The sequence below is a fragment of the Grampus griseus genome (genome assembly GCF_964374135.1).
Source record: "Grampus griseus genome assembly, chromosome: 13".
Classification (NCBI taxonomy): domain Eukaryota; kingdom Metazoa; phylum Chordata; class Mammalia; order Artiodactyla; family Delphinidae; genus Grampus; species Grampus griseus.
This window is the reverse complement of record NC_139007.1, coordinates 15,502,385-15,627,206: the sequence shown is the minus strand read 5'-3', so window position 1 is coordinate 15,627,206 and position 124,822 is coordinate 15,502,385. Positions and strand designations below refer to the sequence as shown.

The 124,822-nt window shown below is 36.4% G+C and overlaps 1 pseudogene across 1 annotated transcript; it reads right to left on the bottom strand.

The window, feature by feature from the left end:
* Positions 1-7,776: 7,776 nt before the first annotated feature.
* LOC309831839 (DNA endonuclease RBBP8-like) lies at positions 7,777-106,697 on the bottom strand (annotated as a pseudogene). The gene is made up of 4 exons: positions 106,529-106,697; positions 103,927-104,074; positions 9,440-10,732; positions 7,777-9,183 (listed from the first exon to the last, which is right to left on the bottom strand). The product of its transcript is annotated as a DNA endonuclease RBBP8-like (transcript).
* Positions 106,698-124,822: the final 18,125 nt, after the last annotated feature.

The window sequence follows — 124,822 nt, the reverse complement described above, 5'->3', positions numbered from 1 at the left end:
ATTAAGTCCTAATCTCAATGACTTGCTCAAAGACCCATAGCAAATAGGTGGGGATGTCTGAATTGCACCCATCCAGTCTGGCATTAAATGTCTGTTACATGTTATCAGGAGCTCAGTCTCAATCCAGAAGCCACATTATGTTTGCCAACTGGAAAGCTATCCATGGGCTTAAGATATCAAGTGCAAAAGAAGCCAAATTGACACTTTTTGATAGAAAACTTTGTGTACTAACTTATTTTTTCACAGATGGGTAAGCCAAACTTCCTATGCAAGGAGGTGGCCTACAGCTGTATTTTAGAAAAAAAAAAAAAAAGACATTTCTCTATACAACGAGGCAAACTGTCCCAGAGGCCATGCAATAGAAAGCTCACAGACCAAGGTAAGATTCTTAAATTACACACACTCACACACACACACACACCCGTCAAGAGCATAGATGTTGTAAAATGTAGAAAAATACTGGGTCAATATTTGCAGATTCACAGGTTTGTTGTTATGATGCCACAACATTTTCTGTTTGTGTCTCCAGAATAAACTCATCCGTATGCCCTTATACACTCTCCATCTACTTTATGAAGGCAACGTAATCTTAATACCAAAACTGTATCTGGGGAATGTACAAAAATTAAACTACAAACCAACCTCACTATGAAAAAAGGCAGTTTTTAAAATAAAATACTGCCAAATAGCAATGTCATGAAATAATATTTTAAATAATGTTATTCTAGTAGTTCAAGGGGAGTTCATTATTAGAAATCTATCAGCATAATTTATGAAGTCAAAAAAAAGAAAAATATCCATAAACCACAACAAAAGATGTTGCAAAGGCCTTCAATAAAGTCACTGAGAACTGTAACATTCTAGAGCATATGCAGAAGAAAACCACTTAAGTATGATAAAAATTTAGTGTGGCCCAAATCATATATGTGTTTAATTTATTCCCAAAGTTGATTTCATGTTCAGAAAAATAATATAAAAGAAGTCTGAAATACTTTCATGTTCAAGTGTCAAGAAAAATATCACAGGAAATTAAGATATAAGTGCTTCACAAGATCCAGATTTGAAAATGAAATATGAAATCTGGAAATATTACTGTAAATGTCTCTTTTTGGTGTGCATGGAGAAAATATTATTCTGGGAAACCATGAAAGCCACCTGACTTAAATTACAGAATATTTTATATCTGAAGTAGCAGTTCTGTGAACTTTTCCTTTGTATCTCAATTTTTGCTCAAGATAAATCTCAGCATAAGATTACTTCTGATACCTAAATATAAGATATGACACCATAAAACTCCTAGAAGAGAACACAGGCAAAACACTCTCTGACATAAATTGTAGCAATATTTTTTAGATCAGTCTCCCAAGGCAAAAGAAATAAAAGCAAAGATAAACAAATGGGACTTAATCAAACTTAAAAGCTTTTGCACAGCAAAGGAAACCGTCAACAAAACAAAAAGACAACCTACGGAATGGGAGAGGATATTTGCAAACGATGCAACCAACAAGGGATTATTATCCAAAATATACAAACAGCTCATACAACTCAATATCAAAAAAACAAACACCCCAATCAAAAATGGGCAGAAGACCTAAATAGACATTTCTCCAAAGAAGACATACAGATGGCCAACAGGAACATGAAAAGATGCTTAACATCGCTGATTATTAGAGAAGTGCAAATCAAAACCACAATGAGGTATCACTTCACTCTGGTCAGAATGGCTATAATCAAAATGTCTACAAATAATAAATGCTGGAGAGGGTGTGGAGAAAAGGAAACCCTCCTACACTGTTGGTGGGAATGTAAATTGGTGCAGCCACTATGGAAAACAGTATGGAAGTTCCTTAAAAAAATAAAAATAGAGCTACCATATAATCCAGCAATCCAGGATATATATCCAGAAAAAAATGAAGACTCTAATTCAAAAAGATACATGCACCCTAGTATCATAGCAACATTACTTACAATAGCCAAGACATGGAAACAACCCAAGTGCCCATCAACAGACGCTCGGCTTAAGAAGATGTGATATATATATATATATATATATATATATATATATATATATATATATATATATACACACACACACATACATACATATACACACACACACAATGGAGTATTACTCCCATAAAAAAGAATGAAGGGTTTCCATTTGCAGCAACATGGATGGACCTAGGGAATATTAATGCTCAATGAAATAAGTTAGACAGAAAAGACAAAAATCATATGATATCAATTATACGTGGCTAAAAAATAATACAAATGTATCTATATACAAAACAGAAACAGACTCACAGACATAGAAAACAAACTTATGGTTACCAAAGGGGAAAGGGAAGGCAGGGAGGGACAAATTAGGAGTATGGGGTTAAGAGATACACACTACTATACATAAAATAGATAAGCAACAAGGATTTACTGTATGGCATAGGGAATTATACACAATATCTTGTAATAACTTACAATGGAATATAATCTGCAAAAGAAAATCACTACGCTGTACACCTAAAACTAACACAATACTGTCAATCAACTATATTTCAATTAAAAAAATATTACTTTTGATTTTAATCAGGAATTCCAGCTACCCAGCAGCTGCTGCATCCATATGTGCTACTTCTGTGTTTATGCTAAAGTCACCTGCATCAGAACTCAGCACCTTTCAAGTTGCGCTAAGAATCCAGTCTCACACTATCAGTTCTAAGCAGTGTACAATTTACTGAAGATTTCACATGGGAGACGGGGGATGACCTTAATATTGTATATTCCTCAGCAAAGTATGTGATCAACCCCTGTCATTTCTCAGAAGTGTTCTTTTGGTGGTGTGGCACCAGGATAAAAGTCCTTTGATTTGCATTTCCCTGATGATTAGGAATGCTGAGCACCTTCTTAATGTGCCTGTTGGCCATCTGCACATCCTCTTTGGATATCTTGATACTGGTAGATTTGTGCTTTCTTCCTTTTTCTTCATCAAATTAATTAATTTTTTGTACACTTGATATTCTGAATGATACTTTTTAAAGAATTAGTATTTTATTATCTTCTTATAAAGAGAAGCAAACATGTTACCTTGAACTTGTAGAGGATATGTTCTAGCAAACATATTACCTTGAACTTGTAGAGGATAGATCTTTTGCTTTTCTCTTAGTTTTAGGATGAATCCCTTAGTCCTGACACCTTTTGTTCCTACAATGTAATCACGATGGGACTTCAATAGAAAGTCACGGTTTAAGGCCCTCTAACAATGCAGGACTCAACCCCAAACTCCAGTCTTTATTCTGCCTTTTCAGCCTTTTTTTAAAAAAATTTTATTTTATACTGGAGCATAGTTGATTAACAATGTTGTGTAAGTTTCAGGTGTACAGCAAAGTGATTCAGTTATACATATACATGTATCTATTCTTTTTCAGATTCTTTTTCCATTTAGGTTATTACAGAGTATTGCTTTTCACTGGGTTCCTTGAAGTTCCCTCCATTCCCACAAATACACTTACAGTTCAGCCAAGGCTTTCATGGAAATTAAGATGCAGACGTCGAGGTCTCCTATTCTGTGGCTGTTTCCTGTTTTGCATATTCCACCTCTATTTCTGGTTTTACTGGAAGCTCTAAAATCCATTCTCAGACAGCTTAAGCCAGAAAACCGTGGCTCTCTTTTTGAGTTCTAGCCAAACTGCGCTACATGGGCAATGGACTCTGCTCAGGAGTAAAGCTCTACAAATGTGAGTTCACTCAGTACAGTTCTTTTCTTTCAGAAGTATAAATCTCTCAACTCTCTGCCTACTATTGATAGTATTTTATCCTGACAGTAATATAAAATATTCAAATAAATAAATATAGCATAACTATATTAAATTCAAATAAAATAAATACATTTTATCCATCAGCCTCATTCATTTGAAAAATGAACCCTAGTTACAAAACATATAACTTGTAACTAATTATAGAAAAAAAGGGAAATTATAGTGCAAGATACTGAAAGGTTTTTATCCCCTTTATCAGGGATTTTTGGGTGGAGATTTTTAAAAATATATCTTTTGCTTTTATAAAAAATTATTATATAAATGTGACAACAGAATTCTAACGAATTCAAAAGATATAACAAAGTATTAGGAAGAATCAAACAGTTGTATAAATGAGTTTTGAACTTGTTTCCCTTTGAGTCAGACTGTTTTATATATATATATATATATATATATATATAAAATTTTTTTTTTTTTTTTTCGGTACGCGGGCCTCTCACTGCTGTGGTCTCTCCCGTTGTGGAGCACAGGCTCCGGACGCGCAGGCTCAGTGACCATGGCTCACGGGCCCAGCCGCTCCGCGGCATGTGGGATCCTCCCGGACCGGGGCACGAACCCGTGTCCCCTGCATCGGCAGGTGGACTCTCAACCACTGCGCCACCAGGGAAGCCCAGACTGTTAAATATTTAACCATGACCAACAAAATTATTTTTGTTGAAAATTTTTCAAACTCCTGAGGAAGCTTCAGCCAAAAATGCAGAACCTATTTGCCACATAATATTATCTTTGGTCTCAGACTTATTTCTCCTATTTTATAAATGCAGTTATTCCTTATGTCCTTCCACATAAGGCTGTGATCTCATGTCTTTGATGATATTTATGTTGTGCCTTTTCATTGTGTTACCAAGTCCAAGCTCATACTGCTCGCCCCACGACGGGCAAATAAATTGAGAGATGAGTTGTTGGGACAAGGAATATTGACTTTATTCAGAAAGTCAGCAGATGGAGAACATGGTGGCCTCGTGTCCCAAAGAACCATCTTGCCTGAGTCAGAAGTCAGGCTTCTTTTATACTAAAACGAGAGGAAATAAAGTCAAGCATTTCCTGGTGCTAGTCAGCCTCTGCAGGGGATGTGTTCATTTCTTCCTCCCTGCAGTCATTCACAGGTGGGTCTGGTCAACATGTTTCCTGTGCTCTAAGCAAAGGTATTTTAGCTTAACACTTATTACCTGGGAGGCAGGGTTCCCAGAGATGGACCATTATGTATAATTTAAGCTTATAGGCAACATCCCTTTAGTGATTAACTTGTAATAGAATACAAAGTTTCTTCCCTATTACAACTGCAAGCAACAGAAGAATCATCATCAGAAACATGCACTGAAGGTAAACTCAACAAAATCATGCTCAGTTTTTCTACATGGTTGAATTTCTATAAGACTATTACCCAAATCTTTAATTCTAGTCTAAGTTAGACCAGAACCACAGAGCACCCTTCTAGCCCTACAGTCACACACTCTGTCCTCTCTCCTCTCTTTACATACTTGCACTAGAAATATTATTTCCCACTGGCCCTGCTCATATTCTTCAACTAGGAGCTGTGAAGAAAACCCATTACTGATTTAAACACACTTAACAGCAGAAATATTTATATGAACAAATGAGTATTAGTACCGAGTCACTTATGAGACATAAAATGTGGAGAGAAGTGACATAGAACCTGGGAATAATGAGTGACCACTTGGACCATAGCTAGGTCTTAAAGAACAAATACTGGTAGGAAGAAGAGCCTGGAATAAAGAAAATAATTAGATGGGGATATTCAGTTGAGCAAAGCAGAGAGGTGTAAAAGGAATGTTATGTTTAGGGAAAATAAAATGAGTAGATCATCCTGGCTGATTCTACAATCAGAGGGTCCATTGAGAGAAAGGGAGATACTTCATGATAGAAAATATGCAATGGGGCTGGATTTATATTTTACAAACTTTTTATCCCCCCAAAAATCAGTTAATAAAGGCAAAGAGAAAATTCCTTTATCATATTGATTATTTTAACAGTTTCTATTTCTGAAAACTGCAATATTTAGCAGTGATCCTGTTGGAAAATAAATTCAAATTGTATCTTCTGTGAGCAAACATCTTTTGATGACTAAGCTGAACTCTGACTTTGTGTGGGCTTCTTGTTGATTGCCATTTTTAACTGAGAGTCAGTTCAGAAACATGAGTTTTATTTTCACAGCACAGATTACACAGGATGCTTCACAAAATCAATCCAGTTGAACAGACTCTCTTAAAATGAATCATAGGAGTCAGCAAATGATGGGTAGACAGGCCTTTCCCAACAGTCAATATTTTTTCTGTATTTTGACAGAATGTGTGGTGAATGGATGAAAGGATGGATGTCTCAGAGGAAATTTAAAGATAGCTCTTAAGACATAAGATGAATCCATTTATGGGGCCACAGAGTCAACAAAGTTGTAATTTGTTGTAACCTGAACTAAGACATACAATATCAAGGATGTATAGAAACGTTTAAATAATTTCAAAAAATAATTTTCTCTTATGTCAATTTACTGTAACTTGAATATTCTCATTAGACTATTCAGTGTTAACATAATAGGTTTAGTAGATTTAATGTTCATACCAAAAGAGAAGATAAAGTGTTCATATTAAAAAAATTCAAGGGCTTCCCTGGTGGCGCAGTGGTTGAGAGTCCGCCTGCCGATGCAGGGGACACGGGTTCGTGCCCCGGTCCGGGAAGATCCCACATGCCGCGGAGCGGCTGGGCCCGTGAGCCATGGCCACTGAGCCTGTGCGTCCGGAGCCTGTGCTCCGCAACGGGAGAGGCCACAACAGTGAGAGGCCCGCGTACCACAAAAAAAAAAATAAAAATAAATAAAAATTTAAAAATTCAGTAATTCAACGCCTTTAAACAAATACTTATTAAGCACCTGTGTCGTATAAACCACTGTTTTTTGTTGTTATTGTTCTATAGACAAACAAAGATGGAAAACATACTGTTTGTGTTCTCAAGAAATTTACAATCTAATGATGGGGTCGAATGCCCAGAATGCTGGAAGAGAGGCAGAAAGTGGTAAGTGCCCTAAGAGGGCAAACAAAACATTATGGAATCACAAACAGTAGTAAAAGTAGCAGTAGGGGAGGAATTGTGAAGAAAGAGCGGAGAAGAAGAATTTTTTTGCTCTGGGCCAGGCTCTGTGCTAAACATTATATGCACATTACTCCATTTAACCTTAATAATTTTATGCCTTAAATACTACTGCTACATCAATTTTTTTTTTTTAATGAAGAACCTGAGGCCTAGTGAGATTAAGTAACAAACTCCTACAACTGGAAAGCTCACATACTCAGATTTTTCTGACTTTAAATGTCCTCTTAAACCTGCACTATACTGCCTCCTAGGGGAAAGTCGCACAGAGATGGTATAATTATAACTCCCTTACATGAGGTGAAGATGAGGATAAGGGTATTCTGGAAAGTCACAAATATGAAAGAGAAGAGAACAAGGTTTGTCCAGGAAATGCTAACAGTATAACAAACTCATAGTGTCAGGTGTATAATATTGGGTAAGATGTATAATGTATACACTTTACATACAGTGTTAAGTAAAGACTAGACTGGCAGAGCCTTGGTTCCCAGGAAAGTAGCTTGGATTTGACCAAGGGTATTGAGACTCCTTTCATATGGAAATAACAGTATTTGAATTACCTTTCTTTTTCTTTTTTTATATTTTCAAAATTGATATTACCAAATAAAGTAATAAACAACTCTTAACTTGGAGTACAAAATGAAAGCACCTTATTTTTTAAAGGTGCAAAAGCAAGAAAATATGACATAAACTTATCCATTTTTAGTCATCTGTGTGATGGGTAAATGCCATTTAAAAATATTTTCAATAGAAAAATGAGTTATAAATCAGTTTTCAGAAGATCAAAAAAATCAATGTTTAATACCAACTTTAACTATAAATAAAAAGAATATTGTCATTTCTTCTGTTTTTGCTTCAACATTTATGTCTTCTGCTCTTTGCCTTTTGGAAAAAGTATTGCATTGCAAGGCTGCTGTCTTTTTGGATGAGGAGAAGGATCAAGATCTTCTTTAATGTAACCTCTTTCCATACAAGTCTGAGTGGAAGGAAAACCAGCTTCCCAGAAATTCTCTGGTGTGTTGGGTGGAATGTAGCGAAATCGGTGTCTTGAGCAGGAAGCCAACTTCTTTTCTCTTCTGCTGGAAAATCTGCATAATAAATCTCACATTCCTTACATGTGTGTCCAAGCAATTTTTTTCTTTCTTCTTTTTTCCAAACCACCTCAATATGAGGAAAAGTTTGTAAGCTAGTCTCTCTTTCATCATCTTTAAAATATGGCTTCACAAACGCTTTCTGTTTGACTTTATCTTGTTTATCACCAGGAGAGTTCGGTTTTTTTGTAGCAGTTGACAACTCCTTCTCTTCATCTGCTACTTAGGGGAAGCTATCCACCAAACAGGATTCATATTCTTCATGTGTAGTCCGATCAAACATATCTTCCAAGCTATCTTTCATTTTTCTTTCTCCATTTGGACTTTTTCCTCCCTTTTGCTCTTGGTTCTTCATTTTTAAAAGCATAGTTTCACTAACCAACGTACAGTCCATGTCCACTGTCTTTCCTCCTGCTAATCTTGACTGACTGCCACCCTTTGTGTCTACTACAGTAATATCCATTTTATACTGAGAAAGATTTGCTCCTGGATCTATACTCCACTGGATGTTTTCAAAGGATACATCTTAGTTGTTCTGTAGAGACTTTGTTTTAACAATTCTACTGGATTTAACTGAAGAACTGATGCAAGTTCACATGCTCCATGGACTGACCTGGTTTTTATTTTTATAGGCTCACATAAACCAGCACCGTTCATGTCATCAAAAAGATTGTCTGTCTCCAAGCTTTCACGTGGACGTAGAGGAATTTTAAAGATAGAATTTTCTTCCTTTATTTGTAACAGTGCTTTATTATCCGGAGATTTACTCAAGGACGGGAGGAGGGACTCCTGTAAACTGCTGGTCTCTTCTGGGGAATCTTTGGTTAATCCACAGCTCCCACTCAAGGCCTTACGGCTTAAGGAAGAGCCCTTTGCGACAGGCTTCAAAACCTCATAAAGGGTCACTTGCCTAAATCCAGTTTTAGAGTTGTCACTTCCTTGGCTTTTCTCTTGTCGCTGAATAGGTGAAAATCGATCAGACAGATCCAGAGGTTTATCCATCACATAGTCTCCATTCATGTAAGAATGACTATCCAGTGGAAAAGGAAAAGCATTTTCTTTATCAAAGGAGGCTTGGGGGCAGCTTACTTCATCTTCACTTTCTTCCTTGATTTTCTTCCTTTTGGTTCGGCCTCCCAGTGATTTCAGGGGTACCACATGTTTACCTTTATCAGTAACTATCTTTTTTTTTTTTTTTTTTTTTTTTTTTTTTGCGGTACTAGGGCCTCTCACCGTTGTGGTCTCTCCCGTTGCGGAGCACAGGCTCCGGACGCGCAGGCTCAGCGGCCATGGCTCACGGGCCCAGCCGCTCCGCGGCATGTGGGATCTTCCCGGACCGGGGCACGAACCCTCGTCCCCTGCATCGGCAGGCGGACTCTCAACCACTGCGCCACCAGGGAAGCCCAGTAACAGTATCTTTAATGTGACCAATACTATCCTGTTCACTTAGGGGTTCACTTGTATTTTTATTTATAAGCATCTGCTTATTAGAAGATGACTCGTTAGTGATCTTGTTCACTTCAGCCCCAAGATTATGATGTGTGAAAAGGGCACCATCTTCAGATTTTCATCTAGGTTTCTCTGATCTAGAATTAGAAGTGTCGCTGAAAGACATTGTTTTCAAATGGTTTTTCTTACCAGTCTCTAAAAGAGAAGGGGACAAACTTGTATTCAAACCTAAACTATTTTTCACATTAGAGGTAGCTCCAAATACAGGAGATGATACCCAAGTAGTCGATTCTTCTTGAGGAGGAGTCTTGGAATTAGAATCTGAAAATCTTAAACCATCTTCACAATTTCTTCTAGATTCCTCAAAAGGTTTTCTGTGATCTCCTTCCACACAGTAGTAGAGCTCATCACCAAGTGGGCTCCTAGGTCCTCGATATTCAGATTCATCTTGAACACTAAGTCCAAGTGTTTCAGCAACAACTGTAGGTAAATTATCAGGAGGATAACTGCTTTTTCCATGTGTGTTAGCCACTGGAGCTTGTCTCTGATCACAAGTGTCAGCCACTAGAATTTCACGTTCATTATGTTTATGTTGCGGATGAAGTGAAGACTTTGGTACTTTTCTCCATTCACGTGCACACCCAGAGTGCTTCAGTTTCGTATGTGTTGGTTCTACGTGTCGGACGTGGAGGTTCTCCTTCCTTCACAGCCGGTTAGTGCCAGAAAATGAAAAGGTTGTTGCTGGTGCATCTGGAATAACATCTTCCTCGGATTCAAGATCGGTTGCTTGTTGTGGTTGATCATTCTCAGTTTTCTGCTGCAGCTGTTCAGAAAGCTTTTTATTTTCTTCCTGCATTCTTTTCATTCATAAGCTCTGTGATAAGCTTAAGATTCTGCTTCTGAATATTTTCAAACTCTTGCTGTTTCTTCCGCATATGTTCTTCAGTTACTGCACAGTGATCATGTAAACCTGCTCTTAATCGGTCTTCTAAAATTTTAATGGTTTCATGAAGGACTTTCCGTGGCTCTCTCAGCTGTTGATTTTTGGTGAAGAATTCTTCTAGTCTTAGTGCATCTCGAATCCATTCCTTTTTCAGTTTGGTTACTTTTACTTGTAGACCTTGTACTTCTTTATCATGATACTCCTTTATTGTTGTCCAAAGATCCTTAAAGTCATTAGATACATCTGCAGAACTAGGGCTTCCACAACTGCTTCCTGAGACGTTCGTCTTGCTTAATATGCTCACACTTCTACTGCCTAATGTTTTCTGACCTTTGCTGTTACATTATACAGGTCTGAAGTTGTCTTTGGCCAGTTCAAATATGGCTTGCAAGATGGCCTGGAGATTCTCGAAAGCCCCATCAGGAAAGCGAGCACGCTATGGGGCAGGGAGGAGACGGCCGTTTGCTTTTCTCCTCATTCCCTCACCAATCTGCCAAACCGCCTGCAGCCGAGCCGCCCCCTCAGGGCAGCCTGCGGTTACCAGAGCTGGGGGAGGGCCCGAGGGCCCTGAATTACCTTTCTGATGATTTTAAGTAAATTAGTATCTCCCGTTTTTCTAGATCTCATATCCACATTTCCTTATGGTAATTACAGCATGTCAGAATGTCTTAAAACAACCAGTCTTTTCAAATTTCCCAACAATGGACTTGATAAACAGAAAAAAATGAACCTAACACAGAAATCACCATACTATTCAATTGAGTCCTCAGCCAGTGATTCATATAATCTGTCAAACATAGCTCATTCTATGTGAAAAAATCTTTCCTATAAGAAAATTTTTCTAAAAAATCCTTCCACAGTAGCACAGTTCATCTTTTGTTTGTGCAAATGTATAAATGATCTGCTTTCCTAAGCCTATAAAATGTGTTCTTCTTTCCAGATGTGGGTGGTTGAACACATCAATCGTTAAGTAATTTGTTAGTTTCTCTGTAGAAGTTCTATCAGCACCTGGTACTCTAACAGATGCTAGTATAGCAATAATGTAATGAGGTTGGTGATGGTCCAAGTTTGGTGTTTGCTTTTCTTTGAGGAATCATAATGGAGAAAAGGAATGTCACAGTTTTCTGGCTGATTAAGCACCAAACAGTCCTGCCCTTTGCCTGGGTTGTAGCATTTTCCAGCATCTTAACATGGCTTGATGACACGTACTTGATAGGATTGTCTCTTTCCTATCAGTCTGCCTTTGAGAATCACTGAATCTGAATTATATGTGTGACTTCTGAACTCATCTCGGTCCAACTCCATCACGTTAGAGATGAGCAATCTGATGTCCGGAAAGATGAAATGACTGACAGTAATCTTTCAGCTGATCAGTGCTCACGTAGGATGTGAACCTGGGCTCTCAGTCGCGCTGTTACACTTCTCTTTCCGTCCTTTTGCCCTTCTTGAAGCTTAGGTCATGGTCTCATGATCAAGTATAATACTTGATAACTAATGAAGGTTTGTTGTTGAATGTATGAATTAGGTACACCAAAAATAACTTATTTTGCCCTCAAATTTTTTTGAAAAATTTCAACTTTAAGTTAATTTGTAAGACATGTAAAATAAATATACATAACACCTTTTACCTAGGATCATCAATTCTTAATAATTTGTCACATTTTCTTTCTTTACTTTTTCCTTCCTTCCCCCTTCTTTCCTTTCTTCCCTCCTTCCTTCCTTCCTTCCTTCTTTCCTCCCTCTCTCTTTCTGGACATATATATATACATACATATATATACACACCATATATATGAGACATACATATATACACACAATGTGCATACATACACTTATGTGTATATACATATATATTCACAAGTGCATATATATATTTTCTCTGACATTGAGAAAAAGTTTCAGACATCATGAAAATTCACATCAAGTTCTTTATTGTGTATTTCCTCCACCCATTATCCAAAATTACCATAATGCAATTATCACACTCATGAAAATTAAATTGATACACTACTATTGTCTAATTTATAGTCAGTATTCAAATATCCACTTTTATTCTAGTAATGTATCTTATAGCTATTTCTTTTTCCATCCAATTCCTGATCCAACCAAGGATCAAAATTGCTTTAGTTATCATTCTCTTTAGTACTTTTACACCTAGTAGAGTTCTGCATTTTTTTAAAAGTCCATGACATGGACATTTTTGAAGACTCTAGACCTATTTTTTTTTAACATCTTTATTGGAGTATAATTGCTTTACAATGATGTGTTAGTTTCTGCTTTATAACAAAGTGAACCAGTTATACATATACATCTGTTCCCATATCACTTCCCTTTTGCGTCTCCCTCCCTCCCATCCTCCCTATCCCACACCTCTAGGTGGTCACAAACCACCTAGCTGATCTCCCAGTGCTATGCGGCTGCTTCCCACTAGTTATCTATTTTACGTTTGGTGGTGTATATATGTCCATGCCACTCTCTTACTTCATCCCAGTTTACCCTTCCCCCTCCCCGTATCCTCAAGCCCATGCTCTAGTAGGTCTGTGTCTTTATTCCCGTCTTACCCCTAGGTTCTTCATGACCTTTTTTTAAATGTTTTTTTCTTAGATTCCATATATATGTGTTAGCATGCTGTATTTGTTTTTCTATTTCTGACTTCACTGTATGACAGACTCTAGGTCGATCCACTTCACTACAAATAACTCAATTTTGTTTCTTTTTATGGCTGAGTAATATTCCATTGTATATATGTGCCACATCTTCTTTATCCATTCATCCGTTGACGGACACTTACTTAGGTTGCTTCCATGTCCTGGCTATTGTAAATAATGCTGAAATTAACATTTTGGTACATGACTCTTTTTGAATGATGGGTTTCACAGGGTATATGCCCAGTAGTGGGATTGCTCGGTTGTATGGTCATTCTATTTGTAGTTTTTTAAGGAACCTCCATACTGTTCTCCACAGTGGTTGTATGAATTTACATTCCCACCAACAGTGCAAGAGGGTTTCCTTTACTCCACACCCTCTCCAGCATTTATTGTTTCTAGATATTTTGATGATGGCCATTCTGACCGGTGTGAAATGATATCTCATTGTAGTTTTGATTTGCATTTCTCTAATGATTAGTGATGTTGAGCATTCTTTCATGTGTTTGTTGGCAGTCTGTATATCTTCTTTGGAGAAATGTGTATTTAGGTCTTCTGTCCATTTTTGGATTGGGTTGTTTGCTTTTTTTGTTATTGAGCTGCATGTGCTGCTTGTAAATTTTGGAGATTAATTCTTTGTCAGTTGATTCATTTGCAAATATTTTCTCCCATTCCGAAGGCTGTCTTTGTGTCTTGTTTATGGTTTCCTTTCCTGTGCAAATCTTTTAAGTTTCATTAGGTCCCATTTGTTTATTTTTGTTTTTATTTCCATTTCTCTAGGAGTTGGGTCAAAAAGGATGTTGCTGTGATTTATGTTATAGAGTGTTCTGCCTATGTTTTCCTCTAAGAGTTTGATAGTGTCTGGCCTTACATTTAGGTCTTTAATCCATTTTGAGTTTATTTTTGTGCATGGTGTTAGGGAGAGTTCTAATTTCATACTTTTACATGTACCTGTCCAGTTTTCCCAGCAGCACTTATTGAACAGGCTGTCTTTTCTCCACTGTATATTCTTGCTTCCTTTATCAAAGATAAGGTGACCATATGTGCGTGGGTTTATCTTTGGGCTTTCTATCCTGGTCCCTTGATCTATATTTCTGTTTTTGTGCCATTACCATACTGTCTTGATTACTGTAGCTTTGTAGTATAATCTGAAGTCAGGGGGCCTGATTCCTGCAGCTCCATTTTTCGTTCTCAAGATTGCTTTGGGTCTTTTGTGTTTCCATACAAATTGTGAAATTTTTTGTTCTAGTTCTGTGAAAAATGCCAGTGGTAGTTTGATAGGGATTGCATCGAATCTGTAGATTGCTTTGGGTAGTAGAGTCATTTTCACAATGTTGATTCTTCCAATCCAAGAACATGGTATATCTCTCCATCTATTTGTATCATCTTTAATTCCTTTTATCAGTATCTTATAATTTTCTGCATACAGGTCTTTTGTCTCCTTAGGTTGGTTTATTCCTAGATATTTTATTCTTTTTGTTACAATGGTAAATGGGAGTGTTTTCTTGATTTCACTTTTAGATTTTTCATCATTAGTGTATAAGAATGCCAGAGATTTCTGTGCATTGATTTTGTATCCTGCTACTTTACCAAATTCATTGATTAGCTCTAGTAGTTTTCTGGTAGCAGAAAACTTTTATGGCTGTTAGTATTTGCCTTCTGTATTGAGGTGCTCCTATGTTGGGTGCATAAATATTTACAATTGTTATATCTTCTTCTTGGATCGATCCCTTGATCATTATGTAGTGTCCTTCTTTGTCTCTTGTAATAGTCTTTAAAGTATATTTTGTCTGATATGAGAACTGCTACTCCAGCTTTCTTCTGATTTCCATTTGCATGGAATATCTTTTTCCATCCCCTCACTTTCAGTCTGTATGTGTCCCTAGGTCTAAAGTGGGTCTCTTGTAGACAGCATATGTATGGGTCTTGTTTTTGTATCCATTCAGCCAGTCTGTGTATTTTGGTGGGAGCATTTAATCCATTTACATTCAAGGTAATTATCGATATGTATGTTCCTATTCCCATTTTCTGAATTGTTTTGGGTTTGTTATTGTAGGTTTTTTCCTTCTCTTGTGTTTTTTCCCTAGAGAAGTTCCTTTAGCATTTGTTATAAAGCTGGTTTGGTGGTGCTGAACTGTCTCAGCTTTTGCTTGTCTGTAAAGGTTTTAAATTCTCCATCAAATCTGAATGAGATCCTTGCTGGGTAGAGTAATCTTGGTTGTAGGTTTTTCTCCTTCATCAATTTAATATGTCCTGCCAGTCCCTTCTGGCTTGCAGAGTTTCTGCTGAAAGTTCAGGTGTTAACCTTTTGGGGATTCCCTTGTGTGTTATTTGTTGTTTTTCCCTTGCTGCTTTTAATATGTTTTCTTTGTACTTAATTTTTGATAGTTTGATTAATATGTGTCTTGGTGTGTTTCTCCTTGGATTTATTCTGTATGGGACTCTCTGTGCTTCCTGGACTTGGTTAACTATTTCCTTTCCCATATTAGGGAAGTTTTCAACTATAATCTTTTCAAATATTTTCTCAGTCCCTTTCTTTTTCTCTTATTCTTCTGGGACCCCTATGATTTGAATATTGGTGCATTTAATGTTGTCCCAGATGTCTCTGAGACTGTCCTCAGTTCTTTTCATTCTTTTTTCTTAATTCTGCTCTGCAGGAGCTATTTCCACTCTTTTATGTTCCAGGTTACTTATCTGTTCTTCTGCCTCAGTTATTCTGCAATTGATCCCTTCTAGAGTATTTTTAATTTCAGTTATTGTGTTGTTCATCATTGATTGTTTCCTCTTTAGTTCTTCTAGGTCCTTGTTAAATGTTTCTTGCATTTTGTCTATTCTATTTCCAACATTTTGGATCATCTTTACTATCATTATTCTGAATTCTTTTTCATGTAGACTGCTTATTTCCTCTTCATTTGTTAGGTCTGGTGGGTTTCTACCTTGCTCCTTCATCTGCTGTGTGTTTTTCTGCCTTTTCATTTTGCTTATCTTACTGTGTTTGGGGTCTCCTTTTCACAGGCTGCAGGTTCGTAGTTCCCGTTGTTTTTGGTGTCTGCCCCCAGTGGCTAAGGTTGGTTCAGTGGGTTGTGTAGGCTTCCTGGTGGAGGGGACTAGTGCCTGTGTTCTGGTGGATGAGGCTGGATCTTGTCTTTCTGGTGGGCAGGTCCACGTCTGGTGGTGTGTTTTGGGGTGTCTGTGGCCTTATTATGATATTAGGCAGCCTCTCTGCTAATTGATGAGGCTCTGTTCCTGTCTTGCTAGTTGTTTGGCATAGGGTGCCCAGCACTGTAGCTTGCTGGTCGTTGAGTAAAGCTGGTTGTTGTTGGTGGTGTTGAGATGGAGATCTCTGGGAGATTTTCACCGTTTGATATTATGTGGAGCTGGGAGGTCTCTTGTGGACCAGTGTCCTGAAGTTGGCTCTCCCACCTCAGAGGCACAGCACTGACTCCTGGCTGGAGCACCAAGAGCCTGTCCTCCACACGGCTCAGAATAAAAGAGAGAAAAAAATAGAAGGAAAGAAAGAAAGAGGATAAAATAAAATAAAATAAAGTTGTTAATATAAAAATTATCAAGGAAAAAATTTTAAAAAGTAAAAAAAAAAAAAAAAAAAGGACAGACTGAACCCTAGGACAAATGGTGAAAGCAAAGCTATAGACAAATCTCACACAGAAGCATATAGATACACACTCACAGAAAGAGAAAAGGGGAAAAAATAATATATCTTTGCTCCCAAAGTCCACTCCTCAATTTGGGATGACTCGTTGTGTATTCAGGTATTCCACAGATGCAGGTACATCAAGTTGATTGTGGAGCTTTAATCCGCTGCTCCTGAGGCTGCTGGGAGGGATTTCCCTTTGTCTTCTTTGTTCGCACAGCTCCCGGGGCTCAGCTTTGGATTTGGCCCCGCCTCTGCGTGTAGGTTGCCGGAGGGCACCTGTTCTTTGCTCAGACAGGACGGGGTTAAAGGAGCCGCTGATTGGGGGCTGTGGCTCACTCAGGCCCGGGGGGAGGGAGCGGCACGGCGTGAGGGGCGGGCCTGTGGCGGCAGAGGCCGGCGTGACGTTGCAGCAGCCTGAGGCGCACTGTGCGTTCTTCCGGGGAAGTTGTGCCTGGATCCCGGGACCCTGGCAGTGGCGGGCTGCACAGGCTCGCGGGAGGGGCGGTGTGGAGAGTGACCTGTGCTCGCACACAGGCTTCTTGCCCGCGCTTTTAGGCGCGGCTCGCGCCAGTCTCTGGAGCTCATTTAGGCGGTACTCTGAATCCCCTCTCCTCGCGCACCAGGAAACAAAAGAGGTAAGAAAAAGTCTTGTCTCTTCAGCAGCTCCAGACTTTTTCCTGGACTTCCTCCCGGGTAGCTGTGGCGCACTGGCCCCCTTCAGGCTGTGTTCACGCCGGCAACCCCAGTCCTCTCCCTGCGCTCCGACCGAAGCCCGAGCCTCAGCTCCCAGCCCCGCCCGCCCCGGCGGGTGAGCAGACAAGCCTCTCGGGCTGGTGAGTGCTGGTCGGCACGGATCCTCTGTGCGGGAGTCTCTCCGCTTTGCCCTCCGCACCCCTGTTGCTGTGCTCTCCTCTGCGGCTCCGAAGCTTTCCCCCTCCGCCACCCGCAGTCTCCGCCCGCGAAGGGGCTTCCTAGTGTGTGGAAAACTTTCCTCCTTCACAGCTCCCTCCCACTGGTGCGGGTCCCGTCCCTATTCTTTTGTCTGTGTTTTTTCTTTTTTCTTTTTCCCTACCCTGGGATGTGGGGAGTTTCTTGCCTTTTGGAAGGTCTGAGGTCTTCTGCCAGTGATCAGTGAGTGTTCTACAGGAGCAGTTCCACGTGTAGATGTATTTCTGGTGTATCTGTGGGGAGGAAGGTGATCTCCGCGTCTTACTCTTCCGCCATCTTCTCAAATCTCTCTAGACCATTTTTTTTGTTGTCTGGATTTGTCTGATTTGTCCTTATGATTAGAATCAGGTTAAACCTTTTTGGCAAGAAGCTGCCAAAGTGATATTACATCTTTCTTAGCACATTAATTCAAGTAACACACGATGTCAGCATAACCCATCATTGTTGATGTTAAATTAATCACCTAGTTAAGGTGATGTCTAGTTGATAAGAGCCTTTTAAGCAGTTAAATATTATCTAGATTCTAACTTTGTCATATAGTACCTACCAGATTGTCTATACATTTCAATTTTTATGTTCTGTAAATTTTCAAAATTAAAAATATTGGTTATATAGTAAAAAACTTTATTTTTAGCCTCAAGACTAATTTTTTATATTTTCATCTCCTTTATACCTATTTTTAATATGTTCTGAAGTTTGGAATTCATTATTTGTATGCTTCTGCTTTTTTTTTTTTTTTTTTTTTGCGGTATGCGTGCCTCTCACTGTTGTGGCCTCTCCCGTTGCGGAGCACAGGCTCTGGACGCGCAGGCTCCGCGGCCATGGCTCATGGGCCCAGCCGCTCCGCAGCATGTGGGATTTCCCGGACCGGGGCACGAACCCGCCTCCCCTGCATCGGCAGGTGGACTCTCAACCACTGCGCCACCAGGGAAGCCGTGCTTCTGCTTTTTGATGACAGATTTTTCAGCATTTTAAATATGGTTTTATTTGCTGTTATAGAAGAAAGCATGTCATTTACACAGTTATTTATTTGAGTAGCATCATCATTTCTTCTAACCCAATAAATCAAACATCACTAAATGACTAAGATCTTGACCATGGCTGTAGTCATGACATATTAAGCTTTTCAACCTACTAATAACCTCATAAATTTAATATGCAGAATATGCACAATGAAGTAACTTGTGTTCTGTTAATATTGCATTAAACATCTAGCAATTATTTAATAACATTATGTTCAACTGTGTGATTCCAATTAACAATTAGCATAGGCATTAAAAACACCAATAATTACTGACTTTTTTATAGAGTACAAAAACACTTTGACATCTTCTGAAGTATTTGCCGTATGAAATTATCTCTCATCAGTGTTATATTTTGACCTGTACTTAGTCTAACTAAATTATTTTCACTTGAATCTGATAACGTGAAGTTTTCATAAAAGATAACAATTTGATGTTGCTTGTAACCTCATTCAAATACCATGTTGCCTTGGATAAACGTGTTTGCCAGTGTTTAATTAGGAGTACGCAGCATCATTTTGACAAAAGAAAGCCATTCCAAGAAAGAAAGCATCCCTAAGGCCTTGGTGTTTCTTTTGCATCACACTAATTCTCTTGCCAAGTTGGCTATCTGTCATTCAGGCTGCTTGCCATTGTAGATTCCATGTGTCAGCCTGAATCCGTCTCTTCAACACTGACAAGTTTTTCTTGATCTCAGAGATTGATCAAGGTTTTCACACAGGAAAAGAAATTAATATTTTTTCAGAGTTATTTTTTATTTTTTAGTAAAACCCGGAACTCTAGAAGAATTTATTTGTCAGCAAATTATAATCAACTCTGTCTCTGTGCTTTGACAAAAAAGTGCTATACCTGGAATGCTTTTTCCTGAGGTTTCCAAGTAAAAATTGCTGCCAGATACCTTTTTTTTTTCTTTTTTTTTTTGCTAGCTTCCATCATACTACTTGCTAATATACCTCATTGAAGAAAGGGCATTAAGTGAGGCCATATGGGAAGCCATTCACTGCTCCATGTTTCTTGTAATGCGCGCAGGTATCCCTGCAGGTACAATGTTGTCCCTAATAGTCACATTTAAGCACGACCACCAGGGATGCTCTTCCTATGGAGGAATCACCGTGAAAACTTCTTAACAACCTTGTCAATTTCTAATAAACTATTTCTAAAAGGTAATGTTCTCATGTGGTGTAACCCCATAACAGAATGGAAACAGGCTTAGAGAAATTGAATTTCATGATTTGGAAGGGTTATTTAGTGTAATGTTTCTTAAACCTGAAAGATAATCAGAATCATCTGGGGAGCTCTTCTGAAATAGAGATTATCCAACTGCAGACCTACTGAATCAGAATCTCCAGGAACCTGTGTTTAATTTGTAAAATTTGTTCAGCCTTCTAAGTAAGTTAGGAATGACATAAGGCCTAGCTCAACATGCGCAACCTTTTTTTCACATTATCCCTCACAAGGGAAGTTACCGTATTAATATGGCACACTTGGATAAAGGGCTGGGACGCCTCCAGAGGAGCTCCAGGGTCCAACCAGTTGTACCCAGGCTGGAAGAAGCAGTATATAGGCACATCTATAACACATCTTTGGGTCATCGATATATTCTAACAACCCAGATTAGCTAACAGGAAAACCTAGGAGTAGAAAATAATCTAGAGTGGGCTCACTCCCAGAACAGTGTGATCTTTCAACTCTTCCACTGTTTCTCTGTTTTAAGACAGAATGATATTCAAAGGATTCAAAGAGAAATTTGTAGCTTATGAAGAAAGTTAAGAAAGTGTACTCCTTAGAATTCTTCCTTTTAACAGTGACAGAAACACAGCTCACATTTGAAAAATTAAAAAAAAAAATATATATATATATATATCTCCAATCTCCTGTATATCTGGGTTCTGCTTTCCACTTAGAGTTTCATTTTCAAACAGTCTCTCTCTACATTATCTCAAGAGGGCCACTAGCAGCTCTCAGTGGGACTAGAGCAGGGATGTGGGAGAGAAATATGATGCTCATAGTAAAGAGATGCTAGGTACACCACTATATGTTTATGCTGAATAGAGAATATGTTATTGCTCAGAGCCATGTGGCTGATAAGGAAAGAAGGAAAGAGCAAAGCTGTCCTAAATGTTCTAGATACAAAATGGGTTGGGATCCTACAGCAGTGGTTGCCTAGGGAAGGTTTCTTGCTCAGAAGATTTAGACTCTCCTAACTCAGCAAAAACCTTAGGCTATCTGAAAGATTAGGTTAAATCTATAAGAATATTACTTCAAATTAATCTGTGCTTTAAATTTTTATTTATTTCATATAATAGTTATCATTGGTTTTTTAATAAATAAAACATTTTTATTATACAAAATATATAACACAATAGAAAGCATGCTGTATTTTTCTCTGAAAAATCTGATTTTGTAGAACACAAGGGTGTAATGAAGGCATTAATATTATCCTTGTGGTTCCTCACCCCAATTAAAGGTAATTTACAAAAAAAGGTAATACTGAGCTTTATGAGGACTACTTTGGCATAGATAAATGTAAAATTGCATTAAACATTACTTAACCTGACAGAGTCTTTAGTAGATAAATTATCAAGCTGCTTTTAACTGAATCATCACCACAGGTCACTGTGCCTGGAAATCCCCACCAGGAGGATGACTCCTAACTTCACCAGGCCCTCTTCAAGAGCTCAGCCTGTACAAATGGGTGAGAGGAAACTAGGAGACTGTTAATGAATCAAAATTGTTTTAGTTTGTCGATTTTTGCTATGAAAATCTGACTATGGGACAGTGTAGAACATAATTTGTATAAATTTATCTAATAAAATAGAATACCTGAGATGACTCACAATGAATAAACAAGTCATTTACAATTATTGAGTATTTTTGTATTTTATAATATTGATATTTATGGTGACTTCCTCTAGTTTATCACTTTAGAGGTAAAGTATTTTTGTAAAGCATATGCCAGTTGAAAGTGTTCTTATTGAAACAGTACCATCAAATACCAGAGAACTCTCTTTTAACGTTTCACTACTAATCTTTCCTTTGGGTTTTGCCTGTGGCAGTATGTACAGATTTGCTAGGCAGATCCGGAATAAAATCCCAGCTGATTGACTTTGTTTCCTAAAGTCAGCTTCCTAAACATCAGTTTCATTTTCTATAAAATGTGATCTACAATTTTAATAACTATAATACTACCTATATCACAAGACTCAGAGAATAACATTAGATATTACCTATTACTTGTTCAGTACCATGTGTAATATGTGTTACTTTTAGATATTGATATTATATTAAGCCCTATAAATATTCTTGAAGCCATATCTAAAAAAATCATAAACACATTTCCAAAGATAGAAAACACATCCTTATTTTTAATTTCACCATTTTATTAATACTTCAGACACATCACCTTAGTGATTACACACATTTTTATACCCATGCATTAGTTTATATTATTCTTCCCAGAATCCCATGAGACAAACCTCTCAGGAGACTGGGATAGATTAAGATTGAGTGATTTTTCACACAGTCATTTGGTTATTATAAGACCTATGCTTCTATGACTCTATGGCTCTGTCACCCAAGGTTCTTGAGAGTCCTGCATTTTCTCTGAAATAAAGCAACACAGCTGTTAAAGAAGTATCATCAATCCTGTTCAGGAATCCAATAATATCACATTATATAATAACATAAATCTTCTTTTTTTCAAAGATTTTGTTTTTCTTAAGATGTATTACATACAAGGTCTTAACATGTCTTAAGACATGTTAGATTTCCCTGGTATACTCATTATAATTTAGTCCAGTGTAGCATGAAAATATTTTTGACCCTGTGTTGTCTCTAGCATTATCTGTAAATGTTAGAACTACATTAACATTTAACTTTAATTTTAAACTCATTTTGGGAGATACAGTAAGTTAAATATAACGTGTAATTAAATTCAAAACTACATATTGACTACTTTGTAAAACACACGATAGATATTGTGAAAGAAATAGTATTGATTAAATCACATCTAGAAGAAAAAAATAGTGATAAAGAATAGTAGTACAGAAGGAGATTGATTTTAAATAGCAGAACCTGAGAAGGTTTACAGAGGAAGTAGTATGAGTTAGTTATTGAATGACAAGAGGGAAATTCATTTATTCACTTCTTTATTCATCAAATATTGATTAACATCTATTATATTTATTTTCTCATTCATTCATTCAACAAATATTTATTGAGTATGTACTATGCCATTCACTGTCATTGTCACTAGGGATAAGGAAATGAGCAAAGAGATAAGCGTTTTCCTTCAGGTATTATGTATTCCATGGGACAGGAATAGAAAATAAGTACAGAAATGAATAAATATAAAATAATATAGATATGTAAAACATAAAGCCAAATGCTTTGGAGAGCAATGAAGCAGGATGAAGTGGTCACAGACAATGAATTTTGCTCTCAATCTTAACTGAATTGAAAGTTACCTGGAAAGCTTGTATTTTTATTGTTTTCCAGGTTTATTGAGATAAAAATTGACATATAACAGTGCATAAGTTTAAGGTATACAACGTAGTGATTTGATAGATGTATGTATTGTGAAATGATTACAACAAAAATTTAGTTAATATCAATAACATAATCACAATTTTTTCTTGTGATGAGAACTTTTGAGACCCACTCTCATAGAGAGTTTAAAATATATAATACATTATTGATAATTATAGTAACTAAGCCATATGTTATACTCCCCAAACTTATTTATCTTATAACTGGAAGTTTGTACTTTTTGACCACATTCACACATTTTCCTTACCTACTACCTCTGGCCCTGGCTACCACCAATCTGTTTTCTGTTTCTATGAGTTTGGGCATTTTAGATTTCACATATAAGGGAGATCATACAATATTTGTCTTTTTCTATCGTATTGTTATGCCAGTACCATACTGTTTTGATTATATGTTTGTAATATAGTTCGTTTTGATATAGCTTTATAATGTACTTTGAAATTAGGAGTGATGTTTCCAGATTTGTTCTTCCTCCTCAGGATTGCTGTGGCTAGTCAGAGTCTTTTAAGGTTTCAAAAAGACTTAAGGATTGTTTTTTCTATTTTCTGTAAAAAAAAAAAAAAATGCCATTGGAATTTTGATAGCAATTGCACTGAATCCGTAGAGACATTTTAACAATATCAATTCCTCTGTTCCATGTTCCTTGAACACAGGGTATCTTTTAATTTATTTGCATCTTCTTCAATTTCTTTCATCAATGTCTTATAGTTTTCAGTGTACAGATCTTTCACCTCCTTACTTACATTTATTCCTAGGCTTTTATTATTTTTAATACTATTATATATGGAATTCTTTTCTTTATTTCTTTTTCACCTAGTTCATTTTCATAGATCATTGTTAGCATAAAGAATTGCAACTGTTTTCTTGTATGTTGATTTTTTATCCTATAACTAAACTGAATTTGTTGATTAGATCTAACTTTTTTTGGTGGAATCTTTAGGATTTTCTCTATATAAAATCATGTCATCTGAAAACAGAGAAAATTTTACTTCTTTATTTACAATTTGGATGTCTTTTTTTTTTTTTTCTTGCCTGATTCCTCAAGCTAGGGCTTCCAATATTATGTTGAATACGAGTGGTGAGAGTGGCACCCTTGTCTTATTCCTGGTCTTAGAGGAAAAGCTTTTAATTTTTCACCATTGAGTATGATATTAGCTGTGCTCTTATCATATATGGACTTTATTATGTTGAGGTATGTTTCTTCTATATCCAGTTTGTTGAGAGGTTTTATCGTGAGTGGATGTTGAATTTTGTCAAATGCTTTTTCTGCATTTATTGAGATGATCATATGGTTTTTATGTTTCATTGTCTTAATGTAATGTATCACATTTATTTTGAACCATGTTTGCATTGCAGTGATGAATCCCACTTGATCATGATGCATGAAATTTTTAATGTGCTGTTAAATTTGCTTTGTTAGTAATTTGTTGAGAATTTTTGGATCTATATTAATCATAGGTATTAGCATCTAGTTTTCTGGCATCTAGTTTTCTTTCCTGTAATGCCCTTATCTGGCTTTGGCATCAGGAGTATTCTCATTAGGAGTATTCTCTCCTCTTCAATTTTTGGAAATATTTGAGAAAGACTGCCGTGAATTCTTATTTAAATGTTTGATTAAATTCATCAGTGAAACCATATGGTCCTGTGCTTTTTTGTTTGGAGGTTTTTAATTACAAATTCAATCTCCTTATTTGCTTGATTCTGTTTAGATTATCTATTTCTTCATGATTCAGTTTTGGTAAATTGTATATCTCTACAAATCTATCCATTTCTTCTAGGTTCTCCAATCTGTTGGTGTATGGTAATTCACAGTAGTTTCTCATGATCCTTTGTATTTCTGTGGTATCAGTTGTAATATCTCTTCTTTCACTTACAATTTTGTGGATTTTGGTCTTTCTTTTTTCCTTAGTTAGTTTAAAGCTTTGTCGATTTTGTTTATATTTTCAAAGAACCAAATCTTAGTTTTGTTAATATTATCTATGGTTTTCTGTGTTTTATGTTATTTATTTATGTTCTAACTATTATTATTTTCTTCCTTCTGCTAACCTTGGGCCTAATTTGTTCTTCTTTTTGTAGTTCCATTAGGTGTAAAGTTGGGCTGTTTATTTGCCATCTCTCTTTTTTCTTGAGGTATTTTTATTGCTATAATCTTCCCTCTTAGAACTGGTTTTGCTACATTCCATTAATTTTTTAACATCTTTATTGGAGTATAATTGCTCTACAATGGTGCATTAGCTTCTGCTGTATAAAAAAGTTAATCAGCCATACGCATACACATATCCCCATACCCCTCCCACCTGCATCTCCCTCCCACCCTCCCTATCCCACCCCTCTAGGTGGTCACAAAGCACCGCACTGATCTCCCTGTGCTATGCAGCTGCTTCCCACCAGCCATCCATTCTACATTTGGTAGTGTATATATGTCCATGACACGCTCACCTCATCCCAGCCCACCCTTCCCCCTCCCCATGTCCTGAAAACCACTCTCCACGTCTGCATCTTTATTCGTGTCCTGCCCCTGGTTCTTCATAACCATTTTTTTTTTCTTTTTAGATACCATATATATGTGTTAGCATACGGTATTTGTTTTCATTTTCTGACATACTTCACTCTGTATGACAGACTCTAGATTCATCCACCTCACTACAAATAACTCAATTCCGTTTCTTTTTATGGCTGAGTAATATTCCATTGTATATATATGTGCCGTATCTTCTTTATCCATTCATCTGTCGATGGACAGTTAGGCTGCTTCCATGTCCTGGCTATTGTAAATGATGCTGCAGTAAATATTGTGGTACATGACTCTTTTTGAATTATGATTTTCTCAGGGTATATGCCCAGTAGTGGGATTGCTGGGTGTATGGTAGTTCTATTTTTAGTTTTTAAAGAAAACTCCATAATGCTCTCCATAGTGGCTGTATCAATTTACATTCCCACCAATAGTGCGAGAGGGTTCTCTTTTCTCCACACCCTCTCCAGCATTTATTGTTTGTAGACTTTTTGATGATGGCAGTTCTGACCGGTGTGAGGTGATACCTCATTGTAGTTTTGATTTGCATTTTTCCAATGACTAGTGATGTTGAGAATCCTTTCATGTGTTTGTTGGCAATCTGTATATCTTCTTTGCAGAAATGTCTATTTAGATCTTCAGTCCATTTCTGGACTGGGTTGTTGATTTTTTTGTTATTGAGCTGCATGGGCTGCTTGTATATTTTGGAGATTAATCCTTTGTCAGTTGCTTTGTTTGCAAATATGTTCTCCCATTCTGAGGGTTGTCTTTTGCTCTTGTTTGCGGTATACTTTGCTGTGCAAAGCTTTTAACTTGAATTAGGTCCTATTTGTTGATTTTTTGTTTTTATTTTCATTACTCTAGGAGGTGGGTCAAAAAAGATCTTGCTGTGATATATGTCATAGAGTGTTCTGCCTATTTTTTCCTCTAAGAGTTTTATAGTGTCTGGCCTTACATTTAGGTCTTTTATCCATTTTGAATTTACTTTTTTGTGTGGTGTTAGGGAGTGTTCTAATTTCATTCTTTTACATGTAGCTGTCCAGTTTTCCCAGCACCACTTATTGAAGAGGCTGTCTTTTCTCTATTGTATATTCTTGCCTCCTTTATCAAAAATAAGGTGACCATATGTGCGTGGGTTTATCTTTGGGATTTCTATCCTGTTCCATTGATCTATATTTCTGTTTTTGTGCCAGTACCATACTATCTTGATTACTGTAGCTTTGTAGTATAGTCTGAAGTCAGGAAGCCTGATTCTTCCAGCTTCGTTTTTCTTTCTCAAGATTGATTTTGCTATTCAGGGTCTTTTGTGTTTCCATACAAATTGTGAAATATTTTGTTATAATTCTGAGAAAAATGCTATTGGTATCTTGATAGGGATTGCATTGAATCTGTAGATTGCTTTGGGTAGTACAGTCATTTTCACAATGTTGACCCTTCCAATCCAAGAACATGGTATATCTCTCCATCTGTCTGTATCATGTTTAATTTCTTTCATCAGTATCTTATAGCTTTCTGCATACAGGCCTTTTGTCTCCTTATGTAGGTTTATTCCTAGGTATTTTATTCTTTTTGTTGCAGTGGTAAATGGGAGTGTTTCCTTAATTTCTCTTTCAGATTTTCCATCATTAGTGTATAAGAATGCAAGAAATTTATGTGCATTAATTTTCTATCCTGCTACTTTACCAAATTCATTGATTAGCTCTAGTAGTTTCCTGGTAGCATCTTTAGGATTCTCTATGTATAGTGTCATGTTCTCTGCACACAGTGACAGTTTTACTTCTTCTTTTCCAAATTGGATTCCATTTATTTCTTTTTCTTCTCTGATTGGGGTGGCTAAAACTTCCGAAACTATGTTGAATAATAGTGGTGAGAATGGGCAACCTTATCTTGTTCCTGATCTTAGTGGAAATGATTTTAGTTTTTCACCATTGAGAACGATGTTGGCTGTGAGTTTGTCATATATGGCCTTTATTATGTTGAGGTCAGTTCCCTCTATGCCTACTTTCTCGAGGATTTTTACCATAAATGGGTGTTCAATTTTGTTGAAAGCTTTTTCTGCATCTATTGAGATGATCATATGGTTTATCTGCTTCAATATGTTAATATGGTTTATCACATTGATTAATTTGTGTTTATTGAAGAACTCTTGCATTCCTGGGAGAAACCCCACTTGATCTGGTGTATGATCCATTTAATGTGCTGTTGGATTCTGTTTGCTAGTATTTTGTTGAGGATTTTGCATCTATGTTTATCAGTGATATTGGCCTGTAGTTTTCATTTTGGGAACATCTTTGTCTGGTTTTCGTATCAGGGTGATGGTGGCCTCGTAGAATGAGTTTGGGAGTGTTCCTCCCTCAGCTATATTTTGGAAGTGTTTGAGAAGGATAAGTGTTAGCTTTCCTCTAACTGTTTGATGGAATTTGCCTGTGAAGCCCTCTGGTTGGGCTTTTGTTTGTTGGAAGATTTTTAATCACAGTTTCAATTTCAGTGCTTGTGATTGGTCTGTTGATATTTTCTATTTCTTCCTGGTTCAGTCTTGGCAGGTTGTGCATTTCTAAGAATTTTTTCATTTCTTCCAGGTTGTCCATTTTATTGGCATAGAGTTGCTTTGAGTAATCTGTCATGATCCTTTGTATTTCTGCAGTGTCAGTTGTTACTTCTCCTTTTTCATTTCTAATTCTGTTGATTTGAGTCGTCTCCCTTTTTCTCTTGATGAGTCTGGCTAATGGTTTATCAATTTTGTTTATCTTCTCAAACAACCAGCTTTTATTTTTATTGATCTTTGCTATCATTTCCTTCATTGCTTTTTCATTTATTTCTTATCTGATCTTTATGATTTCTTTCCTTCTGCTAACTTTGAGGTTTTTTTTTTTGTTCTTCTTTCTCTGATTGCTTTAGGTATAAGGTCAGGTTGTTTATTTGAGATTTTTCTTGTTTCTTGAGGTAGAATTTTATTGCTATAAACTTCCCACTTAGAACTGCTTTTGCTGTGTCCCATAGGTTTTGGGTCATCCTCTTTTCATTGTCATTTGTTTCTAGCTATTTTTTGATTTCCTCTTTGGTTTCTTCAGTGATCTCTTGGTTATTTAATAGTGTATTGTTTAGCTTCCATGTGTTTGTATTTTTACAGTTTTTTTCCTGTAATTGATATCTGGTCTTATTGTGTTGTGGTTGGAAAAGATACTTGATATAATTTCAATTTTCTTAAGTTTACCAAGGCCTGATTTGTGACCCAAGATATGATCTATCTTGGAGAATGTTCCATGAGCACTTGAGAAGAACGTGTATTCCATTGTTTTTGGATGGAATGTCCTATAAATATCAATTAAGTCCATCTTGTTTAATGTGTCATTTAAAGCTGTGTTTCCTTATTTATTTTCATTCTGCATGATCTGTCCATTGGTGAAAGTGGGGTGTTAATGTTCCCTACTGTCATTGTGTTACTGTCAATTCCCCTTTTATGGCTGTTAGCATTTGCCTTATGTATTGAGGTGCTCCTATGTTGGGTGCATAAATATTTACAATTGTTATGTTTCCTTCTTGAAATGATCCCTTTATCATTATGTGGTGTCCTTATTTGTCTCTTGTAATAGTCTTTATTTTAAAGTCTATTTTGTCTGATATGAGAATTGCTACTCCAGCTTTCTTTTGATTTCCATTTGCATGGAATATCTTTTTCCATCCCCTCACTTTCAGTCTGTATGTGTCCTTAGGTCTGAAGAGGGTCTCTTGTAGATAGCATATATATGGGTCTTGTTTTTGTATCAATTCACCCAGTCTATATCTTTTGGTGGGAACACTTAATCCATTTACATTTAAGCTTACTATCTATATGTATGTTCCTATTGCCATTTTCTTTATTGTTTTGTGTTTGTTATTGTAGGTCTTTTCCTTCTCTTGTGTTTCCTGCCTAGAGAACTTCCTTTTGCATTTGTTGTAAAGCTGGTTTGGTGGTGCTAAATTCTCTTAGCCTTTGCTTGTCTGTAAAGGTTTTAATATCTCCATCAAATCTGAATGAGATCCTTACTGGGTAGAGTAATCTTGGTTGTAGGTTTTTCCCTTTCATCACTTTAAATATGTTCTGCCACACCCTTCTGGCATGCAGAGTTTCTGCTGAGAAATCAGCTGTTAACCTTATGGGGATTCCCTTGTATGTTATTTGTTGCTTTTCCCTTGCCACTTTTAATATTTTTTCTTTGTATTTAATTTTTGATAGTTTGATTAATATGTATCTTGGCATGTTTTTCCTTAGATTTACCCTGTATGGGACTCTCTGTGCTTCTTGGACTTGATTGACTATTTCCTTTCCCATATTAGGCAAGTTTTCAACTATAATCTTTTCAAATATTTTCTCAGACCCTTTCTTTTTCTCTTCTTCTTCTGGGACCCCTATAATTCGAATGTTGGTGCATTTAACGTCCCAGAGGTCTCTGAGACTGTCCTCAATTGTTTTCATTCTTTTTTCTTTATTCTGCTCTGTGGTAGTTATTTCCACTATTTTATCTTCCAGGTCACTTATCTGTTCTTCCGCCTCAGTTATTCTGCTACTGATTCCTTCTAGAGAGTTTTCATTTCATTTATTGTGTTGTTCACCATTGTTTGTTTGCTCTGTATTTCTTCTAGGTCCTTGTTACATGTTTCTTGTGTTTTCTCCATTCTATTTCCAAGATTTTGGATCATCTTTACTATCATTACTCTGTATTCTTTTTCAGGTAGAGTACCTATTTCCTCCTCATTGGTTTGCTGCATTTTTACCTTGCTCCTTCATCTGCTGCGTATTTCTCTGTCTTCTCATTTTGCTTAACTTACTGTATTTGGGGTCTCCTTTTCGCAGGCCACATGTTTGGCATTCCCGTTGTTTTTGATGTCTGACCCCAGTGGGGAAGGTTGGTTCAGTGGGTTGTGTAAGCTTCCTGGTGGAAGGGACTTGTGCCTGTGTTCTGGTGGATGAGGCTTTCTGGTTGGCAGGACTATGTCTGGTGGTGTGTTTTGGGGTGTCTGTGGACTTAGTATGATTTTAGGCAGCCTTTCTTCTAATGGGTGGGGTTGTGTTCCTCTCTTGCTAGTTGTTTGGCTTAGGGTGTCCATCACTGGAGCTTGCTGGTCATTGTGTGGAGCTGGGTCTTAGCATTGAGATGGAGATCTCCAGGAGAGCTCTCACTGATTGATATCACGTGGGGCCGGGAGGTCTCTGGTGGACCAATGTCCTGAATTCAGGTCTCCCACCTCAGAGGTTCAGGCCTGACAGCTGGCCGGAGCACCAAGACCCTGTCAGCCACATGGCTGGAGAAGATGGGCTATGAGTTGGGTGTCAGCCACTGCCCTGTTGTAGGTCTGTCTCAGCTGTCTCCAAAGGTCACCCAGATACACTGGGTTCTTACACCATTCCTCAGAACTCGCACATGCCAGTCTGGGATCTGTAGATGTCCTCCTGATACTCTTCACTGAAATACCTTGCATTCATGGTGGTGAGAGATATGCTAGTAGTGTTGGTTCTCTTCAGTTCAGAGACTGGGACAGTCTGAGCCTTCATGTGGCCAAGTCAGGAGCAGCTGGCCAACAATCTCAAAGTGATAACATGTCAGATTCCAAGAAGGCTTTCTGCAGCACCCGAGCAGTAGTCCCAAGCAGCTGCTCCTCTCAGCTGTAGTACTCTGACCAGGGAACTCGGTGGGACCCTCAAACGAGGATTTCTGATGGCCGTAGAGCCTGACTTGCCCACCCAGGCAAGGAGCTGAGGAGAGCATCTCCCCGCCCTGTCTCACCAGAGGAGTGGACACCTGCTATATTCCATTAATTTTGATATGTGGTGTTTCCATTTTCATTTGTCTCAAGATACTTTTTTATTTCCCTTCGACTTCTTTGATTCATTGATTTTTCATGTGTGTGTTTAATTTCCACACATTTACTAACTTTCCAGTTTTTCCCTGTTATTGATTTCTAGTTTCTCACCATTGTGGTTATAAAAAAAATTTGGTATGATTGCAGTTTCTTAAATTTGCTAACCGTTGTTTGTGGTTTAACATATAATGTATACTAGAAAATTTCCTGTGTGTACTTGAGAAGAATATGTATTCTGCTGCTTTTAGATTGCATATTTTGTTTACTAGATCCATTTGGTCTATAGTTTTATTCAATTCCTCTGTTTCCTCATTGCTTTTCTGTCTGGATGATCTATGCATTATTGAGATTGGGGTATTAAAGTCTCAATTATTATTGTGTTGCTATTTATTTCCCCTTTTAATTCTGTTAGTATTCGCTTTATATATCTCTTATATTGGGTTCATAAATATTTAACATTTTTATATCTTATTGATGGATTGATTACTATTTTATAGTGACCTTCTGTTTCTCTTCTGAACATTTTTAGGTAAAGTTTATTGTGTCTGATATAAGTATAGGTAACAAGGACTTAACAAGAATTTTGTTAAGTCCTTGCTTTCCTTTGGTTACCATTTGCTTAAAATATCTTTTTTTATCCTTTCACTCTCAGTATTTGTATGTTTAAAGCTAAACTGAGTCTCTTGTAGACAACACATTGTTGGATTTTTTTCTTTTTTAAATCCATTCAGCCACTCTGTCTTTTGATTGGAGAATTTAATCCACGTATGTTTAATTATTGATAATTAAAGACTTACTATGCCGTTTTGCCAGTTGTTTTCTGACTGTTTTATAGATCCTTTTTCCTTGCTTATCTCATTGTCTTCTTTTGTGATTGGATCACTTTATGTAGCAGTATGCTGTGATTCCTTTATCACAATCTTTTGTGTATCTACTGCAGGTTTTTCTTTTGTATTTACCATGAGGCTTACATAAAGTATCCTATTTTTGACATTCTACTTTAACCTGATATGAACTTAACTTTAATAGCACACCTAAACTCTATACTTTTATCTGTACCTCCTTCACATTTTAGGTTATTAATATTATAATTTACATATATTTATATTTTATATAAAATAACAAATTATCGAAGTTATGGGTTTATTTTTTAGTTTTTTAATGTTTTTTAATATGTTTAGTTTTTAAGTTTAAACTAGAGTTATATATTATAGAGTGATGAATTATGCATTACCACTATAAATTCAGAGAATCTGACTTTAACTATGTGTTTACTATTACCAATGAGTTTCACATGTAAGTTCATATGTTTTTACAATGTTAATTAGCATCATTTTATTTCCATTTGAAAAATACCCTTTAACATTTCTTGGCAGGTCTAGTGGCTTTGAACTTCCTCAGCTTTTGATTGTTCAGAAAAGTCTTTATCTCTCCTTTATTTCTGAAGGACAGCTTTGACAGGTAGCATATTCTTAGTTGAAAGTTTTTTCTTTCAATATTTTGAGTATATCACCCCACTATCTCCTGGCCTGTGAAGTGTCTATTGAGAAATCTTTCAGTAGTCCCTTGGAGGTTTTCCTATATGTGACAAGTCACTTTTCTCTTGCTGCTTTAAAAATTTCATCTTTTTCTTTGACTGTTGACAATTTAATTATAATATGTCTTGGTGTGGCCTTTTTCAAATTCAAGCTATTTGAGGTCCTTTAGGCTTCATGAATTTGGATATCTGTTTCTCTTCCCAAGTTCAGGAAGTTTTTAGCCATTATTGCTTTAAATAAAAGTTCTGTCTTTTTCCTGTTGGCTTGATTCTCTGCCCAATTTGGACTCCATGGTTGCCTGGATGCTCTGGTCAGTCTTCCTAGTCAGGTGGAACTAATGCTATATTCAGCAGTTGAGTGGGGCTACAGATTTGCTTCTCTGTCCAGGCAAGCTCACAAAATGGGCTCCATCACTATTATGGCTCAATGGCTAAGGACCTGAATTAGACAGAACTGCCCACCAAGCCAGTGGGGGCTACCAGCTCAGCTCTTCAGGAGGCAAAATCTTTGGATCTAGGAGAATGGAAGTTCAGATTCATGTCTCAAATTAAAAGCATGGATCCCCAAGACTGTGGAGCAATGGTAGTCCTCATACACTGTTGGAGCAAGTATAAATTCATGCAATCGTTTTGGAAAGCTCTTTGGCATTGACTATAAAGCTGGTCATGTTCATCCCCATGATGGAATATGACCCCTACTAGATATTTATCCCAGGGAAAATCTTGCTCTTGTGCATAATGGGGACATATAACATAATGTTCATAGCCACATTTTAGGTAACAGCCCCTCATTTAAAACACACATGTCCATGAATGGTAAAATGGATACAGAAATTTTTCTTCACTTAATGTCCTGATCCCTTTTTTATTGGTGTCAAATAACCACATGTTGATAGATGTCAGTTGCAATAGCAATCTTCCACCATACAAAAAATCATTACACACGAATTGGATTTTATTAAATAAAAAAAAGTAAAAGCAATTGGTTAGGTGTTATCACACTCTTCAAGTGCACGTAAGGTGCCAAAATTCTTGTTAAGTCCTCTGATTCTCTTTTCACATTCATTAGTGGTCCACATGTTGGAAAATGAGAGTCAATGAAGCTTTCTTTTTCATCATAATCAACTCTCCTTCTATTCCTTGCTATAACAACCCTGTGAAATTATGCTCTTTTAGTAAAAGATGACAATATAAGAACTTGGGGAAAATTTTAAAGGGATATAGACAGTTTGTAATGTAATTTTTCAGCAGAAGACCTCAACATCTTAAAGCTGATTACAAAAAATAAATAAAATCTGAATCTGAACCTTCCATCTTCCTGGAGCTAAAGAGTAGATAAATTTCTCTATGTAAATGCATTTACTGATACATATTATCTACTCATATCTCCCCTTTCAATGACAATTTCTATAATACCTTTGGATATAGAGTCACATATTCTTAACAATAAAATATGGCACTATTTACACAGATATGATTGGGTGTTTTTTATCAACAGACCTTATAGCCTTGCTGCCCATTCACTAAGTCTCTCTATACCTGTTTTTTCCCCTCACAGGCTCTCTAGCCCTACTTTTTTCCCCTAAATTTCTCGGTGTCTTCTTGACTCACTTCCTACTGTAAAGAACTTAGATTCAGTGGTCCATCACTTCAGACACACTCAGGTCATGATATTTGCTCGACTAACTTATCTTATTTTATTATATGCATGATATCTCTCTGGCAAAGACACAAACCTACCTCAATCCAGTTTTCTGTCATTCTGAACACTCCTAAGGAAATCACTCAACTGGGCACATTTGAGACACTGGAAATGGCTAGTCTCCCACTTTGACTGGGCCCTCTGGGCTGCTCAGCAATACATCTATGTTTTCCTAGCAAGGTCTTTCTCAGCTTTCCAAAGTGACGATTTCAGGTCCCCCATTCTTCCCCAACTTCTGACGCTATGACTTCCACTTCACTCACAGCATATAATCTTGCCTCTTAACTGACAGAGACAGTAGAAGACATCAGATTAGAATTCTCTCGACTTCTTTCAATTACAATGGCAAAATTACCTCTACCTATCTACCTTCTTCCCTTCGCTTTGGCCATTTTACAAAGAAAGTAGCATGATTCCTCTTGTCCAAGTGGAACTCCCTGTGCTCCTGACTTCTCCAACTATTTTGGTAAGTTGGTTCACTCAATCACCAACTCTGCCGCCACCACTCATCCTTTTTATATCTCTAGATTTTTTTGTTGTAATGGATCCTTCTCTTGAGTATTTGAAGATAAGCATCTTTGAAAAATATCTCTTATTTTTCATTCTCACGTTTCTCTTTCAGCTAATGTTAACTTGCCTATCCATTGAGAATCACATTTCTTGAAATAGTCCTCTGCATTCTCTGATTCCCCAACTCTCACTCTTTATCTCACATTTCTTATCATTCTTTGGTCTTCTGCTCAGATTTTCTTTCTCTCTCCTTATCCTAAACATAAGCTTCTTGAACTCCTGTCCTTGGTTCTCTTCTTTCTCTCCACTCTATACACTATGCCTGTGTGAGCTCTTCTTTCAGTAACCATTTAAATAGAGATTATTCAGATAGAGTCTGTTCAAAATTGAATATCTGCTCCAGCAAAGCTGACTTTTTTCTCTCTGGGAATAAATATCACACTAACCAGTTATCCAGGCAAGAAAACACCCTACATCTCTACAACCATTTACTAGTACGAGTCATTGCAGTTTTCTGCCAGGATTATTGCTAAAGCCCTTGGCTCACCTTTATGAATCCTGTATATTATTTTCAAATGCATTTGCTTTCAAGGATAATAACTACCAGAAGGCTGAAAATGTGAGTACAACTTATGGTTTTCTGAAATTTTTTGATGTTCACACTAATACACACTGTTATGCTTTGAAGAGGAGTTAATATCCCTCATAAACAGCAAATCAACAGATTTTACCCTTAATGATACATCTGTCCTCAAGCAACTCTGCTGCCTTAGTGATTATTTTGTGTATAAAAATGAAAAATAAATAATCCTTGAGAGTTATGTTTACAGCTTGAACAAATGCAATTTTGATGCCTTAACACTCATAAAGACTGTTGACAGTTTTGTCTGCCCAGTACTCTTGCTTCTCATGAAAACAGCATCTCTGTCTGTTTGGAAATTATTTTTCCCTGTTTGTTTCAGCCCTAGTCTTCTGACCTAATGTTATGGTAGTTATGAGCTAATTTGGGCTTAACAATACCCTTTCTTGGTATATTTCTAAACAAAGCTGAGGGACAGGTGTTTTTCTACCCATGCACCAAGTCTCAGCCACATGGAGGTGCCAGGATGAATGACAAAGATGAAACACAAAGGGAAATACAATCGAGAGATCAAGAAGAAGTCCTTATGGTATTTGAATTTCTGGTTTTTACTCCCCGCAAGACCAGCTACTCTTCGTTCTTGTAATGGTTTGGTAAAGTGAACTGTAAATTACTTTATTAATTACTTGAGCTACTTTGAATTGTATTTCTATTGTTGCAATCAAAATAGAGTTAAGTGAAGCCCTAGAGCATATTCACCTTGGCTATTTAGGCTTCAGCTATAGCAAATACAATCAAAGCTATGAATAGACTATTGGCTGAATATGCCTATTGAGAATGCATTTTTCCAGCCAAGACTGAATAGCCACTATGCATGACTGCAAAGTGAGAATTTGAGTATTTTCTTTTACATCCACCTGGCATAAAAAGTCATACAAAACAAAAGAAGGTAAATTTTCATGTGGGGCAAAAATAGATTAAAGGTAGTAGCAATATATCAAAAAGAAAAACAATTATAGTATTTTTCTGGAGGCATTAAATAGGCATATTTTAATCATGGTACCTAAAAAACAGTGGTGCAAATTAAGAAAAGTGTTAGTTTGTCCTCATAAATTTTACACACGTATTTCTCACTTGGTTTAAATGTCATGGTGTTTTAGATGACTTCCTCCTGTGGTATTCTGAGTGCGGAAGATAGCAAAGGTCATGACCATCTGTGGTCAATAAAGTTCTGTTCCACTCTCTCCCAGAGCAAGAAGATTCGGGCTGGTTATTAATTCAGGTGGCCTGGCTGAAATCCATCTTCAGTAATTACATTTCTGTCTACATAAAATTGATAATGTAGTTTCAGCAAGAGAACTTATTCATGATTGTCATCAGTTTTAAAAAAAAGCACAGAGACACAAAATCAACAAACATGGTATTATGCTCTAAAAAGAACAAAGGTTTCATTTTGCTCCAATGTGGATGTTCTCAAAGTCTGAAATAACTAAGCAGATAACATTTACTGTATGTCATCAGCTAGTGAACTTTAAGTAACAAGAAATCTCTCAGCCCTTTAAACATCCTGTTAAGTCATTTATATGAAATTATCTTAGAAGTTCACTTGAATCTCTCTTATCCACTTAGCTTTCTGCTCCCAATTCCTGCTTGACTTTCACTTTGTCTTCAAAACCTTGAGTGCCTCACCTCCTGCCTGCTAAGCTAAATTATGCGCCCTTTCCCACTGTCCTGGACCACCTTGATTACGGCACCTATTGTCTTATCCTTACTCCCCATTGGACTGTTAGGTCATTGAACCAGGAACCTCCATGTTATTCTTCTTTTTATTCCCCAATTAACACCATGCTTAACATGTGCTGTATTCAAGTGTGCAATAAATGTTTATTGAACACGTGAATATAAAATCAAGATTTCCTACCCATTTAAAATGGGAGCTAAAATAATACTCTCAAAAAAAAGATATAGAATGGACAAAGAAGATGTGGCACATATATACAATGGAATATTACTTAGCCATAAAAAGAAACGAAATTGAGCTATTTGTAATGAGGTGGATACACCTAGAGTCTGTCATACAGAGTGAAGTAAGTCAGAAAGAGAGAGACAAATACCGTATGCTAACACATATATATGGAATTTAAGGGAAAAAATGTCATGAAAAACCTAGGGGTGAAACAGGAATAAAGACACAGACTTACTAGAGAATGGACTTGAGGCTATGGGGAGGGGGAAGGGTAAACGGTGACAAAGCGAGAGAGAGACATGGACATATATACACTACCAAACGTAAGGTAGATAGCTAGTGGGAAGCAGCCGCATAGCACAGGGAGATCAGCTCGGTGCTTTGTGACCGCCTGGAGGGGTGGGATAGGGAGGGTGGGAGGGAGGGAGACGCAAGTGGGAAGAGATATGGGAACATATGTATATATATAACTGATTCATTTTGTTGTGAAGCTGAAACTAACATACCATTGTAAAGCAATTATATTCCAATAAAGATGTTAAAATGAAAAAATAAAAGATATAGCACAATATATTTAAAAGGCCTAAAACTTTGCATCCAGGAAGAAAATATTACAAAGGAATATTTGGAGATTTGTGGTACACAGTGTCCTAAAAAGACACTACAGTCCTATTTGTCAAATGGGGAGCCTGGGGTATGGGTTGCCCCTGGAACACCATTTCAAGATGGTGTGCATGTTTTTCCCACATCCATGAAGGTGTCTTTAACTTAGGACATGATGTATCTTCTGAGGAAAAGAAATGGACAGAGTATCAAGGTCTGGTCATGTGGATGGAGGCTCTTGTCCTATGAGAAGCAGGAAATGAGGTGGTAAATGAGGAAACTATAGAATGAGGTCAAGTCAGTACCCAGCCTTAGGGTCCCAGTAAATGGGGATTTCTTAGGGGTTACAAAGTAACAAATAACCCACCTCATTGTCTACAACAATTCACCTAACCAGTCCCCTACTGACAGGCCTTCAGGCTGCTTCCAGTATTTTTCTATTACTGCAACAAGAAACGTATGTACACTTCATTTCAAATGTGTATATTTGCTATAAATTCCTAGAGGAGAATTGCTTGGTCAAAGTGTTAGTGAATTTGTAATTTTGATAGTTATTACCAGATCATCCTCCATATGGTTGGTACCTATTTATAGTCTCACCAACGATATACCAGTGCCTTTTTTCACACACCTTTGTCAATTCATGTTCTTATCCCTTTTTGATCTTTGCCAATCTGATAAGTGAGAATCATTTTGGTATTGTTTTTTAATTTACATTTCTCTTATTGAGAGCGATGTTTGCATTCTTTTGTATATTTCAAAGCTAAGTGTATTTCCTTTTGTACATACTCCATATCTGTTGCCTATTTTTCCACTGAACGTGTGATCTTTCTATTAGTGACTTATAAGCACTCTCTATGTATTAGGGAAATAAATGCTTCATTGTGAGCTGTAAGTATTTGTTCATGATTTATTGTTTTCTTTAACTCTACTATGTTTTTTTATCATACAAACATTTTTTTTTTAAATGTCTTATGTTAACAAATGTATAACCTTCTGGTTTCTGGCATTAGCTTTTTGTATATTACTTAGAAAAAACTTTCTCAATCAAAAATAATCAAAGCTTGCTTGTGTTCAAATTCCAGGTTTTCCTCTAACTAGCTGTGTAATCTAGACAAATAATTTAATTCCTCTGAGCCTATTCCTTCTCTGTGAAATGGAGTAACAATACCATCTAATTCATAGGGTTTGGGGAGGACTAAATAAGATAATAGCTTTAATGTACTTAGCATAATGTTTATCTTATACTAACAAGAGAATAATAAGTTGTTTTGTTGTTGTTGAATGAAATGAGTGCTGGACCATTTACCATTTTTTCCAAAGAACCCAATTTTTTTTCTTTCTTTTTTTTTTTTACTATTTCTTACATTGATAAATGGAGACATTATTAAGCCAGTCTTTCTACATGGAAAATTAAACTCATCAGTCCTCTTTTCAAAATATTTATTGAACATGAACAAAGTCAAGTCTAAAATGAAGCTCTGGTAGTTGACATAGGAAGTAAGAGTTACCCAACAACTCATTCTGTTATTGTAAACAAGCAGGCCTAGAGCCAAACTACTGACGTACACTAAAACTCTCCAGATTTTGCTGAACATATCCATTTTATGTGCAGCTGCTGTATTGATTTCTGAGTAGTTAGATTTATTTATGATTGCCATAGAAATGACATGAAGATGAATTTTCCACCAAACACACCTAGCAACTCTGTGGTTGTCTGTATATTCAAGATATCCACGGTTACCCTGGGGATTCCGCAGAATATGAATGTCCCTACTATTTTTTTGAGCTCACAAGTGTCAACTAGTACCTTGGTGATTTTGTCGCCCTGCCAACAAGAGAAGGCACTTCCCATGGATACACCCTTCTACTCTTGGAATAAACTGCAAAGCAAATATCTACCTAAAATAAATGTAATAATTCAGAGCCCCTTGTATTGTTATATTTTATGTGGGAAAACAAGTTTTTTCCAAATTAAGTTGTATTATGTATTGAAGATTTTTGACATTTAATGTATATTGTATATGAAAACTTCAGTATTCATTTTTTCTGTCTTTAAATGAGTTAAATTGTTCACCAAAATATCACAAAATCACATGAACTCATCACAATTAGTAAGCCAGTGCAAATGACCATCACCATCATCATTATTTTCCAATACACTAACTCCATCCCACAAAGATTAAATTTTAGTCAAAAAAAAAGTCTGCTAAGTTAATCTGTGGTTAAGTTTTAATAGATTAATTTTACTGCCACACTTGTTTGATGAACGATTCCTCAATTGGTGCTGTACAAAGAGAGAATGTTAAATGGTAAAGCAGGGAAGGCCCATACTGTAGAAAATTTTTTAAATGGAATTTTAGAGTTTAGAACTTGGAAGGACTTAAAAAATGAATTAGTCTTGTTTCATTTGGAAGATGATTTGATTAGGGTCACAAAGCTAGCTGGGGACAAAATGTGGTCTAAATTCAAGGACACTAAACCGATATTCACTCAACAAGGATTTATTTAACAACTATTATAGGCCTGACAAAGCTGGGGTCCTAAGGATATAAAGATATATAAGGCATAACTTTTGTTCTAAGAAATTCACAATATTGTAAAGAAAAGCTCAGAGTTTGTATTGTCTCTGATCTCTTTTCTCTTCTTCAGATTGATCCAAGTAGTTTATTTTCTAATTATCTAAATCAGGGGTAGAACTTGGATATAGATAAATTAACGACAGCATATAAAAAACTGATTAGAAAGAATAAGTCTGAATGAATTAATGGATATAGTTAAGAAAGAAAGATCCCGGAAAAAAAAGGAGAGCAGGTGCATTTAATTACACAGATTTTTGACATAACAAGGTGTATATATTTTTTCTTTGTGGTCACAGGGAAAGAAAAGAAAGGAAAGAGGCATTTGGCAGAGTTTGAATTGGGGATAGAAAAACATATGACCCTAACCTGAAATGAAGCTAATATTCCTAGCAAATAAAAACAAAAAGGAAAAAGAGGAGAAGTGTAAATTATTTCAACCAGAGGTGGACTAAGAATTTTCAGTAAGCATCCATTCAATAATCATTTAACACCTAATATGTGCATTTAAACTCAGGAATGTGGTATTGTAGAAAGAACCAGACAGGTTAGATTTCATTTTACAATGAAATTAGATGTCATTTATATTGAGTTGCCTTCGCTGTGTCCCAGCACTCTGCTAGGTGCTAGGAATATAAAGTTAAACAAACTTTGCCCAGCTTCTGTCCCAGGAATTTTATCAGAGACCACAGGCAAGAAAACAGGCAATTCCACAATGCAATATGTGCTTTTCGAGAAGGCCAGTTTTCTGTGGGTCACAGAGGAAAACTTACTCCACCCAGAAGAATAGTTTAGAAAGCTTCAGAAGTAAAGGATGAATTATATACCTCAGAAATGAAAAATTAAGTTTTTTTAGTCTATAAAGAGAAGGTAACATGAGAGGAAGCTGGCCTTCCTGCCTGAATCACATCATTCAGGACTTCGTAAACTCTGAAAAAGAGTTGGGTTTATATCAGGGATCCGTGGAGAGCCATTTAAGGGTTTCGGTTGGGAACGTGATGGGAGTAGATGTGCTCTTTAGAGGATGACTCTGGTTTCAGGGTGAACATCTTAAGAAGAGCAATACTAAAAAGAATCAGATTACTGGAGGAAAAAAATGGTCATGAAGAACTTAGGGGCAGGATGGGAATAAAGACACAGATGTACTAGAAAATGGACTTGAGGACACAGGGAGGGGGAGGGGTAAGCTGGGACGAAGTGAGAGAGTGGCATGGACATGTATACACTACCAAATGTAAAATAGATAGCTAGTGGGAAGCAGCCGCATAGCACAGGGAGATCAGCTCGGTGCTTTGTGACCACCTAGAGGGGCGGGATCGGGAGGGTGGGAGGGAGGGAGACATAAGAAGGAAGAGTTATGGGGATATATGTACATGTATAGCTGATTCACTTTGTTATAAAGCAGAAACTAACACACCATTGTAAAGCAATTATACTCCAATAAAGATGTTAAAAAAAATTACTGGAGAAAGAACTGATATTAAAACAAAACTCATTATGATGAGTCATTCTTTGCAAAGTCCCTTTCAATCCAAAAAATCAATTTCATAAACAAATAATCCAGTCTATGGCCATACCACCTTGAACACACCCAATCTCATCTAATCTCAAAAGCTAAGTAGGGTCGGATAGTACTTGGATGGGAGACCGCCTGGCAATACTGGCTACTGTAGGTTAAAACAAAACAAAATGAAACAAATAATCCTATGCCTTATTTGCTGGGAAAAATCAATTCAGCATCCATTCATTTATAATAGAGCAATATTTGTTGAGTGCCTTATTAATAGTAAAGTACTGTGCTGGAGGACAGCTAGTATCTGTCCTTGAGGAGTATATAGTAATTCAGGGACAGTAAGACGTAATCAGAAAGAGATATAACTTTAAAAAGTAAAAAAAAATTGCCAAAAAGGGCATATGGAAAGATAAGGACAATTGAAATTTAAAAGAGAATGAAACATATTTCCAGATAAAAGGGTAGAGGATGACTTCCATGGAAGAAGAATATCACAGTTTGCTGTCCATGGTAATTTTTTTTTTTTTGCGGTACTCAGGCCTCTCACTGCTGTGGCCTCTCCCGTTGCGGAGCACAGGCTCTGGACGCGCAGCTCAGCGGCCATGGCTCACGGGCCTAGCCGCTCCGCGGCATGTGGGATCCTCCCGGACTGGGGCACGAACCCGTGTCCCCTGCATCGGCAGGCGGACTCTCAACCACTGCGCCACCAGGGAAGCCCCATGGTAAGTTTTATTGCTATGAATCTCCTTGTATTTAATCTTGAAGGAATTGCCCACCAAAGCAGAAGACAGTGCTGTGGGCATCGTTGTGGCACCCAAGGCATCTTGGACAGTCCAGCTGTTCATCTTTCTCTTTAACTTCCACTCTTGAAGATTTGTCATTTGGTGGTAAAGAGTGAGGGTGGGAATATTTTCTGTATATACTTGAAATATATATATTTTTTAACTTTCAGGTTTAATGCACACGAGCATACATATGAATGTAAATATGTGTTAGCATTCATTGTTGAAGTAATTATTGAGAAAAGTACTGTATTCATTCATTCATTTATTCATTCAGTGAATATTTAGTGAGGATTGAGGACATGCTGGTAAACAAGGCAAGGTTTCTGCTCTCATGAAGATTACAGTGTTGTGGGAGAGACTGGCATAGTCCTATGGGATGACAAACCATAAGTAAATACAATACAATAAATAAATACAATTGGAGATAGTTAAAAGTCCTTTGAAAATAATAAAACACAGTCGAGGGATAAGGAGTAACAAGAGGAAAAGGCTCTAGGATGAACCATATAAACAGAACTGTCTTAATGATGAAACAGAAAAAGGACAACACTGTGTATGTGCAGTGTAATATCATAAGGCACTATGCTAGTTGCTGAGATGTATAACAATATATGTTTGGCATGACGTTTACTTTAGCAACCAGAAGTTCTAAATTAAATTGGAGAAACAGAGCATATGTGTAGTAAAAAAAAAAAAATATGGAATAGTACACATGACTATGAACCTGCGTATGAAGTATCAGAGTTTATGCAATCATGCAGTTATAAGGCTGTGAAACATAATTCATTATTTCGTGAACATATTTGATATGAGTGAATGAATTACCAAATTAGTATCTAAGCAAACATTCCTTCCAGTTAAACCCAATATCAGTATTTTTGCCAGTGGGTCTCTCACATGTTGTTGAAGACATACGGATGCAGAAGTATGTCTTCCGCCATGAGTGCCTGTCTCAGAAATCACCCGAATGCCTCAGCTAGAACAGCAGAGCTTACTGTTAACACATCTGCACTAACCCCCCATATTTGGTGCATCACTGAGGGCTTCTACTCGCCCAATTTCCCCCTAGTAGTATTCTCTGCATCTTCACAAACTTTCCCAGCAACTTCTTTTATGAGCTGTTATGAAAACTAGTGCAATATTCTTCCTATTATTCTCCTAGCATCCTCTCTTCCTCTATTCCATTTTTCTTTCCTAGGCAGCCAATGTGAGCTTAAAAAACTGAAATCTAATTGTATCTACACCCTTTCATCACTTCCCTTTGTTCATCGTACTGAGACCAAATTCTTTTTTCTTTTTCTTTTTTTTTTTCTTTTTTGCGGTACGTGGGCCTCTCACTGCTGTGGCCTCTCCCGTTGTGGAGCACAGGCTCTGGATGTGCAGGCTCAGCGGCCATGGCTCACGGGCCCAGCCGCCCTGAGGCATGTGGGATCCTCCCGGGCCGGGGCACGAACCCACGTCCCCTGCATCGGCAGGTGGACTCTCAACCACTGCGCCACCAGGGAAGCCCCCTAGACCAAATTCTTTATCGTAGACTACAAGCCCTTTGGTCTGACCCTTTCCTGCTCACATATATGCCTGTTGTTCTCTGCATTCCAGCCACACTGAGTTTCTTCCAGGTCCTAGAATATGTGATGCTACTGAAGCTGAATCTGACCCCTGTACCCAGACACCAAATTAAATCTAGGAGACAGAGTTTTGCGTGAAGTAGAAAAGAACAGCTTTATTGCTTTGCCAGGCAAAGGGGGCCACAGTGGGCTAATGACCTCAAAACTGTGTGTCACAACTTGGAGAGGGTAGTGAGGAGTTTTATAGTAATGGTTCAGAGAGGGCGTGATCAGCTCGTGGACTGATTGGTTGGTGGTGAGGTAAGTGGGAGTCAACATCATCAACCTTCAGGTTCCAACCGGTCTGGAGCCTACGTGCTTGTGGACAGCATACCGCCATTAACCATTAGCTTTTTCCACCTAGTGGTGGTTTCAGTATCTGCAGAACAGCTCAAAGATATTGTTGTGTGTATCCCTTGATGGGGAACCAGGACGCAGCCCCAAGTCTGCACTATTGTTTCTCTTGACTGTTTGTTTCTCCCTTGTCTTGCATCCCCTCCCTTCCCTAATTAACAACTGCTTGAATCTGCCCGTTGGAACTCAGGGAAGGTCATAGAGGCTGAATGAAGCCTATTTCCTGTAATCAAAGAAATGGGGGCACAGAAAGGCTTTTGTGCCCAGGAGCCCCACAGGGCCCTGCTTGGTATTGCTACCTCTTGCTTCAGGACTGTGCCAGGCTCTCTTGATTTTTTTACCCATTTCTGCTGCCTCACCTTGCTTGCCTCTAATGCTTGCTCATCTTTCATATCCCAGGTTGTTTCTTTTCCTCTGGGAAATCATCCTCAACACCCCCAAGAGGTGCTGTGTAGCTTCCCCCAAAGCTGTTATTATAATTTTATTTTTTTGTGTGATTGTTTTAGTAATATCTGACTATTAGGATGTAAGATCTAATGAGGATGGGAACTGCTTGTTTTGTTAACACAGTGCCTCTCATACTGTTTGTTGAACAATTGACAGTATTTGAAGGTATTTGTTGAATGATTAAAAATCATTAATTTAAATTCTTTAAAGCTGTGTTCAACTTTGCCACTTCCTGCATTCTAAGGGTATAGTAGTGAATACACAAAATAATAAACTTTTCAAAACTATTGGGATACTGAGTTAATATGATTGAGAGATCTAGATTTATTGGGGGTGAGAAAATGATAACCTTTCAGCATGATGTTTCTCTAATGAAGAAGACATTTTATTTCCTCCAATGTCTTTTCATTGACTTTGAAGAAAACTTAATAAGATGTCAACTCACCATAACAGGTTGTATCTTACTTCAAATATATGACTTTCTACTTGCTAGAATGAATCCAGATTAGCGTTTCTGAATGACTAGACTTAAACGGTCATACTATTTTTTTTTCACCTGTAGAAACAAATGATGCCTGATATATTGCCAAAGATATGTCATTTATCTTTAAACCTCTCAGAAGCTGCAAAAGACACTAGAAATGCAATATATTTATATAATTCAGACAAGTAGAGTGGATTCCAGGAGTTCCAGCTATTTCCACCTCAAAGATTTCTGTCCCCCAACCTGCAGGCTCCTTCCTAGCTGCTCAGTTATTATGTTTGTACTCGTTCTACATATGACCTCAAGGATTTAACAAAAGCCCTTCTGACAAGGACCCAAGTGTATATAAATAAATTCTATTTCTCCTGAAGTCATGTAGATCAACTACCCTATTATAACTTGAGCAATACAAAATCAAGCATGACTGTTTTTTCCAATCTTACCTTTTAAGAACTCATTAGCAACACAAATTGGAGATCCCGGTAATTCTTCTCTTTGCTGGAGATTTTGTTTGGTTTTTTTTTCTATAGCTATCTTAGAATAAACAAGCATACCAAAAACATCTCCTGGTTACTTTTTAAAAAAATGTAATGAGTAAATGGACAGAGCAGTTGCTGATTCCAGGAGGTACTGTTAATCAAAAGTAGTGTTTTCATTTAATTCTTAATATATTTATATCTCACCTGGTTTCACAAAAGATTTGGGGGTGTTTATTTATGTTCAAATTATTCAGTGCTTCCTAAACACACCCTAAAACTTAGTGGCTTAGAAGAAAAACTATCGTCGTTTTGCTCATGGATCTGCAGTTCGCCTAACGGGATGGTTTGATTTGCTTCTCATGGCATCAGCTGAGGATTATGTATATATTAGGGGAATATGTGTATATTAGGGACTGGAATATCTACTTCACATGGTTGGGAAGCTAGTACTGGCTGCTGACTAGGAAGACTGTAGGCTTGGAGCTTTTGTTCCCCTCTACATGGTTTTGCTTAGGTTTCTTCACAGTATAGCATCTGAGTTCCAAGAATAAGTATCTTTTTTTTTTTTTTTTTTTTTGCAGTATGTGGGTCTCTCACTGTTGTAGCCTCTCCTGTTGCGGAGCACAGGCTCCGGACGTGCAGGCTCCACGGCACGCGGGATCCTCCCAGACCGGGGCACGAACCCGTGTCCCCTGTATCGGCAGGCAGACTCTCAACCACTGTGCCACCAGGGAAGCCCAAGAATAAGTATCTTAAGAGAGCAAGTCAGATATTCATGGCATCTTTATAATCTAGCATCAGATGTTACATAGAATCATTTTTGTCACATTCTGTTGAATAATAATTAAATCCCACCCAAGCTCATGGAATGGTGGCATGGATCCCATCTTTTGATGGGAGCAGTGTCAATGTCAAATCCTCAGAAGAACATATAGAGTGGAAAATGTTGTCTCTACCTTTGGAAAATACACACTTTCCTCTTTGTCCACACAATTTATATCCCTCCCACATGAAAAATACAGCTATCACTCTCTCAAGAGTCTTGAAGTCTCATCACATTATGGTCTCCACTAGAAGTCCAACATGTCATCATGTAAATCAGAATTAGTCACAGATGAGAATTCTTAGGTACAGCTCCTTGGATAGTATTTTCTCAATCTAAAAATCCATAATCTAACAAGGCAAGTTATTTGACCATCAACACTCTTTATGCTATGGTGCAAAAGGATTGAATTACTGCTATAGACAAGTCCATTCCAAAAAGACAGAAAAATGATATGCACACAGCAGACATTGGTCCACAGCAGTTCTGAAACCCATCTGGGTATCTGTTGCCACCTTCTTAAATATGGCTCACTCCTACTTCCTGAGAATTGTTTTCTCCAGTCTTTGGCTCTGCCCTTTGAGTTCCTGTTGCCATCCTGAGTCATCTTTCCTTTTCCATACAAAATAGGTCTTCTTTGTAGCTGAGTAAATTTCTTACAATGCCTCATTCTTAGGGAATTTTAAGCTTCATAGTCTTAAGTTCATTTTGTATTCTCCCTGTACTCTTCAGTCAAAATTGGCATAATTGTTTTTAAATCTGTGTTTCTTTTGTATAAATTTATAATTCACTCCATTAGAAAAAAATGGATTTCTTCCATACCTTAACCTCCTTGTGAAATTGCTGTATAATATCATTCTCATGATTTCTAAAATCTCATTATTAAATAGAGAGAATTTGTGATACATATTGAAGCTTCTTAGAGGACTTATTTGTGTGTCTGGAAGTTTCTATGAGGTATTGCCTTCAAATTTTCTGATGTCTTAACAGAGAATTTTATAGTCCAATCCTGGATTTGATCTTTGCTCTGAAGCAAAGATTTCTTAATTTGAGAATTGCTTGTCATACAGAATGGCTGAGAATGAGAAGTAGTTTTATTTTTGAACTCAGAAGCTCCCAGTGTCTTATATTTTACAGCGTTTTTTAAAATTTAGTTCATTTCTCTTGTGCTTTATTCATAGGTAGCAAGATCAAGTCAGAGGTCACTTTTTCTTCCCCACAAGGCATATTTCTTTTTTTAAAAATTTCTTTATTTTTAAAAAAATCTTTATTGGAGTATAATTGCTTTACAGTGGTGTGTTAGTTTCTGCTGTATAACACAGTGAATCAGCTATATGTATACATGTATCCCCGTATCCCCTCCCTCTTGCATCTCCTTCCCACTCTCCCTATCCCACCCCTCAAGGTGGTCACAAAGCACCCATCTGATCTCCCTGTGCTATGAGGCTGCTTCCCACCAGCTATCTGTTTTACATTTGGTAGTGTATATGTGTCCATGCCACTCTCTCACTTCATCCCAGCTTCCCCTTCCCTGTGTCCTCAAGTCCATTCTCTACATCTGCATCTTTAGTACATGACTCTTTTTTTTTTTTTTTAACAGCTTTCTTGGAGTATAATTGCTTCACAATGGTGTGTCAGCTTCTGCTGTATAACAAAGTGAATGAGCTATAGGTATACTTATATCCCCATACCCTCTCCCTCTTGCGCCTCCCTCCCAGCCTCCCTATCTGCCCTTTTAGTATTCTGCGGGATTCTCTCTTGCGATGTCACTGAGTTGGCTCCCTCCTTTCCACCTTACTGCAGGGATAGTGTGGCCAGCCTTTCTACCTCCACACAACGTCACACTTTCCTACTAGTACTAAAAGCATCCCTCTGGCTCTCCTTTAACATCTTACCATCAGCTTTCTCAAGTCTTTTTAGGCATCCATTCACACCATCCCCAAAGACTCTTAGTCTTTTCTTAACAGTATCCTCAAAGTCCTCCCAGCTTCCATGAATCTCTTGATCCCCAAGCCAAGACTGCAAATTTCTTTTCTTTTCTTTTTCGTCCTTGCACTTTTATTTGTTCTTATCAAAGTTGCCTTATTTTTTCAGGTCTGTTTCCATAATCTGTCAATCTTTTAAAAAAATAATTAATTAATTTATTTTTTGGCTGTGTTGTATCTTTGTTGCTCCATGTGGGCTTTCTCTAGTTGCAGCGAGAGTGGGCTACTCTTCGTTGTGGTGTGTAGGCTTCTCGTTGCACTGGCATCACTTGTTGCGGAGCTAGGGCTCTAGGTGTGCAGGCTTCAGTAGTTGTATCACATGGGCTCAGTAGTTGTGGCTCATGGGTTTTAGAGTGCAGGCTCAGTAGTTGTGGCACACGGGCTTAGTTGCTCCAAGGCATAGACCAGAGCTTGCACCTGTGTCCCCTGCATTGGCCGGCAGATTCTTAACCACTGCACCACCAGGGAAGCCCATAATTTGTCGTCTTCATGTAGACTAAAATCAATTTCAACATCTTCAAATTAGGCTCTTCTTCTCGAGACCAAAGCATTAATTCTTTATTGGCTGAGCACCTGTAGTGTGGATGGGGCTGAGTTTTCCTTTTCCCCTACCTTATAATCAATCAGTGCTTAAAACTTTATTGCTTCTCAGAAGTACGCTTTGCCACCCAATACTGAACTAGATCTATCTTATCAGGATTATTCTGCTTTCAATGACTCTGTTAGAAAACCTGGGAAGTTGGATTGATACTATATGCTAGGTACTATTTTAGGTGCTGGAGATAAACAGGTAAATAAAGAAAATGTAGTGGGCATGAATCTCAATTTAGGGCTCTCCCTTTTAGCTTTTTACTTTCCTCAATTTTCTTGCTCAGTTTCCAGCCACTCTAGCAGGCAACATGAAACTCTGACCTCTAACTTCTCAACCAAATAAGGCTACTGATTTCTGCCTGATCTTTACTCTCTGTGGAATACAGAAGACGATTATCTTCAGGTCAAAGCTGTTTTCATGTGGATCTCACTCACTGTATTTGCTTCTTTCAATGGCCTTATCCATCCAGTTTCTGTCTGTGTTTGGTGCTATCTAGTTGCTTCAAGCTATAGTTGATTATATATATACATATATATATAATCAATAACTATTATATGTATAATCATATATATGTAATTATAACTATTAAATTATTATTAGGATCATCTGATACTAGGTACTCTGCCTTTACTAGAACTCCTATCTGTATTAATGTTTAAAAATAAAGTCTCATCAGTGACACTATCAGACCCATATTAATAAATTTAAATTTCAGCGACTTCACTTCTTGCAGGTATTGTGGTGAAGGAGTTGACAAGAAGCAAATTAGCCAATTTTCCAAATGTAGGAAGGAATAAAACGGGTTAATACCAATGAGATCCTTGGCCAACAGGCTAGTGATGTCAAGAGTGTAGATTCATTCATTAAAACACTGACTATAAATAGTTCTTTTAATTTATTGTCTCTGTTAGGGATTCCCCCCCTCTTGCCAAAAAACATGTTTCTCTGACATTTGACTCATATTTTGCCAAGCCCGTTGCCAATGAAAAATTTTGTCAAGAAGCATAGTTTTTCAAAATTCTTAAAATTCTCTAGGCAAGTTTTTATTTAAGATCTGTTTCCACAAGAATTGCATGATGCATATGAACATGAGGTTTGGGGTGGAGCCATAACTGATAAGAAATAAAAGAGTTCCTTTGCTATTTAGATATTAACATACTTCTTGCAGTCAAAAGCAAATATCTAAACCAGAACTCACCATTACACTTAAAGAAAACTTAAAGAAACTTTTATGATCTGTTTAAATGAAATTAGCACCCAGGTGAGAGATCTATTGAGACTTAAAGAAAACTTTTATGACTTAAAGAAAACTTAAAGAAACTTTTATGATCTGTTTAAATGAAATTAGCACCCAGGTGAGAGATCTGTTGAGACTTCCATGTTCTGAAAGTTTAGCCCTGAAGTTTAAGTTTCTCTTTATGAAGGATTGGAACTATAGTTGAAGCACTTAATTTCTAGAAAGAGAGGTCCCTGAGACATGCCCAGATGGATGTTGGTGTATACATGCATAGGCCCATGTGGGAGGTGGATTTGGTGGATAAAAGTTAGCCATCAACTAAAGATATTATTTTTCATATTTTACGTAAGACTGATGAAACTTCAGCTATTCATAGAAACATATGGATGAAGATGAATGTTGGGGCTATAACCATGTGTATGTGCCAATTTTTTATGCTATCAGTGTTGATAAGATCACAATCTACGGGCACAAGACCAATATCTCATGGGAGGATAGAGAACTGAGATCTTCCTAAAAAAAAATATAACTCATAAGAAAGATTATTATGGTCAGACTTGGGGACTTCTTGTTCCACTTCTAGTTCTGTCACTAACTGGTAAATCATTCACATGGCAAATTTTAACATCTTTCAATACTTGAGGTTTTTTGGTTTTGTTTTCTTTTAATAAAAGGAGGAAATTAGAATGGAAGGCATCTAAAACCTACTTCATCTCTATAAATTTTTTGAGTGAAGAAACGTAAAATATTAAAAATAAATTGTCCCAGGAACTTGCTACCTTAGGTTTTTTGAGTATTGACAGCCACTGAGCAAAGATGAAACAAAACCAGGGATGATCAAAAGCTCAAGTGAGGCTTTACTTAACAGGGCCAAGTATTGCTTTTAGAGGGTTTTAACACTTATAAGGCTTGATTAATATCCTTAAGCATCTCAAAAATCTAAAAAGAAACATTTAAACATAATTATTCTATAACACATCTATTACCTGGTCTAATCTTTCTAATTTTTGTTCACATGGCAAATCACCTATTGAGAGACACATTATTTTTTCTCATTTTAACACCACTGAAATTGAAATGGGCCAAATAATAAAAGATGTCTTAACATTGTGTCATTGTTTATTTGCTGGTATTTTTTTTTCCTTCTTGGTGTTACATAAAATAATGATGCATCTTAAAAATCGATGGTATTGGGCTTCCCTGGTGGTGCATTGGTTGAGAATCTGCCAATGCAGGGGACACGGGTTCGAGCCCTAGTCCAGGAAGATCCCACATGCCGCAGAGCAACTAAGCCCGTGCTCCACAACTACTGAGCCTGCGTGCCACAACTACTGAAGACCGTGCACCTAGAGCCCGTGCTCTGCAACAAGTGAAGCCACTGCAATGAGAAGCCCACGCACTGCAACGAAAAGTAGCCCCCACTCGCCGCAACTAGAGAAAGCCCACGTGCAGCAACAAAGACTCAAAACAGCCAAAATTAAATAAAATAATAAATATAGTAAAAAAAAATCGTTGATATCTTAGATTAGGTGAAGTACAGCATATGCATCTACCTTGAAATCCACTTTAAAAAAATTTTTTTAAATGGATAATCTATAAAATGCCCAATAAATTCTCATTCAGATATTCATTATGAAAAACCTAGCAGATAGGCTCAGATCTGTGATACCTTGACCTTATGCTTCCCACCAGTGCCATCCAATGTCAAATGTCAGCGATGCCAGAAAGGAACAAATACCTCCATGATTCTGATTGGATCACTGAGTCCTTCTCAGAGTTTAATACTCAATGTTTTACCAAATGAGGTCCAAAAACCTTTATAACTGAAAAGCTGAAGTTAATATTTACAATAATTATAATGATTGTTATATATATAAATAAAAGAAATTAGTACTTCTGTAGAAGTTAGTAAACTGGTCAATGTGCCAGGCACAACTACTGTGATATTTTTTGTTTTATATTGCACAATAACCTTATGAAAGAAGTATTACTGATACCCTTACCTTACAAATAAGTGAACTGAAGCATAAACTGAGTAACTTATTTAAAGTCCCAGAGTGAAGAGTGGGGAGAGCAGAATTCAAAGCCAGACCTCTGCCCCTTAACACAGCATGTTACTTTCTCCCAGAAACATACAGAGGAAAACAAATAAATATAAGCACTAAGATAATGGAACCGGTAGAAAATAATTAACTATTAGATTGTTTGCTCCAAGAGGGAATTAATTTCAAACAGATTATTCAATCAATAATCCCTCCTGATTTAAAAAATGAATTCAGCAGTGTGGAGATTAAGGGCAGATCCAAATGGCACGGTAGGGTCAACCACTCATAGAAATCTATCCAACTGGAAAATTAATGGAAACAAACCTGTAATTAATGAAGATGACATGTCCCTTAGAGCTGCCAGAAATGATATCCCAACTCTGAGTGCTCTAATGGAAAAAGTAAACAAAGGGCGAGGAGCCACCAACAAAACTCATGGCCTTATGTATGTCCTTAAAAGCCCTTTGCTTCCTGATGTTTCAGTGACTTTAGAGAAGTTTTCACTGAGATGGCATGAAATTGAAGGCAGGGAACTCAAATAGACTACTTTTTCTACTTGGCAGAGTGTCAAAAACAATTTCCAATATCTTGTTTGTCTTAGTTTAAGATAGACTTTTTTAAAAGGTTTACACACTAAAAGATACAATGGGGCATCTTATGTTGCTATTGGTCAAATATACATGTTAGTTTCTATTTCTTTTAAAGGTATATTATTGTTATTTGGATTTGAAAAGAAAACCATAAAGCTCTTGATATTTGAAACTGCTAAAAATAATCAGGCTCCTTCTGTCAGATGACAGAAGGTCATATTTGTGACGCAAACCTTACAATTACATGCAATTCAAACTTTACAAATGGAAGGGTCGTTGAAATCAGTGATTAAACTTTTATTTATGCAAAAATATTAACTAATATGTCAGTAGTCTTCCCCAGTCTTTTTCAAACAAGTTGTTAAATGTACTGAACCTTAACGTATAAATCCTTGGGATTTTAGCAAAAAGAATATTTTGTTGTTAGTATATTTAGCCATTTTCCGGGTTAAAATTTTTTTTTGATTTGAGTGCGTAAAAGCTGAATTTTCTTTTTACTCACGAAGCCATTACTGTTTCAGAAGGATTCCCCTTTAAAACTATTAATATATTTGATTTCCACTTAAAACCATAAAGGAATTCTAAAGATTTAAGAAAAGTCTAGATTCCAGCTAGGCTGAATGTATATGTTCTTAGGCTGCATTTAAATGTCTGAATTTATTCTGAAACACATTGTCATTAGAGAAATGTATTATAACAGTATGTCTATTTATTTCATTGTTTATTCACTATAGCTTCATGTGTGCACAGTATCATTCATATAGTGGACCATTACAGCATTCTGCAGAGTGTCAAAACAAATGAAATCCCTGTAGAATATTTTTTGACAGAGAGCAAAAGATTTTACATGGTCTTATGTTAAGGCAATGAATGAATGAATGAATGTTCTGTCATTCCCATGTAAAAGTGAATTGCTTTTGATTTTCCTTATTGATATATTTTTTGAGAACTCATTTACCATGTTAATAACTGCATAAAGAGTTTCAGAAGCTGGGGATCATTCCAGTAAACATGACTTATCTTGTATGGCAACTGCAATTAGGGCTAGCATTATACAGACTTATGATAGTCTACCATCACTCACCATAATCAGTCTGGGTTTTGCAGATTTTAACAAAGAAATGGTAGAAATCATCCCCTCTACATTCTTTAAGATTTTGATAATCCCTCCTACAATTTTATTTTATCTTAACTGAGGGTTAGGAGAGGTTTTATATTTATAAATTCTGTATCCATTCATCTGTCGATGGACTCTTAGGTTGTTATTTCCATGTCTTGGCTATTGTAAATAATACTGCAGTGAAAATGAGGTTACAGGTATTTTTCCACATACTGATTTCACTTGCTTGGTTATATATCCTGAAGTAAGATTGCTGGACCATATGGTAGCTCTATTTTTATTTTTATTTTTTATTTTTATTTTTTTGCGGTACACGGGCCTCTCACTGTTGCGGCCTCTCCCGTTGCGGAGCACAGGCTCTGGACGCGCAGGCTCAGCGACCATGGCTCACGGGCCTAGCCACTCCGCGGCATGTGGGATCTTCCCGGACCAGGGCACGAACCCGTGTCCCCTGCTTCGGCAGGCGGACTCTCAACCACTGCGCCACCAGGGAAGCACTATTTTTAATATTTTGAGGAAGCTCTATACTGTTTTTCATAATAGTACCAATTTACATTCTCTCCCACAGTGCACTAGAATTCCCTTTTCTCTACATTCTCACCAGCACTTGTTAATGCTTGTCTTTTTCATGATAGCCATTCTGACAGGTGTGAGATGATATTTCATTGTGGTTTTGATTTGCATTTCCCTGATAATTAGTGATATTGAACATCTTTTCTTGTACCTGTTGGCCATTTGTATGTGTTTTTTGGAAAAATGTCTATTCAGATCCTCTGCTCATTTTTAAATTGGATTCTATTTATTTGGCTGATTGTTTCTTTTGCTGTGCAAAAACTTTTCAGTTTGATGTAGCCCCACTCGTTTATTTTTGCTTTTGTTGCTGTGCTTTTGTTGTCATATCCAAAAAATTGTCTCAAAGACCAATGTCAAGGAGCCTTCTTTCCTATGTTTTCTTTTTGAAGTTTTATGATTTTATATTTTAATCATTTTGAGGTAATTTTTGTGAGTGGTATAAGATAGAGGTTCAAGTTCTTTCTTTTGCATGTGAATACCCATTTTCCCAAACACCATTTATTGAAAAGACTAATGTTTGAATGTTCTTGGCACCCTTTCCAAATATTAGTTGACCTTCTTTGCATGGGTTTATTTCTAGGCTCTCTATTCTGTTCCATCGATCTATGTGTGGTATATCTCTCCATTTGTTTGTGTCGTCTTTGATTTTTTCATCAGGGTCTTATAGTTTTCTGAGTACAGGTCTTTTGCATCCTTAAGTAGGTTTATTCCTAGGTATTTTATTCTTTTTGTTGCAATGGTGAATGAGATTGTTTCCTTAATTCTCTTTCTAATCTTTCATTGTTAGTGTATAGGGATGCAAGAGATTTCTGTGTATTAATTTTGTATCCTGTGACTTTACTAAATTCATTGATTAGCTCTAGTAGTTTTTTTTTTTCTGGTGGCATCTTTTAGGATTTTCTATGTATAGTATCATGTCATCTACCAACAGTGACAGTTTTAGTTCTTCTTTTCCAATTTGGATTCCTTTTATTTCTTTTTCTTCTTTGATTGCTGTGGCTAGGACTTCCAAAACTATGTTGAATAATAGTGGTGGGAGTGGGCACCTTTGTCTTGTTCCTGATCTTCCAGGAAATGCTTTCATTTTTCACCATTGAGAATAATGTTTGCTGTGGGTTTGTCATATGTGGCCTTTATTATGTTGAGGTAGGTTGCCTCTATGCCCACATTCTGGAGAGTTTTTTTCATAAATAGGTGTTGAAGTTTTTTGAAAGCTTTTTCTGCGTCAATTGAGATGATCATATGTTTTTTATCCTTCCATTTGTTAATATGGTGTATCACACTGATTGATTTGCATATATTGAAGAATCCCTGCATCCCTGGGATAAATCCCACTGCATCATGATGTATGATCCATCTAATGTGTTGTTAGTTTCGTTTTGCTAGTATTTTTTGAGGATTTTTGGTCTATGTTCATCAATGATATTGGCCTATAGTTTTCTTTCTTTGTGACATCTTCGTCTGATTTTGGTTTCAGGGTGATGGTGGTCTTATAGAATGAGTTTGGGAGTGTTCCTCCTTCTGCAATTTTTTGGAAGAGTTTGAGAAGGACAGGTGCTACCTCTTCTCTAAATGTTTGGTAAATTCACCTGTGAAGACATCTAGTCCTGAACAGTTTTGCAGTTTCAACTTCAGTGCTTGTGACTGGTCTGTTCATATTTTCTCTTTATTCCTGGTTCAGTCTTGGGAGATTGTACCTTTCTAAGAATGTGTCCATTTCTTCCAGGTTGTCCATTTTATTGGCATACAGTTGCTTGTAGTAGTCTCTTATGATCTTTTGTATTTCTCTGGTGTCCATTGTAACTTCTCCTTTTTCATTTCTAAGTTTTTGAATTTGAGTCCTCTCCCTTTTTTTCCTTGATGAGTCTAGGTAAAGGTTTATCAGTTTTGTTTATCTTTTCAAAGACCAAGCTTTTCGTTTCATTGATCTTTGCTATTATTTCCTTCATTTCTTTTTCATTTATTTCTTATCTGATCTTTATGATTTCTTTCCTTCTATTAACTTTAGGTTTTGTTTGTCCTTCTTTATCTAGTTGCTTTTGGTGTAAGGTTAGGTTGTTTATTTGAGCTTTTTCTTGTTTCTTGATGTAGGATTGTATTGCTATAAACGTCCCTCTAAGACCTGCTTTTGCTGCATCCCATAGGTTTTGGGTCGACACTTTGTAGATACTCATTTTCAGTCAAGGAATAAAGATTTAGTTAGCTTAACAGTTGCTTTTGGATTTAAATTATGTACTGAAAGATAATACACTGATTTAATAAATGAAAATTTCTTCAGTCATAAATTATTCTATCATTTTTAGAAAATTGGTACCTTTTAAGTGTACTTTTTATCTGTAAGTGTGGACTTGGTCAAATATTATTTGAAAAATAAGTTTTATGTAAGTTAAAAAATTCAATTCTTTTTTCAATTCTATGAAATAGTTTTTCTCTGATTTAATTTCCTTTTCAAATGCTTGAAAAATTATCAAGGTAACATGTACATAATTTAAAATTAAAAGAGCACATCAGATTCATAATGAAAAACAGCTTTTCAGTGTTTATTTCATGACTCATAAGACCAATTTCTTAGAGGTAACCCATTTCAAATAATTTAACTCTTCATTCTAGAATTTCTATCCATAAAATGCCTGTAATGGTATTTTTGATCCATAGATTATTTATTATTGGGTTATACATTAGCCAATATTATCTATTGCCTTTTCATTATGTAAATAGTTTTTATTTCCATTTCTTCATGGAGTTTTATACCTACCATTTTAATTTGCTAGGTTGTATTTATAGCTAGGGCCATACTATTCACTTTGATAGCCTCTGATATAATTTTCCACTAGTGGAACCTCTCAGTTCCATTGTCCCTCCCACACAGCCTGCCTCCTGAGCCCTTGATATTGGTACTCTTTCTCAGTTTTGATTTGCTTCATAGCTATGAGGTCCTGGAATTTGCTTTCACTATTATCCTAAGTATTATTCATCTTTTTCTTTCAGTGCCTATGTTTTGGATCATACCTTTTTCTTCCTTGGTGTATTCTATTTTTTTTTTTTTTTTTTTTTTTGTGGAATACAATCTCAATGGGTTTCCCAGGGAAGTTGCATGGGAGGAAAATTTTTGTAATACATGAAAATAATCTCCTCCCTCTTGATTAATTTTTTGGGTGGCTATAGGCTCCTAGCTTGAAAATAAATTTTACTCTAAATTCTGAGGGCATTTGCCTCATTGTTTCCTGGATGTCTTCTGTTGATCTTGAGAAACATGATGCCATTCTGATGTCTGATCTTCTATATAGGACATGTTTTTTTCACCCATTCTTTGGCCTTTCTGCATATTTCCTAGTGGTGTGATTTGATAATGATCCCTTATACAGAATTTCTACTCATCTCTTTTCATCTCATACATCACCCTTTTCTGAGGAAATAAGTGTCTTCAATGTTTAAATCTATCCAGGGTTCTGTAGTATACATAGGCTTGCTGCTTGGTAATATTCCCTCCGCAGTCACTTGGAATTTGTTTGCTCAGTTGGGTAAAAATCTCACCAGATTTCTATTGCTCCCAAATTATTCATGCATCTTGTCCTTTATTTTGCTTTTCGTCCTTGTACAATTATAACTTTTTCTCATTTAAGTGAACCTCAGTAAGGGAGAAGACGTAAATGTATGACTTCAAACTGCTACTTTCAATTCCAAGTTTATTAATCACCTTTAAATGTATTTTACTAATATAGATGTTATTATAGGAAGTTCAATTAAGTTATTTTTCATATCTCCTGTTAATAATTATTTTTCTGTTTTTCATTTTACCTTTGTCTTAAACAAATAAATTGACTCCAAGTTTGGGCCTTTCATATGTAAACAATATACTTATTAACATATATGATAGCAATCATTAATCTGGTAAGATCAAGCAATTAAGTTACTTTGAAAAACAAATTATTGTAGAAAATTGAAGTTTACATTTCAACTTATTGAAAATTGGTTCACTATTTTTGGGTGAAAATCTTCCTAAATACAGTGCTTACTTACTTTCTATCTTAAACTGGATCACATATACTAAATATTCTTTCAGCTACTGTCAATAATCTTTATTTATTTTTGATATATAAAAATTATATATAATAAAAATTATATAATAAATTATATACATATATAATTCAATAGCAAGAGTAATTCAGGTGCAGTTGAGATATGCAGGGAAGCTTGTTATGAAAGTATTACCAGATCACCATTAAGTTGATATTTTTCCTCTTGTCTTTGCTATCTACTTCTATAGTGATCATCTGATTTTCACCCTTTAGGCTCCTTTTTTAATCCCTTACTGTTTACTGGAGTCTATCAACTAAGGAAAAATCAAATAACAGATTTTTAAGTAAAGACATATATTTTGCTCACAATTGAAGCCTGTTATTCTTGGACTAAGGGCTCATGTTTAAATAAAATAATAGGTTGTATAATAGATGTTGTCCTCAGAGATTTTTTTCCCCATTTTTCTGGGTTCACAGATGGGTTTTGACTGCTTTTTAACAGGGTTTACCTTCAGCTCTATTTCTTATCTGGATATTGTAATTATCAATACATCCTCATTGAATTAAAGTTGAATTATGATAGGATTTCTCTTAGTGATAAAATAAAACATTAAAATAATTTTAATAATTTATAGAGCACTTACTACGAAATATTAGTTAAAAGCACAGACTTTGAGTTAGATGTCTGTCTCAGCTCCATGTCTTACTGGCTGTGTGGTTTATTGCAAGACATTTAACCTTTCTAAATTTTGGTTTCCTCATTTTTAAAAACACAGGATTTTAGTAAAGATCAAATCAAATAGCCCACAGCAAACTGCCTCATGTGTAGTAGTATCTCCAAAATCATCAGCTGTTATTTTATTGTTGTTTTATACCAAGAATCAAACTAGGTGTTGGTGATGAATAAAACAGTGTCAGCCAGTGCCTTAATGGGATATTTCTTCTGCATTTCATGATAATGATATTTAATCAGAGTCTCTGGTAGTATAAGAGATGATTAATCCTAGGACAGAGGTGGTAGATGCAAGCGGCTTGCATACAGACTGATCTCGATTTGGCATTAATATTTATGCCCATAACTAAATGTAAAATTTAATTAGTTAATGCTGTGTGTAGTAACCATGATTTGTCATTTGAAAATTATCTGTATATACAGAAATTTGATTTCATGTACACACTTTATGAAAAATATATCAAGTTTAAATGTTTACTATAATTATCTCTGGCTTCACATCATATCTTTTGAGAGCTGTCTCTTTGGGGGAATGTTTTGAATAACATGAAGGGATTCTATTTTTAGAATAGAATTCAAGAGGTAATTCCTCTTTCTGAGGAGGAATTCAAGAGGTATCTCCTCTTTCTGAGGAGAAAGCCACGTAGCAACTTTTAGTATGGATTCTGCTTTTTCTCTGAGATACAGATTTTGTTTTCTTTTCTAACAGAATGTTAGAGTTGCCAATTTCTCCTTCTCATCCCAAGTCTCCTGGATGTGGGTGTCCAAATTAGTCTCTAGGATCCTACAATGAAATTGGTGCAAACCTTTTTTTGTTGCGATGAATCATAACAATCTAAAGCTTACTGGTAATATCTAAACAAAACCATGTTATTTAAATAATGTGAAATTATTCCTTACATCTCTTCCTCTGCAAGTAAACATGTCCAAAATTTCTGCATAGTTTTCTACATGGTATTGATACAACAAGCAATTCAGTGAATTGGGAGCTTTAAGAAACTTAGATTAATGATACCACATTTTGACGACCAGATAATTGATTAATTTAATTGTCACTTTTTTATAACATATTTTTGTGGCATTACCTAGACAGAAACCTAATAGAAACAATCATATTTTTTATTTATCGGACATTTTAATAGAATTTTACAACAGAAGAACATTTCTTTGCAAATGCAAGTTATCATTACTTTCCATGTCTAAAACAGTATATGATTTAGGATTAAGTCAAATAAGCAGGATTTTACCAAATAACCCAGGACTTATATGAGAATTAACACATATAATAAAAACTGGAGAATTTGTTTAAATGTTCTAAATTTGGGTCATTTCCCATCTAGAGAAATAACATATTAGTTCATATAATAAAAAGGAACACAAAAGTAATACTTAGGGAGATGGGAGTCAGAGACCCACAATAGACAGAAATCTGTGAACAAACATACATACAAGTAGGAATGTAAAATAATAGTAATGGGGAAAAAAGTAAACAATATGTAAATACTAAGGAGGAATATGTAAAACTGTTACAAGTTTCCCCTTATATTATCTTCAACATTTTTGACACAGCTGATGTTTTGTCAAGTTTTCACAAGTAGTGAATTTACCCTAATAGCAAGTAAGGATTATACAAACTATATTTCTTATTTGTTGAAACTTTTTAAAAAGTTGCAATGTTAAAATAATTGCTGTATGCAAAAGTCAGTGAAGTAAATTTAAAGGTCATTTGTTGAACTATCTTATTTTATGGATGAGCAAACAAACCAGCTGGGTTAATTGAAGTCGTGGAGATCATCATGTGCGTTCCTGGCTGATCTGGAGATGGAACATATGTGCTCAAGCTTTGCTGCCTGCATCACCCTATAGCCACATTACAGAAAAATGCTTCCATCTATCTGTGCTTTTTCAACAACCTTTTAAAATCTCTTTCCTTCTCTACCAACCTATTTCCTTCAATCAATAGCAAAACATATTAAAGAAGTCATGTGTACCACCTGTCTCTCCACTAGGGTGAATGAAACTCGGAGAGTGTGCAAGACTAGTCACTACAGTACACAATAAATAAATTAATTAATTAATTTTAAAAAATGAGCACTTCCACTTACATTTACTTTTATTATAAGAAAACAAAGAATTAAATTTCCTGAAAAATTTATGTCAAATATCACAGTCAGATACTTTGGAGGACAATCCCTCTTAGTTTGTTCAGAGTAATTTTAGTTTGTTCCTGTCCTCTTTCACTTTCATAATTGGTCCAGTTTGGACAATAAGTTATATGGTCCACATATAATTTGCATCTGTGAGTATATAAAAAGACTCTGATAGACCAGTGGGAGTTTGAGAGCCTGAAGTGTCCACTTGATCACTGTTTCTCATTTGAGCATATCAGTGTATTTCAACACATTATTATTAATGAAACATAACAAAAATGGCAAGTGGCTGAAAAATATTACTACCAAAAAAAAGTCTGTAGTTCTACATTTGCAATCATAATGTAAACATGAAGAAACCCCCCAAAAATGTCAGAGGGGATACTTTCAACCTTAAAACGACTAAAGCCATTTGTCAGCCCCACTATATGATGAAAGCTGAAAAGAAATAAACCAGGGAAATTATTAAGAAGATTTCTTGAAATATTAATTTACATCATTATTATTAATTTTGAATCTTGCCCTAGGAATTTATATTAACAATTTGAGGTATAAACTGTCATGATTGGCAAGATATTTAAAATTAAAAATCCATAAAATAAACTTATCTTCCAATTGTTTTGCAAAAATGTTTAGCAAGTCAATGCTTAACCCAAGTATTTTACAAATATCACAAATTTCATTAAGCTTTAGAATAGTAATAAATAGTTAGCATTTTTGAACACTTATTATGTCCCAGGGAATGTTTGAATATTTAGCATATATTAACTCATTTGGTCTTTAAAACAACTCTAGAGGGTAGAAATGACTATTATCCATGCTTTAACTGATGATGAAACTGAATAACAAAGATTTTAAATAACTTTCCCAAGGCCCACAGATATTCTTTGTTGAAGGCAGTCTGGGGGATTTTTTTAAAAATTATATTATTAGTGTAATATTTTAATATAATTCAAATAAAAGCATTTATAGTATAAGACATTTCAGATTGACTGTGTTTTTGGTCCATAAAAATGAAAAATAAGAACAACCACCTCTATTTTTGAAGTTTAATCTCCAGATTTATTTGCAGACATATGAAATAAACATATCTAAGTTTTTTCATTGCAACATTGTTAGTAATGGCAACATTTGGAAATAACCCTAATGTTCATTATTTGAAGATTAAACAAATTACAGCAAAAAATATTTTTTAAAAGTCAGCTATACAAAAGAATTAGGACATGTCCTATACAACTATATTAAGTGGTGAAAAGCAAGATACAAACAGTGTGTATAGTAGACTGCCTTTTTTATAAAATATGGAAATAATTTATATTTATATTGGTATGTACTTTCATAAAGACATTATGGAAGTTTTTAAAAAGGGAGGGAAAGGGAGGAATTAATAAGTGTTTACTTTGGGCAGCATTGAAGTACAGGGCTGGTAGGCTAGGGAACTGGGATGAAAGGGAGATTTTTCACTTTATATTTTTGGCTTATTAACTATGGTCTTATATTGCCTACCAAAATTAAATTAGCTTAAAATTTAAAAGGCTGTTAAACTACTGTATCACAACTGATCATGTTGGCAAAGAGAGATAAACACATTTCAGAAAATAAATAGCTATGGTAGAAAATTAATAATGAGACATGGGATGTAAATGACATTTTTCCTGTTCAAGTGGCTCGAGTGTCAGGACCCCTGAAGGCAAAGTAGAGGAATGGAATGTGTCTTGTCACGAAGCAACAGATTTAGCTAGATTTTTTTGACAAAAGGTAATAACAGTGGAAGAATCAAACTCTTTCCTTTTAAGTTCATTTTTCATGAGATGATAATGACTACTCAAAAATTAAGTAAAAATAGTTCTGTTTGTAAGATAGTATGATCTCGAAATGACCAAAATGATACTTAGTGTTAATTTGGAGCAAAAGGGATTTCGAATGAGTTGCAGAATTTTTCCTGGCATGTTAGGATCTACCTTGTCAGTGTTAATTATAAAGGAAGCTTACATCAACTCTGAAAATAATCACGGACTTCACAAAACATGTTATTATATTTCTGAAAAGATTCCAAAATGAATGCAAGTGATACGTCTCCCAATGATTCCAATGAAAAAGGAGCATCACTATTGTAAGAGTGTTCACATATTGCTTATGGGTAAATTGTTAGTGTGGACAAACTCTTTGTTTAGGAAAAGCATTTAAAAATTATTTTCTTCTAATGTGTCTTTGAAACTGTAATAATGTCCTAGAGGGATTCCTTGGTATAATAAAAATCAGCTTTAATTTTAACTTAAATTTAATTTTAATTTAATCTAAGGAGGAAGTGTATCACCTGAACGAAAATCTGGGCAAATTCCATGAAGTCTCTGCTTTCTCTTAGGCCATAAGATGGCCTTAAAAGATACTATTGGTTAAAAAATTCAGATGCCCAGTTCCATTATTAATAAAAACTTGAAAATTCACTTAAACATATTCTTTTAATCTCAATTTGTAGATAACTGAAGTGGAAAAGGGACATATTTGGCATCTTCTTATTTTCCCTGCTTGGGTTTCTATCTGTTCTTCTTCATTGTATTAACTGTGGGTGAAGGGGTAGAGGACGAGTGGTATCAGGAGAGGCCTTAGTGACCAGCACCACCCAAGATGGCATGGCTCACCCACCTAGCCCTGGGCAACAATCTGAAATTGCTGCTGCTTCTCATAAGTATCTCCATGGTCTCTTGAAAAGGTTCACTCTTTCTGGGCATCTTTTAACTGCAGGTCCCTCTTTTGATCTAGACAAATGGATCTTCTTCAGTTCGGTATTTATAGCCTTGTTCTCAGCCTCTGGAAACACAGAGCTCTTCCTCCAGCTTTAGTTCAGTGTTTCCCTCCACGTATCCTCTGGATAACATCTAAAAGTAACTCATTCCAGCATGCTGTTGCTGGTAGCCCATGTAAGACATTGGGAAATACTCAAATTTGCTCCAACAAATTCTGGAAGACTCCCAGGGCAGCACTCTTTCTGTGTTCGCCATCAGAGGATCCAGTCAGTCTCTGGCCCTTTCAACTTCAGACTGTGTTCACCACGTCTACAAAATTATGAGGCCATATGTTAAGCTCTCTAATTGGTTGCACTAAGTCCCATTGAAGCCCCCTTTTGTAGGCTGATGAGAGGAGAAGCATTTCCTATATTACCCCTTAGAATGGATGTGTTAGGGGATCATTGACCAAAACCACCCGCCCTGGCCAGGTATAATAATAACTGCTTGTATGAGTGGTCTCACAACAGGAGGTTCCAATAAGGAATATGGTGCTGCCACTGAAAACCAACTGGGAGAATTCGGGAGGGGCCAAAAGGCAAGAGGAGATGCCAGCCTGTAAATATGTCCTGCCAACCTCCCAGAAACCCTCACACTGGAATCCATCTTGGCTGAGAGATGCACCTGCCACCAGGAAGGACCCTGACTCAGACCAAATATGGGCACGAGCAAGATGATTGGCCAGAGACACCAGAAAGCTAATCCCACTAGCATAAACCCTGAGATTAAGAGCCATGGCAGAGCAGTTCTCTTGGGTTCCCTTACCCCTCTGCTCTCTGCCAGAGTGCCCCTTCCCAATAAAGTCTTTTGCTTTGTCAGTACATGTGCCTCCTCAGACAATTCATTCCCAAGTGTTAGACAAGAGCCTGCCTTCCGGTAACATAAGAGGTGAGTGGTAGGGTATAAAAACCTACCAACTCTCTCCAAAATCTTCTCCTAAATTCCAATTATGTTCTCGTTCTCTCCAAACCTCCTATATAGGCTGAAGGTGGTGGTCAGCAATGTTCACATACCTAGTTGCTTCCATCATTTTTACCAAGTCTTGCATGATAGCCTCCCTTTCAACTCCTTTCTATTGCCATGGAGCCTAAACTGAAAATGAGGCAATCATAGTTCTATTTTTATATCCTGTCACCCTTGCTAAGCTTAAGGGCATGCAAATCAAACGCACAGAGCTCTGATTTTGGTTAATGACTGGAATTTCACAGGGTAACCTTGAGAAGACAGCGTGTTCCACCATAATTCCAGATATTTCTGGTATGTTTTGTAGGAATATTTGTGTGATATATTTTTTATCTGTTGCTAATAAATTATAAAATATAATATATAAATAAATATTTTAACATATAAAATAGAGATATTTAAAGTGAAATAACACATTTTACTTCTGTAATTAGAAGAGTATTACTGTATAGGAAAATAAGATAATGTAGCTTTTAAAGTATTTATCTGAAATCCATTCAAATTATTTTAGTGGGATTTAGTTAGATTATCCACCCGTAAGAGACCACTAAGTGTTATTCTGAACACAAATGAAAGGTTGGCTCCCTGCCAGCCTTCTTGACTGACGTTGATGGAATGATAAAACAGTCAGCATCTGCCTGTTCTTCTATAGGACATTGTTACCATTGCATCTGGGTCACAATCCCTTGGAGTTTATTATCACTGTTTCTAATCCTAGGTAAAGACTCCTGACAGCACCAGAGTAGTTCAAACGTTTTAGACTTTTCTACTGTGAGATAAAGGATTAATGTCAGGTAAGGATACATTTTCCAAGGTACCTTAGGGATTGGTTAGTTGGACAAGTTGTGCCTGTAAAAAGAGAAAGTTAGAAGTACTGTAATGAAAACCATTTGGGCAGATACTGGATTGAATGCCAGATTCAGGACTTCAAAGAAATGCAGATCAGCCAAGCCTGAAGCTTCATTGTAAAATAAACGCTGCTTTGGGGAAAGCCCAGTCCTCTAAAGAGAGAAGAGAATGGAGAGGGCTGAGCATAGACCTACCACTTACTGTTTTTCCTAGGTCCATCCTCTTCCTACTCTCACGTCTTTTTGATCCTCCTTATTACTCAGCATGAAATTTATCTATTATACATTTCTTTTTATGAATTTCACCATATTAATGTTTTCTCTAAACCCACCACATGCATTCCTAAACTTCTTCTATGCTTAACAAATCATACACTGATATATCTCTCTGAAGAATTTAAGAATAGGCAAGAATTTAAGACCCTGCCCTTTGACAAGCTTGGTCACTTCCACATTTTATGAGATAGATAAACTGGATAGGGTTCTTAACCTACTGAAATCTCCAGTAAGGAATTTAGACCTAAAATTATAAAGAACAAATAACTGTTAAGGGTTTTTGTACGAAATGTTCAGGGTTGTGCTTCATGATGAAAATCCAGCAATAGTATATTTAGAGTGAAAAGAAGTTGATTAGAAGAAATGGATTATGAGTCTTTAGGAAAAGCCATATAGGAAGTAAATAAGCAGGATGGATCTGAAAGGCTCTGGTGAAAAGGATGGAGTCGTGGCTACTAGAGATTCAAGGAAGGAAGCATCATAGAAATTTTACCTACCCATAAAGGAAACAAAATGGCATAGCTAGCATACATGGAAATTTGATAATGAATCACTGCTTTGTGGCATTGCCCAAACATTGTGTACTTTTCTTTTAGATGTCATGCCTAATAAAATAGGGTGAAAGGTTTAATATTTATTGCACAGGAGATGTACCAAGAATCTAGCATTTGATATATAATCATCTTTCTTAGAGATGATTAGTCCTAACTCTTATGCACTTGGCATTTAATTTTTTTTAAACATCTTTATTGGAGTATAATTGCTTTACAATGTTGTATTAATTTCTGCTGTATAAAAAAGTGAATCAGCTATATGCATACATATATGCCCATATCCCCTCCCTCTTGTGTCTCCCTCCGACCCTCCTTATCCCCCCACTCTAGGTGGTCACAAAGCACTGAGCTGATTTCCCTGTGCTATGCAGCTGCTTCTCACTAGCTATTTTACATTTGGTAGTACATATATATCAATGTTACTCTCTCGCTTCATCCCAGTTTACCCTTCCCCCTCCCCGTGTCCTCAAGTCCATTCTCTACATCTGTGTCTTTATTATTCCTGTCCTGCCCCTAGGTTCATAAGAACCATTTTTTTCTTGATTCCATAGTATGTGTCATCCACCTCACCACAAATAACTCAATTTCGTTTCTTTTTATGGCTGAGTAATACTCCAGTGTATATATGTGTCACATCTTCTTTATCCATTCATCTGTCAGTGGACACTTAGGTTGCTTCCATGTCCTGGCTATTGTAAATAGAGCTGCAATAAACATTGTGGTACATGACACTTTTTGAATTATGGTTTTTTTCAGGGTATATGCCCAGTAGTGGGATTGCTGGGTCATATGGTAGTTCTATTTTTAGGTTTTTAAAAAACCACCATACTGTTCTCCATAGTGGCTGTATCAATTTACATTCCTACCAATAGTGCAAGAGTGTTCCCTTTTCTCCACACCCTCTCCAGCATTTATTGTTTGTAGGTTTTTTGATGATGTCCATTCTGACTGGTGTGAGGTGATACTTCATTGTAGTTTTGATTTGCAGTTCTCTAAAGATTAGTGATGTTGAGCATCTTTTCATGTGTTTGTTGGCAATCTGTATATCTTATTTGGAGAAATATCTATTTAGGTCTGCCCATTTTTGGATTGGGTTGTTTGTTTTCTTGATATTGAGCTACATGAGCTGCTTGTATATTTTGGAGATTAATCCTTTGTCAGTTGCTTCATTTGCAAATATTTTCTCCCATACTGAGGGTTGTCTTTTCTTCCTGTTTGTGGTTTCCTTTGCTGTGCAAAAGCTTTGAAGTTTCACTAGGTCCCATTTGTTTATTTTTATTTCCATTTCTCTAGCAGGTAGGATCTTGCTGCGATTGATGTCATAGAGTGTTCTGCCTATGTTTTCCTCTAAGAGTTTTATAGTATCTGGCCTTAGATTAAGTCTTTAATCCATTTTGAGTTTATTTTTATGTATGGTGTTAAGGAATGTTCTAATTTCATTCTTTTACATGTAGCGGTACAGTTTTCCCAGCACCACTTATTGAGAGGCTGTCTTTTCTCTATTGTGTACTCTTGCCTCTTTTATCAAAGATAAGGTGACCATATGTGTGTGGGTTTATCTCTGGGCTTTCTATCCTGTTCCATTGATCTATATTTCTGTTTTTGTGCCAGTACCATACTGTCTTCATTACTGTAGGTTTGTAGTATAGTCTGAAGTCCAGGAGGCTGATTCCTCCAGCTCCATTTTTCTTTCTCAAGATTGCTTTGGCTATTCGTGGTCTTTTGTGTTTCCATACAAATTGTGCGATTTTTTGTTCTAGTTCTGTGAAAAATGCCATTGGTAGTTTGATAGGGATTGCACTGAATCTGTAGATTGCTTTGGGTAGTAGAGTCATTTTCAAAATGTTGATTCTTCCATTTCAAGAACATGGTATATCTCTCCATCTGTTTGTATCATCTTTAATTTCTTTCATCAGTGTCATAGTTTTCTGCATACAGGTATTTTGTCTCCTTAGGTAGTTTTATTCCTAGGTATTTTATTCTTTTTGTTGCAGTGGTAAATGGTAGTGTTTCCTTAATTTCTCTTTCAGATTTTTCATCATTTTTGTATAGGGATGCAAGAAATTTCTATGCATTAATTTTCTATCCTACTACTCTATCAAATTCATTGATTAGCTCTAGTAGTTTTCTGGTAGCATCTTTAGCTTTCTCTAGGTATAATATCATGTCATCTGCAAACAGTGAGAGTTTTACTGCTCTTTTTCCGATTAGGATTCTTTTATTTCTTTTTCTTCTCTGATGCCATGGCTAAAATGTCCACAACTATATTGAATAATAGGAGTGAGAGTGGGCAACCTTGTCTTGTTCCTGATCTTAGAGGAAATGGTTTCAGTTTTTCCCCACTGAGAACGATCTTGGCTGTGGGTTTGTCATATATGGCCTTTATTATGTTGAGGTAGGTTCCCTCTATGCCTTTCTGCAGAGTTTATATCATAAACAGATGTTGAATTTTGTTGAAAGCTTTTTATGCATCTATTGAGATTATCATATGGTTTTTGCCCTTACGTTTGTTACTGTGGTGTATCATATTGATTGATTTGCGTATATTGAAGAATCCTTGCATTTCTGGGATAAATCCCACTTGATCATGGTGTATGATCCTTTTAATTTGCTGTTGGATTCTGTTTGCTGGTATTTTGTTGAGGATTTTTACATCTATGTTCATCAGAGATATTGGCCTGTTGTTTTGTTTTTTTGTAACATCTTTGTCTGGTTTTAGTATCAGGGTGATGGTGGCCTCGTAGAATGAGTTTTGGAGTGTTCCTGTCTCTGCTATATTTTGGAAGAGTCTGAGAAGGAAAGGTGTTCATTCTTCTCTAAATGTTTGGTATAATTCACCTGTGAAGCCACCTTGTCCTGGGCTTTGTTTGTTGGTAGATTTTTAATCACAGTTTCAATTTCAGTGTTTGTGATTGGTCTGTTTATATTTTCTGTTTCTTCCTGGTTCAGTCTCAGAAGGTTGTGCTTTTCTAAGAATTTGTCCATTTCTTCCAGGTTGTCCATTTTATTGGCATATACTTACTCTTAGTAATCTCTCATGATCTTTTGTACTTCTGCAGTGTTGGTTGTTACTTCTCCTTTTTTATTTGTAATTCTGTTGATTTGAGTTTTCTCCTGTTTTTTTCTTGATGAGTCTGGCTAATGGTTTATCAATTTTGTTTATCTTCTCAAAGAACCAGCTTTTAATTTTATTGATCTTTGCTATTGCTTCCTTCATTTCTTTTTCATTTATTTCTGATCTGATCTTAATGATTCCTTTCCTTCTGCTCACTTTGGGATTTCTTTGTTTCTCTTTCTCTGATTGCTTTAGGTGTAAGTTTAGGTTGTTTATTTGAGTTTTTTCTTGTTTTTTCAGGTAGTATTGTATTGCTATAAACTTCCCACTTGAACTGCTTTTGCTGGATCCCACAGGTTTTTAGTCATCGTGTTTTCATTGTCATTTGTTTCTAGGTGTTTTTTGATTTCCTCTTTGAGTTCTTCAGTGATCTCTTGGTTATTTAGTAGTGTATTGTTTAGCCTCCATGTGTTTGTATTTTTTACAGTTATTTCCCTGTAATTGATATCTAGTCTTACTGCGTTGTGGTCAGAAAAGATGCTTGATACGATTTCAATTTTCTTAAATTTACTAAGCCTTGACTTGTGACCCAAGATATGTTCTATCCTGGAGAGCACTTGAGAAGAAATTGTATTTTGTTTTTTTTGGATCGAATGTCCTATAAATATCAATTAAGTCCATCTTGTTTAATGTGTCATTTAAAGCTTGTGTTTCCTTCTTTATTGTCATTTCCCCTTTTATGGCTGTTAGCATTTGCCTTATGCATTGAGGTGCTCCTATATTGGCTGCATAAATATTTACAATTGTTATATCTTCTTCTTGGATTCTTCCCTTGATCATTATGTAGTGTCCTTCTCTGTCTCCTATAATAGTCTTTATTTTAAAGTCTGTTTTTTCTGATATGAGAATTGCTACTCCAGCTTTCTTCTGATTTCCATTTGCATGGAATATCTTTTTCCATCCTCTCACTTTCAGTCTGTATGTGTCCCTAGGTCTGAAGTGAGTCTCTTGCAGACAGCATATATACGGGTCTTGTTTTTTATCTATTCATCCAGTCTACGTCTTATGGTTGGAGGATTTAATCCATTTACATTTAAGGTAATTATTGATATGTACGTTCCTATTACCATTTTCTTAATTGTTTTGGGTTTGTTTTTGTAAGTCTTTTCCTTCCCTTTTGTTTCCTGCCTAGAGAAGTTCCTTTAGCATTTGTTTTAAAGCTGGTTTGGTGTTGCTGAATTCTCTTCACTTTTGCTTGTCTCTAAAGGTTTTAATTTCTGCATCGAATCTGAATGATATGCTTGCTGGGTAGAGTAATCTTGGTTGTAGGTTTTACCCTTTCATCACTTTAAATATATCCTGCCACTCTCTTCTGGCTTGCAGAGTTTCTCCTGAAAGATCACCTATTAACCTTATGGCGATTCCCTTGTATGTTATTTGTTGCTTTTCCCTTGCTGCTTTTAAAATTTTTTCTTTGTGTTTAATTTTTGATAGTTTGATTAATATGTGTCTTGGCATGTATGTCCTTGGATTTATCCTGTATGGGACTCTCTGTGCTTCCTGGATTTGTTTGAGTATTTCCTTTGCCATGTTAGGGAAGTTTTTGACTATAATCTCTTCAAGTATTTTCTCAGATCCTTCTTTTTCTCTTGGACCCGTATAATTCGAATGTTGCATTCGAATATAATTCGAATGCAACATTCGAATGGTGCATTTAATGTTGTCCCAGAGGTCTCTGAGACTGTCCTCGATTCTTTTCATTCTTTTTTTAAATTCTGCTCCCTGGCAGTTATTTTCACCATCTTATCTTCCAGCTCACTTATCTGCTCTTCTGCCTTAGTTTTTCTGCTATTGATTCCTTCTAGAGTATTTTTAATTTCAGTAATTTTGTTGTTCATCACTGTTTGTTTGCTCTTTAGTTCTTCTAGATCCTTTTTAATGTTTCCTGTGTTTTCTCCATTCAGTTTCCAAGATTTTGGATCATCTTTACTACCATTACTCTGAATTCTTTTTCAAGTAGGTTCCTTATTTCCTCTTCATTTATTTGGTCTTGTAGGTTTTTACCTTGCTCCTTTGTCTGTAACATAATTTTTTGTCATTTCATTTTTTTTTTTTGATTGGTGTGCTGTATTCCTATCTTACTGGTTGTTTAGCCTGAGATGTCCAGCACTGGTGTTTGCAGGTTCCAGGAGACCTCACTCTGATTAATATTCCCTGGGGTATGAGGTCCACAAAAGGAAGGAAGGAAGGAAGGAAAGAAAGAAAGAAGCAGTACAATGTCAAAGTATAAAAAACAAAATAAAATTAGAAGGATAAAAAATATATTAAGAAAAATAAAAGTATAATTGAAACAACTGCAACAAGTTAAAATAAAAACAACAGAAAAAGAAAAAAAAGTGGGGATGGTGATCAAGCCAAAAAGAGAGAACAATAACAAACTATAATGAATATAATAAAATTAGAAAAATAAAGGATTTATTAATAAAAATATAAAAGAGTCAACAAGGGAAAACAGAACCCTATTCTAAAAGAGGAAAAAAGAAAACAACAAAAAATGCCTTGGCTATGGGGACAGAGTTAGGCAGGGGTGGAACTTGGGCAGGGGTGGGGTTTATGGTGGGGTGGGCCCTAGGCAGGTTGGGGGGGTGATGTTTGAGTGTGGGGTGGGGCCTAGGTTCAGGACCCACATAGCCGGAAAAGGCTCTGGGGGTGGGGCCTAGGCCGGGTGACGTTCAAGCGTTGGGCGGGGCCTCTGCTTAAGACCTTCGTGGAAGGGGAGAGGCAGCACGTTGAAAGGAGGGCCTCTGGAGTGTGAAATTCTGGAGTTGGAGGTAGGGACCTGCGTGAGGGTGTGTGGGTGGGGTTTAGGCCCAGTGCATTGGAGGGGGTCTCCAAGTGTAGAAGTGGGGCCTTGGGTGGGAGTGCAGGGGCAGGACTTGGGCTGTGCTCTGCAGGAGGGAGGCTCCGAGGGCAGAGGATTAGGCCCGGGAGCCCAACAGGCTCCCCAGTGCCTAAGTAGACAGGGAAAGTGCTGGCCACGTTCCCTTCCCTTCCTTTGCGCCCCTCCCCCACCATCTCCCCCAGAGTCTCCCCTATCGCTGCTGGACCCCTAACCATGGGTGGGTCCCACTGGGTGTAGGAACTCCTCCCCTCCCCCTCTGCTGGTCCTGGAGATCCGGCCTTTACTTTTGCTCCCCCTTCCCTCCCTCCCACTCCCTCAGGACCTGTGTGGCTGGAGGGGACCTTGGTGGGCAGAGGATCAGGCCTGGGATCTCAACAGGTTCCTGGGGGCCCAAGTGGGCAGGGGAAACCTGGCCATGCTCCCTTTTGATCCTCTTCTCTCCCAGTGGTCCCTCAATTCCCCCCTTTGGGTGTGGGATCCCTTCCCTTCCCCCAGCCACCCCTCAGGGGCGCCAGTCCCATCCCACCTCCACTTCTCCTCCCCACTTACTCCCCGCCATGCCCCACGTCCTACCCAGTTACTGGGGGTTCCTGCCATCTCCTTAGGTGTCCATGGTCCCCCACTGGTGCCTGGTAGGTGCCCTAGTTGTGAGGAGACGTGAATTCTGTGTCCTCCAAGTATGCCATCTTGACTCTGCCCCCCCTAATTTTTATATTGCTTTGAGACACATTGTCATTTTTAATTTAACTTGATTTTTGTTTCATTTATTAACAATGCCTCTCCAATAACATACAGACTTTAAAGTAATTTCTGTGTGACTCTCATCATAACACTAGAATTAATCACTTGACGGATTTTCACCTATGTGAAAAAGCTGGTGTTTAATTGTCTTCACACTCATTTTTATAGAATATCTCAATTAACACAAAATCTCATTTAGAGGAGATTATATAGAATCCTTCATTCTATCAACTGGATATGTGTTCCATTGGCAATAAATAATAATTGATTAACAGTGTTCAATAAGAGTTTTCCCCACTGAAAATATCTCATCTTGCTAAATTTAAGGTAAAAATAATGTTTTGAATTTTTAAGAGTGAACTTTCACGCTGAGATTTTTTATATATATAAAATAGAACACTTGGCTTGAATAATCAGTGCGATAGTATTTTCACTGGCAGTGTGCCAATTTGTAATTATATATCAAATTTTTATTTTAAAATTTGTTTCTAAAATGTTTTATCCCTAAGAATGCTATTTTTCATACCAAGTGTTCTTGATTAATTGACAAATGATTCTCTCTTATCTCTCTACAAATAATCATACTTATTTAAAATTCCTATCTGCATTGCTCAAGTATCTCCCTGTCTTAAATATAAATTTTTCCATTTGTTTTATCTCTCAAATTGAACTGAGTTCCTTTACATATTTTTGTTTTCTAATTTCTGATCCCTGAAATGTCCACTTTTTGTTTGAGAGAGTGGCGGTGGTGGTAGTTATTATTATGTCTTTTCCATTATCCCTATGGATTTGCTCCACGAGGAAACCATTGCCCATACCTGATCCTTGTGAAAGCTAGGGTTATGGGTACATTGTTATTCACAATTGCCCACACTATAGATAGAATAAAATAAGTAGGTTCCTCTTTTGAAATACTTCTGGGTGAAGTATTTTACACAGATCTTGTTTACACAGATCTTCTCATGAATCTGTAAGACACCAATTTTCAGATTGTATGCCAAAAAAGACGTCATTCTTCCTACTGAGATAGAATGTACAGTAGCTAAGAAAATGGATTCTGGAGCCAGACTACCTGGGTTGAAATGTAGGCTCTCCTCCATAATATCTGTGGTTTTGGCTGAGTTAATCTCCCTCTGCTGAAGGTTTTGTTTTTGTTTTTGTTTTTTTTTTAATCTGAACAAGTATATTAAACCCTACCTCACAGAATTCTGCAAGAATTAAGTGAATTAATAACCTTATAATTCTTAGAAATATAAAGTTCTATGTAAATGTTTTGCTATGCTCAGCCACAAGAGAGAACTTCTAGACTTTAGACTATCAGAATTAAGAAAATAAAAGGTATTTCATGGATTTTTCAAGGATAACAAGAATTTGGACACCAGTGACTTCAGAATGTTTTTCCACATTAAATGTATTTACTATAAGTTCTTGCTTTGATTGCACTGTTGTGGCTATGATCTAATAGATAGATTGTGCATATTTTTTAGTATTTCACATCAATTAAGTATATGCTATCTGGGAACGTAGGATACTGATGAACAAGTCTAAGATTATTTTATGTTAAATATAGTACTTTCTGGATTTGACATAAGACCGCTAATGTTAGCATACATGCACAACATTTATTAGTGGTTAATACATGTCATCATAGTACTTATTTGATTAGTATCAAAATTGCTGGCTTCTGGAATGAAACACTCAATGGCAAAAAAAAAGTGAAGCCATTTTACAATAGGTCTACTTCTTGCCTTGTGAGCCCATTTTAAGGTGAGTCATTATAACCAGTTTACTTGAAGAAACCCCAAACCAGAAATCAGTGCAAGATATTTTTAAATTTCCTAATTTAAAATCTTTACTTCCAAGACTACTGAAACTTAGCATATGTCTTTCTTTTGGTGCAATCGTTCTAAGATTTTCAGGCTTTTCTAGGAAAGGGAGAGTACTTTTCTTTTGTTTTCTATCTCCTCCAGTAATTAGAACAATTACCAATGACAGAGAACATTTAAAATATTCCTGTTTGTGATTTTAGTCCCCTCATGATTTCATTTCAGGGTTCTGATTTGAATTCATCATCTCTATCCAATCTTGCTACCCCAGTTGTGGTTCTTCTCTCATTCAGTTATACCAGGAATTAATCATTTGCTTAAGCCACATGTATCCACATGTGTGGTATTGTTCTTTATTCCTGTCTTTCACATGTTTATCCTATTAATTGCCAAGTCCTCTGGTTTCTACCTCCTACGTATGTTTTAAAGTGATCTACAAATGAAAAAATGCGATTGGCCTCTGATTTCTCATACATAACTTCAGAAGGTAGAATATAGTCAATAGCATCAGCAAATTCCTGACTATGCCCCAAGATATTATTCAAAAAATGAATTGAAAGAATTCAAGAAAATTATCTTCCATTTATCCTATCCGAAGTAAATAGTTGAGAAAACACTGTCATGTAATACTAATCAGCCAGAACAGAAAATTCAAGATGGAAAAAGGCAAGGAGTAGAAAAAAAGGTAGAAAGCTTAGGAGAATGCAGACTCCATGAGGGGAAAAAAAAAAATTTGTTCATAGCCATAGTCTAGTGCCTAGAACAGTCACATATAATGAACATTCCGTTATTATTTGATGAACGAATGGATGATTAATTATGTGTAGTATATCTCATTGAGTCTGCATAATATATAATTAAATATGAATGGATAATGCTAGATTTTTTGCTAGCATGATGTATAACATGACGAATCACTGCTATAGAGTAGATAAAGTACAAGAAAACTTTATACCTTAGAGTTGGATAAAATGAGATTGGTAACTGTGTTCCTAAATTCTGTCTCATGGCTGAGAGGAGGGGAGGAAGTTATGCACGATTATTCTAAAGGTTTTATCTTATTAGGATGTGTGGGAAAGCAGTAGTAGAGCAAAGTATTAGGTGAAGCAAAACAGTGTGATGTTATTTTGATATAAAAATGAGTAAGGTATGTTTCATTATAAATTCTGAGGAAGGGGAATTAAATAAACTCCTAAATTTATAATAGAAAAAGTAGAATGATAGAGCAAGTAATATAAAAATATATAAACATGATAGAAGAAAAAGAAGTCAAAATCAAAAAAATATTCCTCATACTAAAAATAGATTTTACCATTAGAAGATAAGATGGCGGGATTGTGTTGAAAGACCAATTATTTGTGCTATTTACAGAAATGTTAAAAAATAATGTAATTAAATATGTGAAAATAAAGCATTGGGCAAAGAGGAATGAGGAAATGCTCATAAAGTGGAAGTAGCAGCGGTCATACTAATACCAAACAAGATAGAATTTAAACAGGATATCATTATATAATGGTATGAGTCTATGTGAAAGGTATCACAGTTAAAAATCTGTAACATGAATTTGCAGCTAAATATAAAGAGTAAAAGCTTATAAATACACAGAGAATATTGCAACTTATACAGTTATATAGGAAGACTTCAATTCTACATGTTAGATAGACTAGAAGCTAAAATACAAGTGAGGCTATAAGAAAGTGAATAATCATTCAACAGATGTGTATATGTGTATAACATTGCATCTTTCAAAAAGAAAGGATGCAGGGCTTCCCTGGTGGCACAGTGGTTGAGAGTCCGCCTGCCAGTGCAGGGGACACGGGTTCATGCCCCAGTCCGGGAGTATCCCATGCCGCGGAGTGGCTGGGCCTGTGAGCTGTGGCCACCGGGCCTGTGCATCCGGAGCCTGTGCTCCGCAGCGGGAGAGGCCACAACAGTGAGAGGCCCGCGTACAGCAAAAAAAAAAAAAAAAAAAGGATGCATATTTTTCTTACACTGTGGAACATTTACACAAATTCAATTAGCTACTTGACTACCAAGAAGACATTAACTTTTAGTATATAGTGGAGGTCTGGCAACTTGCATTTTCTGATTATAATCTAATATCATTAGAAATAAATAAAATAAGGTTGACAAAATATATTACATGTAAAAATTAAGAAACACACTACTAAACAACCCTTGATTCAATCAGGACATTAAGAGAGAAATCATGCACAACATAGGAAGCAATGGAAAGGAGAGCAATTTATATTAAAACCTAATGACTATAGACAATTCAGAAGAAAAAAATGTAGAACTTTTGATGCCGTAATTATTATAGAAGGAAAACTTTTTAAAGGCACAGAGTAGGTAACTAAAAAATTGAAAATAAAACCAAAATACATCAGAAGATTAAACAGGGTTAAAATATAAAATTAATGAAATAGTAACTACACACACACACAAATTAGACAAGATAAGTAAATCCAAAAGCTGGTTTTTTAAGAAGACCAATAAAACTAACACTACACAATCCTGATTATAGAAAAAGATGAACACAAAACTAAGTAAAAAAAAAAAAAACTATATAAAATTAGTACAAAGAAAAGTGATATAGTTAAAGCCATAAGAAACCTTACAGGATTTTTGAGATTATTATATACTAGTCCATAAATACATATTTGAAAACCTTTGGTAAATTATATTTCCTAGAAAGATTTTTCTAGGAAATATAATTACTAAAAATGTCCAAGATGAAGTGGAAATTTGAATAATTTAATAATTATAGAAGCGATTAGAAAATTGATTAAAGTTCTGTAATCAAAAAGGCACAGATTAGATGAAGGTCAGAGCAGAATTTTATCTAACATTAAAAACATTCAATAGTATTTAAAGAATTCCAGGCTATGGGAAATGATGGGAAAGTCTCCAGTTTATGGTATGATGCCACAGTAAATTTCATGCTAAACCCCACTTAAAGTAATTTAAAGAAAACTATATTTCATTTATGAAAATAGAATCAAATATTTTAAAGAAACTCATTACAACAATAAACCAGTACTAGTTGCTACTTGCCTCTCCCAACCTTGTTGACAGCTAATGGAAATTATCAAGATAAATATATAAAATTAACATATATTTTTGAATGTCACCCTTAGGGTTGTACAGTGCAAAGACTGCATAATCTGATGGAGTAAATCTGCCCCATTGATACCTTATTCAAAAATCTATTCCAGTTGAATTAGAATTTACAAGACAACATTAAGCAGTAAATTATTGCAGAAGAATCTGGGAGATCTCATGTAAAATTTAAGGATATGGCAGAATTCTTAACCAAGACTAGAAACTCAAAAGCTTAAAAAAAAACCCTAAAATTTAAAACTTTTAGGGTAAAAATATCTTATAAACATCAACAGAATAAAGTAAGTTTGGAAAAAAAGTCTTGTAACCCAAATGAAATAAACCCAAATTTATATCTAGAATATGTAAAGAGTGTCTCAGAAATTGAAAAGGGTAAATAACCAACCCAAATAAAAATCGGCAGCAAATATACCCATTTAATTTATGAAAGAGGAAATCCGAAAGCTAAAAAAAAAATAAGTTTAAAAAGTAAATCCAGGGGCTTCCCTGGTGGTGCAGTGGTTGGGAGTCTGCCTGCCAGAACAGGGGGTGCGGGTTCGAGCCCTGGTGCAGGAGGATCCCACATGTCATGGAGCAACTAAGCCCCTGCGCCACAACGACTGAGCCTGTGCTCTGGAGCCCGTGAGCCACAACTACTGAGCCCACGTGCCACAACTGCTGAGGCCCATATGCCTGGAGCCTGTGCTCTGCAGCGGGGGAGGCCGCCGCGGTGAGAGGCCTGTGCACCACCACAGGGAGTAGACCCCCACTTGCCACGGCTGGGGAGAGCCCACGCGCAGTGGCGAGGACACAACACAGCGAAAAATAAAAATAAATAAAATAAATTTATTTAAAAAAAAAGTAAATCCAAATGGCAAAAAGCAACACATGATAGCTGTTTTTACTTTTCATTTTGCTAATTGATAATAAAATTAAACTGTGATACTCTATCATTCCAAAATCATTAAATTAGCAACCATTAGGGAGAGCTATAATACCTATTTCATGATGGAGGGGGGAAGGGCTGTGAGGAAAGAGTGGTTTCACATATGCCTGATGGAAATGTAAAGTGTTACAGCCTTTTTTGGAAAGCAGTCTGACAGTATCTCTTAATATTCAAAATATATTAAGGTCTTTGACTCAGATATCCCATTCCTAGGAATTCATCACATGGAAACCAAAGCATTAATAAGTAAAAAAAATCTTTACATAAGTACACTTACCTTGTAATTGATAAAGATAAATCAGCAAGAAGTGACTACATATATAGAAATGGATGATAAATTAAGGCACAGATACTCCATGCCATGTTTTGCATTTATTAAAAAAATAAATTCAAGTTGTACAAGCTAATGTGAAAGGTTTTCACAATACATTGCTAGAAGATCAGATAAAGAAAAGTATATTAAGTAATACCATTTTGTTATTAATGACTAAAACCTCCTCTATATATGCTAATTTGTATATCTGAATTTGGAAGAAAATAGAGAAAGAGAAAAATGAGCTGTAAACATGAGTTGCCCCCTTGTGTTGGAGTGCACAGTGGTCTGATGTAAGAAATCTGAAGAGCAGAAGGAGGAGGAAGACAGTAAAGAAAGAGGAGAAAAGAAAACTAAAGTTGAATGTATTAAATAAGTAAAACACAGAGAATGTAATTTCTTGAGAAGAGAAAGGACCTGCTTTCAAAACAGGTCCTAAAAAACTGGTTAGCTTTATCAAATTTTACAGTCACATATATTCTTGTGGAATAAATTTACATTTTCTCAACATATATCAGTTGTTTGACTAAATCAGACTAAACTCATTGGTGATGGCCTGGAACTTTTTGAATTGAAATCCATGGAGACATATTCAAGTATTGGAAAAGAGTCTTTGCACAGTAATGTATTTTAGGGTACTGCTGTAAGAAGAATGTCCTGAAGTATGACCACCAAGGACTTTCAGTGTGTTCCCATGTGGTCTGACAGTTATTGCAAAGACCATCTGAATTACAGGTATTCTTTGCCTTTTGGATGATAAAAAACAGCTTTGTGGTTGTATTTTGGAACTATTTTTAAAAGTCCTTATTTTTAAGGCATCATCTGCTGAATACAGTGAACTAATAAATGTTTCTTTCTTTCTCCGGAGAGGACCTCTTGGGTCTCAACTGATCACATCAGCAAGTGAGTCAAGACTGTGATATTTTCCACTAATAAGATTTTCATCAATCAAATGCCTCTGGAAGTGAAATTAGGCCAGAATGGAGATATTCCAATACCTGAAACAGTTTCCTGGTAACAGTCAGTATATAGTAGAAACGCCTCTTAACGTGTTTCCTAGAATGAATTCATTCTACAAGGGGACTCAGAAAGAAATTTCTTATTCTCAATTAAAAAAACTGTGTTCTCTTGGTAACTCCTGGTAGGAATTCCTTGGCCACCATTCAAGATGAGGACCAAGTTGCGAAGATGCCCTATTCAGTGCAACAGGCGCCTGCATTTGGAATTAGCTCATCAATAAATAACTAGAAGGAATATTTCCTTTCTGTCACTTGGGAGCCACATACGAATTCGGCTTCTGCCTACTGCTTGTTCACGGGGAGGCCCAGACCTATTGGGGAGCGGGGAAGCCCAGGCACAATGACTCATTCAGGCCTGAAAACAAGGAAGGAAATGCTCAATGGTCAAATGCTATGTGGAGTTCCACTCAGAGCACCGCACATTTCCCTGAAACTTGCTTAGGAAAATATTCTAATGCTGTTTTTAGTGTGTTCTATTTGTCATTCTGAAACACAACACATTAGCTGCTTTGAACTCCTGGGCACTAAAAATATTTAAGTTACATAAGCAGATGGAGGGAAAGTTTAAACGGAGCTTTTAACTCAAAACACTCAAAAGCATCTCCTTATTGCCCTAATGAATAGTGCACCTCTTGTAAGCGACTGTGGAAAGCCTCAGACAGCCAGCCCGTATTGGACAGTGCAGAGGAGCAGCGAAACCAAGATAAACAGCCATGCATATTTTCTCCTGCCGGAATGAAAAGCAATGTTTTGCAAAAATATATACTCTTTTTCCTATTCCTATTACAGTTCTTGCATAACTTTCATGTCCAATGGTTGGCTCGCCCAGACTTCCAGAATGTTTGAGGGTAGAAGGAAAGCAGAAAGAAGAGATATTGCTTTTGTGCCCTATTTTGTCCCATACATATTTGAAAAGCAGACACTACGTAAATATAAAAAGAAACACTTCAAATTTACTAGTCCTTTTAATTTTTTTTTGCCTTCATCTGTGTTTTCTTTTGTATCTTACCTCTTTTAGTGTAGGGTGTTTCTTTATCTTTTGTACTCCTTTCTAAGGCAGCCTCTGCGTACGGGTAGGACTGTACTATTGCCAGTGAATCTAGGATTTTTTTAAAGATGGATATTGTCTATGTGTATGACGTTATATATGGAATATATTATATAAGTGTGATGAGAGAATCTTTATAGGGGCTCCTGTTGTACACAAGCTTTATTATGCATGTAAAAGTAAATTGAATAATGAGGAAAAGCAGAATAAATAGTATAAATATTCACAATATAATTCTTTTTTAAGCACTACTGAAAATAAACGTGACACGCTTCAACACACACACACACATCAATTAAAGAGAGGTTAATAACCCGGTAACCGATTCTTTGCAGGACTGACTGAAGTACTTTACTGGAAAAAAGGGGAAAGACTTGGTGGTGGTAGTATACAACTCAGAAAAGTCAAAACCAAAAGAATTTTTAAATTAAACTGTATTCCTTGATTTTTGATTTAGCATTTGGGTCAGATGTGTGCCAAATTCAAAAGCAAGCTATATTGAAATTTGTCTTAAAATATTTATCCCTAAATAAATAAGACAAGTGTCTGTTACCTTGCTCTAAATATAAACCCAACTTCACTTCATAGTAGTTTCCGAAAGAAAGACCTCAAAATTATCTTACTCTAGGAAGAAAAAAATATCAAGGCAGTCAAATTAACCTGTGTAGCAATGAAAAAATAATTGTGCAACAGATATTTCTCAGAGGGAAATATTTTCTAAAGCCTCTATATTTGAATAATAACAATAATAAAAGAGATGGTATTAATTAGTGACAAACACAGATGTGAAATAAAATGAGGGGTGGCACAGGATATAGGAAACTATTTGAACTATTTTAGCACTTGAAAATGTCAGACAATTTATTGAGGATTTATTCACTTGGTTTGGAATGTCTTAGAGACTAGCCATAAAAACATCTAAGAACTGGTGGGGTTGTAACCGAGTCAAACACCAGTGTGAACACAGAGAAACTTTTTAGGTTATCTCATTACACTAGTAAATGAAAGGAACAAATTAATTGCTGTTCTTTTAACTTTAATCCCATAGATAAGAGACAAATCATTGAGAAAGGAAGGCAAAAGTTAAATCAGAAAAAAGTTCATTTTGGAAAAAAATAATTACACTACCTTCTTTTCATACGTCACCCCCAAAGGAAGATCATCCTCCAATTAACTTCTTTCCTGTATCAGCTTTAATTTCAGTGAAATTTTGCATACATTTGTGAGATCCTTCGGTTTTTAAAAGTAAAGCAAATCTCATAAGAACTAGCCTATTTCACAGGAATATTTTCACAATCTATGAGATAATTTATATGTAACTACTTGGAGTTCTGACGAAACAAAGAGTTGAGGTAATTTTTTTTTTTTTTTTTTTTTTTTTTTTTTTTTGCGGTACGCGGGCCCCTCACTGTTATGGCCTCTCCCGTTACGGAGCACAGGCTCCGGACGCGCAGGCTCAGCGGCCATGGCTCACAGGCCCAGCCGGTCCATGGCATGTGGGATCTTCCCGGACCGGGGCACGAACCCATGTCCCCTGCATCAGCAGGCGGACTCCCGACCGCTGCGCCACCAGGGAAGCCCCTGAGGTAATTTTTTAAATTGATACAGACATTTAAAATATGGAGTCACTTATAGGAATTGTTATTCAGCTAATTAAATACATTTACATTCAACCTCTCCTCCAGGCTTTATGATAGATATTATATTTCTTCTTACAAGAAGACAGGACAGCGAGCGAATTGTAAAGTCATAAATAACCCGAGTCACAGGTTCTGAATTCCGACTCCGTTACTACTTGTATAACATCCTAGCCTTAATATCATCCATTAGCTCATCCACCAAAGTCAGTTGAAAGGAAGCATATTTTAAAACAAAGCCAACCTTTGCCTCAGAAAGAAGCCTATTTTCAATGCAAATTTCTGGATCTTCCAGTTCCTGCAACACAGTAACCAAGAAGTCATTTCACATTATTGGGCGTGGGATGCAAGAGAAGTCAATACTCTTTTCCTTATAAAACCTGGCAAATGTTTACACAAACCTTTTATAAAATTTATTAATTAATCTTGTGGTGTTCTCTGTAGACACTGATGTTTTTTTGCCCCCCTGCCCAATGACGAGCGGGGAGTCTCAGAGAAGGAAAGAGAACCCACATTTTGAAAACCAAAAATATTATTTTAGGTTTTTTTTCCCCCCTTGGGTACTCTTGGATTACCACTGGGAGTTACTTGCTGCCTTTGTGCTGAATGTTCCTGTTGGCTCTCTGTGTAGAAAGTGAATCATCTCAGGTGTTGAATGTTTCTTCATAGCTTCAAATTTCAGAACAGTAATTGTGCACCGTTCAATGGGGTGTGTGTAGAATTGGTAAAGGAGTATTCAAATAAGACATATTTCAAATCCCACGTTTTCTTTTCTCTCATATTACAAACAAAATAAAATAAATGTTGTTAATGATCCTTTTAAAGCTAAGAAGGACTCCCTTTCTTTATGAATGTAAGTTTCATGATATCTCACAGAAGCCAAGGCCAGGAAGCTTTTCCATCCCCTTATCCTACTTTTAGAATTTTTTTTTTCTTTTTCACTTGGTGATTCAGAGAAAAATGAATGGCTGTAATCAAGTAACTTTATCCAGGTCACTGGAGCGCCCTCCCTTCCTTCTTTCCTAAGTCTTCCCACTGCCACACACACACTGGAATATAGTTATGAGCATCATTTTCCTTTGCTCTAAAGACATCACAAAAGCAATTGGATAAGTGTGAACGGTGGCCAACTTTTCTTTTCCTTTCGGTAAATACTGTTCCCAAGGCTTCCACTCGACTTCTGAAGCCTCAGTCACTCTTGCTGTAACCGCCACAGGCTGCCAGGGCAAGTACACAATCAGAGAAAAAGTGCAAAGAAGTAAAGGACAGCTGTGTGAGAAGGAGATACACATGAAATGGATGAGATGATGCTTTTTTCCAAAGTAGTTTCCATTACGTGTTACTTTTACTAGGATTTTGTAGAGAAAAACGAGGCAAAACATTATAAAATGACACAAAGTTGGGCTTTTTTAGGGATAAACTATGGCTGGTTCCTATCATATCTGGTCAACTGTCCCACGAACCCCTTGAATTTAATTTAACTCAATGAGAAAAAGCCAAAGCTCTTTGCTATTAAAGTAATGTAGATATCTACTGGTTTCATTATTATTTTAAACAATCTTTTCCAACTCCCAGCAAATGAACTTAATGTGATTCAATTTGAGGAGTTCAAAGTTTACAATACAAAGTCACAGACCTCTGTATCTGCAAAGAATATTTGCATCAAATATTCACGAGCCCCGTTCAAATTTACCAACATCTTTCAGTACATTTTTTAACTACACCCACTACTGCTTAGAGCAAACTAAGGGAATAAATGTCATTTTACCTTGTAATCAATATATTCAGACTTAATGCAAAAAAAAAAAAAAAAGAAATGTGAATGCAAGCTTTAAAGACAGTGAGCTAGAAACGGAACTGAAAGAGGAAAAGTGCAGAAACTGAGAACATAAATGAAGAAGAAAGAACGTGTAGATTATAAAGTAATTATATTCACTGTCTTCAGATGATAATATGACTGTCTTCAGATTATCATCTCAGTGGACAGTTTCCAAACCACCCTCTAAACTCTATCTTACCTACCTCTATTTTTTCACAATTCTTCTTGACAAGTTTTCCCAGACATATATTTGAAGCAATTCAGTATATTCAGGTTTAAATAGTATAATGAATAATGCCACCGAATTATTCATTTTAAGAACTATCTAGGATGATTCAGCCTCATTCCAAAAAAGCCTTACCTCTGTAAAATTTCATCTACCCTTAAATATAACTTCTGAGATTTGCTTAATTCTGTTTGATTTTTAGAATTAAAAAATAAAAATGGGGTGAGTACTTCACATGCCCTGATAGGTCAACCTGCTTGTGGTCGGGGGTAAACCAGTAACAGAGAGGATAATAAACATCGGTCAAATTTGGAGGTGGTTTGATTTCTATTTTTGTCTAAATAATGTAATTAGATGAGTTGAGAGAACGATAATTGGTAGATAGTATATACCCAGTCTAAACAACAAAAAAAATCTTATCTTGCAAAAGAAGTGTTTTGAAAGAATGTGTAAAGAAAAGAATGTAGAAAGAAGGCCTTGAAGGATCATATACTTTATTTATTAGAATGAATCAGGGTCTCAAATGTCACACTGTGGGCTTTTTTCTCTCTTATTTTAAGCTTCCAGAGAAGAGAAAATCTTTATTCCATTTTAGATGCAACACTTAGACACCTATCTGTTCTCTATAAAGACTGATCCTAGAAATGATCAGACCATTTCAGGTGTAGTTAGTGATTTTAATGTTTGAGCTAGGGGTCTTACCAGTGTGACAAATGTATATCAGTACTTTCCAAAATTGTTGTCCTGAGTATAAGTTTGTGAATGAAAAATGTTGCCTGCCATATTGGTAAACAAAGGATGTTGCAGCGTCAAGCCACTGCAGCCGCCCCTGACAGTGACCCTGAGGGGACTCAGGATGGAAACAAACAGGATGCCCATCATCAAGCCCTCAGCCACTGCAGCCTCCCCCAACCATCTACATTGAGGGTGTTCAGGATGGGAAAGCACAGGACACTGGCCCTGGATAATTAAGGCACATATCAAAGGAATGATTTTGATGAGCCCAAATTCTTGCATCTCCCCATACATAGAAAAATGCTTAATTCCTTAACTTGAGATATCTGGCTTTCTTTAATGAACAGTAATCTTTTGATGTTCCAACTACTTGGTGTTTGTTGCAAAACTCCTATATATCCTGGTTCCTCCCTTACCTCTTCAGGGCAGTCCCTCAGAGCTGTCTGAGAGGCTCTCTCTCCGGGCTTGAAGTCCTCAGAAAGTCCACCAAATAAAACATAAAACTCCACTTTTAGGTTGTACATGTTTTTCAGTCGACAATTTCTAAGGCAAATCTTATTATATTTTACATATTTAATGGAACAATTTAAAAGGCAAGGTATCCAATGGCCAGTAAGTGTGAAAAGCTAACTAAAATGATATAGTGTTATTAATACTAGTAAAAATGACTAATTATCAATCGGCTTCTTTGTGTGTCCCTTGTACTTTGTTCATGTATTCATTTGTGTATTTACACAACAGATATAATGTAACAATTATTCCTACTTTAGAGATGAAGATACTGATGCTCAGAAACACTAAGGGACCCCCAAGTGACATGGGAACTGACTGTCAGGGCCAGAGTCAGAGCTGGTCTCATTCTATTTTATGCTGTCAAGATGAAAATAAGGGCTGTTTTGAAAAATTTTGGAGTTGAATTAAAATGCAAGATCAGGATTGTGAGTATTAACCAGTCTGATCATCTGAACAGTCATCTGAATCCAAATAAATAATCAAGTTCTGAATAATTTTTCTGGTTTTCCTTCCACTTTCCCCTTTTGATATACCATGCAAATAAATTGTAACAATATTTTTACTTGGCTGAAATACATTTATAAGCCATATTCAAGAGAGTCAGACATAAAACATCTAAGGTTTCTGCAACCTGCAAGATTAAAATCCTGGTAGCAGCTTTCATCCCACTCTGTACTTGAACCTGTCTGTGCCGACTGAGCTAGCAGACTGTTTAAAGTTCCTGTGGTTTGGGCAAAGGCCAGTCTTTACAGACACAGTTTCATAGAAGAGAAACTTTTTTCCCCTTACGACTGGCCAAGTTTTAAACCCTTCCTCGGTCGAGTCTGATTAGGGAGGTAACTCTGCAGGAAGGTACCATGGAGTGTGAGAATCCGTTTGTTGAGGAGAATGTATATTTTATTAAAAAGTAATAATAATAGAAAGCCATCAGCTGCAAAAAAGGCATAATGGCACAGATATTTTCAGTTTATATCAGAAACTAAAAGAGGGGCTATTTGTAAGTCTCTCTTTTGTCTCTAGGCTCACAGCTGCCTGGATGTAAATAAAGCCATCCACTCCCTCAGCATCTTAGTGTCATTGCCGTTTTCCTTGGCTGACTCTGAAGGGGTTTTTCATTTATTCCCTCGCTCGCTCATTCATTCATGCATTCCTTTATTTTTCACTTGTGCCTTCAATAAACCATACCACTGTTCTAAATTCTAAGGTTAGCTCTCTAGGTCCCTCTCGCTCTACTCTGTAATGATTTAGTCTCAAAACTATTAAAATTTCTTTCTTTTTAATCCAGTGTAGCCTAAAATAGGACAGTCTTTCAAAGATCTGTAACATGACATTTTTTTGTGGCAGAGAAATATGTGTCACATATTCACATATCTTCAATTCAAAAATTTGAAGGTAAATATTTATACTTCATCTATCATGCTAGAATAATGTAACAATTACTTTCATGTTCATGGAAAGACACAACGATCACCGGTAACTAAGGCAGAGACTCTTAACCAAGGGTCCTTGTAGTCCCTAATTAAACGAGCTTTGATGAGTTTGTGAATACCTGAAATTATATTATAATTTTTTATATGTGTGTGTGTTTATATGTATATATAACATATAAAGTATCCAGTGAAGACTTTCGATATTTTTATCAAATTCTCAAAGTAGTCTGATACACACACACACACGAAACTGTATATCACTTCTGTGTACATACTTTTATTAAAATCAGTAGTGAAATACATTTTTTTTGTTATTTGGCAATGATTATACTTATCAATTCAGGAAATGTTCTACCAAAATCACTTCTCTAAGCCTTCTTTCTCTCATGAAACTACCAGTCACAAATCTTTAGACATGATATTACACTCTAGTATAGGAGACAAAAGTTAAAAACCAAAAATAAACAAAGCCTAAAATACTTCACTTGATCCTATTTTCCTAACCACATCCTGTGCTTTGCTTTCCTTCCAAATTTAAAGTTCTTCGGGAAAATTCTACAGTCATCCTTATATCATTCACGCATCATTTCATCTTAATCTCTGAGGTCTGAGTTCCACCTAAATTTAACTAACAAAAAGTTTTATTTCTTTATTCACAAATTAACTGTTCTTTCTCTTCCTCCAAGATTAACTTAAAATTCAGATTTTCAACAGTAGCTGTTATTTCTTCAGAACTCCAACTTTAAATTTTATATTTATGCTCCTCTAGGGCAGTGATCTGAAAAGATCAATCTCTAGATATGGAGGAAAAAGAAGTTTTAATCATTTTAGTGTGTAGATGTAATGACTTGTCTTGAGGAGATACATTGATACTGTTTTGCTTACTACTCCCTGAACATATCTTTAATTTTCTCCACTCTTCACTTTTGAAAAGAATACCCTAACTCTGTTCTCTACTTGTCTAAACCTTATACATTATATAATATTTAGTACCAATTTTAATTCTTCTGTGAAGTGCTTCTTTAACATTGCAGCCTAAAGTTAATTCATGATCCTCTAAATACTATAACAAATATTTTATTAATTCATTGCAACTAATCATAGGAGATTAAGGAGAACAAAATTCATCGAGGGAGAGCCAAATCTTTATCACTGTTTCTTTGAATTCTTGCACAGTTATTTCATTATGGTATTTTTCAGCATTGTTGATTTGTTTCCACAACAATGTAGTCAACTCATGGGAAAGGAATCTGTCTCTTTGATCTGCTACAGTACTTGATGAATTTTGAGCACTCAACAAAAAAACGATTCAAGTTTACTCTGATTTGCTAAATCCAGAGGAAAAAAATAATCCAAGAGACTGAACATTAAGAGTCTAATAAGAGTTATTTGGTAAGGAGGAGAATCTCATTTTACTTCAGGTGCATTTTATAGAAAATTCCTTCATTATTTCCTAGATTCAATCCCTTTTAGAACACCAAGCATAAACCAATGGAAATGATCAAATTTACTTTTTGGTAAATTAGGTGAAAACATGCTTATGGAATAATGGACAGGTCTTAAGTGTACAATTAAATGAACTCTCATAAACGAAACCCACACTTCAGTCAAGGTATAGAACATTATGATCACCTCAGGAAGTTCCCTCATGCACCCTTTCAATAAACCCCACTACCTCATAAGAAGACATTATTCTAGTTTCCATTACAAATAATTTTTTTTCCTGTTCTTGAACTTCAATTAAACGAAATCATACGAAATATATACTCTGTGTTGGATTCTTTGGTAAACTTGAGGATTTTGCAATTCTTCCCCATATCTGCATGTATTAGTAGCTCATTCTTTTATATTCCTGAGTAGTATTCCTTATTGACGTATAATTTTCTTTACTTATAATGTTTTTATTAGGTTTTGGTATCAGTATTATTCTGGCCTCATAAAACAAGAAGAGGTATCTTCCCTCCTTTCCTATTTTCTGAAAGGGTTTGTACCTAATTGTTGTAACTTTCTTAAATATTTGATAGGATCAACTTGGGAAGAAATATCTGGTACTGGAGTTTTCCTTGTTCTGGATTTTTTATGAAAAAATCAAATTTTAAAATAAATGAAGGGCTATTAAGTTTACTATTCTTTTCATGTTAGTTTTGTTAGCTTATGTTTTTCACAAAATATGTCCATTTTGCCTATATACTGTAATATATTTACATAAATTTGTACATAATATTCCTTCTTATCATTGCAATATCTATTAAAGCTGTGACATCTCTTTCATTTCTATACAGATAGTTTGTTTTTCTCTTTTATTCTTAATTACCCTTACCAGGTTTTTAAAATCAATTCTATTAACCCTTTAGAAAAACCAACTTTAGCCTTTAAAAGATTTTTCTATTGATTGTTTTCTATTTCAGTAATTTCTTCCCATATATTTATTACATTCTTATTTTTTTCTTTTTTGTATCTTTAATGGTTTGGTTTTTTTGTTTTATTTGAATTTAATTTTATTTTTTATACAGCAGGTTCTTATTAGTTATCCATTTTATACATATTAGTGTATATATGTCAATCCCAATCTCCCAATTCATCACAGACACACACACACCCGCCACTTCCCCCCTTGGTGTCCTCATGTTTGTTCTCTACATCTGTGTTTCAATTTCTGCCCTGCAAACTGGTTCATCTGTACCATTTTTCTAGGTTTCACATATATGCATTAATATATGATATTGGTTTTTCTCTTTCTGACTTACTTCACTCTGTGTGACAGTCTCTGGATTCATCCACGTCTCTACAAATGACCCAATTTAGTTCCTTTTTATGGCTGGGTAATATTCCATTGTATATATGTACCATGTCTTCTTTATCTGTTCATCTGTTGATGGGCATTTAGGTTGCTCCCATGACCTGGCTATTGTAAATAGTGCTGCAATGAACATTGGGGTGCATGTGTCTTTTTGAATTACGGTTTTCTCTGGATATATGCCCAGTACTGGAATTGCTGGGTCATACGGTAGTTCTATTTTTAGTTTTTTAAGGAACCTCCATACTGTTCTCCATAGTGGCTGTATCAATTTACATTCCCACCAACAGTGCAAGAGGGTTCCCTTTTCTCCACACCCTCTCCAGTATTTGTTGTTTGTAGATTTTCTGATGATGCCCATTCTAACTGGTGTGAGGTGATACCTCATTGTAGTTTTGACTTGCATTTCTCTAATAATTAGTGATGTTGAGCAGGTTTTCATGTGCTTCTTGGCCAACTCTATGTCTTCTTTGGAGAAATGTCTATTTAGGTCTTCTGCCCATTTTTGGATTGGGTTGTTTGCTTTTTGATATTGAGCTACATGAGCTGTTTATATATTTCGGAGATTAATCCTTTGTCCATTGATTCGTTTGCAAATATTTTCTCTCATTCTGAGCATTGTCTTTTCGTCTGGTTTGTAGTTTCCTTTGCCTTGCCGAAGCTTTTAAATTTCATTAGGTCCCATTCATTTATTTTTGTTTTTATTTCCATTTCCCTAGGAGGTGGGTCCCAAAGGATGTTGCTGTGATTTATGTCATAGAGTGTTCTGCCTATGTTTTCCTCTAAGAGTTTTATCATGTCCAGTCTTATATTTAGGTCTTTAATCCATTTTGAGTTTATTTTTGTGTATGGTGTTAGGGAGTGTTCTAAATTCATTCTTTTACATGTAGCTGTCCAGATTTTTGTAAGTTTGAGAAGGATGGATGTTAGCTCTTCTCTAAATGTTTGATAGAATTCACCTGTGAAACAGTCTGGTCCTGGGCTTTTGTTTGTTGGAAGATTTTTAATCACAGTTTCAATTGCATTACTTGCAGTTGGTTCATATTTTCTATTTCTTCCTGGTTCAGTCTTGGAGGGTTATACCTTTCTAAGAATTTGTCCATTTCTTCCAGGTTGTCCATTTTATTGGCATAGAGTTGCTTGTAGTTGTCTCTTAGGATGCTTTGTATTCCTGCAGTGTCTGTTGTTACTTCTCCTTTTTCATTTCTAATTTTATTGATTTCAGTCCTCTCACTCTTTTTCTTGATGAGTCTGGCTAATGGTTTATCAATTTTATTTATCTTCTCAAAGAAATAGCTTTTAGTTTTATTGATCTTTGCTATTGTTTTCTTTGTTTCTATTTCATTTATTTCTGTTCTGACCTTTATGATTTCCTTCCTTCTGCTAACTTTGGGTTTTGTTTCTTTTTCTTTCTCTAGTTCCTTTAGGTATAAGGTTAGGTTGTTTATTTCAGATTTTTCTTGTTTCTTGAGGTAGGATTGTATTGTTATAAACTTCCCTTTTAGAACTGCTTTTGCTGCATCCTGTAGGATTTGGATTGTCGTGTTTCCATTGTCATTTTTCTCTGGTATTTTCTGATTTCCTCTTTGATTTCTTTAGTGATCTCTTGGTTATTTAGTGACGTATTGTTTAGCCTCTATGTGTTTATGTTTTAATGTTTTATTCCCTGTAGTTGATTTCTAATCTCATAGCGTTGTGGTCAGGAAAGATGCTTGATATGATTTCAATTTTCTTAAATTTACTGAGGCTTGATTTGTGACCTATCCTGGAGAATGTTCCATGTGCACTTGAGAAGAAAGTGTAATCTGTTGTTTTTGGATGGAATGTCCTATAAATATCTATTAAATCTATCTGGTCTATTGTGTCATTAAATCTTGTGTTTCCTTATTAATATTCTGTCTGGATGATCTGTTCTTTGGTGTAAGTGAGGTGTTAAAGTCCTCCACTATTTTTGTGTTACTGTCAATTTCCTCTTTTAGAGATGTTAGCATTTGCCTTATGTATTGAGATTCTCCTATATTGGGTGCATATATATTTACAATTATTATATCTTCTTCTTGGATTGATCCCTTGGTCATTATGTAGTGTCCTTCTTTGTCTCTTGTAATAGTCTTTATGTTAAAGTTTATTTTGTCTTATGTGAGTATTGCTACTCCAGCTTTCTTTTGATTTCCATTTGCCTGGAATATCTTTTTCCATCCTCTCACTTTTAGTCTGTATGTGTCCCTAGGTCTGAAGTGGATCTCTTGTAGACAGCATATATATAGGTTTTGCCTTTCTATCCATTCAGAGAGCCTGTGTCTTTTGGTTGGAGCATTTAATCAATTCACATTTAAGGTAATTATCAATATATATTTTCCTATTACCATTTTCTTAATTGTTTTGGGTTTGTTTTTGTAGGTCCTTTTCTTCTCTTTTGTTTCCCACTTAGAGAAGTTCCTTTAGGATTTGTTGTAGAGCTGGTATGGTGGTGCTTAATTCTCTAAGCTTTTGCTTTTCTGTAAAGCTTTTGATTTCTCTGTCGAATCTGAATGAGATCCTTGCTGGGTACAGTAATCTTGGTTGTAGGTTCTTCCCTTTCATCACTTTAAATATATCACGCCACTCCCTTCTGGCTTGTACAGTTTCTGTTGTGAAATCAGCTGTTAACCTTATGGGCATTCCCTTGTTTGTTATTTTTCCCTTGTTGCTTTTAATAATTTTTCTTTGTCTTTAATTTTTGTCAGTTTGGTTACTATGTGTCTCAGCATGTTTCACCTTGGGTTTATCCTGTCTGGGACTCTCTGTGCTTCCTGGACTTGGGTGGTTTATCCTGTCTGGGACTCTCTGTGCTTCCTGGACTTACTTCCTTTCCCATGTGAGGGAAGTTTTTGACTATAATCTCTTCAAATATTTTCTCGGGCCCTTTCTCTCTTCTTCTTCTGGGACCCATATAATGCGAATGTTGGCGCATTTAATATTGCCCCAGAGGTCTCTTAGGCTGTTTTCATTCCTTTTCATTCTTTTATCCTTATTCTGTTCTGTGGCAGTGAATTCCACCATTCTGTCTTCCAGGTCACTTAACATTTCTTCTGCCTCAGTCATTGTGCTATTGATTCCTTCTAGTGTATTTTTTCATTTCAGTTATTGTTCATCTCTGTTTGTTTGTTCTTTAATTCTTCTAGGTCTTTGTTAAACATTTTTTGCATCTTCTCTACCTTTACCTCCATTCTTTTTTCAAGGTCCTGCATAATCTTCTCTATCATTATTCTGAATTCTTTTTCTGGAAGGCTGCCCATCTCCACTTCATTTAGTTGTTTTTCTGGGGTTTTATCTTGTTCCTTCATCTGCTTCATAATCCTCTGCCTTTTCATTTTGTCTGTCTTTCTGTGAAGGTGTTTTTTGATCCACAGGCTGCAGCATTGTAGTTCTTCTTGCTTCTGTTGTCTGCCCTCTGATCATATTATGATTTAAATGTGGAGTTGATATCACTAAACTTCTATAATATTCTGGAGATGAATGCAAGATTTTTAGCATGAAATGGAAAACAAAAACTAGGAGTGGAGTTAAATATCAAAATGCACAAGAAGGGACAAAAATTAGCCATTTAAGAAGTGTATCCAAGTACTGTCAGCTTTCTTATGAATTCTGTAATGACAGCATTATGTGAGAGAAAAGAGGTCAGGAATGAAGTCATACAAGCAGACATTATGCATGAACTAGAGATTACACATGCATGAAGAATGGAAACAGTGTCTGTCATCTGCGTCCAGCAGTAATGGAACCCTACGCACAGGTTGGTCTCTTAGTCTTTGTCTGGATTTTTGTTTTTCAATAGATCAGTGATGGACAGAGAAAAGGGAGGCTCGGGTGGTTTCCTGGCAACAGGTAGAGAGCCCAAGGATCCCTGATTGCAGAGGACACAGCTGGATTTAGGTAGTAGTATCCAAAAGTGACACCATTACAATACACCTTGTGTCCATTTACACGTCAGTCCATTCCAAACCAATGAACAGCCATGCAGCCAGCAGCCCAAACTGCAAAAATTGTATTTACAATGATTGCTTAATATCTTCCACATTCGTTCTGTTCTGTCTTCATGCACAGTTTCCAGCCATCACATCAAATTTCCTCTTCTGGAGCTTCCCCAAAGACGGATTTGACTTGCCTTGCGCCATGCTCCTGGTTGTCCCATGATGTCTCAAATAGGAACTTTTATTTTAGCTCTGACCAGATGGACCTAAACAAGAACATGGACCATTTGACAGTGCCCTGGCCGGACTAACTTAATCCTACCTCCACCATCCATCCTACCATACCATAACATGCTGGAAAATGACTGTTTAGAATTTCCCTGAGGACGTGTACTATTATGGTTTAAGAATAACCCAATCTTCAACAGTTTAGCATACTTGTTTACTGTTCTCTAGGGCAAATTTTGTCAAGGCACACCTGTTCTGATGTTTCTGAGACCCTGTGTTGTAAACACATATCCCTACACACATATGGAAATATTTCATGTCCTGCAAATTCAAAGGAAAACAGATGAACTCACCATAATTATAAACAAATAATTCTTTGAGTGGTTTGTTATGTCATGAGATAATTAGGGTTTAGTGCATCAACCCCAAATGATACAGTTATAACAGCCTGCTCTAAAAGATGTCAAAATTCCAAATTTGCATTTGAAAAAGTTGTATTAAAAATTAGATTCATTCTTTTATGAAACTTGTCATTCTTGATGGCAAGTTTAGCATTCTTCGATAGTGAGCAATATTATTTTCTAATTTGTTTTTTTTTACTTTATATAAACAATAGAAAGGTTCATGGTGGGCATGGATTTGGAAAGGAAGAATACACTAGCTAATACTCTCTTCCCAGTACTTGGGAGTACAATAGAATATTTAGGGAAATATATTTTAGATCACTGAAATACCATTTCTTTCAAATAATGTACATAATATATTAAAATAATATATTAACATTTGACTCATATCCCAAATGGACCGAATAAATCAAAGAAGTGTCCAGTCATTAAAATAGCTTACTATCAAGTGAGGAGAGGGGAATGGTGTATATAAAATCAAGAAACAGAGGGCAACCTATCATTTTTACATGTAAATAAGCTTAATTAAATGGTGCAAAAAACAAGAACTAAGTGATAGTGGGAGATTCTCAGATATTTCAAACCCACAGTTAGGGCTTTAGATCTATTCTGAAAGACGTACACTTTCATTTACAGAGTAATTCCATCTCTGTAGAAAGACATAACATTTTAAAAATTACTAATGAGGATAAAAATTTAGAGGAAAAGGATTAATTGTTGGCTTGTTTTTCTAAAAGGTAATCCTTCTAAGAAACTAAATAAAAATTCACTGGCAAGAGTTGAACCAACCTGAGTATGTGTTCTTGAATCTCTGTGACCTTGGTCAAGTGAGATGACCTCTTGAACACTTAGTCTTCTAATCTGTTAAGAGAAAATAATTCTGATCTAATAAACTTATATAAAATGCATGATAATTCTAATGAAATAATATTTTAAAAGTTCCATGTCTGCAGATAGATATCAGATATTTCTTTTTCCTCCCTGCAGAGCCCCATTGTGTACATAATTGTTTTTTATGTGTTGGTCTTCTCTGCTAGACCACATGTGCTGAGAGACCAGAAGCTCTGTATTGTGTAAATACCTGAAGAGATATTTTTCTGGAACATAAGTAAAAGTTAATAAATGCTTGTTGATATGTTATTGACTCATATAGCACAAAAGTTGAAATTTCTTGAAAGGTAATATATCTCATACATAAACTTAAAGCCATAGTTCATGTTATTAAGAGAAGTGAAGCCTCTATTCAGCTGCATATATAATAATTTTATGAAATAAAAACTATTTTTCAAGTTACCTAATATAAAACTACAGTTGGACTCTATTTTATTTAACATGAGATTTCTAAGAATTAGTTCAAGAGGGATATTTTCAGTGGTGAAGTAATAGCCTTTGGGATCTCACAGTAGTTTTATATTGTTGATCTTGCTGAATTATATATACATATATACATCTCAATATTTATGAAAATGACAATGGCATTAAGCAGAGATGTGTTAGACATCTTAGGACCTTATGAATGGCACCAAATAAGAAGATATTGTGAAAATAAGAATGATTCACATATTTGGAAAGTGAAATAATTCTTAGTTAGATATACTGTTTATATGAGATTTTAAAATATCATGAAGAAAATGACAAACATTCTTGTGATTGAAACAACTTGGGCAGAAAGTAAATAGGAATAAGTTACATGCAGATCTCCTCTGTTATCTTGACTCCTAGGATTTGAGTTGGGATTTATACCCGTATGTCACATGAACTAGTTCATGTGCAAATCCAAGAAGTCAGACACATAATTTAAAAAGTGAATAGATAGAGGATAACTAACTCTTTAAAAATCATGTGGCTTAAGAGAAGACAATTTAACATTCAAGAAATATTTATTCATTGCGTATTTATTAAAGTCTAGGTAAAGTACTAATTTCTCAGCATACGATAGTAAATAAAATAGCTCATTCCTGCCAAAATTTGTCTTAGATTGTGTTATCCAAAGACTCAGTATCGTTGAACAGAACTTTTTCTTCTGTGTGTTGTGTGCTATGAGAAAAGAACTAGCACAGGTTTAAAAAGGTCAGGGAAAACAAAAAGGAATGCCTAGGATGAAAAGTACAGGAACTGGGTTTAAAGCTTTGATGGTGAATGTGATAATTAGAAATCTAGGGGAATCCAGTAAATATCACCCTTCTTCCATCTCTGAGTTCAAAGCCAACTGAAAATTAAGAGAACCCATGACATTATCTTTGTTAGAGATAAAGGCTGATATTGGAGAACATTGCTTATATTTTCAATTTAGTAAACTTTCTCACAATTAAAAACACTAAAAATACAACTAGAGTGACCTAACTAGGGTTTTGCCTGGGACTGAAGGAGTTCCTGGGACATAGGACGTTGAGTACTGCAACTAGCATTCAACCGAGCGGTCCTGTACTTTCGGTTGCATGGTGCATGGATGCCCCCATGACAATCTTAGGGCTGAAATTTGAATGTAGTCCTATTCTTTATCCAACCACTTTCTCATTAAAAATAGTTTTTCAAAATTGAATCATATAAAATCGTTGATATTTTACTGTTTTTGACTCATAAAAACAGACATTTCACATATTTCAGCAGAATACTACTTCCTCAGCCAGCAGCTTCCTCTTCTCTCCTCTGCTTCATGATTTCTCCTTAGTCATTATTCCTGTTGTCTTCCAACTTCTAGTTCCTTACAGCTTCTGCTTGTTGATTTCTGTGTCTGGTTGCTTGTGTGACACAAAACCATTTGTCTCTATTTGTTAACTGATGACATACTTTGCAAGAGGTGATCTGATTGGCTTGACCAGTCCTCACTCAGAGCAGAGCACACTCTTTGGGTAAAGTTCTCACAATGGGCCTTTCTGTATTCCCTAGTATTCCCTGTCCAGCCTGCAGTTACCTATCTCTGGGACTGATACCATACCTGTTTACATGGTATAAAATTTGATTATTGATGAAGAATAAGCATGTATGAAGGGGATCATTGAAAGTAGTAGGCATTAGAGACAATCAATATAGTTTCTCTCTCTCTCTCTCTCTTTTTTTTTTTTTAGCTCTTGTTATACTTGGAGAAAAATATATACTCATTTCCCAAGCACTCAAACCACATTTCTCCAGAGGCAGTCATGTTACTTTGATTCTTTTTTTTTTTTTCTCTCTCTCTGTGAATCATTGGGGCACATATTCAAATGACCCCACTAAAAACACATGAAATAAAGAACCCCTGACAATCTGCTAGGCCATAGAATCAATTATGGTCATCTCTAACCTCACAAATGTAATCTATCTTGAAGATGACTTATGCACTTCCCTTTCATTTTCTTCTCCCCAAAATGGGGTTTCCCTATATTTAAATTCCATCCTGATCAGTCTTTGTATATTTAAGATCAATAACTTATATGTAAATAACCTTTGAAAACTGTATCCAGATTGAAGCAGTTTAGAATGGCCTTCAGCTTTTTGTTGCTTTAACACAAAAAAATAGGTCAAGTTTTCTCCAACTGAACCATGTCTAAGTCTAGTTCTCTCCCTCATTTTACTGTTTGGCAAGCTGAGGGCCCCAAGGTCAAGACCCGCCTTTCCAAAGTATGATGGAGCCTGAAGTTGGCCTCTTCTTCACTCCCTTCCAGATTGTTTCTTTTTTTTTTTCCCCCAGTGTGGCCAGATGGATTTTTTTATATCCTGTACACAGCACTAAGGTTGGATTCAGTTTTTCAAGATGAATCCAAGTTTAACCTCTCCGTGTTAACGGAATCTTTCCAAGGGAAAATTTTTCCAGCCACTCTTATGCATTTAAAATGTCTAAATAATTGCATTAAAAAATGATTGCTCAATACAAACTTCCTTCTAGCTTCATATCTATATCTAGTGGACATTAATTTAGCACATACAGGGATAGAATTGTACCTGGATTCAACTCATTCTTAGTTAAAATTGTAGGAAAAGTCAATTAGAATAATATATTTTACATAAGGAACATACAAGAGCAATTGCAGGAAAACAGAACAAAAGATTATTTTCTCAGCTACGGTTCATTTTTCTCAATTATGGTATAAAAATCTTAGTACTTTCTTATTCACTCCTAACCAAAAATGAATAGATCTCATCCTTTTTCTTCCTCAAATCTGTAGATAGGGCATCTGATCTTTGTGACATACTATATCTGTAAAGTACTTCACTGGGATTGTCTTTGAATGACAGCAAGCTGTATGCAATTTCAAATGTTAACTGCAGGTTGACCCTGTTTTGTTTCACTGCTTGAAGGTTGGAATCAGGACTTATTTTATAGGTGAGAAACATCAAAATCTAGCAACCATCTAGGGTGTTCGGGTAAGGGGAATGGGGCACTGTGTCTGGAATACAGACTTTCTGGCTCCCCGCTATTGTTTTCCTCCAGGTAACTTCATCAACGTGGACCTTGGATGGAACTTTATGGACTGCCTTTATTTAGGGCACACAGGAGGTGAAAATTCACTTATTTCATGTCCAAACCATCACGTTTCAGCCAATCCCAAGCTATATCTAAAAGGAAAACATCATGTTTGTTTAGCATCTTGAAGGTCTCGGTTAAATTTTGAATATCCTTTTCTCACATTTTAAAAATCTGAGCAGAAGGAAGAAATCAACTTTGGTTATTCTGGTTACTTATGTTGATGATTTAAACTTGTTAATAGTTCCAGGAAAACATGGATTTTAGACTTTATTTCCAATCATGGATTGAAAGACATTGTTCCTTAATAAAACAAGTTAATAAATCAGAAGCTAGGTAGTAGAAGTATCTGAAGGCAGAGGCCTTCCTGCCAAAGCACTAAGCCTGCTAGGATCTATGCTCTCCAGAATGATAGAACCCCTTCAGTTTTGGATTGACACATATTCATTACAAATAAATTAGTGTTCGCATCTGGTCTGACTCATTTGATGGGAACAAGAAGTTCCTTTAAAAGTACAAATTGACAGGGGGAAAGGATTGAAAATGAAGGGACGCATGGGACTGGCCTTGTGCAATTTTCCTAGGTCTAAGGACCATGAACGTAATTTTGATGTATAATTAAAATACTCTGAGCAGAATATCAGCAAGTCCACCTATATGTAGAGATATTTATTGCCCTGGATTACCCCTCAGATCAATTGAATTTTCAATCTTTAACAACTTTCTCTTAATCAGTATTCAAAATTAGCTTCTGTTCTACTATCAAGTTGTTAGATTATTGAGGGTTGGAAATATAGGTGTTCTGCGTTCATCCTTGTTTACTTTTACGAAAGCAGTGGTGACATTCATAAATAACTTAATTGAAATGTAAATTCCTTAAGCAGGGCCTCTTGAAACAAGTAGCTCTGAACATATTCCATCTTCTAAGCCCTCTGTAGGTTGCTTGTTACAATCTAAAGTGAGGGAGGGGGGCTTCCCTGGTGGCGCAGTTGTTGAGAGTCCGCCTGCCGATGCAGGGGATGCGGGTTCGTGCCCCGGTCCAGGAAGATCCCACATGCCGCGGAGTGGCTAGGCCCGTGAGCCATGACCGCTGAGCCTGCGCGTCCGGAGCCTGTGCTCCGCAATGGGAGAGGCCACAACAGTGAGAGGCCCGCGTACCGTAAAAAAAATAAATAGATAAAATAAAGTTAGGGAGGGGAGGAGGGCATGGAGAAAGATAAAAAATGTATACATATATACATATCCAAAGCACTCAATCACTATGGGAGACTCAGAATACTGTAAATCAAGGTTAATTATTACACTCCTTTTGGCAAGGCAAGGATTTTCTCGATTTTTTGTCAGGAAATCAAAATTCTCTTTTACTTCTCGAGTTCTTAAATTACATTTTATTCCCATCTTAATCTCTTCAGCCTTTATAGACTGATAAAATATAGTTGTCTTGGCAGAATTAATACAAATTATTTTCTGTTTAAGTACTTCATGCAGAAATTAAATTTTCAAAAGCATACATAAATACGATCAATTAAATTGACACAGAAGTATCGTATATTTAGCTCTATACATCAAACTACCTTGATTATTATGGGCAATCTTAAACCGTCATGTAAAGTAAGATTTCCATTGAGTCATGTTTTTAATTCTCTCTGTCATCATATTGCAAGGGAAAAAGTTCATGAATGATAAGCCAGAGAGGTTTGCCAATTCCAACAATGTATTTTTCTTCTTTCATAGATATACTGGAAAAGAATTGTTCACTTATATTACTTATTTTTTGGAAACCTGATAATGTCTTTTTCAGAGAAGGACCATATGGAAGAGCCACAAAGATAATGTGTGAAAGGAAGTAAGGGTATGTTATCAAGGAAAAAAAAAAAGTGGAAAATATAGACAAATTAGTTTTCAAATGTAATTTTATCCAAATACACTGATTTTTTTTACGCTGTTCTGAATTTGGAAACTAGACTTAAACTTGGCTTGCATTAGTACTGATTCTTGGGTGATAGGAGAGTAAGTTCAAGATGTCTAATAATCTTTCACTCTGAGGATCAAGCATTTTATCACATGAAAGTAGAGCCAGGTTACAGTTGATAAGGAAAATAGTCTTATTTAATTTTGGCCCCAGGCTTTCTTCACTATAGAGAGCCAATATTTCCTTCCAAGGCGCTTCTAGGATACAGCAGTCCTAATGTTTTATAACATGGCTACATGTCTATATGTATAGTTTAGAATCCACAGAGACATGACTGTTGGTTTTAAGTCAAGGTTCCTGAAATAGACTCAGAAAGAAAAAAAAAAGAATGTTTATAGATGTTTGGCTGGCTGCTTAGGGTCTTCTGGGGTAATACTTTAATTGAGTATCACCACCAAGATCTAGTCATCTACTTAAGACATTTACAAACTCAATATTGTAAATACAGTGTGAGATAATCGGTCTCCCTAGGACTGATTCATGTGACTCCAATTCATAAGAGAGACTTATGGGCTATATTTCGTCTCCCTCTCTATGCTCTAAGCACTCTGGACATCTTCCTGCCAAGTATAATCCTTCCTCACATCTTTTAAACTAGATCCTTCCTATGTCTGAAATGCTGTATCATCATATCTCTGCTTCATTGGGTCTCAACAGAAACATCACTGCCTCAGAGAAGCCCTCTTTGACTACTGTCTAGAGTAACCTCTCCCTGGATTTCTCTGTTTTAACTTACTGTACTTTTTCACATAGCTCTTAGTGCTACCTGAAACACTATTATTCATTTAATTTTGTACCAAATTATCCTCACCTCCCACAAGTCCCTGAGTCCCAGGAGGAGAGCCTTTGTCTATTCACTGCTGCCCCAGCACCAAGAACAGCAGAGAGCTTGTACTTAACATATTTACAGGGGGGAGGAGGAAATAGGGCAGCAGCAATGTCGTAACACTTGAATTTCCCTGTGTCAATGCATAAAAACAACACAGCAATTAAGATAGCAAAACATTAACACACACACACACACACACACACACACACACACACACACACACACACACACACACACACACACACACACACCCAAATAGCACATGTAGGTTAAAAGGTGATCCCCCTTCAAACTTCAAAATATGAGTAGCCATATTGCTGCCACAAGACCTGTGGGGTATCAGCAACTGTTGAAAAATGCAGAGGGAAGTAAAAGAGACTTCTGCCGTCCTGAAAGCCAGAGAACCCAGAAAATGCCAACAGATACTTGGTCCCATAAGAAAGACTGCTCACTCTGTGTGCAAAGTCTGGTGGGCCAATGGGAGAATACCATCCCAAACCAGAAGGGGGCATTGTAGGCTCTGGTGTAAGGGTACAAGGACACTTCAGGAAAGCTAGGTTGTTCTGAGCCAAATGAACACTAGAAAATAATCAAAGTCCCTGTGATGGTTAATTTTATGTGTCAATTTGACTGGGCTATGGAGTGTCCAGATATTTGGTCATTTAGTATTCTGAGTGTTTTTGTGAAGGCATTTTTGGATGAGATTAACATTTAAACCCGTAGACTGAGCCAAGCAGATTGCTCTCCCTTATGCAGGTGGGCCTCATCTGAACACATGAAGGCCTGAATAGAACAAAAAGATGACCCTTCCTTGAGCAAGAGGGTGCTCCTCCTGCCTGACTAACTTCAAACTGGGACATCAACTTTTTCCTACCTTTGGACTTGAACACAGTGGCTCTTCCTGGGTCTCCAGTCTTCTGACCTTCAGACTAGAAAGAACTACACCATCAACTCTCTTGTGTCATCAGCTTGCCAGATCTTTAGACCCCTAAAGATCTGGGGTCTAGTCAGCCTCCATAATCGTGTGAGCCAAATCTTTATAATCAATATATTTAGATAGATAGATACACAGATCTTATATTAGTTCTGTTACCCTAACTGATATAGTCCTTTTCAGAACAAAGCTTCACTGAGGAGAAACTGCTAGGAATAAAATCCAAATTGAGCTTTAAGAGGCACTAAAGACAAGAGAAGGAGAAGTAACTAGATGAAATTGTAAGAAGGGAATAATAAAGGTAAAATTCAAAGAAGTAGAGCTAACCAACAGAAAAGACAATCTATAACCCTGTAGCTAGAAAAGCTATTCTGACCTATTCTCTTTCCTTAGAACATACACAAAAAACACATCTTAAATATAAGAAACATAGGGTTATAATTTGCATCGCATATGAAGCTATTGTAATAAAAAGTGCTACTACAATTTTTTAAATTATCTGTACAGAAAAAGAAGGCTGGTTAGAAAAACATTCCCACAAAGCAGAAGAAAACTATAATCTTATTTTAAGAGGGGCTAAAAGATAATTAACGTGATTATATAAGATATGAAAGAAGGTCATATATCAGAGGCAGAAAAATTAGGAATGAGACAATTGGACTAAATGTAGATTTTAAAAAGGAGCTCACAGACCTCAGGGAAAAGTTAAAAAGAAAAGAAAAAAAGTGCTGTCAAAATGAAAAATCAACTAGAGTAAATATTGGGTTGGCCAAATAGTTCGTTCAGGTTTTTTGAATCCGATGTTACGGAAAACCCGAACAAACTTTTTGGCCAACTCAATACATACCATGAAAAATATTGTAAGGGTGAGGATAGGGAGAAGAAGAAGAAGGAGGAGGAGGAGGAAGAGAGGAAGGGGGAGGGGGGGAGGGGGTCATCTTAAAAATATACTCACGGGGCTTCCCTGGTGGCGCAGTGGTTGAGAGTCCGCCTGCCGATGCAGGGGACACGGGTTTGTGCCCCGGTCCGGGAAGATCCCACATGCCGCGGTGCGGCTGGGCCCGTGAGCCACGGCCACTGAGCCTGCGCGTCCGGAGCCTGTGCTCCGCAATGGGAGAGGCCACAACAGTGAGAGGCCCGCGTACCGCAAAAAAAGAAAAAAAAAAAATCAAACAAAAACTGAATTTGCATTGGATTAAGTCTTTCAAATCAGTCTGGGTCTAATCGAGAGACAGAAACCGTATAGTGATTTGAGCAGAAAATGTTTAATATAAAGAATTATTAACTATACCTCATTACTGCAATAATGAGAGATGAGATACTATGGGATAAAAATAATTCTAGAAGTAGCAGAGATAAGGAGCAGACACTGCCTCTAGGGCTAAAACAGAAAACTCAAAAAAGGAACACATCTGGAGAAGACGACTCCCAATCAGGGATGAGATCTAGATTTCATTGGGGAGAGTGTGGTCAGGTACATTGAATGGCAGTCACTGGAGTACAGGTTGAGGGATTTGCTGAGAATCCACCCTCTGGGGTCTCAGAGGAAGTTATCAAAAAGGACACTCCACTAGGGAAACTCCCTGGGAAACCACTCTCTGGGGTGGTTGAGAAACTGCCCCAGGAAAGGTGCTGTGTCTTGGAACTTACTGCCAAACTGCCCAACCGGTGCCAGGGAAATCATCCCCAGAGAGGTGTCTTGTGCTGCTGGCCACCACCATGCACTGCGGAAGTTGGCCAAAAGAGCATCCCACGACCAGGAAGCAGAACATCTTTCCTCTTTTAGGATCCCTTTGGCGACCTCTAACTGATAAATCATCATGCCCTCTTGGAAAGGAAAATACGTTCCAGTATCACAGGCCAGGCAATGAAGGGTGGATTGGGAACTGAGGGGCAATAGATCGATAACTGGTAAACTTCTGCCTCTAACTCCTCATATATTGAAATACGAGGGATACAAGGGGTGTTTTAGTTGGCTCAACCTGCATTAACAAAATACCACAGACCAGGTGGCTTTAAACGACACCAATCTTTTAAATAAAAGATTAATAATTGTAAAAGAATATTATATACAACTCTATGTGAATTCCTTTAAAGAAATGTCTATATTTTAGGAGACTATAAATTAAGAATACAAATTATTGATTGTCTTGAGAATTGGAAAACGAGAACCAACTGAAATGCTAAATATTAAAACATATTGTCAAATTCCCTTCAAAAGAGGTACCACAACTAAATGGCTTTATAGGAAAAATCTTTCAAACTGTCAAGGATCAGAATATATCATATTTTAGAATTTTCATATCATGCTGGCCAGTAAAGTCCACAACTTGATATCACCTTGTACCCAAAAGCTGCTTGAAAAGACAAACCATTTTGAAATATTAAAACAAGATCAATAATAGTATTAGGAAAAGAATTTAGTGGTCTTATCAAGAGTGAATTTTTTGAGAATTTTCTGGATGATAAAGAGAAGATGATATTGGAATGATAGAGGAAAAAAACAAAGTTGAGAACCTCCAGACTATCAAGGATTACGAAGGGACTTTTGGAGAATTAAGTGTTCCTGAAAACTGAAACAAAGCTAGTGGTAGAGTGAGCCAGAAAGGCAAAAAACTAATTTAAGGAGTTCAGGAGGCTTGGGTACATCCCTGCCTTTGGACTCTGTAGTGTTTGTGGTGACCACGTAAGGGCTTCACATGTGGCCTACGGAGCTGTGGATGGAAACCTGAAGGGCTCCTCGATGGCAGCAAAGATTTCCATGGTACTGAATTTCATGGGTTATTCTTAAACTTCACTTTGGCAAACCAAATTAGTAGGCTGAGAATAATTGTGTGTGAAAGTAGGGGTTTCAAAGAAGGAGGCTTCCAATTAGTTTTCTAGACTGACCAAGGGTAACCAGCAACCCTTTGGTGAGGGAGAGCTGTCATGTCCTATCTGAATTTCATTTTACAGTGATTAAAAGTTGATGAATATATTTACACTTTATTATGGAAGCAAAGTGTATGAATTTCTTAACCCATAGAATGGGTTCATTTCTTTTAACACTTTTGCCATATTCATAAATTCTGGCTTAAATAAATACTGCTAGGCAGTTGCTAGGAATGCATACAATACACCCATGTATTTTATTATTTATTTATTTACTTTTAATACATCTTTATTGGAGTATAATTGCTTTACATTGTTGTGTTAGTTGCTGCTGTATAACAAAGTGAATCAGCTATACGTATACATGTATCCCCATATCCCCTCCCTCTTGCATCTCCCTCCTGCCCTCCGTATCCCACCCCTCTAGGTGAACACAGAGCACCGAGCTGATCTCCCTGTGCTATGCTGCTGCTTCCCACTAGCTAGCTATTTTACATTTGGTAGTGAATATATGTTAATGCTACTCTCACTTCGCCCCAGCTTCCTTCTCCCCCTCCCCCGTGTCCTGAGTCTTCTAGGTTGTTTCAAATCAATTTCAAACATCTAAACTTTCTAGGGCTCACTTTCTGTGTGTTTTCAGACTCTTTATCTCCACCCCTGCTTTTCTGATTTCCTCCTACCAGCTGCTCTTCAGCCTTCTGAATTTGTGCCCCAGTTTGCACTCACTTTTCTAACTTAAATGCAGAACTCTTTCAGGAAAAAAATTTTTTTAATTTGCTCTCCAACTTATGCACTACCATTGTCAGAAAGATACAGTATGTCTGGTTCCCAGATTCTGTCCTGTGAGAGAGTCTTCTCCTTGTAGAGACACCACAGCACCCGAGTAGATTTGGGAGGAAATGAAATGGATATCTTACAGTGGTGCTGGTGGTATGTCATGTGAAAAAATCTCAGCATTACCGTTTTCATAATGTTTCTGTGCATGTGCTGCATCTTAGAAATGTATCTTGCTATTTGAAAAAGGCAGACCTTCCTTAAAGGTCAGCAGTTGCAGGATTCATCTATTCTTTTAACCCTATCCAAATAAGTGGATTAATCCTATGAGATTCTCTCTGATCTCAACACCCAGTGAACAAACTGAAAGACCTTACAGTCTCTATTATGGAAACCAAGGAATGGATGAAGTTTACACTTGTTATGTAATTGCTTTAACTGTTACTTTTAAAAAGAGAATTAAAAAGTCTTACACAGGGCTTTGTATTTTGCATTTCTTTTGGCTGATATCTGCTTAATAAGACCAAGCCTGGCACATTCTTCACCAAGTGGTCAGTGCCTTCTCTAAGGGTGCTGCTGGTGTGGCCTTATGCACCTTACGTATGTAAACGAGAGGATTTCTAGAACCTTTCTTTGACTCTGAGAACAGTTTATAAAAGAACAGAGTATTATGGACTTCCTTAAATGTAAGAGTGACCATAGATCTCAGTTCTTCCAAGAAAATAACAGTTTTAATTTATTGCCCAGAATTAATTATTTCTAGTGTCTTTTTTCATTATTAAAAGTATTCCTATGCACACTGCTATGTTTAAAATGGATAACCAACAAGGACCTACTGTATAGCACTGGGAACTCTGCTCAATGTTATGTGGAAGCCTGGATGGGAGGGGAGTTTGGGGCAGAATGGATACATGTATATGTACAGCTGAATCACTTTGCTGTGTGCCTGAAACTACCACAACATTGTTAATTGGCTATGCTCTAATATAAAATAAAAAGTTAAAGTATTCCTACGCATAGGATAAATTATATGGTTCCCTCCCTGCACCTATGTCCTCCCACAGGTGAGCAGCATCCTTTTCATCCTCAAACCAGATGAAATAAAAGAGAAATATAACCACAGAGTACAGCTCTCTGCAAAAATGACAGTGGACTGCCAGCTACTAAAACATTGGGGTTTGCTCTTAATATACCTATATAACAAACAATAAATGAAAAAAAATTCTGTGTGAAAAAAATGATTGGATGTGCCATCAAGTAATTAAATTAAATTAAATATAACCATTTGCTATTAACCAGAATAATCTTTCCTTTATAATAATAAGTGATAATGGTAGGGTGATAAATAGAGTGCACATAAAGTTTTTAAAAATTTAAACACATATATAATTGTGGAGTATAGTTTAGAAAAATAGAAATAGTTTTAGGACAGTGGAATTAGAGGTTGACATAATATTTATAATTTTCTATAATTCTTTTATGTTATTCATTGTGGAAAAGAAACTCACAGAAAAAAAAATAGAATATAATCTACTCATATAAGGATAAAGCCATATAATGTTAGTACCAGAGAGCAACTTTCAGTCAGTTGTAAGGTGATTTTTTTTAAAAAGTTTTGATCCCTGTTAAGTTTTTATATCTTCAGTTATTAGCTGAGATTCACATTGATTTTTCTCATTTTGGGGATTTCCATTTAACTCACTCTACCTGAAAATATATTCTCTTTACAAGGGTTAATATACTTCTGTTTACAATTAACTTGGATAATCTATGGCTAAGAAGAGCTGAAAAGTTTGTTCTTTGTGGGCAAATGTGTCCCCCGGGGCAGGACGTTTTGGATATCCATAAACTATTAGCTGATATCTAATAGTAATTGGCTTTGCATTCTTAAAGATGGAAAAATGTACACATGAGAAGTAATACTTCGTAGTACTTTTATTTTGTTCTTGGCCACACTGCATGGCTTGCAGGATCCTAGTTCCCCCAGCAGTGAAAGTGCAAGTCTCAGCCACTGGACCTCCAGGGAATTCCTGAGAAGTAATACTTTGTTATTGAACACAGAAGGAAGCTGTGAAAAGAGGAAAGGGCAGAGACTTTAAAATCAGAAGTCCCAAATCTGTGTCTCCCTTCTGCCATGAAGAAGTGGTGTGACCTTGGGTAAGTCATTCACCACCTCGAGGGGCACTAAGGAACAAAAGTGACAGTACACTGGAGAGTATTTGTAAAATGTAAAGTCCTATACACATATTGACTATAGAGCACATCATTATTACAGAAACATAAAGAAAATACAGTAGAATGGGTTAATAATATTGACATGCATTTAAATAAAAACTAAGATACCATAGGTAAGCGATATCATATATTTGTCTTTCTCTGTCTGACTTACTTCACTTTGTATGATAATCTCCAGGTCCATCCATGTTGCTTCAAATGGCATTATTTCATTCTTTAAAATGGCTGAGTAGTATTCCATTGTATATATGTACCACATCTTCTTTATCCTTTCATCTGTCAATGGACATTTAGGTTGCTTCCATGTCTTGGCTATTGTAAACAGTGCTGCAGTGAACATTGGGGTGCATGTATCCTTTCAAAACTAAGACAAATCTACATGTAATGATAAAAAAGAGAGAGAAAAAAGAAAATAACAGATTCTTTCAGAAAATGCCAAAGTTTTCTCTGGAATTGTAGAGCAGAGTGATGTACATTGGCTCCAGTTAACCACACAATGATAGAAAAGTTTCATTCATTCTTTCTTCCTCTGTAAATAAGAATGCTATTTAGCACTTCGCTTTCCCACAGTTCAGTAATGACATAATAATTCAGTGCTTTAAAATATTTTGGATCGTCTCAAGGATGAGGTGCTAAAGATACTTGCTGCCTCATAAATCTAATGCAGAACATTCCTGCAGATTCCACTGTGGTTGAAAAGGTGGTAATTATAAATTGAGAGGAAAGAATATTTTAAAATGACAGAAAGAATTTAAATGATGCCATAAGCACCAGATTAAAAAAGAAAGAACTAGAAAGCCAGGTTATCTAGCCATGGGATTTGGCCCTTATTTAAAGTCAGATGTGACAGTTCAGATCATTCAACGCCATGCTACGGTTGGCAGGCTGCCTATTCTGTGAGGTAAAAGTGGAAAAGGAATTCAATGTGGTAATTAGATAAGGAGTAAATCCCTAAGATTTTTTTCAAGGAGAAAATATTTTCAAATACTACTAAAGTCACTTTTCATTTAGGTTATAGAACGTCAAAGTGCCTCATTTTCAAAACAGGCCTGAAGAAATGAACACCAAGTCTAAAATGCTAGAGTTGTCTCTCCTGATAAAAGAGCTCAACTCATGAAAAAGAATAATGCAGTCAGGACCCTCAATACATTTCTAGAAGTTGTCAGTGTGCCTGTGATTCCAGTGATCACTTTGAACTTGAGGCGTTCTAGTCCCATTAAAAAGAATCAACAAACAGAATGGTGCTTCACCACACCCACTGCACAACATCAAGCTCCTTTACTGAAGGATTTCATCTAAATGTGTGAAATTAATCCTTGTTCTGGAGCAGGGGCTTTAGTGTCTTAAAAGCCTACTTGTTTCCTTGAACTGTGCCTCCCAACACAGTTGAGTTTAGTATTTCAGGGGCAGACACTAGGGGAAGAGGTGAGCCTGCCAATTCTGTTACAGACCCTGGCGTGTCGTCATGTCTCACAAAGACCACCTTTGTGGTCCACATTCTTTTCCCATCAGGCAGTGCTGCCCTGACCTGAGGTGTGTTTTTCGTTTCCAAAGAATATGCTGATCCTCCCAAAATGATCTACTGAAAACTGAGTGTTGAAGCACAAATGAAAAGTGAAAGGTGCCATTTAGCACACAACATAATTATTTCATGGCTTTACTGCAAGTTAGCAAAGGCACGTTTCAGCTTGTAAGATGTGAAAGCCAGCCCATGCCATATCATAATATTTTTGTGTTTTCTGGAAACAGCTTTAAATCCCTCTTTTCCTGGGTTCGTGGCTGTAGAGAAGGAAGGGAGAAGGGAATGATGTTTTCCTGTGGAATAGCTTTTTAAAGACCAAGTAGTCATAAAACCTCTATTAAAAGTGAACAGACATTGAATTCAATATCTGCGTGACCAGATTTTTTTTAAAAGGAACTCGCTTAACCTCAGGAAATAGTATAAGCAATCATAGCTGTTAAATTTACTTTGTACTAAAATTTAATCCAGCCAAATATGCCATTAAAGTCAATACCGTGAATAACCATACAGTGTGGGCATGTACACACACACTCGTTTTTAATACCACATAGGTTTAACTTTACACACATTTTATATAGTATGTGCTAAGTGGAAGAAAAAATGAGTTTATATGACTTCTAATTCTCACCAAGATTCCCTCAATAAATTAATCTTTATGATAGAGTATTAGATGTCATTTTTCCATTAACACTCTAACGCTCTGTAAAACTAGTGTCTTTGGTCCTAGTAATCGAGAATAACTTCTAATTAGAAAAAGGAGAGAAAAGATAAAAAAGAATGACATTGTTTGCCAGAAAATTTCTAAATGTTAACAATGAAAGCAACTGTTCTCCATTCTATAGGTAGCTGTCCACAGCTCTACAGGAAAGGATTTTCCTTTTGACTCACCACCACACATCATTATATACTCTTATATTATATACTCTAAAATGCGTTGCTACTGTATGTATTCTATACAATCACCTGTCAATTAAAGGGATTTTAAAATGAAAAAAATAAATGAAATGCCTCTCAGACACAAACTTTCTTTTAAGTCCTAACTTGGACTTTGTGCTGTATCAAAATACTCGATTATTCTACACTATTTTGCCCTCCTTCTTTTCATACATATTTTGAAGTCTTTCTCCTTCCACTGTAAATATTTAAAATGTGTTTTTAATTGTTCATCTTTTGGTTTATTAAATATGTATGAAGGGTCTATTGTGTCGGTACTGTTTATGGGTTAGAAATATGAAGGTGGATTACACTTCACATGATTTTAAATTGTTTACGTTGCTTAAAAATAATTTATACAGAGGAAAGTGTGCAGTATACACGTATAAGCTATGGGGTTCACAACAAAATGAAAGCCTAGGAACCTAGCCACTCAGCCCAAGAACTGGAATACCATCAAAATTACCAAAACTTATGTGTTAATTCCCTGTCTCATCCCCTCTGCTTTCTCTTAAGAGGTAACAACTACTTGAATTTGTCTTTTTCATTCCCTTTCTTTCTCCTGACTTTATTGTTCTTATCCTCTCCCCCTTCTTTAATAGTTGTAACATTCTTATAATTTATATTTACTTTCACTGTTCTCTAGTATGTTATTCTTCAAGAAGACACAATTTTATTTTTACATCTCCTATTAAGGAAACTCTGGGCTATTTTCAGCTTCTGCTATTATGAACAATAATGCAATGGACATTCTTGTATATGTTCATTAATGCCTCTTCTAGAATCTCTTGTGCACAGAACATAATGAAATTTCTGTAGATTGTTGGAAGAGCCACGTTTTCAAGGTGCTATCAATTTCTGTACAAAATTACACTCCCATCAGAATTGCATACGAGTCTTCATTAATCCAATTTTGGAAATGATCAGACTTCTTAAATTTTGCGCAACTAGTGTGTTAAATACTATTATAATGTGATCTTTACTGTTTCACTGATTCCTAGTGAAGTTTAATATATTTCATATGTGCATGGATCATTTCTATTGCCTCTTCTATGAAATACTGTTTCATATCATCTTCTCCCTGTTTTAAATTTTCCATTTCAACATAAGCATTAAAGATTTTCATCCATGAAAAAATAATTTTGTTGTATAATATGAGGTAGATAGCCTATTTCATTTATTTTTTAATGATACATAATAAATAAGTTCCATTTATTTACTGGTCCATACATTCCCTAGTGCTCTGCATGGTCACTTTCTGTGTCAAATTTGGGTCTATTTCTGATACCTGTATTCCATTCCATTGGTACTTGCCCATTTCTGTACCAATGCCAGATGACCTCAGTTAGCTTTAAAACCTCTTCTTATTTTTCTTTTCAAAAGCATCTGGATTATTAAGAGTCCTCAAAAATCCCATTGGAATTACATTAAATCTATTGATCAATTTGGAGAGAATGTCATCTTTATGATGCAGTATCTTCTTGCCTATGAAGACACTATCTGTAATGGTTTTTTTTTTTTTTTGCGGTACGCGGGCCTCTCACCGCTGTGGCCTCTCCCGCTGCAGAGCACAGGCTCCAGACGCACAGGCTCAGCGGCCATGGCTCACGGGCCCAGCCGCTCCGCGGCATGTGGGATCCTCCCGGACCGGGGCACGAACCCGTGTCCCCTGCATCGGCAGGCGGACTCTCAACCACTGCGCCACCAGGGAAGCCCCTGTAATGGTTTTTAATAACATTTTACACTTTTTTATATATACATGTTTTGTGGTGTTTATTCATAGGTATCATGTTATTATTTCTTCTTGAATTGGTTTTGATAAGTGATATTTTTGGAGAAATATAATCAATAAATCAAGCTTTTAATTGCATATTTCAAATCTTTTTAAAAGTTTGCTAATTTTGTTTCAACTATCAATAATTGTGAAATATGTATTAAAATCTCCCATTGCAATGGATATTTACAAACTTTTTTCTAGAATTTATGTAAACTTTTTATATATTTTTAAAATTTTATTTAATTTATTTTTTAATATAGCAGGTTCTTATTAGTTACCTATTTTATACATATTAGTGTATACATGTCCATCCCAATCTCCCAATTCATCCCACCACAGCCACCCCCACCCCTCACTTTCCCTCCTTGGTGTCCATACGTTTGTTCTCTGCATCTGTGTCTCTATTTCTGCCTTGCAGACTGGTTCATCTGTACCATTTTTCTAGGTCTCACATATATGTGTTAATATACAATATTTGTTTTTCACTTTCTGACTTACTTCACTCTGTATGACAGTCTCTAGATCCATCCACATCTCTACAAATGACCCAATTTAGTTCCTTTTTAGGGCTGAGTAATATTCCAATGTATATGTGTCCTACATCTTCTTTATTCATTTGTTGATGGGTGTTTAGGTTGCTTCCATAACCTGGCTACTGTAAATAGCACTGCAGTGAACATCAGGGTGCCTGTGTCATTTTGAATTATGGTTTTCCCTGGGTATATGCCCAGGAGTAGGATTGCTGGGTCATATGGTAATTCTATTTATAGTTTTTTAAGGAACCTCCATACTGTTTTCCATGGTGGCTGTATCAATTTACATTCCCACCAACAGTGCAAGAGGGTTTCCTTTTCTCCATACCCTCTCCAGCATTTGTTGTTTGTAGATTTTCTGATGATGCCCATTCTAACTGGTGTGAGGTGATACTTCATTTTAGTTTTGATTTGAATTCCTCTGATAATTTGTGATGTTGATCAGCTTCTCATGTGACTCTTGGCCATCTGTATGTCTTCTTTGGAGAAATGTCTATTTAGGTCTTCTGCCCATTTTTTGATTGGGTGGTTTGGTTTTTTTTTAACATTGAGCTGCATGTGCTACTTATATATTTTGGAGATTAATCCTTTGCCCGTTGATTCATTTGCAAATATTTCCCATTTTGAGTGTGGTCTTTTCATCTTGTTTATAGTTTCCTTTGCTGTGCAAAAGCTTTGAAGTTTCATTAGGTCCCATTTGTTTATTTTTGTTTTTATTTCCATTTCTCTAGGGGGTGGGTCAAAAAGGATCTTGCTGTGATTTATGTCATAGAGTGTCCTGCCTATGTTTTCCTCTAAGAGTTTTATACTGTCCAGTCTTACATTTAGGTCTCTAATCCATTTTGAGTTTATTTTTGTGTCTGGTGTTAGGGAGTGTTCTGATTTCATTCTTTTACATGTAGCTGTCCAGTTTTCCCAGCACCCCTTATTGAAGAGACTGTCTCTTCTCCATAGTATATCCTGACCTCCTTTGTCATAGATTAGTTGACCATAGGTGCATGGGTTTACCTCTGGGCTTTCTATCCTGTTCCATTGATCTATATTTCTGTTTTTGTGCCAGTACCATATTGTCTTGAATACTGTACATTTGTAGTATAGTCTGAAGTCAGGGACTCTGATTCCTCCAGTTCCATTTTGTTTCTCAAGATTGCTTTAGCTATTTGGGGTCTTTGGTGTCTCCATACAAATTTTAAGATTTTTGTTCTAGTTCTGTAAAAAATGCCATAGATAATTTGATAGGGATTGCATTGAATCTGTAGATTGCTTTGTGTAGTATAGTCATTCTCACAATATTGATTCTTCCAATCCAGGAACATGGTGTGTCTCTCCATCTGTGTCATCTTTGATTTCTTTCATCAGTGTCTTATAGTTTTCTGTACAGGTCTTTTACCTCCTTAGGTAGGTTTATTCCTAGGTATTTTATTTTTGTTGCAATGGTGAATGGGATTGTTTCCTTAATTTTTCTTTCATTGTTAGTGTATAGGAATGCCAGAGATTTCTGTGCATTAATTTTGTATCCTGCAACCTTACCAAATTCATTGATTAGCTCTAGTAGTTTTCTGGTGGCATCTTTAGGATATCTATTTATAGTATCATGTCATCTACTAACAGTGACAGTTTTACTTCTTCTTTTCCAATTTGTATTCCTTTTACTTCTTTTTCTTCTCTTTTTGCCATGGCTAGGACTTCCAAATATATGTTGAATAACAGTGGTGAGTGGACATCCTTGTCTTGTTCCTGATCTTAGAGGAAATGCTTTCAGTTTTTCACCATTGAGAATGATGTTTGCTGTGGGTTTGTCATATATGGGCTTTATTATGTTGAGATAGGTTCCCTCTTTGCCCACTTTCTGAAGTATTTTTATAAATAGGTGTTGAATTTTGTAAAAATCTTTTTCTGCATCTATTGGGATGATCATATGGTTTTTATTCTTCAATTTTTTTAATATTGTGTATCAGATTGATTGATTTGCATATATTGAAGAATCCTTGTATCCCTGTATTAAATCCCACTTGATCATGGTGTGTGATCCTTTTAATGTGTTGTTAGAATCTGTGCTAGTATGTTGTTGGAGATTTTTGCATCTATATTCATCTGTGATATTGGTCTGTAATTTTCTTCTTTTGTAGTATCTTTGTCTGGTTTTGGTATCAGGGTGACAGTTACTTCATAGAATGAGTTTGGGAGTGTTCCCTGCTGTGCCACTTTTTGGAAGAGTTTGAGAAGGATGGGGTTAGCTCTTCTCTAAATGTTTGATAGAATTCACCTGTGAAGCCCTTTGTTCCTGAGCTTTTGTTTGTTGGAAGATTTTTAATCACAGTTTCAATTTCATTACTTATGACTGGTCTGTTCATATTTTCTATTTCTTTTCTGGTTCAATCTTGGAAGGCTATACCTTTTCTAAGACTTTGTCCATTTCTTCCAGATTGTCTTTTTTATTGGCATAGAGTTGCTAGTAGTAGTCTCTTATGATGCTTTGTATTTCTATGGTGTCCACTGTCACCTCTCCTTTTTTCATTTCTAATTTTATTTGAGTCCTCTCTCTCTTGTTCTTGATGAGGCTGAGGAAAGCTTTATCAATTTTGTTTATCTTCTCAAAGGACCAGCTTTTAGTTTCATTGATCTTTGCTATTGTTTTCTTTGTTTCTATTTCATTTACTTTTCCTCTGATCTTTATGATTTCTTTCCTTCTACTAACTTAGAGTTTTGTTTGTTCTTTCTCTAGTTCCTTTAGGTGTAAGGTTAGATTGTTTATTAGAGCTTTTTCTTGTTTCTTAAGGTGGATTGTATTGTTATAAACGTCCTCCTTAGAACTGCTTTTGCTGCATCCCGTAGGTTTTGAATCATATTTTCATTGCTATTTGTCTCTAGGTATTTTTTGATTTCCTCTTTGATTTCTTCAGTAATCTCTTGGTTATTTAGTAATGTATTGTTTACCCTCCATGTGTTTGTGTTTTTTATGTTTTTTTTCCCCTGTAATTGATTTCTAATTTCATAGTGTTGTGGTAGGGAAAGATACTTGATATGATTTCAATTTTCTTAAATTTACCAAGGCTTGATTTGTGACCCACAATGTGATCTAGCCTGAAGCATGTTCAGTGTGCAGTTGAGAAGAACGTTTTTTCTGTGGTTTTATGATGGAATGTCCTATAACTATTAATTAAATCTATCTGGTCTATTGTGTCATTTAAAGCTTGTGTTTCCTTATTAATATTCTGTCTGGATGATCTGTCCATTGGTGTAAATGAGTTGTTAAAGTCCCCGACTATCATTGTGTTACTGTCAATTTCCTCTTTTATAGCTGTTAGCACTTGCCTTATGTATTGAGGTGCTCCTATGTTGGGTGCATATATATTTATAATTGTTATATCTTCTTCTTGGATTGATCCCTTGATCATTATGTAGTGTCCTTCCTCATCTCTTGTAACAGTCTTTATTTTAAAGTCTATTTTATCTTATATGAGTATTGCTACTCCAGCTTTCTTTTGATTTTCATTTGCATGGAATATCTTTTTCTATCCTCTCACCTTCAGTCTATATGTGTCCCAGGTCTGAAGTGTGTCTCTTGTAGACAGCATATATATGGGTCTTTGTTTTGTATCCATTCCGCGAGCCTGTGCGTTTTGGTTGGAGCATTTAATCCATTCACATTTAAGACAGTTATCAATATGTATGTCCCTATTACTATTTTTGTACCTATTACAATGTTCCAATTGTCTTGAGTTTGCTTTTTTAGGTCCTTTTCTTCTCTTGTTTTTCACACTTAGAGAAGCTCCTTTAGCGTTTGTTGTAGAGCTGGTTTGGTGGTGCTGAATTCTCTTAGCTTTTGCTTGTCTGTAAAGCTTTTGATTTCTCTATCAAATCTGAATGAGATCCTTGCCAGGTAGAGCAATCTTGGTTGTAAGTTCTTCCCTTTCATCACTTTAAATATACCGTGCCACTCACTTCTGGCTTGTAGAGTTTCTGCTGAGAAATCAGCTTTTAACTTTATGAGAGTTCCTTTGTATGTTATGTGTCATTTTTCCCTTGTTGCTTTTAATAATTTTTCTTTGCCTTTAAGTTTTGTCAATTTGATTACTATGTGTCTTGATGTGTTTCTCCTTGGGTTTATCTTGCCTGGGACTCTCTGCACTTCCTGGACTTGAGTGGCTATTTCTTTACCCATGTTAGGGAAATTTTTGACTACAATTCTTCTAATATTTTCTAGGGTCCTTTCTCTCTCTCTTCTCCTTCTGGGGCCCCTGTAATGCAAATGTTGGTGTGTTTAGTGTTGTCCCAGAGGTCTCTTAGGCTGTCTTCATTTTTTTTCTTCTTTTTTCTTTATTCTGTTCCATGGCAGTGATTTCCACCATTCTTTCTTTTAGGTCACTGATCTGTTCTTCTGCCTCAGTTCTTCTGCTATTGATTCCTTCTAGAGTATTTTTCATTTCAGTTACTGTATTGTTCATCTCTATTTGTTTGTTCTTTAATTCTTCTAGGTCTTTGTTAAACATTTCTTGCATCTTCTCGACCTTTCCCTCCATTCTTTTTTCGAGGTCCTGGATCATCTTCCCTATCATTATTCTGAATTCTTTTTCTGGAAGTTGCTTATCTCCACTTCATTTAGTTGTTTTTCTGGGGTTTTATCTTGTTCCTTCATCTGGTATATAGTCCACTGCATTTTCATTTTTCCATCTTTCTGTAAATGTAAAACGTTTTATATTTTGAAGCTTTATTATTTAGTGCATTCTAATTATATTTCTGTAATCTGAAACTTTCAGTTCTTAATAATGATTGTAAATAGTATTAGAAGTTGTTACTGTTTTCTTCATGAGTATATTACTCAACCAGTGACACCTGAATGAGTATTGTTTCATGGATGAACTAGTGTTTGGCTTGATATAATGTTATTATTTTGATTTGATTGCATCAAATCTTTATACCTACTTTTCCCTATATGTAGTAATTTGCTTTAATTCCTACCAGAAACTTAGTAAATAATAAGAATAAAAATAGTTTTCTATGATATAGTCCAAAATTTTAAAAATAGGTTTTATAAATATTATTCATTAAATTAAGAGCCTAGGGCATATGACTAAATTGATCATGTTCCTGAGCTCACATCCTGCCATTGTCATTGGCTCCTACATGAATCCACGTTTTCACCTTTATCTCTGGGTTCCAGTTTTATCTGCTTCTCCCAACAGACATCAACTTTCGTAATTTTTATACGTATGTTGTACTTTATCTTCCAAACAGTGTTTTCATAGTTTTGTATTCCATAACAAATAACACATGTTTTGTGTCTATGGAGTTTTTATAACATGTATAGCACTACAAATAACATTTGTAGTCATGACTCCATGATCAGTTAGGTATGGGGAGGGAGAGGTAAAAGGAGAACTCAAAATTAGCCCTCAGGTTCTTGATTTTAGGTCCAGGTATAAAATGATACCATTCACTGAAATGAGCAATACGGAGGAAGAGAAATGAGGAGGGTTTAGTTTTGGATGGTCAAGTTTAATGTATCTGGAAGACATCCATGTGAAGATTTCCACTAGGAAGCTGTAGTCTAGAACTTAGGAGAGATTGATGAGCAGAAAATAAAACTTTGTGAGCCATCCTTATGTATTCGGTAATTGAAGATACTTAAAAAGTTAAGATACTGTGGGGACTAGAATGAGAAGTGAAACTAGGGCAGCCCTGATAGTATTACAGTGTTTAAAAATGTACTAATATGCTGAGAACTCCAGTTCATATAAAATGGTAGTATTTCCTGAGAAATAGTGAGCTTTATTAAAAGAAGCTCTCGAGAGAAGATCAAGATGGCAGAGTAGAAGGATGTGGAACTCACTGTCCCCAAGGATACATCAAAAATACATCTACATGTGGCACAATTCTCACTGAAAGCTAACTGGAAACTGGCAGAAAGACTCCTGTACAACCAGGAGTGTAAGAAAGATATACATGTAACTGAGTAGGAAGGGAAGACAAACAATCTGGTCAGAACCTGTGACCCTGGGAGAGGACTCAGAGGAAAAGAGAGATTACGTGGTCAGAGACCCACCCTGGGGAGTGAGTGGTTCTAGCCACAGATTGGGTTCCCAGCACAGGGAAGACACAGGGATCCTACACAGGAAAGATGAGCCCCCTTGGCTGGTTGGAGGAACACTGAGACTAACTGGGGGGCTGTGGGAATCCTGGACGCTTCTCAGGAGGAGCCTGTGCACACTGGCTTGCCCCTGAAGCAGGGCAGCAAGGGCAGACTGAAGACTGCTTTAGGGGATGCTGGGTTTCCTGTAACCACCATGGCACACGCCCCAGCCTGAGCTGAGTGAACACTACAGTTTCACTCACTCCACTTCACAGGGTGGCACTGGATCTAGGGCCACCATGATCAGGGGAAAAGCTCAGTTGTAGGATGTAGCGGTGACTTGGTTCTGGAGTGGGATCTGGGTGGGGCAGTAGTGACCACTGTTGGCATGTACTCAAGCAGTGCCTCAGAAGCAGCTCAGAACTCTGACAGTAGCCAGTCCACCACAGCACAAACCCAATTTATACTGAGAGCTCATGTGTGCCCCACCTGCCCTGTGTTATGGCTCCACAACAGAGCAGGGGCAATGGAGGCTTGGGCAGTGATCTCTGTGAGGGACAAAGAGGACTTGGACCTGAGGCTGCATCTGAGCAGAGTGAGGGAAACAATGTTGGTGCCTTCACAGGCAGCGTGTTGGAGACAGCCCAGACCTCTGTGGCCAACACAGACTGAGAGCCTGCACAGGCTCCTGCTTGCTTCAGCACTTCCCTCTTCTGGGGCAAGGGTCCAGTGCTGGGAGAGGGAAAAACACAGTTAAAGGGAATAGAACCAACTCAGGCCTGACCCTCAGGGCTTCTGCTCCAGCCACTTGGGATCAAACCCCACCCCTGACAGGGCAGTGGTGGTCACTGTGCAAAGAGGAAGTCCTACCTCACACTTGGCTCCAGTTCTAGCCCCTCCATCTCCAGCCCCACCTCTACCAAGGCTAAAACTGAGCACACCCTGAAGAAAATCATGACTTGTATCCACATCAAGTCCAGCCCTACCACCAAAGGCACTGGGCACATACAGTCTATATAGGGACGCTCCCACACCCCTTCAAGACTGAAATAGGTAACCGTTTCACTTAAGTTCATAGAGGCAGAGAAAGTCAAGCAAAATGAAAAGGAGGAACAGATCTCAATTTAAAAGGAAGAGAAAAAACCCTGAAAAAAATGAATAATGAAATAGCGATAAATTTTTTACGAGATAAAGTATTCAAAGCATTGGTAATAAGAGTATTAACTGAATTAGGGAAAAGAAGCAATGAACACAGTGAAATTTTAAACAAGGAACTAGAAAGTATAAAAAAGACCCAATCAGAAATGAAGAATTCGATGACAGAAATAGAAAAAACACACTAGAAAGAATGATAACAGATTAAGTGATAAAGAAGAAAACATAAGTGATCTGGAAGACAGAATAATGGAGTTCAGTCAATCACAACAACAAAAAGAAAAACAAATTTTAAAAAATGAGAACAGTTTAACAGATCTCTGGGATAGCAGTAAATGTACCAACATTCACATTATCGGGGTCTCAGAAGGAGAAGAGAAAGAGAAGGTTATCAAAAATATATTTGATGAAATTATGGTTAAAAAACTTCCCAAACCTAAAAAAGAAAACTGATATCCAGGTATAAAAAGCACAGAGCGTCCCTAAAAAGATTATCCCACACTAAGACATATCACAATTGAAATGGCAAAAGTTAAAGAAAGAATTTTAAAAACAAGAGAAAAGCAAAGAGTCATATGTAAGGGAAACCCTGTAAGTTTTTGTATCAGCTAAGTTGCAGAATACAAGAATAATATACAGGAATCTGTTGCTTTTCTATATACTAATAATGAACTATCAGTAAGAGAAAGCAAAACAAAAACAAACAAAAAAACCAGAAACAAAACCAATTCTGTTTAGAATCACACCAAAAAGAATAAAATACCTAAGAATAAACTTAGACAAGGAGTTGAAGGAACTAGACTCAAAACTATAAGACACTGATGAAGGAAATTGAAGATGATACAAAGAAATGGAACAATATCTCTTGCTCTTGGATTGGAATAATTAGTATTGTTAAAATGGCCATACTACCAAGAGCAATCTATAGATTTAATGCAATCCCTTTCAAAATACCCATGATATTTTTCACAGAATTAGAATAAATTATCCTAAAATTTATATGGAAGCACAAAAGAAACAAAATTGCCAAAGCAGTCTTGAGAAAAAGCAAAGCTGGAAGTATCACCTTCCCAGACTTCAGACTATACTCAAAGCTACAGTATCAAAATAGCATGGTATTGGCACAATAATGGACACATAGATCAATAGAACAGAGTAGAGAACCCACTAATAAGCCCACGCTCTTATGGTCAATATTTGACAATAAAGGAGTCAAGAATATACAATGGAGAAAAGACAGTCTCCAATAAGTGGTGCTGAGAAATCTGGACAGCTACATGTAAAAGAATGAGATCAGAACATTTTATAACATATACAAAAATAAACTCAAAACTAATTAAAGGCCTAAATGAAAAACCTGAAATCATAAAATTCCTAGAAGAGAACACGGGCAGAATAATCTTTGACATAAATCACAGCAATATATTTTTGGATCTGTCTCCTAAGGCAAAGGAAATAAAAGCAAAAATAAATAAATAGTACCTAATTAAACTTAAAAACTTTTGCACAGCAAAGGAAACCATAGGCAAAGCATAATGAAAACCTACTGAATGGGAGAAAATTTTTGCAAATAATGTGATCAACCAGGGGTTAATATCCAAAATATATAAACAGCTCATTTAACTCAATATCAGAAAAAGCAAACAGCCCAATCAAAAAATGGGAAGAAGACCTGAATACAGATGTTCCAAAGAAGACATACAGATGGCTAACTGGTACAGGAAAGAATGCTCAACATTGTTAATTACTAGAGAAATGCAAATCAAAACAACAATGAGATATCACCTCGCACCTGTCAGAATGGCCATCATCAAAAAGTCTACAAATAACAAATGTTGGAGAGGATGTGGAGAAAAGGGAACCCTCGTACACTGTTGGTGGGAATGTAAATTGGTGCAGCCACTATGGATAAAATTATAGAGGTTCCTCAAAAAACTAAAAATAGAACTATCATAGGATCCAGCAATTTCACTCCTGATTATACCCAGAAAAAAACAAAACCACTAATTCAGAAAGATACATGCACCCCAATGTTCATAGCAGCACTATTTACAATAGCCAAGATATGGAA